Source organism: Centropristis striata, chromosome 8 (assembly GCF_030273125.1).
Source record: "Centropristis striata isolate RG_2023a ecotype Rhode Island chromosome 8, C.striata_1.0, whole genome shotgun sequence".
In the NCBI taxonomy this organism is placed as follows: domain Eukaryota; kingdom Metazoa; phylum Chordata; class Actinopteri; order Perciformes; family Serranidae; genus Centropristis; species Centropristis striata.
This window is the reverse complement of record NC_081524.1, coordinates 8,345,398-8,489,102: the sequence shown is the minus strand read 5'-3', so window position 1 is coordinate 8,489,102 and position 143,705 is coordinate 8,345,398. Positions and strand designations below refer to the sequence as shown.

General features: G+C 39.4%; 10 protein-coding genes across 12 annotated transcripts; 8 read left to right on the top strand and 2 right to left on the bottom strand.

The window, feature by feature from the left end:
• Window positions 1-5,097: 5,097 nt before the first annotated feature.
• On the bottom strand, window positions 5,098-6,513 carry LOC131976547 (apolipoprotein A-I-like). Its single transcript, XM_059339627.1, has 4 exons — window positions 6,428-6,513; window positions 6,271-6,322; window positions 6,003-6,153; window positions 5,098-5,893 (listed from the first exon to the last, which is right to left on the bottom strand). Exons 2-4 carry the CDS (start codon window positions 6,308-6,310, stop codon window positions 5,317-5,319), a joined length of 768 nt encoding a protein of 255 aa, XP_059195610.1. The 5' UTR covers window positions 6,311-6,322; window positions 6,428-6,513; the 3' UTR covers window positions 5,098-5,316.
• A 4,008-nt stretch (window positions 6,514-10,521) lies between these two features.
• On the top strand, window positions 10,522-11,936 carry LOC131976449 (apolipoprotein A-IV-like). Its single transcript, XM_059339489.1, has 4 exons — window positions 10,522-10,638; window positions 10,741-10,782; window positions 10,896-11,046; window positions 11,139-11,936. The coding sequence occupies exons 2-4, from the start codon at window positions 10,743-10,745 to the stop codon at window positions 11,716-11,718; spliced, it is 771 nt and encodes a 256-aa protein (XP_059195472.1). The 5' UTR covers window positions 10,522-10,638; window positions 10,741-10,742; the 3' UTR covers window positions 11,719-11,936.
• Window positions 11,937-18,899: 6,963 nt separating this feature from the next.
• Window positions 18,900-20,607, top strand: LOC131976450 (apolipoprotein Eb-like). Its single transcript, XM_059339490.1, has 5 exons — window positions 18,900-19,014; window positions 19,109-19,262; window positions 19,801-20,088; window positions 20,181-20,348; window positions 20,439-20,607. The coding sequence occupies exons 1-5, from the start codon at window positions 18,972-18,974 to the stop codon at window positions 20,605-20,607; spliced, it is 822 nt and encodes a 273-aa protein (XP_059195473.1). The 5' UTR covers window positions 18,900-18,971.
• A 2,397-nt stretch (window positions 20,608-23,004) lies between these two features.
• LOC131976968 (apolipoprotein Eb-like) lies at window positions 23,005-25,201 on the top strand. Its single transcript, XM_059340201.1, has 5 exons — window positions 23,005-23,085; window positions 23,326-23,401; window positions 23,502-23,655; window positions 23,768-24,055; window positions 24,148-25,201. Exons 2-5 carry the CDS (start codon window positions 23,359-23,361, stop codon window positions 24,491-24,493), a joined length of 831 nt encoding a protein of 276 aa, XP_059196184.1. The 5' UTR covers window positions 23,005-23,085; window positions 23,326-23,358; the 3' UTR covers window positions 24,494-25,201.
• Window positions 25,202-32,642: 7,441 nt separating this feature from the next.
• apoc1 (apolipoprotein C-I) lies at window positions 32,643-33,760 on the top strand. Its single transcript, XM_059339441.1, has 4 exons — window positions 32,643-32,731; window positions 33,113-33,180; window positions 33,276-33,411; window positions 33,508-33,760. The coding sequence occupies exons 2-4, from the start codon at window positions 33,126-33,128 to the stop codon at window positions 33,566-33,568; spliced, it is 252 nt and encodes an 83-aa protein (XP_059195424.1). The 5' UTR covers window positions 32,643-32,731; window positions 33,113-33,125; the 3' UTR covers window positions 33,569-33,760.
• A 4,121-nt stretch (window positions 33,761-37,881) lies between these two features.
• apoc4 (apolipoprotein C-IV) lies at window positions 37,882-38,810 on the top strand. The gene is made up of 4 exons (XM_059339439.1): window positions 37,882-38,025; window positions 38,181-38,226; window positions 38,312-38,378; window positions 38,553-38,810. Exons 2-4 carry the CDS (start codon window positions 38,181-38,183, stop codon window positions 38,761-38,763), a joined length of 324 nt encoding a protein of 107 aa, XP_059195422.1. The 5' UTR covers window positions 37,882-38,025; the 3' UTR covers window positions 38,764-38,810.
• Window positions 38,811-40,192: 1,382 nt separating this feature from the next.
• On the top strand, window positions 40,193-41,960 carry apoa2 (apolipoprotein A-II). The gene is made up of 4 exons (XM_059339404.1): window positions 40,193-40,305; window positions 40,530-40,574; window positions 41,074-41,305; window positions 41,515-41,960. Exons 2-4 carry the CDS (start codon window positions 40,532-40,534, stop codon window positions 41,669-41,671), a joined length of 432 nt encoding a protein of 143 aa, XP_059195387.1. The 5' UTR covers window positions 40,193-40,305; window positions 40,530-40,531; the 3' UTR covers window positions 41,672-41,960.
• Window positions 41,961-45,199: 3,239 nt separating this feature from the next.
• On the top strand, window positions 45,200-46,051 carry apoc2 (apolipoprotein C-II). The gene is made up of 3 exons (XM_059339665.1): window positions 45,200-45,355; window positions 45,451-45,607; window positions 45,706-46,051. Exons 1-3 carry the CDS (start codon window positions 45,223-45,225, stop codon window positions 45,791-45,793), a joined length of 378 nt encoding a protein of 125 aa, XP_059195648.1. The 5' UTR covers window positions 45,200-45,222; the 3' UTR covers window positions 45,794-46,051.
• A 4,396-nt stretch (window positions 46,052-50,447) lies between these two features.
• On the top strand, window positions 50,448-56,603 carry LOC131976706 (trypsinogen-like protein 3). The gene is made up of 5 exons (XM_059339856.1): window positions 50,448-50,487; window positions 50,578-50,719; window positions 53,702-53,955; window positions 55,594-55,730; window positions 56,412-56,603. The coding sequence occupies exons 1-5, from the start codon at window positions 50,448-50,450 to the stop codon at window positions 56,601-56,603; spliced, it is 765 nt and encodes a 254-aa protein (XP_059195839.1).
• Window positions 56,604-77,092: 20,489 nt separating this feature from the next.
• Window positions 77,093-143,053, bottom strand: bcam (basal cell adhesion molecule (Lutheran blood group)). 3 transcript variants are annotated; one of them, XM_059338920.1, is made up of 17 exons: window positions 142,805-143,053; window positions 101,679-101,809; window positions 101,261-101,480; window positions 99,395-99,468; window positions 98,700-98,796; window positions 98,402-98,584; window positions 96,866-96,987; window positions 95,330-95,471; window positions 94,675-94,790; window positions 92,410-92,551; window positions 89,714-89,838; window positions 88,836-88,977; window positions 86,725-86,748; window positions 86,090-86,122; window positions 84,023-84,164; window positions 82,483-82,582; window positions 77,093-79,191 (listed from the first exon to the last, which is right to left on the bottom strand). In XM_059338920.1, exons 1-17 carry the CDS (start codon window positions 142,866-142,868, stop codon window positions 79,189-79,191), a joined length of 1,860 nt encoding a protein of 619 aa, XP_059194903.1. In that variant the 5' UTR covers window positions 142,869-143,053; the 3' UTR covers window positions 77,093-79,188. The 3 variants fall into 3 exon arrangements, with proteins under 3 accessions (XP_059194903.1, XP_059194904.1, XP_059194906.1); XM_059338921.1 differs by lacking the exon at window positions 86,090-86,122 and having other exon boundaries at window positions 142,805-143,052; XM_059338923.1 differs by lacking the exons at window positions 77,093-79,191; window positions 82,483-82,582; window positions 84,023-84,164 and having other exon boundaries at window positions 85,357-86,226; window positions 142,805-143,052.
• Window positions 143,054-143,705: the final 652 nt, after the last annotated feature.

The following is a 143,705-nucleotide window of genomic DNA, read 5'->3' as shown; positions in this document are numbered from 1 at the left end:
ATAGACAGTGAAAAAACTGATACATAAGATACATAAGAAATGGAAAAAATGATAAGGCCACCCTTGTTTTCTTCAATTTCTTGTTCATTTTAATGTCTGGTACAATTAAAGGTAAATTTGTTTGGACAACGATTTATTTTAAGAGCTGATATCTAGCCATTTTCCATGGTTTTCTTCATAATGATTTTGGTTATTAATAATAACCAAAATGATAAGAACTTATTATCAAGAAAACCATGGAAAATGTCTAGATATCAGCTCTTAAATACACTCTTATGAGCTATTTTTGTTGTTATCATTATATTTGTCCAAACGAATGCACCTTTAGTTGTACCAGATATTAAAATGAATAAGAAATTAAAGAAAACAATGGTCTAATAATTTTTCCATGACTGTATGTCAGAGATGCTAAGAGGAGATTTATGGGGAAGTCTTGGTTTTTATAACACGAACCACTGAAGTTAACTTTTAACAAGAGTTTTTTCAATGTCACGTCACCGAAGTTACTCATTACTAAAACGCCCCGGTAGTATTTCAACAAGCCCACTGCTTCAGTGTCATTGTCATTTATGTGACTTTGGTTTCCAGCCAGCTGAGCCGGAATCTCTACTTGTACCTTTCTCTTTGTACAGGACCTGTTTTTGCATGAAAAAAACCTTCACAAATGTAAAAAATGTAATGTTGCCGGATTATACCATCACTCAAACACACACACACCTAGTTGTTGAGAGCAGTAACAAAGACTTCAGCTGCTGCTTTGTTTAAAACTTCTGCACCTGTAAGCCTGTTAATTCATCTCATATTTCCAGTGAGGTCGCTTTAACAAACCATGGGCTTTAAGTGAAAAACAATAAATTGTTTTCGACTGCAAAAGAATATTATATACATTCAAGAAATGTAATTATTTTACTTAATATACCACAATGAGGTCAAACTCCCTATCTCTTTAATAAAAGTCCAATGACATTAATTAAAACAAACTAATCAGCTACAGAACACATGGGTGAACAAACAATTGAAATAATCAAATTCAGCTGCCACAGTTAACTAAATCACAGTTGTCACATTTTTGTTTTAGTTTTAGTTTGGCCACAAGTTCGATAGACAATGAGGGTTTGAGAAAGGGAGAAATGAACGTCATGTTTTTTCTCCTTCAAAGCCTGTTTGAAAGAATCTGATCAGGATCACACAGAGAGATGTGTCAGAAAAAACAGAGTCATAATAAGTAAAAGAATGTTACATAAAGCAGGTTTTGTAACTTGGTCTTTCCTGTACTTGCATTCATGTGTGCAAACATCACACACTTGACATTTCAATTTCCTTTGACAGGTTCCCGTGATGACAGACATCTCTTATCCATCTCACACTTGCTTTGAATGCTGATTGGACATGTTTAAACGCACGTTTTCCAACACACGATCATACTGAAATCTGATCCTGATCATTATCATCGAAAGCACTTATTATACATTTTGCAAACTGTAGTTCCAATGATTCAGCAACTTCCAATAAAGGGATTATGTATCATGTCACACACTCCCCATTGTACCCATAAAGACTCTGTACACAAGCAGCAATCACAGTAAATAATCTCAGATAAATCCCTAGGTATTCATCAGGACTGTGTGGGAGTGGTATGATCAAAATTGTCTGCCTGTGGAAACAGATCACTCATAATAATAAATGGTAAATTTAGCCTTTGGACAACGCCATGCACAATGTTTGTACCTTATGTTTTGTCGGCCAGAGGTAACTTTGCCATCTCCTCGTGCAACTGCAAAGTGTAAAGAATGTGTGAAAGGCAGAAGTAAAAGCATTTATGATTTCAGTTTAATGTTTCTCTCTCAGTCAAAAGGAAGACAAAAACACGGCTGGGTGAATGATAAACATTAAAATCTAAAATCATCTCTGTAATCTTTATATTTACACCACGAGGATCAGTTAATAATAGTTTTCTTCCCAAAACACAGTATTAAATAACAGTAAAGAAAAATGCACACAAACTGAAGATGAGCCATAGATCATAAAGCCAGGAAAACATTAATTATTGCTTCTTAAATCTATTTCCCAGAGTTAATCCTTAATATATATTAGCACACAATACTGATTCAAAGTAAATGAAAGATGTATATATGTATGTAACACAGTGGTAATTTACTATTTTTCATTTCATTTTATTATTTTATTTTTATTTTTATTTTATTTTATTTTATTTTATTTTTTGTGTATTCCTTGTCTGCGTGCTGTGCTATTTGTTTATTTTTTCCCCTTTTCTGTCGTTTGTCATGTGAGTGCTTTATGTGGGAAATAAAAAAAAAATTAAAAAAAGTGGCTAGAGTGAGCTTGAATGGTAACAAAACAGAATATTTCGTTGCACATAGATTCTACTTATGAGACTTTGCTAATTCTTTCCATATTTCATCTTTCATTCACTCTGAAGCTCTTACAATGCTCTGTCACAGTTTCACCACTGGGTGGCAGTGTATCCTCTTCTATTGGCACTGCCATCCCAGTGTTGCATGGTACATTTCATAGATTAAATTCACTCTGAAATGTAGTGTAGTAGAAAGATAAAATAGCATAAAACGAACAAGTGCTTCAAGTGTCTTCTTGAGTAATTGTTCTTAGTTACATTCCACTACTGGCATGTCAGCCATGTCATGTGACAGAAGCTTCAGTCTGAAGCAACTTACATTTTTCCCACACCTGTCACAATTCATAGTGAAAGACATATTCAGATCATTAACTTCTGTAAAAGGAGCAAGAACACTGTGTAAATACACTGCATTACAAGTAAAAATGCCTGTAATCAAGATATTACTGGCAATGTAATAGACTTATTAAACAAAATAAGGCAAAAGCTCCTCTCAGTATTATTACACTTATATCAGGGATGGGCAACTTAAATGCTGGAGGGGGCCACAATTTTTCATGGACACTACCACAGGGCCACATATAGGACCGTGCACTTAACCAGATATGATGAAACTGCAATTTTAAATATGTTTACAGTGCAGAAACTTAACATATTTCATGCTCTAATGCACGTATAACAGTATAAATAGGAATACAAAAGGTTTGAAGCAAATAAAAAACACTTACTGTGATTTCTTTTTTTTTTTTTGCAAGAAAAGCAGACCAACATTAATTTGCAAGAAGTAATTTTGTGCATTTTTACACTTCACTTTTAAGATTCCATGCTCAAATGCATGTAGTTGTATTGAGGGCCACTTCAAGTGAGGGTGCGGCCCCCGGGCCTCCAGTTGCCCATCCCTGACTTATATTATTGGATCTTTATAAGAACCCAGATTCCCAAAAAAAGTTTGGACATTGTCTAAAATGTCATTAAAACAGAATGTGATCATTTGGTAATTCTTTGTGACACATATTTAATTGAAACAGTACAAAGACAATCTATTTATACACTTTTTAAAAAATATATATGGATATATATGAATTCCTTGATGCATTCTGTTTTTATTTATATTTAAACAACATCCCAACCTCTTTGAGTTCTTAAACAAAGGTGGGACATTTTAAGGCAGTCAGTGGGAAGAAAACGTGCACAGAGACAGTTTCAACAGTAACTTAACATATTTCTTGCAGGATTTATATTAAATACTCCTGCCCAATAAAATCTCCTCCTGCTCACAACCTGAGACCCATCGACACAAATAGTCATCTTTTCATCTGCACAGGCATTGATCTGCTTATCAAACCAGCATTGACTGGGACAACCTCTTATCTTCATCAAAACAACACTGAACGTGTGTTTGTGACTTGCAGTGATCAAGGCAAGACTTGTCTTGTTCAAAGAAAACTGTTTGCGTCAAACAACCCCCCCCCCCCCCCTCCTCCCAGTGGTCCGTGTCGTAGAGTTTTGCGAGCGACAGACATCAGTCTAGCCTCATGTATTAGCAAATGGCCGTTAAGGATCAAGGCCTCAACAAAGCCCTCTGGCTGTTTTGACTGATAATGTGCCCAAACAAGTGCTAATCAGGTGCAGAGCAGGCTGATGCATGAGCATGTGGGATCAGATTAACATTTGTTAAGTCTCAGTGATTTCCTGTAGTTTGAATAGTTTTTGTCTCACTTAATTTAACACTTTAAAATGCTGCAATTTTGGATCCTTTGGACTTCCAGTTTAAGAAAAAAGTACAAATTTATGCTTTATTATGCATATAAGTGCATTTATTATTACTCACTGCAGCCTTGTGATGAATCAGTAGAAAAAACAAATGTTGTTCTCAAACAAAGGTTATCTCTCCTGAAAACCCTCCACAACAGTCAAGTTTATAATACATAGATATCTCAGGAATGACCCACACATTTTATTGTGTAGGGAAGTTTTGGCGGTGTGTTTTGATGTAATGAATATGCATTGTGTGTGCGCGCGTGTGTGCGTGTGTGTGTGCGTGTGCGTGTGTGTGTGTGTGTGTGTATAAATGTTGTCACTGGACTCTGAACCTCCACGTTGGATGCTGGCACTGTCAATAGACGGAGGATAAGGCTTTGTGTCGCATATTTACAACAATAAGAGATTGTGCAATGTTAGATTTTTATGACAATGATTTTTTTTACACACCATAAAAACCAAGGAGTCATTTTTAAACAGAATAAAATAAAAATGTGTCTGATTTTTTTATGCAGCACATATTTGTGTGTTTTTTGATGTTATGGAGTAAATCAATAACTAACTTGTCAAGGCCTCTCTCTCATTATGTTTTTCACTGCCACTTCTAGATTTCAGTGTTGACAACGGGAAGGTGCAGTTTCATGACAAGCGTTGACAAGTACCAGTAAGAACAACAGTCTGCCTCTGGATATAGAAGGAGACGAAACTGTGACAGGATCCAGGACATGTTAAGACACGGGAGAAATAGTCGTTGCTTCCTGGGAAAAAACATGTCCCACTGTGGTTTGTGACCACAGTAGTCCCTCTATATGTTTATATAATAATCAGACTTAAGTTCCGTGTGCTTTCAGAAGGGTGTGTCAAAACACTGTGCGATCTCAAGCCAATGGTTTATTTATAGTTATTAGATTTATCGTAGATTCGCATATTCTGTCAAAGATTGCAAGTACAACTGCATATTCTCCAGATTCATCTATTTATTTTTCACAACTTACAGAGATTACAAAAACAGTCACAATAAAAACTTAGTATGTACATTTCTGGCAAGCACAGAGGGTTGCTTTGCACTTTGCAATAAATATTAGTTTAATTGGATTTACAGTACAATTCATATTTTTCATGTGGAGGTAGACCATAAGGCCAGCATCTTGATAGGTGATGGAGCAGGTGTGGAGGTTGACTTAGTTGCCGCTGATAAAGGAGTCGTAGAGAGACATCAGCCGGGCCTGGAGGTCCTGAGCGTAGGGGTCCAGCTTTTCCTTCAGGTCCTCAGCGTACGGGGCCACCATCTGTTTTACGAGATTGGCTCTCTGGCTCAGCTCCACCTGGACCTTCTCGGTCATGGGGGCGACGCTTTCCTGGAAGTTCTGCAGGTGCAGGTCCACCTTGAGCTTCAGGTCATCGGTGTAGGGCCCCAGCTGAGCCTGCAGATCCTTCACACTCTGCTCCAGGTTGGTCTTCAGCTCCTCGCTCTTCTGCATCAGGGTGGTCCTCAGGGCCTCAGAGTCCATGGATTCTGCGTAGGGGGCCAGCTCCTGTTTGAGCTGCTCCACTCTCTGCTGGATCTGGGCCTTCATGTCCTCGGTGTAGGGCTCCAGCGTCTCCCTGACAGTGCTCATCTCCTGAGACAGCACATTTCTGAGAACATCAGCTTCTGCGGTGATCTTGGTCATCAGGTCCTGGGCTGCAGGTGGGAGCTGCTCCTGGAGGGTGACGGCATACTTGCTGGCTATGTCAGAGCTTTCTGCCAGACGGGCGCTAGAAGAAAGACAAAGTGACGGTTTGACCATTAAGGGGTTTGTGCAATGACACACTGATCTCAACTGCCATGTGTAGTCACCATTGTCCTGTGTTTCATTCAACTTACTTCACTTCCTGTCCAAACTGTGATTTCCTGATCATCTGGAGGGTGTCATCAGCTGTTTGGGTTGCCTTGGCAATGTAATCCCAGAAAGCATCAGTCATCACATCCAGCTGTGGCTTGGGTGCATCAGCATAGAAGAGGTTGGCTTGACAGACTGTTAAATGGACACAAGAACAGGTTGAGAACAGGACAGATTTTCAGTTCCTGTTAATTTGACAGCTAAAGCACTGCAGTAGAATTGATTGTACAGAAAAGAAAGCTTGCAACTTACCAGAGAGCACTGCAACTGCGAGTACAATGAACACCTTCATGACTGCGACTTGCTAAAAAAAAAAAAAATGATCTAGTTAAGTCTCAGTCAGCATTAAACAAGCTGTAACATTTATTTTGTTTGCTTAAGTTTGTTTGAAATGTAATGCAGATCTCACCTGATTTGGCTTGGGTGTCTTACAGAGTTCAGTGTGTTGTGAGTGAGTGTGTCAGACTGGCGCTCCCATGTATATATACTGAAGCCACATGACAGTTGTAGCTAAAAGCCCAAAGTCCAGGAGTCCCTTCCATGTTGTCACAATGGCTCTCTTCCTGTTTCTCCAGGTTATTATCAAATGAGGCTGTGAGAGACACTGACACAATCTTAACAGTGTGGAGAGGGCCTGTGGCTTTATAACAATGAGACATATTTTACTACAAAACAAATATTGAAGTATTTCTCATCTGACACTTCTCTAGAAAGATTTTAGGAAATAGTAATTAACTTGTCATGAAGTCCAGTGGTAACAGCCTACTGATAACTCCAGATAACCTTTGTTTACACTACTGGACTTTGTATGAGGGTCAAGCAACGTGAATAATGTCACACAAGGCATGGTATAGTAAAAATGTCCCAAAGCAATCGCACATAATGCATGAAAATCAAGTATCCAGGAATATAATTTGTCTGGAGTCACTTTTACCTAAGCTGCTTTCAAAATTATAATATTATATCACAGTATTTCCTTGAAATGTTTTAATTTTCAGGCCTTCATACTGGAACTCATGGCAGATTGTGAGATTGGAGACTATTTAAAAACACACTTTCTGTTTGAGGAGGGGGCATGAATGAGTTACCTGACAGAGGGTATTTTTTTCTTCTACATTATTGAAGTAGCACACATAAATAAGGGCAGTTAAGCACAATTGGTATCACACAAAAGCACTTTTTTTTCTTTTACATTGCAGGTTGTTGTATACTTAAGTCTGTTGAAATTTTTTTGATTGTTTGAAAAGTAAAAACTGCTCAGTTTACTCCCAACATGTCTTCTGATGGAGGTTAGATTTAATTTTTTTGCAGTGAAAAGGTCAGAAATCTCAAGTCTAATAGGGAATGGGGAAAATCAGTAACAAGTCGGCCATTTATGGAGCATAAGGGTAAGAGTGCCATCCACTGGCTGTTTACTGAAAGTGTTACAAGGAATAAGATTCAAAACACGAAATGTAATAAATATAATATACAGTCAGCACCAAAGGAAGGCTAAAGATATTTGCTGGATGCCAGTACATTAATTATTCATAAGCTGACAATTGGTTAGCATTCAGTTAGCATAACATTTGCTAACTAATCTTTGTCTGGAGTGTAGTTTGCATTATTCTCATTATTTGAAGGTCTTACTGTTAGTAAATTGGGAATGGACCTTGAAAGATTATATATTTTTAAGTTGTCAGGTATATATATATATATATATATATATATATATTGCTCATTTGCCACTGTTGAGAGCTTCTCTCCATATATATAAATGTATCTTTTGCATACGTATACACTTCTGATGATGAACTTTTGAGAAATAATTAGACCGGTGACATATACTAACAGCTGCTGTAGCTACATAGGAAAATGCCTCTAAAAATGGCAGTGTGACTCCCATTCCCCATCTTTGATTTGATAAAGCAGTCGCACAATGTGACATATATCAGTGTTAAGAATGCCACGTCTGGTTTCTTCCCGTCCAGTTAAGCCCGATTTTCTTAGCTTTTTAGCTAACGTTAGCTTGCTCAGGCTCAGTTGGTAAGGACTGAAAGCTCACAGAGGAGCTTAGGGTGACCATATTTTGATTTCCAAAAAAGAGGACAATCGGCACGGCCTCGAGACACAAATTCAGACAGGCTTCTCGCAGGTTGATGAACATGCTTTATTATGCTCCAATGGAGCAAAACTAACTTCTGTAATAAAATAAAATGAAATATGTAAAAACTTGTAACAAAATAATAGCTCTCGTAGACTCTTTTCAAATAAATGAATAAATGATATGAAATAATGTTCTAAATATGAACTCTTATGTTAGGAAATCTAGCTTCAACAATATATCTCTTAATAACTGCAATAAGATAAATAATAGAAGAGTCTCACAAAGATACTAACTTAACAAACAAAAAGGATCTATACTTTTCATCTTTAGTTGTCTTTGAGCTTTGAGCTTTGAGATCTCCAGCATCTTTATTAGACACTGAGACATATGTGCCAGCATTGCACACGGTGCACTCCGCCTCCCACCAGTGATGGTACGTTGGAAATTTTTTTTGCAGTTCATCTGTGAAGCTGCACTTACGCTTCGGCATTTCCCGTGCAATGTTGCTCCGCTGTTCGATCTGCCCTCTGTCTGCTCTGCTCTCTGTCTCTCTCTCTGTGTGTGTGCGTGGCGCTGACCCGCCCACAAGGCAGCCTCTTGGTAATTTAGTCTCGCAAAATTGTGTGCAAAGCGCCGGTCAATTTACTTGCACGTGTACTGGTCCTATGAAAAACAGTGAACACCGGACATTTTCATGAATTTATAAAACCCGGCTGGACGCCCCGGACAGGACGTAAAAAGTGGACATGTCCTGGCAAAAGAGGACGCTTGGTCACCCTAAGCTATAATATCTAACTGATGAAAATCAAAGAGGGATTGAGCTAATCTCCATAGACCAAAACACACACTTTTCTTCATTTTAGTAGCCAGCTAGGCTAGTTAACTGGCTAACCTCAGTATGTTACAACACAGAGGACACTATAAAAATCATAAAAACACATTATAATTATCAAAAGTTATTTACAATATGTATAAAGCGACCTGTGTAAAAGTGAATTAGCTAACTTGAAGATAAAAAAGCACTGTAATGTGATCACTGGAGGCTAAGATTTACTGTCCTGTATACTGGACAGAAAGTGAACAAATTCTACATTCTACAACACGTCACACTACATTGTGCAAGTGGACCATAGGGCTGTGAAAAAACACTTTTGGGGAAAACTACATTCTGATGCTAGTAGCATCAAACCACTGGTAGAATTCTATAAGATATAGTCCGTCCATTGAGAGTTACCAGACTTTACAATGTGATGTGGTTGTGACATATTGAAATCACTTTTCTCCGCTCAAGGACAGTTTTACACCATCATGGATCAAAACATTCATGATAGAAAGAGTCATAATTGACCTTTGCAGTTTGAAGTGTCCTGTCAACAGTTTTACAGACATCTCTTTTATAATGATAGTTTCACCCTTCCAGCTGAGCCAGCGGCTGTCCTCAGACTTTACTGGTGTTTAGTTCGCTGCGTAGCTCTGCACCTAAATACTTAGTGAGGGCAGCAGAGCATCTAAAATACTCAAAGTCATGGTAATATCAATTTTCATTGATAATACTTTTAAGGTGTTTTATGTCAGCATTAAATCTAATAGATTGGTCTTTTGAAAACCTTCAGATTGTTAACCTGTACAATTTATCACTGAGAGGTAATTGGAATAGGTAATTTATCAAACTCTTTAAATGCCCTTTTTTTAAATGCCAAAAGAAGCAGGAGATAAATAAAAAGTTCAGCTCTCTTGTATTAGTCTTGAAGGACTCTTGGGGCGAAAGGATAAAAAAATCTATCAATAAAATGTTCTAGTTGCACTCTCTCTTTAGGCTTTATATTCGATCTGAGGAAAAATAAATGAAACTAAAATGCTGCCCAAAAGTGATTTCAGAGAAATGACTAATGGCTACTTTGGCCTTCAATAGCTGACGGTGTCTGAGTCTGCTAACCTTTGGTCAAACATGACACATGGGAACAAGGACGACACATAAACTAGAAGCATAAATTACTGTGACGTTGGCTGGCATGACATCAAGCTAATAGAGACATTAAATCATATACTGTTTATCTAATCAAAGCCAGACATCAAAGGAATGAATGAGAAGGGGTTTTGTCTGTCTGGCAGAAAGTTATCTGTGGCTAAGCTAAAAGCAAAGTGATTAAAGGCTTGTAAGGACATGGTTCATTTAAGGTTAAACTCAAAGAATCTGTCCCACTCTGACACTGACAAATCCTACATACATTTAGGACATTAAGCAAGGCAAATAAAAAAAGATATCTGGAAGATGATAACGGATGCTGAAGCTGCAGAAAATGTATATAGTGTGTATTTGCATTGGTGTAACAGTATGGGCTATTGCATGCTGGCTGAATTGACTCTCTTGCACAAGGTGTCAGTGAGGCTACCTGGGTGAGGCAAGGTGACAGCAAGGCACTGGGACCTGGACTTTGGATTTTAATGGTCTGGCTTGCTATATAAGCTGCTGGACTTCATCAGCTCAACACAAGCGCTTCCAAGTGGACTTGCAGATACAATTGCAAACTCAGGTAAGCTGATGAAGACTTGGCTCAGTGTCACAGCTGAGATTTTCATTTCAGAAATACTTCTTGGTGACTATATTCTGTGCTAACCAGCTTTCTTTCTTATAGCCATGAAGGTCCTCGCTGTGCTCGTCCTTGCCGTTTTCACTGGTGAGTAAATTGAAAAATACCATTATGCCTTTTTTTGGAGCAGGAAAAATATCTATCAAATCAGGCTGTAATACATGGCTAAAAAAATATCTGTTATTGTGTCCATCCAACAGGCTGTCAAGCCAACCTCTTCTATGCTGATGCACCCAAGCCACAGCTGGAGGTGATGACTGATGCCTTCTGGGACTATGTTGCCAAAGCCACCCAGACAGCTGATGACACCATCCAGATGATCAGGAAGTCTCAGTTTGGACAGGATCTCAGGTAGGTGGAACAAGACCAGTAAAACCATTGTTGGCATGCAATTCCTCCTAAATAGAAAATAAACCAAAGGCAAAACTTATTCTGTTCTCTAGCGCCCGTCTGACAGAGAGTGCCGATGTGGCCAACAAGTATGCCGTCACCCTGCAGGAGCAGCTTCCCCCAGCAGCCCAGGATCTGATCACCAAAGTCACCACTGAGGCTGACGTGCTGAGAGAGCGCGTGAACAAGGAGCTGACCACTGTCAGGGAGACGCTGGAGCCCTACACCGAGAACATGAAGGCCCAGGTCCAGCAGAGAGTGGAGCAGCTCAAACAGGAGCTGGCCCCCTACGCAGATTCCGTGGACACTGAGGCCCTGAAGACCACCCTGCTGGAGAAGAGCGAGGAGCTGAAGGCCAGCCTGGAGCAGAGCGTGACGGATCTGCAGGCTCAGCTGGGGCCCTACACCGGTGACCTGAAGGCAAAGGTGGACCTGCATCTGCAGAACTTCCAGGAAAGTGTGGCACCCCTGACCGAGAAGGTTCAAGGTGAGCTGACTCAGAGAGCCGCACAGGTGAAGGAACTGGCCACCCCCTATGTTAATGACCTGAGGGGAAAGCTGGACCCCTACGCCGCTGACTACACGGCCCGTGTCATGGAAATCTACAACTACTTCACAGGAATAAACAACTAAGTCAAACTGCATCCAAAGAAATTCTCTGATCCTAGAAACATGCCCTTATTGTTAACATTGTGACAACACAAGCTTACCAGTATTGAAAGCTTAAGATGTCTTTAGATATATTTTAAGTATTTAAACAAATGGATGAATATTAAGAGCTGGTCTGTGACCATACAATCTGTACTTTTCCTATATTATGGAAATAAAAGTCAAAGCCAAACATAAACTTCTCCTGTCTGCTGTGTTATTTACAAAGTCCTGTTGAAATGTTGTGTAAAATTTGAGGATGAAAAATGTTTTTCTTGCAAACCAAGGCAATTTATTGCAGTATATCTTTCATATATAAATGGAAAAAAGACAGAACTATCAAAAAGCGTTACAGTGTGGTAATGGAAACTATAAACTGTATTTTCAACATGCTCTCTCACAGTTTGATCACCTCAAAGCCTAAAGCTACTATATTTGCTTTATCATGTCAATATAAACACATTTTGACCATAGGTTTCTTTTAAACAATTTCAAATTAACGAATGTCCAGAAAAAAAAAAAAAAAAAAAAAAAAAAGCACCATTTGGTCTTGACTGGATAAGACAGAAGCATTAGTGCCACCTGGTGAACATAAAGAGTCACTTCATTGTATATATCCATGTGCAGATATGGTAAAAATAGTGGCCAGCCATTTTCAATTTATGGATTTCGCCCCTGACAGTAGCAAAAAAGCATTTTTTTATTAGCTTCATATAAAATGATCCTATCCTGTTTGTTCAGTTCAGGTTGTAAAATCACGCCACCCCTCCACGCCCCTGTCAGATTCAGTTGTGGGTCTCGGGGCATGTTCAGGTTTGTCCCTGCAAGTCTGGAAGTTCACATAAACACATCCCGTTTCCACCTTGTTTTTTAGTTTTCCTTTTGTGCCTCCATCCTGCTGCCAGATCGCTCCCACGCTGCCTTTCCCAGTGGCAAACAACATTCCTCTGTTCTGCCCCCAGCTGTCACAGACTACGCTCACCATTAACCCTCCAAGCACACACAACTCTGATTTCTTACTATGTCTGTGAAAATGTGAAGGTTTTTGGTTGTATAATGCCTAAAGTTGTAATACCTTTCCTAATGTATTCATATAATACTGACTGAGTTCCACCAGATTAAGCACCCTCATTCCCCCTTTTTTTCTTATTTTCCTGTCCTTCCCTATGAAAATGATTTTGTCTTGATATGAGTTTGCACTTTTATAATCTACACTTAAAAAAAAAAAGTTGGTGGTTATAAACCCAGTTATCACATCATACTTATGAGTAAGTATTTCAGTACTTAATAAACAAAGAAAAGATTTGCTTATTTCGAATTTAAAGCTTACTTATAAGCGTTGTGCAATCAGACATTAGATAACGCACAGAGAAAATTAAGACAGACCAGTGAAAACACATGATGTACTACAATTAAATCCATGTATTTACTGCAGATCACTTATAGTTACTTGTAATAAATGAAAATGTTTGGTGAATAAAATGTAATGAGGAGTTATGTAATATGCATTTTCAAAGTCAAAAACTGACTTTTATTATCATAAAAATAATCTGTTAAATCTTTGTCACATATAATATATGCACATACCAATAAATATGTGTATCTAAGGAAGATGACTTGTTAAAATATGTCATTATCGGCGCAAACTGACTGTTTTTGATGAGTTACATAACTGAGGCAGTTACAGTCATCTGCACTGTATCCCTGGAGGAATCAGTCAAGTTACAACTAATGTGTTCAGCTGTCAGGACGTACAGCCACGGAAAAAAATATTAGACCATTGTTTTCTTTAACTTCTTGTTCATTTTGATGCCTGATACAACTAAAGGTACATTTGTTTGGACAGATATAATGATAACAACAAAAATAGCTCATAAGAGTTTATTTAAGAGCTGATATCTAGACATTTTCCATGGTTTTCTTGATAATAACCAACATCATTATTAAGAAAACCATGAAAACTGGTAGATATCATCTGTTACATTAAACTCTCATGAGCTTTTATTGTTGTTTGTTGTATTGTACCTTTAGTTTTACAAGGCATTAAAATTAACAAGAAATTGAAGAAAACCAGTGGGGCCTAATCATTTTTTTCATGACTGTACATTAAAGTCCCTCTCCAAACATGTTTAAACTTTATACAGATACTCTTCCATGATTAATACTTAGTTTAAGAGCTTAACTTAGTTTGAAAAAGGGCTGGAAGTTCATCTACTTTATTAAGACCCCCGTTTAGCATGCTGTCTCATCTTAGGTTGACCAGTGAAAGAGCAGTGCAAGCCTACTTTATTAGCAAGCACTCATGACACTTAGAGAAAAAAGGAAAATAAAACAATAGCTCCAGGCTTTTCAGGGGACAAGCTGTTTGCCACTGCTTTTAGTCGTCATTTAAAACACAGGCATCAGAGTGGTATCAATTGTGTCAGTCAATCCTAACTCTCAGTAAGAAAGCTAAAAAACCTTTTTCCTAAAATGCCAATCTAATCCTCAGACAAATAAAAGAATTGTTAGATATTAACCCATAAGAACCCAGACCCAGTAATCCTTAAAGGAAAATGATGGGGGATATACCACAGACCAAGTGGACTACATAAAAAAAATTCCACCCCTAAATGTCAAAGATCTGTGCTGTGACATAAACGATACATTAGGTGTTTATTGTATTTATGTTTATGATATTTCTTATTTTAAAATAAAAAAAACTTGACACATTTTCAGCTTACAGAAACAGAAGTTTGCCTTTTTCTTTGCATCTCCACAACATTTATCAAAATTGTGACATTAATAGTGCTGTTTAACAACAAATTATTTTTCAGATTTTTTTTTCAGTAGTAAAATAAATTAATAATAAATCAATAATAAATAAAAACAAATAACCATTTGCCTTTTTGTTTGCATCTCCATAACATACATCAAAATTGTGACTTTAATTTGTTCTGGAAATATGGTCAGAACAAGTTAAATGCAATACAGGACATTAACGGATTAGAATTGTTAAATGGGTTTAAACTTAGCCTCCTAACAAAAAATATGCTTTTTGAAATTAGCTACTTTTTCACATTTCTGTTTCCAGTCACAGCCATATTTTGGAGAAGTCACTTCTTGTCACAGTCACATGACACCACACCAGGGTGTTGAGTATGTGTCGCTTAGGGATTTAATGAGTTAGCAAAAAGCTGAATATGGAAGATTCTAGAAAATGTAAAGTGTTTGTTACAAGGGTGTCACCGTGGGTTATTATGGGTTAAGGAACATGTTTCCATCCAAGTTTCTGCTCCTCTTGAACTCCTTGGAGTCTTTTGCCCTTTAGCCTAGAATGATACCATCTTTTAACCCTGAGCATTGTACAGGGAACGACAGCAGGCAGCGATGTGACTCAAGGTAACTTTTGTTGATTGACACACAAAACAAAAGTTACCTGCTGCATGCACTATACCTGCACCCCCCTTAATTACAGTGACTTGGTGGCATAAACACAGACATCTGGCTCTGTCGACACACCTCTCCCATCAGCTGATAGCACTCTGACTCAGAACTAGATGATGGGGGATATGCAGCAGGAAAAACACTTGATTGTGAACTTAAGCATCAAGTTCAACAACTTTTAACCCACAGTCATTAACTGCAGTGACCCCGCTGACTCGTCTAAACAGATGGTTCCCTCTTGGGAGGGGTGAGATCATCCAAACTTAACCAAAAACCAAATTCTTCCAGAGAACAACATCACCTTGCCGGGGTTACTCTCGTACACACCATCTAAAGATGCCTCCACACGCTCGCTGCAGATAAACATCTGACTGTTGTTGTGGAGGGAAAAGGAGAAGCAGCTGAAGTTTAGATGGCTGTGTAAGATGTTTAACTGTATTACCTCATAGTTCTTCTTGAATCTCTCTGTTTCACTTCCCTGTCTGGCCTCTGGAGCAAAGAAAGGCACGACATCGCTGGGTTTGTGCGGTCTGGCCTGTGACGGTTGTTGTGCGTAGTTTGGTCACTGTGGGCCATCATGTCTGCATAATATAAACACAGAACATCTAGTTTATAGTTATCTCCATACTGGAAACACATCTAAGTAGCTGGTGCGGGGGAATGTTTCAAACAGGAGATTAAACATGTTCCTAGAACAAAAAACAAAAAGCAATTGCGTGACAATGTTTAGCCCAGAATTGTGGGATTATATTGCTCATCTTGATTTGTTTGTGTGTTTGAACTCGAATGGACTTGTTATCTAGCTGAACATGCAGTATCTCTCTGTATGTGACACACCTCCCAAGTGACACACACTGCACACTATTGTCGTGGACTATCAAGGCCAAAGGTCTTTTGATTTTTAGCAGAATATCGACAACTAAATGTAATATGTTTAAACTGGAAGTTTGATGTCTTGGTTACCATTTGAAAAGAGAAAATACAATTTTCACACATAACTAGAAAGCTATTCCTACAGTCTTTACCAATCTCTTTACACATAGTTAACCCAGGGGTTATCACACACTACAGTTATCATGTTCTCACACTAATTATCTGACCAAGCCAACCCATCTAAACTTTGTTCCTGTGTAAAGTCAGCCTTCGGTGAAAAATGATTGTTTGGTCGACAACAAAGAAGCCAAGTACTAAAGGGAAAAGGTCATTACACATGGGCAGTGATGGAATCAGAGCAAAAATGTTCATTTTATCATCATTAAACTAATGGCAGTAAAACAAACACTGATGTGCCATGACTGATGGGGTGTTTCATTAAAAAATAAGCCAGTTCCCAGCAATTTTACCACTTAAAATTAACAAACATAACTGGTGAAGTATGACAAATGAGTTATACAGCTTTTGTCTTCTTTTACAGGTTTTTCTTCACTGATGCTTTTTATTGTACCTTTATAAAGTATTTTAATTGTATCATGTTTTAGCTTGATATTTCTTTTCTTGTAAACTACTTTGCAGAATTGTTTTGAGAGGTGCTATATAACTTAAGTTATTATTATTTCTATAAAGGCCACTGACAAGATGCTCTTATCCGATGGTGGTAAAATATTGATTTTAAATCTTTGCTTCTCCGATCTTCAACTATTTTCTGCACAATGTAAAACTTTCAAACTTATTCAACAGACACCAAAAGTAAATCACTAACATCTCAAGGTGCAGCAAAAGAGAGATAGCAGAACTTCTAATTCACTGTCAGATATTCTGACATCCTCCAAATAAGTTATAGATATGTTTCAGTTTTGTGAATTGCTTAATAGCTTTTACTCAGTATTTTGGTTTTGACTTCATAGGTTTTGTTAGAGAAATGCTTTGAGGAAACCTTTAAAACTGAATTGACACCAATCGAAAATCCTCAACTATTTCTCTGCGCAGATCGTTTGATGTGGAATGATGAGCAGGTTCTCAGTTTAACATAATTTTATTATAATGCGTCAAGAAATGTACAGTTACAGAGATCTCTGGGATCTCTCAGACTGTTTGAAGGGCGGGGGCGAAAAAATAAAAATGGCACATTCTGCACAACATGGGGCTATGATGCATCATGTATGATGAAATAGACCTCATCCTTTATTACAATTAGCATTAAGTTGAAGGAGATCCAGATCAAAGTAATTAATGATATGGTACTGACAATTAAAACCATTGAACCAAACCATGTATGCATGCCCCCCCGGGAGAAAATAAATTTTTAAGTAAAATGCATCAATCTAATCCACTTTGAGAGCTAAATGAGAGCAAACACCTCACATAACATTTTTCACAGTTGGGTGACATTGTATAGAATCTTTATTGATATCCTACTGTGAAATTTTTCAAAATCACTGCAGATCATTTTCTTCACTGGGATTCTTTTTCTCTCTCTATTGCAAGGGCACGTTATCGTGTTTTCTAACTTGGCATCTAATTGCGCTTTTCTATTACGGGTACAGGCAGACTATTAATCTGCTTTTTGCTTCGTTATCCATTGCGGATTTTAGTACCACTCGATGTAGCTGTTTGTCATAGCGACTCCACATGAAAGCAACGCCTCTTTTGCATTCCCCGTTCGTCGGCTACCAAAGAGAAGCACCATGGCACCAGAAGGGCAGAAGGGCACTAAAAGGGCACTTATTAAGGCACATTATCAAGTTTTTTTGCTCTAGAGGGCACATAATCATAATGTTTTGTATGAAGAGGCACCCTAGAGGGCACCCAATCATTTCTTGCATGTGTAAAGGGCAGCCAATAAGTCAGCCAAAGTCATTTTTATTTATAAAGCCCAAAATCACAAATCACAGATTTGCCTCAAAGGGCTTCACAGACTGTACATGGTACGACACCCTCTGTCCTTAGACCCTCACATCAGCCAGGGAAAAACTCCTCAAAAAACCCTTTTAGCAGGGGAAAAAGAAGAAGAAACCTCAGGGAGAGACAGAGGAGGGATCCATCTCCCAGGACGGACAGACGTGCAATAGATGTTGTACAGGGCAAAGTAGAATAAGTACAATAAGGCACTTCCTCTCGTTTTCACCACTCTAGTAGGCACTTTAGCGCGCTTATTCAACCATGGAGGCGCCCCTCCTGCCCCCCCTCTGAGTCCGCCACTGTCCCTGATACACAGACAGGTTTCAGGTTGTGAAGTCTGAACCCCTCTCCTTTCCCTTGAACCCATTATTTCATCCTCACAATGGTTTACTTGTCATGACGGTGGATTTCTTCCAGGAAGTTTCACATTCTTGATCCGCTGATTCATCAGTTTTAATCAATACAGGGACACGCCATGTCAGAAGATTGCTGCCCGGCACAGTGTGTCCTGACCTGCTATCAAAACTTGTTAAGACAAACATTCTGCCTTGTTATGAGATATAATTTGGAGACACAGATTATAGAATCTTAATCAGTTTAAGCAAATGTAATATATGTATTGCGCAGCGTTGGTAGCCTCGTGTCTCCCTATAAAAGCCCGCAGTCAGTGTCCAGGAAGCACGAAGGAAACTCAATCCCTCAGGTGAGTGAAAGGCTGCAGAGACCTCGTGTCAGAATTTAATATAGAAACTTATTTCTGCTTAGTCTAACTGTTTTTTGATCCTCAATTATATGCTGTGTATATATTTTCCTGTTAAAATATTATTTTCATAAATTGCAAGTCTATAAAAGAGGGAGCTAAAAATCTACATGGCATAAATTTAGCTTCATGTGTTTGTATCATTGTTGCTAACTCACCTTTTCACCCCTTTACCTCACAGGTGTATCTGTCTGTATCTGTCTATCCAACAACCATGAAGACTGTAGCTCTGTTCCTTGCTCTGGCAGTCATCACTGGTAAGAAGTCATCACCAGGATTTGCCAACTTTATTTTTAAAAAGACTTGATGTTTGTACATTTATCTTACCTTCTCTGTATGTACTTGTAATAGGCTGCAATGCCCGTGCTGTGAGCAAGGCTAATGCCACCCCAAATGACTGGGAGAAAACCGTGGATCAATTCTGCCTGTATGTCTCTGATGTGAACCAGAAAGCTGGTGGAGTGGTGCAGGATCTCAAGGTCTCTCAGCTCAGCAAGGAGCTGGAGTAAGTTAACGGTCTCTTTACATTTTACATTTACATTTAGTCATTTAGCAGACACTTTTATCCAAATCGACTTACAGGAAGAATAAAAGCAAACAATCAAGGTATAGTGCAAAAAGAGCTATTAGTGCATCAATAAGTGCTAGTGACAATTCTTTAAGGAGTAGAATTATCGTGGGGTGCTAGGAGAGAAGATGCTCTCTGAAGAGATGGGTCTTCAGGAGTTTTTTAAAGGTAGAGAGGGACGCCCCTGTTCTGGTAGGAACTGGTAGTGTGTTCCACCAGCGGGGAACAAGAAATGCAAAGAGTCTGGATTGTCTTGGACCAACGGGGGGCAGAGCCAGGCGCCGTTCATTGGAAGAGCGCAACGGTCGTGAGGTAGCATATGTCTGAATCAGAGCGTTCAGGTAGGTAGGAGCAGTACCGGAGACAACTTTGTAGGCAGCATTAGAGATTTGAATTTGATGCTTACATCTCACTGACGTCTTTCTTTTTCCTGCTGACCAGTCTAATTTGTCCTCATGTCTGATCTTTCTTGCAGCACTCTAATCACTGACAGCATGGCAGAGCTGGCCACATACAGAGATGACAGCCAGACCAAGATTGTCCCCTTCACCAAAACCTCCCACAGTCAGATGTCTCAGTACCCCCAAGCCCTGTCCACCAAACTCCAGAAGGACATGCTGGATACCAAGGGACACGCTGTCAAGTACCTGCATGAGCTCAAGACCCTGATGGATCAGAACAGAAATGATGTTCGCCGCCAAATCAACACCTACGCCAACAAGCTGAAGTATCACCTGAACAGGGAAACTGATGAGATTCGCCAGTAAGTTGGGCGGAGGCTTTCACACTCTAACTCTTCCTTGTCTTTGTTATTATAAAATCTAAACCTCTCCATCTTTTCTTTTCCCCCTCAAGCACCGTGGCCACCTACCTGGGTGAGCTCCAGTACCGCACCTCCCACAACTTGCACTACCCTAAGCCCTACGTCAAGCAGGTCAGTGACACGGCCAACAAGCAGATGAGTGACATCACCACCCTGCTGCACACCCAGGCTCAGGGCTTGGGCCAGCATCTGCAGAACCACGCTCAGGGCTTGGGCCAGCATCTGCAGACCCAGGCTCAGGGCTTGGGCCAGCATCTGCAGACCCAGGCTCAGGGCTTGGGCCAGCGTCTGGCTCAGGGCATCAGGACCCACGTGGGGGCTGTCGCAGAGAGTCTGCACACCAACCTGGAAGGCAAGATGCACGACCTCACAGGGGTGAGAGATGACTCCCCTTACGCCACCAATGTCCGTGAGCAGATCAAGAACGTCATGCAGGTCAAGCAGCCCTCCAAGTCCTAAAGACTGTTTTCTTGATACCCTGGCAAAAAGGGGGGAAGGGGGGAGTTGAGAGTTACTGAGGATATCTTCATTACGGTGCAGAACACCTATCTTCATTACGGTGCTCTATTTTTCAGTGTGAGGGGGGTTGAAGAGATGAAGGAGGGAGAATGAGGTGCAGAACAGTCAGATAAATGTCTGTTTGACTCTGCATAGTCACCCTTTCTTCTCTTATTGACTCCCTCGAACACATATTTTCAGGTTAAAGGTTGCTGTATAAATAAATACTTGAAAAGGAATGCTTGTTGTATGTGTGCTCCTTGTATAGTATATAGTATCATAACATTACTAGTATTAATTGTTTGAAATCTCTGAAGAATCTCATCATAGTGTACACACCGGCAGTAGCCCCCGTGGCCCTTTCATAATTTTCCCAGAGGAAATGTTCTAGTTATTTTAACAGTTTTGAGATCATTTCTAGAGCAGTGTTTTTACTGAGAATAGGGAAGTGTGTGTTTGATTCCAATCTAATACAATGAAAATCTTAATCATAACAGGAAAATAATGGGTCTATCTGATGGAAATGCATCTTTGTGACATCAATATGCACCAGAACTTATGTTAAACCACTAAACAAATATATGTTGCTCAATAATCTGGGGTAAACACTTTCTTTCTGCATCAAACATCCCCTTTCCTCTGCCAATTACATCATCCTGGAAATTTATTTTCCTGTGTGGAAACCTACAAAATAAACAGATGCGATTCCAGTATTTTATCCTCTATGTTTCCTGTATAATTTACTTCTTTTGTTCAGTGTCCAGTTTAGAGGTGAAAGTTTAGGTTTATTGTAATACTACCTGTAATCCTTCTTTTGTAAAAATGGGCTTGCTGTACTAGAGTGTCCCCCAAGCCTGAACATGCCCACCTTGTAGTCCTGACATCTTATTTGTACTTGAGGCATTAACTGGTAATCATGAAGCAGTACAGTACAGCAAGTACAGGACATAGAAAATGCAATCTGGCGCATGAGATCCTCAAACAGGAAAGTCACACAGCTACATTCACCACTTAAAGAATGTGATTGACATGCAAAGATGATTGATGTGTCTGCAGGAGGTGGATATGTGGTGTCAATGATCAACACAGCAGACCTTTTAGATTTCAAGGGATGTGTGAATGACTTTTTTACATCCTGTTGCCAGGGGGATTTATATTCAGATGAGAGCACTCTGGTCATAATAATCAAAGGAAAACCTGCAAAGTTGTGGTCACTTAACACCTCAGCTGCAAGAACCAGAGGTGGAGGAATTACTGAAAACTGCAGATGAAAAACTAAAGGTTAAGTAGCTTGGAGTAATAGAAATAAATTAGCAGCAAAACAAACTTAAATGTAAAAACCCTCAATTTCAATATCTTACTTGTAATATGGCTACATTGTAAAAAAGAAAAAAAGAAAAAAGCTTATAAAATGCAAAAGGTCTGGCAGCAAAAGTTTTCAAACACTTACTGCTAAATAACAATAAACAGATATTTTCTGTTAATTTAAAGAATATGGATATTATAATATAACTGTATTTAAAAAAAGATGTCTGTTTTTTAACTTAGTATTTACATTTTTAACATAAAATTTAAAGTTTTACTGTAATAAAAAGCAGAACATTTTCTTAATTTTACATTCAGCAATTAATTGTGTATTTTTCACATCATTTACTGTAAATTAAACATTCAAGACCATTAAATAATTTAATACTGTAAAAAAATATATTATATTAATTTTCAGATTGTAATAAAGTAATTTCCCTTTTCTTTTTTCTCTCTCTCTTTTTTTATTTTATTTTTTACATTTTTTAACATTAAGTTTAAAGTTTTAAAGATTTTCTTAATTTTACAATCAGCAATATTTTGTGTATTTTTTCATATAATTTACTGTAAATTAAACATTCAAGACCATTAAGCAATTGAATACTGTAAAAAAAATGCTATAATGTCCCATTATATTAATTTTCAGATTTCAACATTGTAATAAAAGTAAATTCCTTTTTTGATTTGCACTTAAAAACAAAAAAAAAGTAAAATAATACAGTACATTTCTGGAAGTAACTTTTACTACTTTTACTTAAGTAAAGATCTGAAATATTTCCAATTCTGAGTAGAGGAATAAAGAACATATGAAGTAGCTAACTTTCTGTGGATAAAGATGCAAACAGATGCATATTTTCACACTGAAGGTGAAACTTTCACCCCGTTATTCTCGTGACAGTCCGATTGCTCAATCTTCCCCTTAAACAATGCAAACCTGTGAGAACTTCGGACGCGGTGTTGGTGGCACGTTGCGTGGAGGGGGACAGGAATCTGTGCAGACAAATCATCACCACCACGTGAACGCGTATAATCCCCACCCCCACGCGCAGCAGCAGCGGCGTTGGCAGCCTCGTGCCTCCCTATAAAAGCCCGCAGTCAGCGTCCAGGGAGCACGGAGGAAGCTCAACCTCTCAGGTGAGTGAAAGGCTGCAGAGACCTCATGTCAGGATTTAATATAGAAATTTATTTCTACTTAATCTGACTTTGCTTAGTCTCTTTTTTAAATCCTCAATTACATGCTGTGTATATATTTTATATATTTTTCATAAATTGCAAGTCTATAAAAGAGGCAGTTAAAAATCTACATGGCATAAATTTAGCTTCATGTGTTTGTATCATTGTTGCTTACTCACCTTTTCACTCTTTACCTCACAGGTGTATCTGTCTGTATCTGTCTATCCAACAACCATGAAGACTGTAGCTCTGTTCCTTGCTCTGGCAGTCATCACTGGTAAGAAGTCATCACCGGGATTTGCCAACTTTATTTTTAAAAAGATTTGGATTTGATGTTTGTACATTTATCTAACCTTCTCTTTATGTACTTGTAATAGGCTGCAATGCCCGTGCTGTACGCCAGGCTGATGCCACCCCAACCAGCTGGGAGGCAACCGTGGATCAATTCTGGCAGTACGTCTCTGAGCTGAACCAGAAAGCTGATGGAGTGGTGCAGGATCTCAAGGCCTCTCAGCTCAGCAGGGAGCTAGAGTAAGTTAACAGTCTCTTCCCGTCCCATTTCCAGACCTTACATCTAACTAACGTCTTTCTTTTTCCTTCTGACCACTCTAATTTGTCCTCATGTCTGATCTTTTTCTTGCAGCACTCTGATCACTGACAGCATGGCAGAGCTGGCCACATACAGAGATGACATCCAGACCAAGATCGCCCCCTACACCGAAACCTCCACCGGCCAGCTGTCTCAGGACCTGCAGCTCCTGACCACCAAACTCCAGAAGGACATGCTGGATGCCAAGGAACGCAGCGTGGAGTACCTGGGTGAGCTCAAGACCATGATGGAGCAGAACAGCGATGATGTTCGCGGCCGCATCAACACCTACACCCACAAGCTGAAGAAACGCCTGAACAAGGACACTGAGGAGATTCGCAAGTAAGTTGGGCGGAGGCTTTCACACTCTAACTCTTCCTTGTCTTTGTTATTATAAAATCTAAACCTCTCCATCTCTTCTTTTCCCCCTCAAGCACCGTGGCCACCTACATGGGTGAGCTCCAGTCCCGCGCCTCCCAGAACTTGGACTCCGTGAAGGTGAGCGTTGAGCCCTACGTCCAGCAGGTCAGTGACACCGCCAACAAGAAGATGAGTGACATCACCACCCTGCTGCAGAACCAGGCTCAGGGCTTGGGCCAGCAGCTGGAGACCCAGGCTCAGGGCATCAAGACCCAGATGGAGGCTGTCGCAGAGGACCTGCGCACCAACCTGGAAGGCAAGATCGACGAGCTCACCGAGCTGATCTCCCCTTACGCCACCAAGGTCCGTGAGCAGATCGAGAACGTCATGGAAAAGGTCAAGCAGACCACCAGCTCCTAAAGACTGTTTTCTTGATACCCTGGCAAAAAGGGGGGAAGGGGGGAGTTGAGAGTTACTGAGGATATCTTCATTATGGTGCTCTGTTGTTCAGTGTGAGGGGGGTTGAAGAGATGAAGGAGGGAGAATGAGGTGCAGAACAGTCAGATAAATGTCTGTTTGACTCTGCATAGTCACCCTTTCTTCTCTTATCGACTCCATCGATCACTGAACACAGGCACCCCAGTCAATAACGGCCTTTTAACAAACAGGAGACAATTATTTGTAATATGCTTTGCTTTTCTACTGTTAATTCACTGTGTTAGCTGTCTATCCACCCTCCCAAGGTTTTGTATTGAGTTTCCTACATTTTTGTTTGGTTGTAAATGTAACTACTGAGCCTCACAGGCGAGTATGGGTAATCCTTAAATGCACCAAACGTAAATGTCTGTCATTTCAATAAATGCACTGAGTTATGACGATCAAAAGATGGGGACACATGTAATAATGTGTCAGCTTGTTTTTTCTCGCGGTGAACCACAGAGTGCCCTTCTCTACTGTCTGAATGTAAAGCGACTTAATGCATTTCTGGCATAAGTGAGTGTAATGCTGCCTGTCTGTTCTTCAGCCCCACTATGTGTGTCACATGTCACATGCCCACCATGCTGCTCACTGTAAGTGCACTGTCAGTGTGCTGAACAGTGCTGAGTGAATAAAGAAACAAGAAAAGATGCTCTGCTTCCACTGTTTGTTTCTCTGATCAATCATTAAAGTGTAATCTATAATTTAAGACGAGGTTCAGTTACACTTAGAAGTCAAGATTCACAAAGCTATTCCTGATCCCGTTTTAAATTTTCTCTCTACAGCAGTATAAATATTATGTTGAAGATGTATATTATAATCTCTGCTAAAATTATCATCTGATAGCTTTATATTTATCCACAATGCAGGGTTCTTACAATCTCGAAAGTCTGGGAAACACTTAATTTTTGACAGAAATAACTATAGACCTTAAAAGTCCTTAAAAATGGTGCTTTGTCCACACAATCATTTAAACCAAACATCTTTAAATATTTTTAATGAAACAATCCTGTCATATTTCTTTGTTTGCACCTGGAGTCTTACACCAGCTGAGATACAGTCATGGAAAAAATATTAGACCACCCTTTTTCTTCAATTTCTTGTTCATTTTAATGCCTGGTACAACTAAAGGTACATTTCTTTAGACAAATATACTTATTACAACGAAAATAGCTCATAAGAGTTTAATTTAAGAGCTGATATCTTGACATTTTCCATGGTTTTCTTAATCATTTTGGAATTTTCTCCCATGACGGTAAATAATAGCTCAATAAGACTGAAGAGCAAGTGTTAAATAACCATGATCAAAAGATGATGGAAGTTAATATAAACAGCTGGTAAAATAAACAGTGTAAACTAAACTTAAATACTAAAACAGACTGATTAGATTACCTTATTTGTTTCATAGCACCAACATTTTTATACTTTATATTCATATTTATTCTGCACTGGAATTCTATTCTACTCCTTCTTTAGACACTTTATATTTTATTGTATTTTTATATTCTATTGCTTGAAGTATGCCTAGGTTGTTCTTTTTACTTAATTGTGTTGTTATTGTCTCTGTGTGTAATGCTGCTGCTACACTGTAATTTCCCAGCTTGGGATAAATAAAGTATATCTATCTATCTATCTATCTATCTAATACTTGGAGAGTCTGTAAATATTTTAGTATAGGTACGTTAAAGGCTTGAAAATTGTCCTCTATAAATGCTGCCTGAACCCTGATCATTACACAACACATTTAGCCATTGTTGCATAAAGCTACAGGACTTCTTGTATAAGGACATTTATCTGAAGCTTTTAGCTTACTTGAGCACCCCAACCTCCTCCTAATGCACATATTTCAACACATGCATCTACTTCTTTGCTTATTGGTCTTAAATGTATTGTACTACAGAATTAAATAATCATAAGAAAGTATTATTTGCTTTCCCTGCACCTGTACTCCACCCGTCCTCTCCCTTTCTCCGTTTACTCTCCTCGTGCAGCCGCCCCCCACACAGCTCTCAGCCCACAGCTTTTCCAGTCCAGACTTGTAAAGATCTGTTCCCAGATTCCTTTGTCTTGATCCATGCAGGCATTTGGGAACACGTTGTGCCCTGGATTGAATTCTCCTTATTGTGACATTATCATATCGGCTTTATCTCGGCTCAGATCGTAAACATACACTAGCGCACAAACGTTTGGGGTCATCCAGTAAATGTCTGTTGTTTTCCATGAAAACAAACTGTTTTATTTATCAAGGGTCGAAATAATAATTTTAACCTGTAAAAATCTCTAACTTTACCTCCATTTTCCATGGTTTTCTTGATAATAACCATAAACATTTTCAAGGAAACCATGGAAAATGTCTAGATATCAGCTCTTAAATCCAACTCTTATGAGCCATTTTTGTTGTTATCATTATATTTGTCCAAACAAATGTACCTTTAGTTGTACTAGGCATTAAAATGAAAAATAAATTGAAGAAAACAAGGGTCTAATATATTTTTCCATGACTGTATAACAGATATTCCATAAGAAAATCAGCCGTTTCCAGCTTAAAATTGTGCTTTTCTTTCAAAAATAAGAACATTTCTAAGTGACGCCAAACTTTTAAGTGGTAATGTAGTTTCTCAGATATGCCAATAAGAGATATTCATACATACACTGATACTGTTGGTGTAAAGTATGCCTGGAAGTACTTTTATGTTTGCAGCCATGTGCATCCTGGTGGCCTAAAGGTTAAGATGCATGTCAAGAAACTGCAGTGTTTGTTTCTGACAGGAGACCATTTGTTGCACGTCACTCTGCCCCCAGGTTTCCTGTCTGTCTCTGCACTATTAGTGAGTAAATAAAGTTCATTTTTAATTTTTCTGACTGGTATTATTGAGAATCTTATCTGTCCCCAATCAGGAGTACCACTACACTAGTGGCTGAAAAGAATATAAGCACAAAATGAGCAGACTTCAGCATCTGGACCAGCCCGAGGGGGAAAATATGGCCATGAGTGTCATAAACTCAGATCACCCAGTTAATAAAAGTTATGCTTATGCGACACAGCAGGGGTTTTCCTTTGAAGTGCAGAGCAGAGGCCAGTAGAGGACACCATTTGTTCCTTGTTCTTCTGCTCTCCTCTCCTCTGACCCCTCCGCTTGAATCCATGCTGCACAAAGATGCAGCTGTGTTTTCTTTTTTTGGAAGATAAAGTAAACTACATTTGCTTCATAAAGAAACACAAACTCTGTGAGTTGCAAGAGCAGAATGCACGTTTCTCTGAGATTTAAGTCAAGGAGCTGGTAACAGATTAAGAATCTGTTAGAAATGTGTAAAGTTGCGATAAAACAATGAGATATGCATTCATAAAGGTAGCATAAACTGACTCAAGAATCAATGTGATATAATTCATGAGTTGTGATGAATTGTTACAGCGGCCTAAAGGACAATGATGGTCAGAATCAGACCAAGATAAGTAAGTTTTAATTATATTATTATATAATTTTATTTATAAAGTGCTTTTCACAGGCAAAAAGCCACAAAGTGCTTTACAAGGGCATAAACAACATACAGGCAAACATAGGAAAACACAATACAACAGGAAAACATAATTAAAGCCTGGACATCTAGTTCAGTAGTTCTCAACCTTTTTGAACTGCGACCCCCAATTTAACATGCATGTTGCTCACTGAACAGAATCTCACACGCACAGTTCAGATCATACAAACTCAGTTGATACAACGAATTTTGGACAAATAATGAAGCAGACAACAACTAAAACATCTCTGTCTGTGCATATATATATTTTGTTTATATTTTATTGTTACTTTTAATCTAAGTCCTTTGCTATAAGTTTAAAGGTCCATTCTGACCTCCTGAGTATGTAACAGTCAGCTTCAAGCCAGAGACTCCTTGTATAGTAATAACTTGCTACTTTGGGATTTGTCAGAAAAGACACAAAATTACCCAAAAAAGAATCAAATTGACCACAAAATTACACAAAATGATCAAAAAAAGACACAAAATCACCAAAAAACTACATAAAATTAAGCAGAAAAGGACTCAAATTGACCACAAAATGACAAAAAATGATCACAAAAAGACACAAATTGACCAAAAAGAGACACAAAATGACAAAAAAAGACACAAAATTAACCAAAAAAGAAACAAAATGACCAAAAAAACCCACAAAATGACTAAAAAAAGACACAAAATGGCCCAAAAAAGAAACAAAATGACAAAAAAGACACAAAATGACTAAAAAAGACACAAAATTACCAAAAAAGAAGGAAACAAAATGACCAAAAAAGTCAGAAATTGACCACAAAATGACCAAAAAGAAAAAAATTAGCAAAAAAAGACACAAAATGACCAAAAAAGTCACAAATTGACCACAAAAGATCAAAAAAGACACAAAATGCCCAGAAAAGACACAAAATGACCAAAAAAACCCACAAAATGACCCCCAAAAAAAGACATGAAATGACCAAAAAGACTAAAACACATTAACACATGAACACTTTAACACAGTGGAGACAGAGCTGACTTCCAAAATGATTTGGCAAGACCCACAAATCATCTCACAACCCCAATTGGGGTCGGGACCCCAAGGTTGAGAATAGCTGGTCTCGTTGACCAGGTACATATAGTCAATTAAATGCCTGTCTAAAGAGATATGTCTTAATCTGACATTTAAAAGAATCCACAGACACAGCAGACTGTAAGTGTGCAGGCAGAGCGTTCCAGGAAAGCGTATGGATTTAAAGGCTCGATCACCCCGAGTCGTAAGACGGGAGCGTCGACTGACAATAAATTTAAGGTGTTTGATTGGAGGGAGCGGGCAGAGGGATATGTGAAGTAGCTCAGTTACATATACCGGGGCTAGATCATGCAGTGCTCTGTCGGTGAGAGTGAGAATGTTAAACTTGATCCTGTATGCAGTGAAGAGATTTGAGTACAGGGGTGATGTGAGATTGTCTATTTGTCTTAGTGAGTAGCCTTGCTGCAGCATTTTGAATTGACTGTCGACAAGATAGACATTGGAAGTCACCCTCTTTCTCTCTGTCCTTACTTCCCCTGTTTAAAGGGACAGTTCAACCCCCAAAATCAAAAATACATATTGGTTCTCTCACCTGTAGCTCTATTTATCAATCTAGATTGTTTTGGCGTAAGTTTGTTGGAGATATCGGCTCTAGAGCTGCCTGCTTTCTCCGAAATAATGGAACTAAATGCCACTTTGCTTATGGTGCTCAAAGTGCCAAAAATATCTCTTCCCAGAAAGAATGACCCGGTTACTCAAGATAATTCGCAGTTCTTTTTATGAAAAGTTTTTTTGCAGTAATTATACTAGAAAGACAATAAATAAGGCAAAAGCCCCCCAATTTTTTTTTTTTTAAATGTTGGTTTGGAATTGTATGCATATATTGATTGATACATAGACATTGGTATGCCTTTCAAAGTTTTTTTTTTGTTATTTTAAGTTCCCTTTTCTACAAAACAACCTTGCTGTGTTACAGGAAAACATGTTTACCCTTTCTATCCGTGTGAAAGGGCATTGCATGTAAAGTGAAAGAATGACTAACACCATGACTAGGTGTTTGTTCCCTATGATATCACTCCTTTCAGGAACTAGTGCTTATTTAGAAAACAGACAAGCGAAACTCCTCCATCTAACTGTCCATTGTCGCAAGGATCAGTCATGGATCGTAAAAACAGGAAAACCACAAGCATCCTGCCAGTTCAGCACTTCTGCTCCGTCTGCTCCTATAGGGTGTCTGCACTCTGAGTGCTGCCCAGCAACTAAAGAAAAAAAAAAGTCCCAGCAAACTCACAGGTGCTGGCTAGCCCATGACTGCAAGTAACCCTCCAAAAACACCCCATGCAGAGATTTTACCTCCTATTACAGCCCCCTCTCCTCTTTCCATCCTCCCCCTCCCCTTCGGAGCTGGCACACAGAATCTCTCACCACAGGAGCCCTTGGCCAAACACAAAAACAGCTTTTTTGTAAGCTTGTTATTGCAAATTGGGAGCATGCAAGGCGTGCACTTTCACGCCCTATGCCTCCTACAATTATTCAAGAGGAGTTTATATGCACGCAAGCACAAGCTCATACATAAACTCACTGGCCACTTCATGACAAAAGAGATGGAGATTTACCCTTCAGAGGTAACATGTGGGTGTTGTGGCATGTGAAGGCTGATTTCCCTCTATTGTAGTCTATTCATCATAGCAATAGGCCAAGTCATCAGCAACAAATGGGCATTTGGCCCTTTGCAGCAGACCTCTTGGCGTGAAAACAGAGATGTCCAGCAGTGATGAAGCCTTCAAACCATCACACACAGACTTCCTGGCTCTAAGTCAGGTCACAGTTGTAATGAGGGGTTACTGCAGTTCAAACGACTGTACTGTTCTTCCCGTTGCATGCTAACTCACAAGATGGACCACATAAGGCTTTGTCTGAATCACTTCCCTTTTAAGAAAAGGAAGGTCTGGATAAAATAGGCATCAAATGAGGCAACGAAATTCTTCAGAGTGCAGTTAATGGAAAAAAACACCAAAACAGGACATTGCACAAAAAGCAGTCTGCTGTCACTGACCTTTGCTGCATAAACTCAATACATTTAGAAATGTAGGCCAGGGATGATGTGCAATCAGCACAGCAGGCAAAAAGAAAAAGGAATAAAGATTATAAAATAGTTATATGTACATTTTGGGGTACTTGTAGTTATAATTGTAGTATTTTTTTGCTATTAGACTTCAACTCCACAACATGTCTGAGACAAATTCTTAACTTTTTACTTACTTTAATATTTTACACAAACATAGATGATTTGACATCTTAATGCATTGTTATACATTAAACAGCCTCACCTTCAACAAATAAAATACTTAAATTTTGAAAAATATGAAAATAAAATACTGAAAGTTGTTCTGCGTAATGACTACAGATAGTACATTTAGTTGCTAATGCTTTTAATTTATTTTTTATTGCAATACTTTTATTTCTATTTGATTACTTTTAGTTGCTTTGCTATTTTGGTATTCATCACTTGACTGCAAATGTTTGAAGTATGCAATATGACATGTCACCTTTATATACTTTGATCTCATCTTTATAACTGTTCACCCCTGAATTATTTTATGCATTATTATCATGATTATTATTATTATTATTATTAGTAGTAGTAGTAGTAGTAGTAGTAGGACTGCATTCATGTTCACATTCAGTCTAATTATTGCAACTACTGGCTAATCTTTATTACTTTAAGTCATATTTTATTTATGTTACATTTTATCAGTTATTTTAACTTACACTATTCTATGTTCAGCTTCTCATTTTCTTTCTACTTGTGTGATCTCCCTCCTTTTCAGCATTGGTGGAATGACCTGAAAAAGTGACTTTATTTTAAGTTTATGATTGCCAGTGTTTGCTTCTCTGCAACAGTTATGCATATGATAATGTGAATTTGAAGCTGTAACACTTTAAAAATATATATATCAGTATTTGTCAAATAGGGACTAAAGCTACGTGATGTGAAGCTTGTGCATCACTTACATCACTCAATCATATCTGATCCTGGAGCAGTCTGGTTGCTTGATGTCAAAAAATCTTTATTAGCTGTAATCACTAAATGTAAAAGCTGTACTGAGTTCATGCTCGGCCAACACTTCAGGTCCAAAGGAGCTTCCAAATAGTTCAGGTCTGCTGGTAATCTGTGCTGACCTCTGTTCCTCCTGCATAACATCTCACCTTATCTATTGACAGCACTGCTGCTGAGGGATACACTCTGAGCACATCTTTGCCTTATTTAACACTAAAAGCCCAACAGGGAGCACAGATCTGATAACAAGATGACCCATCTCCTCCCTTTACTCACATCCACTTCTATGTAAATGATGTTTGATCCTGCATACAGATGATTTTAATCTCATCAGTGTGCTGCATGTGACACAATCTGACAGCATTATGCAATCCTGCACTGCTTCTCTGTGGCAAATTTATCACAATCAACAGCTATCTTTTATTAATGCAATTACATAGATGCTGGTCAATAAAGGGGGCAGTGGCACCTCAAGGTCTCCACGTGTACATGTTGACTGAAGTCTGGTGGTGCGCGTCACTCTCTGAGCGCTTATAAAGCGACACACTTGGAGGCTCAAACACACTCGATTTTTTTCCTCCTCCTCTGAAACGACCAACAGGTATGTTTACTATTTAATTTGCATCACTAAATTATATTTTTTTAAAAAGCTACATGGGAAATGACGCTGAGATGTATAGCTTAAAACGAGTTATTGTATTTAACTTTATTTAAAAGTTTTGCTCTAACCAAAAGTTATTTCTTAATATTGATATCATGGCGACAGCTGCGTGGTAGAAGGAATAACTATGGTTAAAAAAAACAACACACATAACTGAGACATAAATCAAGCTATAAGTTCATAAATAGTAACGTAAAGGGAGCTGTCCAGTAGCTTTGGTGCTGACTTAAGGGGGCGCTACTTTTAATGTCTCAATTTTGATCTGTGCCATGAAAACGCGACAATTAACACGCAACATGTGTCTGTCCTCCCTCCTCACAGACTCACAGCCAAGATGAAACTGTACCTTGCAGTTGCCGTGCTGATGCTGGCTTTTGTCGCATACACAGGTAGGTCTGGTGTAAAATGCGCACGTCGCAGCTACGTTTTTGTCCTTCATCTTCCATAACTTTGTCTAATCTCTGTCTATCGCTCGCACCTGCAGAGGCTCAGGAGGAAACCATCGAGCAGAAGCTGGCTACCTTCACCAGCCAGGTGAACGACGTGGGCAGGACCCTGGCTGAAAAGGCCAAGACCGCCTTAACAGAGTTTCAGGAGAGCGAATTCGCAAAGAAAACAACGTAAGCGCGCTCACAAACGAGAAATAATAACATGCACAGATATTCACATGCATTATTTTCCTCTAACACACGTTTTTTTGTCCTTTTTGCTCACAGGAGCTGGTTCCAAGAACAGGTTCAGAAGTTCCAGAACCAGTATCAGGCAATTACCCAGTAAACGGCCTGCAACCTCCTCTCCTCCCCCCCAACTCTGACCTCTGACCTCTTCACCCTCTCATGTCATGACACACATTGTTCTGCTGACCAGACACAGTGGTTATGTTTCTGCTCTGTAAAGAGATGTCTTTTTTATAATTTGAATGTCATTTCTGAAGAAATAATGTGAAAAAGTGCAATAAAGACATCAAAACATGAAACTGTTTTTTTAAATTTATATATATTTATAAAAATGTAAAGTGAGTGATCTAAATCAAATCAATATTTGGTGTCAGAGTGCATTCTTCTAAGCCTTTTTTGGTCCAACTGTCTACGCCTTCTGCACAATACTGTGCAGCCAGTGTTAGTATCAGTATTTCTCATTGTAAAGAACATCAGAACTTCAAATGAGAGGACAGCATGGCCAACATATGTTATATAAAGACTATTACAGAGTTCTATAATATCGTTTAAATGTATAATAAGTGTTGAAACCCCCCGAATAAGTTCCTTTTCTATATACAATATCTAGGTAATATGGAAAAAAGGAGGATAATTAAGAAGGGAGCTATTTGATTAATTAAGTTTTTATACATTACAGGCAGAAATGCTTTATTCTGAAGGTAAAATAGAGAGAGATATTTTCTTGAAGTATTAATTCCACATTTCTTCACCTTCCTAAATTAATGGCCAAAGTCATATTTAGACTTTTTTTTTTTTTTTGCCTAAGTCATCTCCTATTCAATGTGTTTGTTTATTTCAGTTTTGGTGTTTCCTCAATAACCTGAAAAAATGACTTTATTTTGATTTTTTATACTGCCATTATTTTAAGAGTCTGTCGATTTACAAGATATGCATCAAGCAAAAACCTCATCTAATTTATTTGGAAATTGGAGGGAAGAAAATCTAATCTAAGGCCAATATGAAAACTGTTGGAGTTGGATTATTAACAAATCAAAAGAGGCCTTTGCTCAATTCAGACACAAACACGGTTCATTATTTAAATAAGTCCCCTCATGCAATCAGTGGACAATCAGTGTAATATTAAACCGAGATGCATCTGTTTTGCATTTGCTAAATCCTAATAATGAGATTTTTTTCCCCATTTTTTTCTGAGAAAAGTACTAAAGAGCAGACCTGTACGGTATTACTGTCTTGTTGAATGAATGAACAAATGCTGTGAATGGAAGTAGAAAGTGTGCAGGTCTTCATTCACATTTATAAGATAAAGTTCTGTTGATGCTGTATTTGTTTATAACATCTGAAGACACATTTATGAAATAAAATGTTAAATGTTATTGTCCTGAATGTTAAAAAAAAAGCAAGTTCAATATATAGCCAATCAACCACTGACTGATCACAACAGGATTTAACGTATTTAAAGAGCTTTGAGCAAATTATTAAGTTATACTAAATATCATATGAATGCCCTAAAGCTGATCAGTTAACCAATAAATAGCCAGCAGCACTCGGAAGTTTATTTGTGTCAATATCTGGTACCAAAGGGCAAGTGCCAACATGGCTCCTTTCCTGGCATTTCACAACCTCCAGGCTAAAGTCACTGTTTATGCTGGATTAATGATCCACCAGTTGTCCCAGTTCAATGAAATCTGATTCTGTGAAGAGAACAGAGTGACAGAGGTCAGCAGCTGGTGTGCAGAGATCACAGATTATGATCAGATTGCATCACTTTGAGCGCTTCAATTAACTTTAAATCACTTTCACTTCCATTAGTTTATGCCAAGAAACTTGCTACTTCTTAGTTAGTCATTGGGCACATCCTTTTCAGCTATCACACACATTTTTTTTTAAAAACACGTTTACATACAAGACATACAAGTAAAAAAGGGTACTATGGATAATCAGAAAAAATAAAAATAAAAAAAGATGTGGGAAGAGCAAGTTGAGGAACTAGGCCACCCCAAATCGTCCCCATAAAGAAAAAGACAAACAGAAAAAGACATACATATCATGAATGTATAATTCAGCCATTTCCATATTTAAACTATTAACTCCATGGTAGCAATAGAAACATGTCTATAAAAAAATTAAAATTAAAGTAAAGAAAAAAATTATTGATCTTTATCCCAATCTTTTATAATTGCTAATTTTTGCCAACCATCTGACTGTGGCTTTCTTTTATTTTTTAATCATAAACTTGGTCAATAAATAATGATGTTTTAGGAACATAAGCAATGGTTCCAATTTATTGGATTTTTTTTTTAACTAAAACATTTCCCCAGAAGCACAATGGGGTTTAACAACATATTTTGTTCTTCTTGCAAACCCCAAATTATATTAATTGGTGATAATGTTAAGAGTCCTTGCACAGCCAACCAAACTGTCACCTTGCACCAAAATACATACTGTGCTTGTTAAAAACAAAGGTTTGTGCTTCAACTATCGGATTTGGTGGTAAATCTACTTCCTGTTGTTTTGAAATTAAAAGCCTCTTGACCCTGAAGTCAAAGATGTTGTGTTTTATCTTGTCTGTGACCACTCGTGGCTGAAAACCGTCACAAAGCTGTTAAATGAAAACTGAGAAGCAGCTTGATACTTTTTAAGGTCTATGCAGTAAACAGAACATGGAAACTTACTTATATTGTGACCTTTAACACAATTGTATCAAAGCAAAACATAACAACCAATAAATTCCAGATTTAAAGAGCAGATTTTTATTTTTATAATAAATAATCTATTTGGGAATTATCTCAACGTTTTAATGGAAACAAATATTTGCCATGTTTTTTCTTAACTAATGAGATAATTATCTCACTTGTTAAGAACAAAATAATTATAATAATGTTAATAACAATATTAAGAATCATCTCAGGTTCAGACTAACACTTTAAAAAAAAAATGAATTAATGAGTTAATTTGGAAAAACAAAATGAGGAAATTATGTCATTAATTCAGAAAACAAGAGCAGTTTAAAAAACAACAACACACTAATAAATTAATTATATAATAATCTCAGAATTCCCAGAAAAGTTTTAAAGGAAAAATATTTACCCTGTTTTTTCCAAATTAATGAGATCACTATCTCACTTGTTCAGGAAATCAAGAAATTAGATTATTAATAATTAATTCAGAATTCTAAGAAAGGTTTAAAAAATATTTACGCTTTAAAATAAAAATGAGTAAATAAAAAAAAGTAAAAAAAAATAAATATAAAAAAAGGGGACACACACACACACACACACACACACACACACACACACATCTTTAACATGCAACTCTATAGCACAGAATAGATGTTAACATGCAATCTTGAAAAGGAGAAAAAAATCTCATTGTCATCTTTTTAGACACTTGGGAGATCAAGTGTGTACAGTCATGGATAAAAATATTAGACAATTGTTTTCTTCAATTTCTTGTTCATTTTAATGCCTGGTACAACTAAAGGTACATTTGTTTGGACAAATATAATGATAACAACAAAAATAGCTCATAAGAGTTTAATTTAAGAGCTGATATCTAGCCATTTTCCATGGTTTTCTTGATAATAACCAAAATCATTATCAAGAAAACCATGAAATGTCTAGATATCAGCTCTTAAATAAAACTCTTATAAGCTATTTTTGTTGTTATCATTATATTTGTCCAAACAAATGTACCTTAAGTTGTACCAGGTATTAAAAAGAACAAGAAAGCAAGGAGAAAACAAGGGTGGTCTAATATTTTTTTCCATGACTGTAAGTGTGATGTAGTTATGAAAATGTTGATTTGTTCCCATTCAGATCATGCAACAAGCACAGAGGAAAAGTAAGACAAGATGCATTGATTTTGTGGTGGACTCTGCCCACAGAAATGGTTTGCGTTGTTGAAAATGTTTATCTAATTGACCCCCACCCTCACACTCTTCACTAAAACCCATATCTCTGCTGCCAGAACGGTGACTGTATACATATCAGCACCCGCCAAGTGGGTTGAGATATCTGATCCAAAGGGCGCTCGGACAGTTAGTGAACTCAGCTAATGTTGATCTTGGAAAGATATCACGAGTTCAGGATCTAACATGAACATTGCAATACAGGTAAAATGTAACAGTGAAAAGAAAAACTCATCACAGTGAAAGAATCAACGATCAATATGTGACGAAATCAAGATAAGATTTCACATCAAGTTATACCTTCAAGCTCTGTTTTAGATATAAAAGATTAAAGAAAACCTTTAATCTTTCATGTATTGTCTATGCACGTCTATCTATTAGTGTTTCCTTGTCTGTGAAAATGTCAAAACAGTCCATGGTGACATAAAGAGAGAGATAAATCCACACTTTGTGGTTGTTTTTAACATTTTAGTCAAACACCTGTTGCTTTGCTCAGATTTTTGTCAATAAAATGACAGCAAAACAACTTGATAAATGGTCATCCGACATCGACCAATGCAAACGCAGTGGAGGTCACCTAATACAAATAAATTGTCTGGATAACACTTGTTAGATTCGACTTCTTTTGACCAGAGCTGGAGGAAAAGGTAAAAACACCCTCTGTCTCTTGTTAGCATTAATTTGTGGTGATGTTAATGATTCGGTTGCTCTGAAATCAGAGATTGTAGCTCATATTGTGATGTATTTATTGTTGGAAAGAGATTATAACATTATAAAAATAACATTCTGTTTCTCATGACAGATGCATATAAAGGGGCTTATTTTCGGTCTCATCTTACTGATGCAAGGTATGACTTTAAAAAGAATAAAAAATACATTTTCAGTTCCTTTCTGTCTTTGCTCATCCTGACTGACTAACATCCTCTCTTGCAGCATGCGTCCCACTTTTGGCCCAGACTGACTCTCCAGGAATACTGCAGAGGCTGGCGGAGAAAACCAGGTGTCCTTATCATTATCCTCATCATCATCGCTAATGCAAATAGCTAGACGTCTCTGTAAATGATTGCCACTTATCAGATTTTTAAAAATATTTGATTTGTGTGCACATCAGTGTGTTTGTGTGTCCATGCTGTATGTACCTTGTTCCTCATTTGTGTGCTCATCCATCTCATAGTGAGGCCAAAGCTAAAGTCCAGGATCTGGGGGGAACAGTGCTGGGCTTTTTCGGTGCTTACTATGAAGATCACATCCAGCCAGTGACCAGCAGCTATGCTGAATGGGCCTCGGACATCAAAAGCTCTGTGTGGGAGAAGATCCAGACAACCATTGACAGCTACATACTGCCGAAAGTAATTCATCCAACTTCTCAGCCCGGTCAAAACTAAAGAAAAGCAGACAATAAAAGCATATTCTTACCACCTAATGCTCAAGTGATCTTTATTTGTGTAAAGACTGAATCTTTAATAAACCTTGTTAGTATGTGTTGCTGCAGGGGTCCAGCTTGTCCTGCAAAAGAGGCAAGAGGGAATATTTAAAGGCAGCAATTAATACAACTATGTGTTTGGAATTAAATTTCACCAACAAACAGTACTATGCACAATATATAAAAAGCACAATTTGCTGTTTATTAGTATGAGCATGCACTTCTGCTGATAGTAAAATATCCCCTGGAGAGATATGAAAAAAGCTGCATTTAGTTCTATTATTGAATTTAAAGACTTTATTTGTGGCTGCTGCTGTCATTAATGTTTGCTATTTGCAGAAATGTAGAAATTTTGGTAACACTTTAAGTGAGGTTTATAGATGGTTTATAAACCAGTTATTAACCATTTACAAAGTGCTATACAAATGTAATTGTTAAATGTTTTCAACCAATTTCTTAAAGGTATATGAATAATGTTAAAATCATTAACATACTTAATATGGTGCCAAAAATGTTATAATGAGGGGAACTAAAACTATTAATAAACTATTAATGACAATTTAATTGTTTGTTAATGGTAAAGTAACTATACACTTACATAAATACACCATCTATTTGCCATTTATAAATGATTTGGTTAAACATTAATAAATTATGTATTTACCATTCTAAATGGCCTATATACAGTTTATAAATGATGATTAAACATTAATAAATCTCTTAACCATTTATAAATGATAGTTATTGTAAAGTTTGACTGATGGAGAAAGTAGAAGGAAAAGAAACAAGATGCAGAAAAACTTTTTTTTAACAAATGATTATCAATTTCCCTGCATGTAGTCTGTCTGAGGGAATAAGGGTGAAAGTTGAAGGCAGAAATCCCAGCATGCATTGCTCTGGTTACAGTACAGTGTGTCTAGACATGTCCTGGTTGATTGACCTGCTGACCATCTGACTCTGATCTCCATCTGAACACTCATCATAGATTGATTCTCACTTATTGTCAAAGAAATGTTAATTAGCCTGATTAGTAAATCTACTCAAAATGTCTTTTATTGCAGCAGCTAACATCAAATGAGCTGCTTTAAAAGTTTGTTTGTTTTTACCATGTGAGACGTGACAATCTCACATAATATCCAGGCAGTTTGACATTTTGCAAACGCTCCAGTCATGCAGCATTATCAGGAGGTCTCCAAGTGCATCGCCATATGAATCCAGATAAACCTACATTTGAAGAACATTGCATAACCATGGAGTCATATTTCAACATGCATTATTTAAAGTGAATATCATGTACACTGGACTTTGTGTAGGAGAACATGTGTATGTGCGTGTGCATGTACACGCACGTGTGTGTGTGTAGGTGTGTGTATGCTCATCAGATGACGTTTGTTTGCAGTCCCCCCCTATATCATCCTGTCCAGATGTGAGCTCCGAGTTACAGACAACTCGCTTTCAGAGAAGACTGTCACTTCTTGGATCTGTACATCCAACACAACCGCAGGTAATCACGCTTCTTACTGAATCTCTTACTGAATCTCTTACTTCTGAATAGAATCTCTATTTTGTAAAACATTGAGGGATGTGATTTCTGCATTAAGTGTTTGCAGTTTTGTCAACTTGTTTATCATCTCCAGAGCTTGAAATGTCAAATGTGGAAAAAGAATATCGATTCAACCAAACAGAGAGTTCAATTTAAAGTGTTTTTGCTCTTTTCTTTTGTTTCAGACATGAATGCAAAATATGCCTTGGCACTGATCCTCACTCTGCAGGGTAAGACAACATACAAATCTGAACAAATGCAGTATATGGATTTGATTTTAACTAAAGCTAAACTATGGGACTTTGTGAAAAAATAGAGATTAACATTACAAAACCGGAGGGCAATTTGAAGCAACATACTTTAAATTTAAATCCCTTTTTTCTGCATTGTTGTAAAAATGATCAAATGTAACATGTAATTATTGCATTTACTGACACTGTTGCATGGCTGGCCTCTACTCTGATTTATCTGTTGTTGGCATGCAAGATAAAGACTGATTGTTAAAAATACCACATTGAATGCTGGTCAAAGAAATCTGAGACTGGATACAGTAATCATCATTAGAAACCAAAATATGCAAAACAACTTTTCTTTGGTTCTTTGATGATTCTTCCAAAGCAAGAATTTACATGATAGCTTTTTCAGATGAACATATAATAATGCTCCTTTGACTCATCTGTTTTTCACTGGTTCTGTTATAACAACCCTACTATTCTGATTTCCTTCCAGTCTCCATGTGCCTGTGTGATCTTCCTACACCAGCAGCGGATCTTGTTGAAAAGTATGATGGCATGAAGGCTGTGTTCTACCAGAGGATCCTGAATGCTTACGCCAAGCTGCAGGCTGCCGCTGCTCCCATGATTGAGCAGGCTGGTACCAGCGAACGTGCAACTGCCGCCAAAGATTACATGGAGACCCTGCAGACCAAGCCTGAGTTCCAAGCCCTGGTCAAGGTTGCCGCGTGAGTGTTCACCGATTACTATCCTTCCTGTGAAAACCCTTTTTTAATGACCCTGAATCTGCCAGAAAACTTTTCTCAAACTGCAAATTTACTGTTAAAACATAATTTAAAAGATAACATACACATAAAAGAGAAAGTTTGCATGTTAGCTGATGGATTTTTAATTATGGAGATTTCTTTAAATGTTCTGTCCTCCCTGATTGTTGCAGTAACGTGGGCCAGGAGGCCGGTCCCATTATTGACAAGGCCCGCACAACACTGCTGGGTCTGTACGGACACTACGTGCGCCCCCGCTTCGGCAACCAGCTGAGCGACGCCATCGACGGCATCAAGGTCTACCTGGACCAGTACCTGCCTGCTCAGTAAAGAACACAAACTGGAGCAAGCCACCTGGCAGCAGCCTGTAATAGATGATAGAGCATAGAAAGTACACCAGTTTAGGCTGAGAAGAGTAATGCACAATGCAAATTCAATCCTTTGCCTCTTTTTCAAATTAAGATCTTTGCCAAATAATGCAAGAAGTTAAAAGAAGTGCGAACAACACCTGTGCAAATTGTGCATGTACAGTATTTTGTGTTTGATACACTAACCAACGTCTCTGTGTGATTGTGTATGTATATGTGTGAGTGTGTTCATTAAAATGAACTGGAAAGTATTTGAATTTGTGCTTCTTCATCAAGAGATTTACAGTTTACTTCCACTGTCGATATCATGAAGCTGTTTTTTTGTGGCATAAGTTATCCTACCATAGTATTTTACAGTGGTGGAGTGTCACTAAGTACATTTACTCAAGTAGTGTACTTAAGTGCAATTTTGAGGTACTTGTGACTTATTTGAGTATTTCCATTTTTTGTCACTTTATACTTTTTACTCCACTACATTTAGCTGACAGCTTTAGTCACTTTTGAGGTCGAGATTTAACATAAAAACATGATCAATTAAAAGTGATTAGACATTTTTTAAATTAAACGTCATAACAGTATATTAAGTCGTTAAAATGAGCCCTGTCTTTACAAAATTAGGGCACTTACATAAAACCATCAATGCAAATAAACTAATAATATATTTAGAATATATAAAACAATCTGAGTGGGGGCCATTCTGCATAACAAGTAGTTTTACTTTTGATACTTTAAGTACATTTTGATGCTGATATTTTTGTACTTTTACTTCAGTAAGTTTTGAATGCAGTACTTTTACTTGTAGTGGAGTAATTTCACAGTGTGGTAGTAGCACTTTTACTGAAGTAAGACATCTGAATATTTCTTTCACCACTGGTATTTTATGAACAGATCAGCAGTTGTTCCAGAATCCATTAATCACTGTGTGCATCCAAGCTAAGTCGTAGCTAAAATAACCACAAACACATTCACATTCACATCTTACCACATACATGACGATCATTCAGCCAAACAAAACCAGTTTGGTTTATAAGATCAGCTGCCACTCATTTAAAATGAATGTTTTATAATAGTTAAAACATACACTATTAATAAGACATTTTAACAAGTACTTTTTCTTTCATTTTTACTCTAATCAGAGCTCTTGAAGCTCAGTTTGGGCCTGTTAAGTCCAACTTTGTCCCCAGAATGGTGATTTGCCAATCACACGCTACATGCCTACTCATGTAATGATTAATGTAGCTCACTGATCAGAGTACAAACCCACATGGATTATTCCTCCAAGAGAATTATTTGTTTAAAAATAAGGCAATGAAGATAAATGCTCAGTGTTGTTGCAGTGATCTCAATAAATCACAACTCCCTGAAGCATTTCTTTTATCTAGCGTTAATAGATATTCCCAGCTGGCCAAGCCTGAGGTCATTTTAAATGATGGCATGTTGTGTGAGAGCAGCAGGATGCGATAATTCTTCATGTTTGCCTTATTTCAGACAATAAATATACAAATATCCCTACTGTGTGATTGCAGAGTTCAAGACATGATACAACAGAGATGATAGAAAATCAGTGTCATTGTCTCTGTCAGCATTAGCCGAGTCATCACAGCACTGAATGAGCTGATTTTAATGAAAAACCAGCAAGATCTCTGACAGTTTGAGTCCCACAGCTGTCCTCAGACTGAGTCCTCCAGGTCACAAGCAACATGACACGTGAGGCTGGATCACGTTTACCTCAGACTTGATCAACATGTAGCGATTCGATAGAAAATAACTTTTAAAACCCCAAAATATGAGATTTAAAGTGAGACTTCATTATCGCTCTTTGTAATCATACTCAAAGAAGGACACAGGAAGTGAAAAAAAACACTTCTTGTGCTGAAATTTGATGATAAATGGGTCAAAGTTATGTTCTTGATTAAAATAAAAAGACATTTAAAGCTCAAAAAAACTACTTTCGGTGCCTGTGTTCGGCAGGTTATGATTTTCCTGAAAAATGCTTCACAAAAATGCAAAAAATATTGCAGAACAAATGTTCAGCCATTGCAAACAAAAAGGATTTGGCACTTATTAACCAGAACCAAAATATTTACCATCAATATCTAACCAAAAACCTCAAGGCTGAAAAGATAAAACAAGCCAAAATAAAAAACAAATACAAATATTTGTGCAAAAAAAGAGCAAAAAAACAAAATAAAACAAAATAAAATGTATTAAAAAATATTATTACTATTTAAAAGTATTTAAACTTGTATCAACACACCACAAATAACAGAAAAACAAAAAAGAAATCTACATTCCTGAAATCAAATCACTTAAAAATGCAAAAAATAAAAATAAAAAATGCCAAAAAGTCCTGCATTTGAACTGCTGTTTCTCGACTTTTGGTCACAACCCCATTTCCAAAAAGTTGGTTATTCAAAAATGTTTTTATAAAAACAGTATGCATCATATTCAGAGTGTTTATTACTAAAAATAAATGTTTGTCAGTTTTAACATTAAATATATTGTCTTTGTACAGTTTTCAATTGAATATATGCCAAAAAGGAATGATCACATTCTGTTTAATTTACATTTTAGACAACGTTTCAGGTTATCTTTGGAGCTGTAAGGGATCTTTGTGGAAAACATACAAAACTACAGCAAATAAACTTCCATAAAAAGAGCTGCAAGGTGTTTTTTAACTGCATTGAAAAAAATTACAACCATTCATTCATGCATTATCTGTAACAGCTTATCCTTTAGTCTATAGTTGGCCTAAATGTCTCCTAACCTGAAGTACCCTGATGACGTGTTCGACACTCTAGACTTAGGGCCATCTTAATGGGACTTAGGACTATTGAAGTGTGACATGAACTCTTCACCACCATTATGCAAGTACCAAGTGCGTCCTCATGGAGGGCTGTGAACAGGGCAAGGTGTAAGTGTATGCTGCATTAATGAACTACCAACCCAATCAATGGGAAATATCTGATCAGTGTTTTCAAAGTGAGTGTCACACGTGCAGAGTTGGTGGGAAATGATGCCCCCCTTGCACAATCAGTGGCTTTTGATGATGTCTGAAGGCCCTTTTGATGCTTTCTTCACTCCTTTGTGCTTACACAGATAGCCATAATGTGCGTTTAATCAAGAAGCAATGTCACACACGCTCCCACAAACACACACCGGCCCACGGCGCAGGTTTATCTACCACAGAGTGCACTTTGGCTCTGGGGGCGACAAGTCAACACATCCACGCTCCTATATAAACAGGGAGGGCCAGTGGTGCCTCTTACTTTGTTTTCTGGAGAGGAATACAGTGAGTACTGACACTTTTACTTCAATTTATGAACTTTTTAGAGTGCATCGATCTTAGAAGTGTATGATGCTGTAATAGATATGAGAAAATGTTGATTTTCAGCTGCACGTTAAGCAGAAATGCAAATAAAATAACTTTTTTTTATGCTAGAAAAGTTAAAATAAAAAGACTAGATGCAAAATCAAGAAAACTCTACCTGCTACACACATGTGGAGAAGTGTATGACAATGTCTCACCCTAGTGGATGGAGTGAGGTCAGCTTTAAATGTCTCTTATTCTCTCTGCACACAGACACAAGTGACACCATGAACAAGCTGCTGGTTATTACTGTGCTGGTTGCACTCCTCGCTCTCAGTAAGTGCATTCTCGGCTCATGAAATTAAGTTCAGAATAAGATCAATTGGTGTTGGATAATGCTTGTAGTTGACACCTCTGACCTGTTTGTGCAGGCGCTGAAAGCTTCCGTGTGCCGAGGCAGGTTGACGAGGAGCAGGGGACCATGACCAAGATCACAGACACCGTCAAGAACGCCTATGCCAGTGCAGTGGACACCGTCAGCGGATATGTGGAAAGCATCAAGGGCTTGAAGCTGGAGGAGAAAATCAAGTAAGAGATTTTAGATGCAGATTCTGTTTGAATTGATGCAATATATATAAAAAAGTGTGGATTCATATTTATCTCTTCTCTTTCTGTGTTGCCTACAGGAATGTTTACTCTGAAACCACCTCAATCATGGGCACCTACGCTGGCATCATGCAAGACCAGATGTACCACATCTTTTACCAGAAGTAAACTAATTTCCAGTCACCTCAGCTACATTTTTTTTTATCAGTGTGAGAACTTTCAAAATCCACACAAAAAGGCCCAAAAGTCATTTGACATTTTGAACTTGAATTTCACCTCACCCGAGCCTCAAAACCTACAAACAGCATCTTCAAAAAAAAAAATGATGGACCCCCTGCTCTTTGTGGTGCTATCTTGGGCCATTGCACTGGTGGTAAATGTTGTTAACCGCACAACGGACACTGTAATCTGTTGGGAGAAAAACAACAGTTTGCACAAAGGAGCTGGACAGAGCAAGTTGCTGGGCACATGTGAAAGAGCACACAGCACCTTATCATGCACCAACAAATTTCTCCCTGGGTCTCAAACAACCGGCCATGAAAATAATGCAAATAATTTAATAATCTGTCGCCACCTACTGGTGTTTTCATTCATCCCACCTCTGAGTAAATTTAAATATTTGTGTCATATCTTGAAATAAAAATATTTATACAAAAAAACAACTGGTGTCTTTGGTTGAGAAGAGAATTAAGTGAACTATTTGATATGGTAAATTGCTCATATTTACCCCGTCTCTGTGTGTAAGACACGAGTTTCCTTTTATCTCCTTGATGCAAAGGATCACATGTTTATGTCTGTATGAATCTGCAATGAGGCGCAGTGCTTTTATCAGCAGAGGCAGAACAGAACAGAGGCTTCTGTTGCAATTAATAATGGATGAAAAGAAACAACATGTAAAAATGTGAGCACAGAGAGACGGGCAGAGATGAATAAACAACAAAGACTGTGAGGGTTGTTTTTTTTGAGAGCTCTGACAAGCAGCGATGCAAGAATGTTGTGATTTTTAATTAGGGGATAAATCTACAACATGTGGCCTCTTCTGAAGCTACAGACCTAAGAGAAACATTTACTTTCAAGCATCTTTGTGTTTAGCTGTATGTGGAAGCAGACGGATGCAAATTAAACATTAGTGTGTTTTTTAAGGACTTCAGTTTCCCAGAACTTACTAATATACAACTTTAATTATACAATTAAAATGGTGCCACTTGCAGATGTTTGTGTTGGTGTTTGTATCTGCATCTAAATCAGTTTGGTAGAACTGCATTTTGTGTTTGGTAACAGAAATTGTGTCAAATTTTTTCTCTCACCTGCCAACTGTGATCAGATCTGGCTTTGACGCTAATATGATTTAATCTGTGGGCATCTGCAGCTGCTGCCAAACAGAAAAAATAGACTCTTTCAACATCACACAGCAAAAGAGAACAAATGGGGAAGACAGGAGGGAAAGTTATTAATCCCCTGGATACTTATAAATGTGGTTTGATTAATTAAATCTAAATATCAGCTTTGATTTTGCTGCCCATTTGATCACTCTTAGTGTCCACATAAACAGGTGCATCTCAATAAATTAGAATATGATGGAAAAGTCCATTTCCAGTAGTTGAAGTCAAATAGCCCCAACCAAGCATTGAGTCATATAGATGACATACTTTTCAGAGGCCAACATTTCCATATTAAACATACTTTTTAAAATTAGTCTTATGTAGTATTAACCTTTTTTTGAGACACTGAATTTTAGGTCTTCATTAAATATAAGCCACAATCATTATAATTGGAAGAAATTAAATCAATTAAGACATGAAATGTTTAATTATGTGTGTAAATAATCTATATAATGTGTTATTTCCACTTTTTGAATTGAATTTCTGACGTAAATAAAGTTTTCTATGATATTCTTATTTATTGAGATGCGCCTTTCAGTTAAAGTGAGTGGGCGCACATTCAGGAAATTCTCTTAGGTGAGAGAGAACAACATTTTCCTCCAAATTGTTTTCGCTCCTTGTTCATGACTTCAGAACTGGCGGAGAAGAGAATATTCTTTCAGCATAATTTTTCTGACAGTTAATTATTTTTCATCCATGAAAAAGGTGAAAAAATATCAGGTGTTTGTTGTTCTAATACTCATTTCGGCCACAAGAGGCTGAAGTGCACTAAACTACACTACCCCAATGTTCCAATGTTCTAAACAGGACTAATATAATATAACAAGAGGTGGAAGAAGTATTCAGAGCTCTTAAGTAAAAGAACACTACACTGTGAAATTACTCCACTACAAGTAAAAGTCCTGCTTTCGAAATTTACTTAAGTAAAAGTACAAAAGTATCAGCATCAAAATGTTTTTTATCAAAAGTAAAAGTACTTGATAATCAAAATGGAGCCACTCAGATTGTTTTATGTATTCTAAATATATTATTGGATTTTTATTATTATTATTGATGCATTTATGTAAGCAGTGTTTTACTGCTGTCAATGTAGAGCTAATTTTAACTATTTAATATACTTTTATGTGGTTTCATTTATAAACATGCGTAATCACTTTAAATTTGTTGTTTAAATTCATTGTTTTTATGTTAAATCTCGACCTGAAAAGTAACTAAAGCTGTCAGCTAAATGTAGTGGAGTAAGAAGTACAATATTTGCCTTTAAAATATAACGAAGTAGAAATATAAAGTTACAAATGTGGAAATACTCAAGTAAAGTAAAAGTACCTCAAAATTGTACTCAAGTAAATTACTTGAGTAAATGTACTTAGTGACATTCCACCACTGAATATAACTGACATAAAAGCATTTTAGCCAAAAGAAAGACACAAAAGAGTACATGGAGACATTAAAACTCATCTGGAAGAGATATGAATAAATCCTTTTAGTTCTATTTAGAGCGTGGAGCATTTCATGTTCTTGTGAATGAGTATTGCAACAAACAGCTCTCACAAAAACAAAAAAATATACAAAAAAATAAAAATAAACAGCAATTTCATAGATGAAGTTCTTTTAATACAGAACTTAGAAATATTATCCAGGCAAAACCTTTTTTTCCCGGTGACTAATTTCTATTTTTGACCTAGATGCAGCTGCAGCTAAGCAAAGTTAAACTCTATCTGACCGAAGCAGCTGAGTAATTAAACTCTGTCTGAACTTAGTGTGACTGTGCTGCTTCTACACTGTTGCTTTGATGATTTGTGCTGAACCAGATGAGTCCAGAAGATGTTGCATTGCTATGAATATTGCATATAAGATCACAGGTACACTGCAAAACACGGGGTCTAAAGACAAGATAAAAACACAAAATCTGAGGGAAATTATCATGCTGCATGGACAGATAATTTCACATTTTAAGTTGTTGGACTCTTTGTCAATCCAATGCTGACTCTGCATTCCTTTGACCCTTCTGCACATGCTTTAATAAACTAGACATTTTTATACGCTGCAGTTTTTTACTTGGACATCTTTTAATGCGAGAACCCCAGAAAGATTAGTAATATAGTATAACTGCTACCACAGAAGCTAATGAATAAGCAATAAAATAAACACAATACATAAACAGACCGTGCTCTTTATATAATAAACAATAACACCAGAAGGATATAATTGGCTTTGCAAAAATATCCATAATTCCTGAAGTTTTTGGAGGTGTTTTGGGTCAAATTGAAAATTGAACTCATGAAATGTTAACGAGCTAACCAAATACTTCTACCAGAATAATAATTTGAAAGGTCATAATATATATCAACTGACAAACAATTATTTCAGAAACTCCGGGGGGAATATGAGACTTTTAGTAAATAAATGTCTTGGTTTCCCAGAAGGGGCAGTGCAATGGACTTGGACTTGTGCAATCTGTGATATTAAAAGATAAACCTTTTAACATTGCATCATGGTAAAATATTAACTTTATAAACAGCAATTGGACTCTTATCTCCTTTGTTATTACTTCTTGTGGTACAACAAAAGCTTTGTTCATTTCTCTATGACACATTATTCATTTTAGAGTACTTAGTACAGACAAGCCATAAAAAATGGCTTTAATATATCCCACTGAGGAAAAAGAATCTGTGCACAGCAGACTTTTGCTATGAAAAAGACATAACATTCACCAAAACAGAAAAACTTGAACTGAAATCTGTCTGAAGAACATCTTGTTCTATGTTAAACCTCTGAAGTCCAGGAGATTTTGGTTCAAATTTGTCAACTTCCTATGCATTAATTTCTGTCTCTGTTTAGCATCTTTCAGTCTGTCCTTACATCACATGCATGGCTCATTTTTCTCCACACAAACTTGGCCATCAGTCAGATTTTTCAATTCAAGTGTAAAGCTGCCAGGAACCCAAAATATAAACAAAAGACACAGGTGTCTATGGAAATGTACCATTTTTTATCTTTTTTTACCATTTATACACACAAAACCAGCAGAAAAAATAATAAATAATAAAACTACAAAACTGTCTATTTGCATGTAAATTAAAAATAGTAATAGTCATAGTCATAGTTTTAATTGTAGAAAGAAAATTCACATTTTAAAAATGGTCTAGAAACATAAAAGGCACACTGTGAAAGCTCCTATGATTGAGTTTTCAACTGGCTTTCTCAGCTTGGGTTAACAAGGTGTGTGACTCTAACGGGAAAATATTGTTATCCGGAGGTGTTTGAAATATCTCTGATAAGGTTATTGCAAAGGTTGGACTGGAAATGATGCTGGATAGCAATAAAAATAATTCTGTTCCTCCCACTGACCTAAAAAACCGATGCAGGTATAAAGACTCCAGACTAGTCAAACATCACAGAAACAAATCAGATCAGGACAAAAACAACAGAGATACAACATGAAACTTCTTCTTCTACTGGTTGCTTTGGGGCTCGCAGGTAGATATTTACCATGTTGTGTGCAAAATTTAAAAAAATCAGATGAGAACAGCTGTTTAGTTTCTCTTTGGTGTTGTTGGTGTGTTACAGGAGCGGCTCCCCTGGAGGACAGCAAGGAGTGCCAGCCTCACTCCAGACCGTGGCACGTCAGGCTGCATGGTGGAGGGGCGTCCTGCAGTGGAGCGCTCATCAACGACCTGTGGATAGTAACCTCCTTTGAATGTTCACCCACGTACGTTAAACCTCTCACCATTCAAATACTTTAACCCATTGAAGCCTGGAAAGCGGATACGTTGTTTTGTAGTATTTGTATAAGCTCTCAAATACTTTTTGAATTTCATTTATATCTGCTACAGAGGCTGAAAAATCTATTATTTAGTAGAAGCGTTTCCAGAAAAACTTCAGGTTTTATGGGCTTATTTTAAAATCGCCCAGAGGTTTTACAGGCGTTTTAGGCCTCAGTGGGTTAATTTTTTTTTTTTTTTTTAGAATTGGTCGTTGTGGGCAGTGGATGTTTAGGGGGAGATAGGAGGTCAACAATAAATGCGACATAGAAGTGGTAACATTATGTGAAAGCTGTGAACCTGAAGATTAATTTGAGATGCAGCTCAGCACTTTGTGTCAAGTTGTTCTGGGCAAAAATATCTTATAAAAAATGTCTTAATTAATTAATTATTTATTTATTGAAACCTGTTCTGCCCTACAAAGCCTAACTGCAGTAACTACACAAAGGGTCAAACTGAGAAAAACTGCTTTCATGTTTTTTTAAAAGGCCAGCCAAATGTGTGTAGGTTAGTGATATGACACTCATTTATTTTTATGTATTGATGATGTAATTTTTATGCTAAAAAAATCATGACCATTTATTTGACCTTTGACACCAAAAATGTAGTTACTGCACTCTAGTTTTGCTGTAAAAGGCTCTAATAGTAATGCAGTAACTACAATGCTGTTGTCTTCTTTCAGCTTTTATATGTTTGTTTCCAGTGAATAAACATTTTCAAATTGATTTTGTTATAAATGTATTAAAAGTGTTGAACAACTCTTTTCAAAAAAAGATGTGTGTATAGACTTAATGTTAGTAATGATATATTTTAGTCTTAATATAATTTTATCTTACTTTTTTACTTCATCACTATCTAGATAATAATTTCCCTATCAAATAAACTAATAATTTATAAAAAAAATTTGTCTTCACTATTTAACACAATGAAGAAATTCAAGGCTACACTGGATCACAGTCAAAGTGAAGTTACGGTCTGCGGTCTGCTTTGGTTTTGAGTTAGATTTTGTAGTTACTGCAATTTTTATAAAATTATTTCTCTGAAATAAAGCAAAACTGAAACCTTAAACTTTGTCACAAGATAAAACAGACATCAAGGAGTTCATTTTTAGTTATGACTCAATTTCAACCAAAAATATAGTTACTGCAGTTAGGCTTTGTGGGCAGTATAAAGGGTCATAACATTAGGGTTGCCATGTTCAACTATGTCCCATAAGTGCATTTTTGGGTTAATACCATTAGTTACACACAAACTTTTATCATGTGATTATCCGAGAGGTCACAGCAGCTCATTTTATACACTGAAGTTGAGACTCAAGAAATGCCCTCACTGCAATGAACTGGCTACTATTGATGACTCACATCATCCCACATTAAGAAAACTGGCCTCACTGAGTCCACAAGTCTCAGCTTTCAACTGATATCCAGTTTATGTCATTTAAAGCCTGTTTAGGGACCTCAGTATGCACACATATTCAAATTGCAAATTTGCAAGTTGGCAGAAATGGCAAATTTGTACTACATGAGAAAAACAATGTGTTTTTTGCCTTGAACTGCATGTTATCAGCATGAGTATGTATGTAAAGAGGAGACTTGTGGAAACACAGAGAGCCTGTTTTCATTGATAGCATGACATCAGAGGTCACATGACCGCTTTGAAAACAGCCAAAACAGCCTAACTTTGCAGCATTTTTTCAACAACTTCCCGACACCCTGCGGAAGAAAAAAAAAAGGCGGAAATTTCCGTTGGCCTGCTGGCAGAACTTGTGAATAGTAACTGGTTAAAGTTACTGTTAGTGCCAAATGAAAAGGGCTGCTGATGGTGACTTAAAAACTTTGTTTTTTGTGTCTTGTCTCCAAGTGGTGGGGCATTTTTTTCACGTTTGAAAGAGTAAAAACAAAAGATTCAATGTTAAACTTAGCATTATTTTAAAAATTCAAATGAATCTGAATTACATTTATTTAACCAATCACCAAGAAAACTTGAGGCCTAACTAATAAGAGCAACAATGTGTGTGATTCAGAAAAAGATTTTTGACTCAAAAAAGATTCAAACAGTCACTAAGATGTGTTTCTGAATACATTTGAGGTGGAAAATAGGCAACGCAGTAACAAAATCTTGACTAATTGGACAGTTTGATCTGAGTTTCATGAGTCGCACTGCAAACCCTTTCCATTTTAAATAAAAGTTAGGATTGGCCCGTTGTGACCCAGGCCGGGAGGATAACTGTCTGAATGGTGTGAATGATCTGCCAGAGCAAATAAAACATGAGCTCAGCAGATTCAACTGGTTTCCAGGCTACCTAATTGCAGAACTGCAATTTAATGTACGTCCAAATTTCCCCAAAGAACCAGCAGTGAAATCACTTTCAACCTTGCTTAAAAACTTCCTGATGTGCTTGACAAATTCTGCTTTGTAAGAATTCAACCATGTATTATTATTATTACCTTTCATTTTATTTTTTACCTGTAATTATATTCCTTCAGCCTTTTCAGCTTGACCTTCAGTCGTCAGCTTCTCCAACGCCTGGCACAATGTTCCTTCGGAAATAAAAGAAAGAAATTAAAAAAGGAATGCTCTTTGTTTGACTCACTGAAGTGATTCATGAACAGATCAGACCTTTTTGTCAGCTGTTTTTATAATTTGAAGCACTGAACATGCTGTGCTAATACATCTTAATATATCGTGTCTACAGACGTCATTATAATCTGCTTTGACAAGTCAGTCATCAAGGCATGTGTCGGGCGGTCGCTGTGTGAAAGACGGCACGTTTCACTTGTGTTCCTCCCTAATTAAACTTCAGTCATTAACCTGCTGCTCATGTCTGATTGAGGCTCGCCGTTCCTCAGTCATGGCTCTGTTTCTGCCGGAGGCCCGAAAGGTCTGCTTGAGCTTAATAAATTAGAGTCTGTCTCCTCCTGTCCCTGCAGATCCTACAGCACCGTAGCATCTCTGGGGGAACATGACGGGACTGTGGATGAGGGCACCGAGCAGCACATTCTTGTTGCTGATGTGATCCAACACGGTCCCTACCGCTCACCCTTACACAGCCTCACCCTGGTGCGTCTGGCTGAGCCCGCCCGCTTCACCGCGTCCGTCCAGCCCATCCCTCTGGCCAGCCGCTGCCCCGAGCCTGGAGACACCTGCCACGTCAGCGGCTGGGGATCCACCACCCCATATCAACGTAAGTGGATTTAAAAAGAGCGACTGTGGCTTTTGCACCTCATTAACTTGTCACCACATTAGAATTTGCTGCAAATCCAGTGCCCCCTAATCCAGTCTACGAGTATTCCCTATGAATGATGACTTTTCCCAATGAATATCTGATCAAACTCAAGGCCTCGGATACAGCTTTATTTGTTGTTTTACATTTACTGCTCGTTTTACATCTCATCAAAATTCCCTGTGTGCATCACTGAGGCCTTGAAAAGCAAGTTGAATACATTTGTAAAACCACTTTGTAACATTTTCAACCTCTCTTGAATCTCAGACATGTCTCCCAATACAACAGAGATGGAAACTTAAAGAGGGGCAGTCAGACTGTTCATTCAGTAGAAAATATTCCCATCAGAACTGCAGACAGTTGATAATGTTGATTATCTATTCAGGTCCCTTGTTCTGTGGAGCAGAATTGTAAAAGTTTAAATGCTGTGAGCATCGCACACAAACCCTGGACAGAAACTATCTTAATAAACACAGAAACCTCCAGAGGTTAATTAGAAAATAATAATTTTAATAATACTTTGTATGAACTGGCCCTTTAAATAGCCCAGGAGGTGAGAAATTACTGAGGAAAAAGTCGTCACAACACAAAAATACCCTAAATAATTTATGTACTGCAATTCTTTTCTTCTTATTAGTTGAATTTATGGTTTTCTAAACATGGAAAAGATATCTAACTGCAGTATTTTCTGGAACAATAAGGTGTGTTTTCATTGCTACATGTTGCCATATTTTATTATTTACATATATGATTAGAGAGGTCACATCCTGTTTATGAGAATGCAGCCGTGTGTGTGATAAATACTGTAAATCTTAAATTCAAACAACAAAACCTGATAATAAACTTGACATTAAAAAATAATAATTTTGATTTTCCAGTTAAAGTCCTACAGTGTAATGGATCTTCATGATAGAAATTCTCCTATTTCTGTTTGACTGAAGTAAATGAATGCAGTGTCATAGCTGTGTGCTATCCTTTCCTGCATGTTTATTTGCTGCAGTTATTCTTTTATAGTACTCTTTCAAAAATAAATGCACAACAGGGAGGAAGCAGCACCACTCACTTTACAGCAGGAAACAATTATTGGAAATTCTGACTCAATATGGAGGGAAAACAACAGAAAACTATTAGTTCTACATTTCCATCATGTCTCTGGGAAACGTTGGATTCTGATCAGCAGGTGTGCATGTAGTTGCTAAAAAGCTCATCAATATTCTGCTCATTGCAACGCTAACAAGGCATGAACATTCTGTTTTAATAACTGCTAAAAATGGCTTTTCTTTAATCAGAGGAGTTTCTAATTGCCTGTCAAAATGCCCAGTCAGTGATCAGGACTAATTAAAACAGGTAGACCTTGAAAATAGTATTTACTCGAGGTTTAGACCTTAATGCTCCAGCGAAAGAAGTTGTAATGCATGAAAATGGGAAGTAATCAGTCGACCTGAAGCGGGAAAGGAAAGGAAGGTTTTGTCAAAGAGTGAGCAGCAGATTAATGGTTCAGAATATATCACAATAACTCAGTTTTACTGCAAATCAAGATGATGACTCATTTTTGAATGAATAAAAGTTATAACCCACGTTTTTTGCTCTTGGAAACAGATGGACGGTCTCGTGGCCTGAAGTGTATAACTGTTCCTGTGGTGTATGACCAGACCTGCATGAACACATTCCCAGAGTACCTGTACTGGAGTCCTTATATGGTCTGCGCTGGTCGATTAAACACAGATAACTGCTTGGTGAGCATGGTCACAACTAAAATAAACTATGGATAACACTGGTGTATTTCCCTGCTTCTCAGCATTTTGATTCAAGTTTCTAACTTGCATATACAGTCATGGACAACAAACAGCATTTTTTTCTTCAATTTCTTGTTCATTTTAATGCCTGGTACAACTAAAGGTCCATTTGTTTGGACAAATATAATAAAAACAACAAAAATAGCTCATAAGAGTTGAATTTAAGAGCTGATATTTAGCCATTTTCATGTTTTTTTGGATAATAACCAAAATCATTATGAAGAAAAACATGTAAAATGTCTAGATATCAGCTCTAAAATTCAACTCTTATGAGCTGTTTTTGCTAAAAGTACATTTGTTTGGACAAATATAATGATAACAACGAAAACAGAGCATAAGAGTTGAATTGAAGAGCTGATATCTAGCCATTTTCATGGTTTTGATAATAACCAAAATCATTATCATGTTATCAAAACATGTAAAATGTCTAGATATCAGCTCTTAAATTCAACTCTTATGCTCTGTTTTTGTTGTTATCATTATATTTGTCCAAACAAATGTACTTTTAGTTCCACCATGCATAAAAAATGAACAAGGAATTAGAGAAAACAAGGGTCTAATATTTTTATCCAAGACTGTATTTCCCATAAACAAGTCACTTACCCTCTCTTCTCTCTCCAGACTGGTTCTGCCAACGTGATGGTGTGCGATGGCGAGCTGCAGGGCGTGCTGTGGATGAATCACGGCTGCTGGAACCCAGCTCACCCCACCGTCTACAGCAAACTGTGCCTGTACAACAACTGGATCAAAAACGTGATGAACAACTACGTGCCCACTCTGCCGACAGAGACCACTCCGGTGACGATGACATGAAGCAGCAGAGAGGCATTTATTCACAGATTAAATGTAAACACTATAAAACACTGTCATAAATGTTTCCCCCGTATTTTACTGGGACAGCTTGGTGTTGTGAAAACTTGGCGTAAGCCCAAAATTTATGGGTTGCCCTTTCAGCCAATTAAACAAGACACAGCACTTAGCATTTAGTGGAAGTGATAAGGAAGATTAACTGACATTAATATCCAAAAGTATTCATGAAATGCTGCAGTATCAAAATGAGTATTTTATGTTCGGCTACAGAAAAAAATGTGTATGTAAATTCAAACTGTATTGGTAAACAACAGAAAATTAAAATGTGATATTTTTTAACATATTCAGGAATTTTAGTGTGTCATTTAATCCCTTTCCCTAACTTTCTTAAGCAAAAAGTTTCCACAGATTTGTTTTTCATGGTGGTGGTGATTTAGACATGGCACAAAGGTTTGTTTTGTTCCACATGTTGAAAACCAATTCATCTTTGGGCTGCTGCGTGCTTGGTAAAAGATTGCACTGCTTTTTAAATGTGTGAGACAAATTGACATTTTTCCAGAAAACAACAAATAAGGATAGTGTCCAAATGAGTTTTTTTTTTATATTAACAATCGATCAAATATGTAATAAGAAAGAGCTCACTCATAGTGAGGAGCCCACAGAGACTCATCACTTATCACTCAATTCTGAGGCAACTATCAACTCAATGTGAGGTGTTTTACTGCCTTTAGCTCACTGCTTCCACTAGGGGGCGCAAAAGCTTCACGCTGGGGGTCGTAAAGCCTCAATTTCATTCATTTCTGTCATGCAAACTAAATTATTTTGAAAGTTTGGATTATTATTTAAGATATAAACTGACAGGAACATCACAGGATAAGGACACCTGAACACAAGCTATGTTCACAGATAAATTACAGACAGAACCTACATAGAATTTGTAAAATATAAATAAATAAATTATAAAGACAATCAAGTATGTATGAAAAAAGTACAGGGAATTGCATTACAATTGTCCCATAATAATAGGAAAAATAATCTCTGGTGAAACACTCAAAAAAATGCTAAAAAATTATCTAAATTACAACTGAATTGCAGTAAATGCACACAATATTTGGACTAATTGCACCATTTCAGTTTTTCTGTACTGTTATTTTCATGCATTGATCATAATATGAAATATAATATGATATTAATTAATTGAAAACAGTATAAACAAAAGTTTTACAAGAGTGTAGTTGTTTTTTTTAATAAGCCAAATGTTAATTTGATCGAAACTCTTTTCATGCAATTTATATTCATGAAATCAAATCAAGTCAAATACAATGAGCATGGTAATGAGGTGTACCTGCATTATTCTGCATCATGCAAATGCTCCCGTGTGACAAAGGCTGGGCAGCATTAATGCAAAGCACCACTAGATGGGGGTAAAGCCCAGTGATAAAGGAAGCCATTGTGTTAAAGCCCTAATGAGAGAAGGAGGACAGGGAGCGAGAGAAAGAAAGATTTTGCTCATAACAATGTGGACAGGTGGCATGAATCTTACATTCTGTGAGAGGTTTTGTCTGAGATCTGAGCTCTGCCTCCACTCGAAAATGTTCACAAAAATGTGTCGCGGCAATAAACACTTCTAATGTAACTGTACTGGGAGAGAATGAGAACAAAGAAAGTGAAGAACACATGGGGGAGTTAGAGGCACAGCATACATACACAACAACAAATACAACAAACACACACACACTCACACACAAAGTGACTGACAGCTGTGTCCATAATCACCCAGGCAGCTGAACATGGGGGCCACTGCGCCATCTGTTCCCCGCATTTCTCTCCCGCTCCCGCTCACCCCCGTCCCCCTGTTCTCCCACCTCTGTGGGAGACAGAGGACACACTGAGGGGCTGACTTTAGTAACTGGGATGCCACTTTAGAGAGCAGTGTGATATTAATTGATGTGGGTTTTAAGAGCTGCTCTTTGTTTGTTTGCTTTCTATCCATTTGGACAGCCATTGTTTATAACTCTGAGGGATTTGACTGAAACCAATTCAATGTAATTGCTGCTGTGTGAATAATTTCTAGCTTTTGTAATAGATATAATAAGTCACTTTACTCATTCCCTCAGGCAGGACACCCAATACAACAAGCCTGATATCCTGTGGGACTTCCCCCAAATACCTCCTCGGCCTCTTTGTGCGCTGAATCCCAAATGATCTGCAGTTTTTGTGTCTCATAGTATGTGGTCTGCCTCCCTCCAAAAGTGGGCGTGGTCCCGAATGTTTACTTGGCTGCTTTGGAGATCTAAAGCGTCTCCCTAATAATTTCCACCTGAACTCTCTGGTAAATGGGATGGGTTATCTAATGCACTTCTGCAAACACCACAGCCCATTTCCTTCCTGTAATTTCGAGCTGGAATTCAACCTTTCATTTCCTTTGCAAATAAAGTGAGCCAAAGCCGTTCAATATGGTTAAACAGCGGTGTACAGTAAAGACGGAGGCAGATGTCTGAGATAACAGATAATAGAGTTTACAGCTCTGTGAGGTTGTACTTAGGCACTGGTGGTGCTTTGTTCTGACTGATGTTTAACAGGTATATCATGATTTTCGACTGTTCCTATAGTCATTAAGTCTTTATTGGGTGAAGAACCATATTTGCTAATAACTTCAGCGAACATCCAAAATGGGGTCCCAAGCCTCTCTGTGAGGTCATAGTACCATATGGATTTCTCCCAGCCAATCAGCAAAGATTAGGCTACGTCACGGACAGAGAGACTAGACATCTGACCAATCAGTATGATAATAACATAATATTGATATTAACTTTATTGACCTCGACTCCCAGCGATAAAAAATATACAGGTGAATCTCAATAAATTAGAATATCATAGAAAAGTTTATTAATGTCAGTAATTTATTAATGTCAGTCAATTCAAAAAGTGGAAATAACACATTATATAGATCCATTACACACAGTAATTATACACACTAATTATAATGATTATGACTTACATTTAATGAATACCTACAATTCAGTGTCTCAAAAAAATGTAATATAACAAAAGACCAATTTTAAAAAGCATGTTTAATATGGAAAAGTTGGCCTCTGAAAAGTATGTCCATCTATATGACTCAATACTTGGTTGGGGCTATTTGACTTGAACTACTGGAAATGGACTTTTCCATCATATTCTAATTTATTGAGATGCATCTGTAAGTCACTAAAGTAAAAAAGATCCTCCAATAAACTCTAGGGTTGAAATTTGGAATTTGAAAGTATTTCAAGGAGACATTATAAAAAAAATTGAAAAAATTAAAGTGATTATCATCTTGTCCATGCATCAGGTACGTCAGTTCTTCTCTCTGGCACACAAGAGTATTATAACATTTTCTACAAAGGTGTAAGTAGGGCAAATGCTGCTTAGATGTTGATAGTCAAACTTACTCATCAAAGCTGCTCACATCCTTATGGATTTATTTTACAGAGTTTCCAAAAATTCATGCAGGATGTCAAAGCTTCTGAACAGAATCCATCCAGTAGCCTCGCTGCTGAGACACATATCCACTTAAAGGTCAACCAAATCCATCGATCCATCCATTTTCCTCCGCCGGGTCGCGTGGGCAGCAGGATAAGCAGGGCGTCCCAGACGTCCCTCTCCCCAGCCACAACGTCCAGCTCCTCCTGGGGGACCCCGAGGCGTTCCCAGGCCAGGAGAGAGATATAATCCCTCCACCGTGTTCTGGGGTTTCCTGTGGCTTGGGCATCCTTACCAGATGCCCAAACCACCTCAGCTGGCTCCTTTCGACGCGAAGGAGCAGCGGCTCTACTCCGAGCTCCCTCCGGATGTCTGAGCTCCTCACCCTATCTCTAAGGCTGAGCCCAGCCACCCTATGGAGGAAACTCATTTCAGCCGCTTGTATCTGCAATCTTGTTCTTTCATTCACTACCCAAAGCTCATGACCATAGGTGAGGGTTGGAACGTTGATGGACCGGTAAATCAAAAGCTTTGCCTTCTGGCTCAGCTCCTTCTTCACCAGGACGGTCCGGTTCAACACCCGCATCACTGCACCAAACCGTCCATCTCACACTCCGTTCTACCTTCACTCGTGAACAAGACCCCGAGATACTTGAACTCCTTCGCTTGAGGCAGTACCTCTCTCCACCCAGAGGGGGCAGTCCACCGTTTTCTGGCAGAGAACCATGGCCTTAAGCAAATCTTTAGGATTTATCCTCCAGGGTCCATAAATATCTTAACCAAATTACACGGCAATCCTTTCAATAGTTGTTGAGATATTTCAGTCTGGTCCAAACCAACTGACTGACGGACAATCAAAGGGACAACACCATCCCTAAAAGCACGCTGTTTAGCATGGCTAAAACTACAATTTATGTTGGCAATGCTTTTAAAAGGACGGTAACACAGTCCAACAAATTACTAAGGATTGATTAACTGACTTAAGGAAGAATTGCCTGCTGCACCCTCGCTCAACATTTCTCTGCCTAATGGCCTTAAGAAGTGTTTCAATCTCTCCTGGGCTTGTGAAAAACAGAAAATCTTACTTTATAACAACAACTGTCTTGACAGGCAGCAGAGTTGTGTTTTCTCCAGAAAGAAAGATGCATTCATTGTCCCTTGGCCTGTGGAGGTCAGATGCATCTTCCTAACACCCACTCAGAATTTAATGGACCAACATAATCAGGAGTTGTAAAGATAAGATGACCTTTGTGGTCAGAGGGATTTTTACGCCTTGGAATAAATTCTAGACTCAAGTCTGACTCCCGGTAATCTACTCTTCTTGTCAGTTCTTCTGTTTCTACCCTTCAGACAAACATGCACACGTACGGTTTGTGTATGAACTGTGAAACTCTCTCTCTCAGCCCAGTTAGCTATAATAGGCTTACATTTATTAATGGTTAACCATCGCGCCTTTCCTTTCTACCTCACCCTCCAACTTACTGTAAATTATTCCCCAATTTATAAACGTCCTCCCTCCCACCTCCTCTCTGTACTGGCTTTCATAACTCAGGCATGCATGCACAGCCCCCATTGAAAACAAATATCATCCACAATTGCCCAAACACCGTGGCATGAGCTGATTAATGAGGGAATTAAAATGAACGATGATCCATAGGGGGAAATCTTTTTCCTGAGGTGTGACAGTGCTTATCAGCGGTTGGTACAGTATCTGTAGAGTAAACGTGAGCCATCTCCTCCTCCCTTCCTCCACCTCCCTCCCTCCATCGCTCTGTTTCTCTGGCACACTGTCGCCATCACTCATCACCGGCTTACATTCCCAGCATTCCCCTGTGGCACCTGGCTCATGAGAGAGAGAGAAAAGTGACGAACACGCACTCAAACGCAGCTTCACAAACAGAGAGAAAGTGCACACTGCACACACGCGCTCATCCCTCCATCGCACACTTCTTCTCCCAAACAACTGACAGGTCCTTTCACAAAGATGTAAATGAATATGGGGAGCTGACTTACATTAGCACAGGTCTGTGCATCTGTGTGGGAATAAACTGTATGTGTTTCTGTTCACCAGGCTAATGGCTCATTGAGAAGAGCACAGGCCAAGTCAATCATAACGGATCTCTCCCCGTCGTCCCATTGAGACCTGTGGCTCATCAGGGGGGATAATTAGACTGAAGAGCTTTAATGATACTAGCCTAATAGCTACAAGAGCACACAGCGAGGCAGCAGTGTGCACATGTGTGTGTGTGTGCATGTGGGATGTGGGGAGTGTGAAGGTGTGGGATGGTTTCTCTGAGAGGCAGTAAGTGACTGGATAAGTGATTAAAAATGATGTTTTGTTAACACATGTTTATGAGAGTGTGTGTGTGTGGCTGGTGATAATTTGGAGGATGATGGGAAAATTAATATTAGGGATAGTCCCCCAAAACACACACACACACACACACACACACACACACACACACACACTCGCTCAGTTTTATACTGATTTTCTCCTACTCTCTACAGTGTATGGTGTAGAGTCTACAACCTAGTTAGCACAAAGACTCTCTGTGTGGTGTGTGTGTGTTTTTTCTTGTACTTCCTACATAGTGAGGACCGGAACATGTTTTTGACCAACAGAGTGAGGACATTTTTGCGAAGTGAGGACATTTTGGCCGTTCCTCACTTCTTTAAAGGCTTGTTTGAGAGTTCAGACTTAGTTTTAGGATTAAGGTTACAATTAGGGTTAGGGTTGGGCATTTAGTTGTCATGGTTAAGGTTAGGTTAAGGGTTAGGGTAAGGGGCTAGGGAATTCATTATTCCAATGAGGGCCCTCATAAGGATAGAAGTACAAGGATGTGTGTGTGTGTGTGTGTGTGTGTGTGCGACAGAAAGAGATGGAGGTGGGGGAGGCTTTATGCATTCATATTGGAAATTGCTGTGAATTTAAATGAGCATGTGCACTTTGGTGGACACAAGCTGTTTAGTAAATGCAGAGACAAAGTGCTTTGCAGAGCTTTGAGTGCTTACATATAAGAGGGTGGAAACAATAATGGTTCCCACTATATCCTCTCTCTCAATACATTAATCTACAGATCCAAAAATTACCACAGAGCTACAAAGACCCGTCATGCCACAGTTTCAACATTAAAATTTAACATGATGAATTAATGTATTTGGGTTGATTAGTTTTTATGTGATAGAATTCATGCATGTTTTTATTTAATATATCTCCAAGTTTACATACACTTTATTATTTCACTCCCCCTTCAAAATACAACTAAATGGGTCATTTGTACAGCAACTTACTACAACTCATATTTACTTAGAAGTGCAACTGTTGCAGTTAAGACCGTCTCCAAGGTTGAAGTGACGCTATGGAGTATTTAAACGCATTGTGGGAATCAAGGATATGGAGTACAAAGAACAACAAAGTCCACTTATGGTGTGCAGAAGTGGTGGTGGATAGCTCAAACAAAAGACAATAATAAACATCTTACTTCCGGCAGTTACATGCATTTATTTCACTTTTTTAATGATCTTTTGAAACACCTAGCCATGTGTTTAAGGCGGCTGTATGGCTTTGAGGACTTTTTGGAAAATAAAAGCAAATGGGGTGGAGACCCAAAATTCACACAAATCAAATTCATCCTGCAAGGAAAATCTCAATTGTGTACAACAGAAGTGTAAGCAATAGACTGTCCTCCCCCCAAAACAGATTGAATGGCCCCTTTTCAGTTAAATTCATTTATTTAGCTTTTTATACCTTTGTAACACCTAACCAGTTTTCTTGCCTAAACCACAAGAAACTACTTTCACTTCACAAGGCAGGGACATGTTGTAAAGGCAACCATTGGAACGGAAACCTGATTCTTCCAAGATGGAGGGACAAATGCTTCAACCAATAGCACACTGAAAGTTTTTCAGAACTGCCAATGCTGTTACGAAGTGGTACACATCCACTAACCGTCTTTAAGGCACACTCAATTTTTTCATTGATCCAACATGCCAAAAACACTCAGCATGGGATCAGGCTGCACTATTCTACCACTACACTGGAAAATAAATTCAAAATCTGTCTTTTATACTTTTTAACTTTCTCCACCTCTTTTACAATCCAAATGGGACTCAAACCTTGGAAGTGAAGCTTCTTTTTGTGCCACATAACTCTCATACAGAGAGGGGATTGAGAGAGCACACATTCACATGCATTTTCAATAATGGTTTTCTCAACAAAAAAAAAAGAAAAAAAAAAGAGGGGGCTATAGCTACAAAGAAGTGAACCCCACAGGGAATCCATTTACCTTCCCCTGCAATCATCATACACCTCTGTAAAAACACCATGGACTGGCGCCGTTGCCATGGATACATGCCGCCTTATCCCTCCCTCTAACTCTGTCATTTTACCAATGTGTCTGTTCTTACACTGGAAAACCTATAATCCCTATAGGCCATTGCTACATACCAGAACAAGTTGTTTCCTGTATGTAAGCATGTCTTCAAGTATTTGTGTGTGAGGAATGTAGTAAAAAAGCATCACCTGAGGGTGCACATTACTCCAGTGAGACAGAAAAATAACACCCACCGATCCTACACAAATAGATACACAGCTCGAGATTCTGTTAACAGCTGCTCACTGCTGTGAACGGGTGATACCGAATGTGTACCGTATGTTTCCTCGATACAAACACACACATACACAGCCCCAAGCGGAGAGAGATGTCCCATCGCTAACACCAGGTAAGCCTGACAAAGTCCCCTTAGCTAAGCCGGGACTCATTGATAGGTCTGTCACACAGGGGAGAGAAGTTGACTCATATATCACTGCAGACTTGGAAACTCCCCGTCTGCTGAAAATGTCATCCACAGAATACTGAAAATGCCACAGACAGTGTTACTTTTTTCCGAGAGTTAACAAAAGGTGTGCTGGGTGAATGGCTGGCTGATCATAGTTTATTTAATCTCAGTTGTCCTGTTGTAGCTGAGTTTTTCTGCTTCACGCCTGAGAAACATAAATAATTAATCATTTGGCAAGATTCTGTCCGTACACTGAGAAATTGATTTCCTCCAAAAAAAAGAGAAAGAAAATCCATGACACTTCCACCTTTAAAAAGTAGGAGATTGTTTTGATTGTAATGTCAGAATAGAGCTTTTATTGCAGGGAATTGTAATTAAATTTGAAGAACTGACACGCCTTGTCAGTGCAAGTAATAGAGAGGGGAGTCTTGGGGTTTGGAGAGTAAATAATTGACAATAACATACAGTTGAGCAGGAGTAGTGGAGCAAGTTTTACCTATCAAAATTGGGGTTTCTGGTGGGTATTAATTCAAGTCCTGTTCCTCCTGTATGTCTGGGATTTTTTTTCTGTTATTTTTACCTAACCTTAGCCGAGTAGTTTGTTACTGTTCACATTTGCAGCATTTTTAAAGCAGCGATTGTCACACGGCCGAAGGAGAACGGGTTGCAGCTGTTCAGAAACATTCATCATATTTGAGGTTTAAAAATATAGAGATTGAGTATTATTTGTGCAGAAATGTACAATTGCAATGTTTATTCTTGTGACTGGGTTAGAGAGCAACACATCGTTTTCAAGATGTAAAACAATCACAGTTAAGGTGAGCGGAGAACAATACATGGTTAGGCTTAAAAAAAAGATGGTTAAGAAAGTAAAATAAATGGATATAACTACCAGCAGAGAGGTAGTTATATTGGTCATGAAAAATGTAACATAGACCTTGACGTAACTGTGCAACGTAGCTAACTCTGACTTTTGGTCTCACACAGGACACAAAATTCCTGTGTTTGTCTGAAACATCCACCAGCCCTCACTTCCACCTTGAGTGGACCTTGTCCTTCTTTATACCATTGAAGGATAGGGATATATAGCTTAGCTTAGCTTAGCTGTAACTGAAGTGCTAAAACTAGTATTTGTTATAAAAACTTCAGTGACATTGTGCTCTCTTATTGAAACTTTCCTGAAAACCGGTAAGAACTAGATCAGGGTGCGGCTATTTCAGTAAAACACATACACATAGGCCTCAAAAAGGGAACAAAGAAACATACATGCATAACACCGTAGTTTTGAAAAGACATAAACCACAAGGTGACTGGTTTGGGTTGGCTACTGCCATCACCATCATAAATTGACCAATCACGAAAAAGTCCAACCTGCGGTCGGGGTGGGTCCCACACCCAGAAGATAACTGTGAATGGAGGAACTTGTTCGCACTCTGACTGGTGATCCCGGCGTGGACACAGCAGAGTCCATTGCATTGCATTTGGCTATTATTCTTTCAATAAACTGTAAACTGTATTCAGTTGTTTTGAGTCTTTTGTAAAAAAACAAGTCTAGAACAAAAGAACTGGAGTGTGGGAGACTTTAGGAGCCCCGGCTCTAACACCAAACATCCTAATTTTTGCATTTGCTTTCACACTGTGTCACCATGCTTACATCTTGTCCTGCATGACTACTTGGGTACTACCTACAAACGTAAATATGGGTTGTATTACATCGCTGTACAAACCACCCATGGGGTTGTATTTTGGAGGAGGATAATCTTCTGCTTCGTGTTGTCAACAGTTTGTTGAAAAACTGCTCATTACAATGTCACCTTGGGTAAAAAGGGAGGCTTATGAACAACTACAATGTCTATTGTGGTGGATAATTGGGACTTATCAGTGAGAGTTGACTCTTAAGCTTATCTCCAAAATTCCTGTCTGCCACCTGATGCTTGATCATTTGATTCTTGAAAATAACCAGGGACACATTAAGCCATGAGATTGCTTTTTCTGTGATTTCTTTCTATACTAACAACTTTATTCGCAGCCACCTTCTTCTATTTATTTGAAACTGACTGCTGCTGCTGCTGCTGCCACACGGCTAATGCATCAATTTCTTTGCAGCAAAGGATTTCTACTTGGAAAGACCCGTTCCCCTGAGGGCTAAATGTATATCTTTTATGAGCCGGGCATAGATTGAATCAATGTTGCGCTACATCTTTTGCCAATAGAGCAAATGTTGCAAAACTAACAGTGACTCATATAAGAGCGGAGTCACAGATTGTTATTTGGAGATATATCTTCTTTCATCAAGACATATATCAAGACATAGAAAGCATCGTCAACAGGAATCACAGGTGGGCTAATATCCCCTATTATGACCCCCAACCTCATTCTTACTGTAGCATGAAAGCTAACCTTTGAAACATAAAACCTAACCCCGACCCTGACCCCGTGTGGCAAAGGTCGGCTTCACAAACGCATGTCTTGGCGGCAATTTTGCAAACTATTCTGCACCACGAAGCACAAACACACACACACACACACACACACACACACACACACACTGAAGGAAGGGAGGGATCAAGAACACATACAATTAGTAAGGAATGTTAGCCCCTCTTGCCCCACCCGGGCTGCCCCTTCCCCTCCAGCATGTGGCTCAGAAAAGAAGCACACCCTCAGACAACCTTTCATACAGTACAGGTCAGGACCAGAAATCCTTCTTGCAATTCTCTAAAAGTATTTATGTTAAGTCAGCTTAGTACAGTGGAGCAAAGGTCACAGTTGTGGAGAATGAGTATAGGAAGGTGTACGTATGAACATAACAGGGCGGTAAGAGACAGACACGGCCAGGCGGTGCAAGGAAGAGGGAGGAAAGTCTGGCGTTTTTTTTTTGGAAGTAAATAATTTATACTGGAACACAAACACTTAAAGTAGTCGAGTAGCTGTAAAACATTTCACACAAAACACTTACTCTCCCTCACTATTACACACATTCTCCAGTGTGTGTGAGAGAGGTTATGCAGAGCTATGTCCTCTGATCCAGCATCAAATAAAGTGGACGGGCCTGATAAGCCGATAAGGACGCAGCTGAGAGACATACCAGGACTCCTCACTCACTCACACAGACACACAAAGAGGCGATGCAGAAGAAGGAAAAACGTTCACACAGGTAGACACACTGGCACAGCAGCGACTAAACGCCGTGTAGTGTTTTCTATTACTGCACACAGCGGCTTGATAAGAAGCCTCTGGCTCTGTAACAAGCAGGGCTCTCTCATCAATAGATAGCTGGTGGTTCTTTTCCATTAAAGTAAAGGAAGCGGTGAAGGTCATAAGTGTGAATGAGGAGTATAAAACAGAAGCCGAGGTCAAAAGGGGAGATTGAAAATGGAAAAGAGGGTATAAATGAGGCGGGGAAAAAGAAGACCTATCCAGGTTGTTGCAAACACTCTTGCCCTTGTTTAACACAACAAGCGATACACACATGAGATCCTGTTTATTCCGACAGCAGGAGAGACGAGGGCGAATACGTGAGTGAGAGAAAAAAAAAAAGAAGGACATGGTGGGATATAATAGCAAAGCTCCATTAGTAAGTCAGTGGAGCATATGATAGTAATTATCAGGTGTACTCCTGGGATGCCTTAAGTCGCTCTCACTGTCATTGCTATTACTGTTACAACACACGGGGGAAACAAACACTTTTCACAGTGTGTGTGCGTGCGTGATGGAAATCAGGGGAAGAGACGGAGGAGAGTGGAGGAGCAATATAAGCTGGATGGGTGATGTAAACGCAGCCACTGTTTTTCTTGGCTCCGTGTGTGTTTTTTTGGGCCCGAGGCAGGTGTGTATGTGTGTGTGTTTTAAAATATGTTGAGAGTTGGACAACAAGGTCAAGTGCAAAGAATGTGCAACTCTTTCATTACGATACGCAACTCAACATGCTCCTAGGTATGTGTGCCATTTCAGGAGACCCAGTCTAACACACACACACACACACACACACATACACACACTCAAGATAGAGATATGCGTGTGCACGACTTTAGTTTCTGTGTGTTTCGATGTGGGGATACCGCGTTTCTGAGTATGAATCATCACCAAAGACCTAAATGTGTGTGTGTGTGTGTGTGTTTTATTCTCAAGACAGCTGCAGTCCTGTAATGTTAGCCAGTGGGAGGGGCCTGTAGCATGTACAGAAGTTCTCCAAGGAGCAGCTCTCAACAGCTGCTCTTCGGTTCCTCCAGGCCCTTCTCCCCCCTTTCTCTTCTTTTAACACTAACTTTCCTCTCTGATCCTCTCTCTCTCTCTCTCTCTCTTTCTCTCTCTCTCTCGCGCTCTCTGTTCTTAGCCTCAGGGGATTTTTTTTGCTTATGGCAGTAAAGCTAGCGTTTCATAGTGTATGACTATGTGCGAGCACGAATGCATTCACCCCATACAGTATTCTATCACAGTTCAGTATGCAATGAACAAGTCCTTGTGAGAAGATTTTTTGGCCTGCTTCGGTACATGTATGTCAAATTAAATCAAATCAAACTTTATTTATATAGCGCTTTTCATACATATAAATGCAACACAAAGTGCTTTACAAAAAATAAGAATAAAAACAGACAATAAAAATGACAAAACCCACCCCTCCCATCCCCATATACACATCTGTATGTACACATACACAAACATACACAAACATGCACACACACGCACGTAGACACACACACACACAAACACACACTCAGACTCACACACAGCACATATTGATTGACAGTGTAGAGACATGGCAAGGCACCGAGGATCCAGATGAGGAAAAAGCAACCTGTGGGAGCCTCCACACTGAGAGGCGGAAGAGCCCACAGCCATAGAGGACGCCATCACAGAGACCACCAGGACCCGGGTAGACCGGGGCGGACTCCACACATGGTGCAGAGCCGCCCAGTCCCCCGGGCCCTGGGAATCTCCAAGACCACATCCCCACGGGCAGACTGAACGTATGCCTGGTTTCACGAGTCTTTAAGCTTACGCAGTGATGGAAGAAGTATTCAGCCCCCTAAATTAAGTAAAAGTACAAATACCACACTGTGAAATTACTCTATTACAAGTAAAAGTCCTGCGTCAGAAACTTACTTAAGTAAAAGTACAAAAGTATCAGCATCAAAGTGTACTTAAAGTATCAAAAGTAAAATGACTCGTTATGCAGAATGACCCCACACAGATTGCTTTATATGTTCTAAATTAATTTTTAGATTATTATTGTTGGTGCATTTATGTAAGCAGCGTTTTACTGCTGTCAGTCTAGGGTTCATTTTAACTCTTTCATATACTTTATGTGGTTTAATTATTGAACATGCGCAATCACTTTGAATTGATTGGGTTTTTATGTTAAATCTCAACCGGTTAATTAACTAAAGCTGTCAGCTAAATGTAAGCACAATATTTGCCCTTAAAATGTAGTGAAGTAGAAGTATAAGGTTACAAATGTGGAAATACTCAAGTAAAGTAAAAGTACCTCAAAATTGTACTTAAGTACTTGAGGAAATGTTCTTAGTTACATTCCACCACTGACCTTATGACACCCACCAAAGAAACTAAAATAATTGCTTTAAACCAGTAGATGGGTTTTTTTGCCAACATCTGATATGTTGTGTTTTTTACACCTAATTGCAGAGACAATCAAGTCTCCTCTGTGGTGGAATTAACATACAGTATTACTGTGCATACTCTTATCATGATTGCCCGCCAGCAAATACAGGCATTAAAATAGAAAGCTTAAAATAATTCATATTCATTCCTTGTGCTGGGGGAATGGTGTCAAAGTCAGGAGTTTAATCAAGGAAGCAGCAGCCTGTTATTTTATGGGTTAATTATATCAGCGATAGTTCATTTTAAAGCAAATGTCCACAGATACTGAAAATGTGCTGATAATATTGTGCATCCCAAGTTGTGATGAGTTATGACATAACCTCTTTATTACACTGGATTTATTACACTGTTCATACTACTGTTAGATCAAAGTTTTAAAGTAGGGAAACAGCATTTTGGTGTGTATTTTAACTGGATTAACAAGTTATTCAACCCATATATCATTTGTTGCTACCCTCTAATAACAACACATGATCGTTTCCGAGATTGGCAACCCTACAGGTGGGTGGTGGGTGAGATCAACGTGGTTGCCGATTTAAACACATGGTTAATGTTATGAAATGGTCGCAGTTTAGGCAACAAAGTACTTGGTTTGGTTGAGAAAAAGATCATTTTTTGGGGTTGAATTAAATTTGTTTGTTATGCTACACTACTCCCGAACTTCAGCATGCGAGAAAGAACGTGACTAATTTTACATTAAACTAACTCAATGTTGACTTTTGAAATGTTTGTGGGTTATTAATGATGATGCTGTAACTGTTAGTTTTACTTAATTTACCTCAACTTCCACTACTTTACTTGCAGTCTGTGCTGTAGGCTGAGAAACTCATTATAAAGGAGATTGAAAGTTTTTTTTTTTTTCCCAACTTCAGCCAAAGTGTAAGTTGAGCCACCCTTGGTTGCTAGGAAACTGTAAAAACACTGATCAAGGGACCAAATATTTAGGAGGAATACATAATATACAGTCTATGGGAGGAAGGCATCATTTCATGGAGTCTGTGAAGTTAGAGCGACATGGGTCAAGTGGTTAGACATTTATTTAAAAAAAAAAAAAAAAAAAAAAAAAAAAAAATTCAGTCTTGAAAGTGAATTTAGTTTATCATAAGTTTCATGAGAATTGTGTTCAGACCACAATAGATAATTTTAAATTTGTTTTCTACATCAATTGTGGTATCTATGAGCTACAACATGAGGTCATAAACCTAGCATAAAAATGCACCATTTTAGCTAATGAAGTCAAAATGGTAGCTCTGGGGTAAGTTGCGCCATACGATTAATACGTTTATTTTGGCTGTAGCCTATATGTCTTAATGATTAAATCAAGATTCTGCATTTGTGTGATTACAGAGTGGACATCATGGCTCCAGTATATAACGCAAAACAAGCAGAGGAGCTGATGTGGGTTATTAATGATGATGCTGTAACTGTAACCTACCTGTTAACTTCCACTACTTTACCTGCAGTCTGTGCTGTAGTCTGAGAAACTCATCATAAAGAAGAATGAAAGTTATTTGTTTTTCCCCCAGCTGCAGAAAGCTGTATTCTGGTACAGTATGTTTCTGTTTTTGTGTCTCTAGAAACTGAAATTGTTTTCTCTGATGTATTTCTTACTGTGCAAATGTTGGTGGCAGCAGTTTATGGACTTGTGGTTGTGACAGTCTATTCCAAAACCTGGTTATCTCTGATGTTTTAGAATGAGAAAAGCAACAAAAAGAAAAGAAGCAAAGAAACAACATATCATTAATTATTGAAAAATGAATTACATGAATCCACCAAGGACACTGATATTCCCATACAGCTTCTTCTTATTTTTTTCTTTTTCTACATTTTGGACTTAAGTGCTTTTACAGTTCTAGTTAAAAATAGAATCTTGAAGAGATCTCACCCCTTCATGGAAAATTTAGGCAACCTTTGACACTTAGTTCTTTGACTCACACACACACCATCATCATGCAATCCTGTTTAACTAAAGAGAGTGAAGCACACAAACACAGCTAACAATCTGCCATCACATTCTTGCTGCTACACATCAATGCAACATATTTATAGGTGTTTTTACGCTCTTTAGCTAATAAACCCTGCTGGAAATTACATCTCCCTCTGTTACATTTGCCTCTCATTCCCTCAGACACAATACAAAGTAGCCTAACCAATTAAGATTATGCACACCCAGCTGTGCTGTAATAACCAAACATCCCACAGGTGGCCTGGCACTCCTGAGTGACACACACTCACACACTCGCTGGAGCCGTGGCGACAGGGGATCGGCCGCCACTCGGTTTAATAGCACACTCACAGATACAATCGATGAAACAAATCTTCCGTGCTGTGAGATAGATATCAGAAATATAGCAAATAAATGCATGCTCACACAGGCAGGTGTAACACACACAGACACACACACACACACACACACACACACACACACACACACCCTCTGAGTGCACAGGTACCATCTCTCTGTTCTGTCTCTCGTAATCGCACCCAAACAGTAAACACATTCCAGCCACACAGGATATTAAACCTTAGGATAGAGGGAGATAAACACATTTATCAAACAAGCGCTCTTTCATTCTTTATCTCCGTCCACCTCTCTGCTGCACACCTTCACTCTTTACCTCTCCTCCTCCCTCCCGTTTTATTTCCTCAGAGCCCTTATTTGTCTAAAGCCCAATGCAGATTTATGAGCTCTTAACAAGACATCTTCTGTTTCGTCCTTCGTCACCAATCACTGCTTTCATTTCCTCTCATCCTGACAGCAACCCTCTTATAACACACCGTCTCCTCCTCCACTTTGCTCCCTCCCTCTCGCCTCCTTTAAATCCATTTTTACTCCATCTAGGTTTTTCCCCTTCTTCTCCTCAGCCTTTTAAAGTCTCTCTATCAATTATCTCCCTCCTTCCCTCGACACAACCTGTCCTCTATTAATCTCTACATCCACGCTGCACTTCTTGCCTCATTGCTTATGGGGTTGTGTGCAAACTGCATGTGTGTGCTGATTATGTCCAATGATGGAGCACATGTCGTCAACGAGGCTGCCACCAGAGCCTTGTTCAACCTGGATCCATCTCAACAGTGCTGCATAGAGTTTAGTGGGTTTAGTTCTGTGTGTGTGTGTGTGTGTGTGTATACTGGGTTGAATCCGAGCCAAGTGCGAGTAGCCATCAGATCTGGGTCGAGCGGGCCAAGGGGACAGACAGTGGTTGTCATCCCTCAATAGGCTGACACTAAATGGCTAAATCAGTCTAAAGCTACTGTAACTAAACCCAGCAGGAAAACTCACATTGGGTAAGGGGAGGGAGGAAGGAAGGGAAGGACACTGGGAGGAATGACAGTAATCCGCCTCATTGTTAGCTAGACTGAAAAGCACTGATCCTCTCAGGATCACACACACACAGACACACAGACACACAAAGACAGACACACATACTTTACTCAACACATTCTTGATCCTGATCCATATCACACACTTAAAGCCTGGTTTATTGTACTTATTATTACATTTTATTAGTTTACTCTCCACTATTGCAAACATCACAGATAATACTATAAAGCAAGTGTTTAAAAGAGACATAACACCCTTTTTCACTTACAGATAAAAAGCTGAATTCATGAGCACCTTTTAACACCTTTTCTCCTTTCTGTACTCGACCTGGTATGACCAGTAGCTCGTGGTGGCTAATGTTAGCAAACTTAAGATAGCTGTATCTCGCATTAAACAGTGCTGCATCTGCAACTTAACATATTTAGGCTATGTGTTCTTAGCTTGTTAATGTTATCTACTGATTCAGGAATTAGCCTACTTGGGTTTGTTCAGTGTTATATAGGACTACTCTAGCTTGCTGTGCTAAGTGCTAAGCTAGCAGGTGATGGTCAGTCAGTACCTCCAAAATGGTTACTTTTAAAACTACAATGTAACTTAGAGTACCCTAATTGTTAACATTTTTCAAGTAGGTTGCACAACACTGGTTACAGAGAAACGTTTTATGGTTTTATCACAAAAATAAACACTTTTTTTGTTTTTTTTACATTTTTAAGTGTGGCAGGTTCATCAGGTGGGCTAATTATGGCTCTATGCTACAAATTGTTAATCAATCAAAAATACTTTACTCATATTAATTAAGTGATTTCAAATCAAGTTAACAAGTTAGTTGATCCAATATCTTTGAAGGTGGGTGACAATTTATTTGAGTGTTGAAGTATTATTTTTAAAAGTTGGTTAAGGTTGGTTTCTTTTTTCAGTGTATGGTAACTAAAAATCTTGGGAAATTAAAGCTAGGATAAATACTCAGCACATTGTTATTTAGGTGATTTGAGAAAAATAGACTTCTGCACCTCCTCTTGGTTCTATTTTAAAGCTTTAGGAAATCTCACTCCAGATGGGAAACTTCAGCCAAACACAGGTCATTTTTAGAAATAATGGCATTCTTATTGGTTGTTCTACGAAGGCTGATGCATTATGTACTTGCGTTAAGATGGTGAAAGCAACAAGATCTCAAACCTTAATTACAGAATATGAGTGTTTGTCAAATGAGCGTTTCACGGCTTGTGCTACAGTGGAGCGCTCTGAAAAATAGCATGCATGTACAGTTAGTAAAAAAGCTGCAGTTTCGGTGGATTTCAGCTACAGCTAACTCAGCTCATTGACCTAGATTTAGGGCAAAAAACTTCTTGGTTTTGCTTTATAAAAGACAGTTTAAAAAGTAAATGTGCGTAAATACTGGCAGTGAAGTTACGAGGATGAAGTGAGCCATGAAGTTACGTAAAAAACGTAAGAGTTTGTCACCATTTAAACTTAAATTTAAGCATTGATGTCAATCACTACTTCTACGTGAGCAAGTTGGCGGCGGAGGAAAGTCTAAAATTTAAAAATGAGTCGTATTTTGCTGCCCGTACAAACGCCGTATACTGTTTTTTTTTGAGGCGAGACCAGTCTGGTGAAAGCCAAATGGCTGAAAAGTTTAAATGGATCTAGCAGTGGCTGCAACTGCCTACACTGCAAAGCAAACCAACAAAAGGAAGGTTAAATCATCAGAAAGAGAGTCCTTGCAGACAATTCAAACTCATGTTTGTATAGTTAACTAAAGCATTGAGTATGTCCTTTCAAAAAGCTTTACAGGCCACAAGTTTGTGTAGAAAACGGAACAGTAATTCTAATAGTGCCGCTATATAACAAATTGTGACAGGGTTTTTTTCCGTCTTTCTTTCCAAAAAACTGCCAGCCCAGCTCTAAGGTAAATAAAATGAGTGTCCTTGCAGCCAGTGATTCCTATTCAGCCAAAATTATATAGTCTCTCTTTCAATAAGCTTCTAGCTTTCAAAAAAAGGGTTATTTGTACTTTGACACCAAAATTATTGTGCTTTCAGAAGCGAATTGACGGCACTGATAGAAAATTATGTGTTGAGATTCAGCTTTTTACCATATTGATGCTTGAGACGTTTTACATTCTTGTGAATTCAGTTCATCTAATAGATTTTACTCATTGAAAAGCATCTGCATGAGCAAATGTTTCATAGGTTTCACAGCAGCTTTTTAATAGTCTGAAACCCTGTGGAGATGCTGACACGTATCCTCACGTCCATCACATCAGCAGGGGACGACACTGACACCGTTATTTACAATTTCCATAAATTCGTTCTATCAATACGCTCTTACAGCTTGCTTCCGTCTTTGCTGCTTTGTATTCGAAGCACATATCGATTCCTCTGGGTCACATTGATGTGAGCCTTTTTAATTTACTAATGGAAGAGCCAGCAGACCAGTGGGAGTGTGTCAGGACAACAGCGCTGATAGGCCCACACCCACACAGCCTGTTTACACACGGTGTCTGGCAAAATTGTCACAAAGTGGTACAAGGTTGCGTTATGTAAGCTCACTGTTAGAGAGAGGAGAGATTTTTTAATGCAGAGAATAAAACAGACCAGTTTTAGACAAATCCTTTCATCCCGTCCCTTGATTAACGTTTTAGATTTGATGTATGAATTTTGAAATAGTCAATTACGATTATAGCTGCAATTGGTAAGAGTCATCCTATTAACTGTTGCCGATCAATATACAAAACCGCACAGCAATTTTGCGATGATTGATGGCTTCATTTCAAGTCATTTCTAAACATGAGAGCGAGCAGAGAGAACAGTGCATCATGGAGTTGGCAGTGAAACCGTCCCCGACGCAGTTATCGATGCAAAACATGAGCTTCCTCAATTTTTCTGTTCTGTCACAACAAATCAAAGGATCAATCAGCGTGGGGGCAAATTTACATAATGCCCGTCCTATCAGAGAGATTAAAGTTTGGTGCAAGCTGGGAATCAGTTTAGATGTCATCTTCGAGGAAGTGTAAAGGAAAACATACACGGATGAATTACATCAAAAGCTATTTCGTTTTTGATTCGCTTTTTGTCTGGGGTGTCAAGATTTTAGAGATGATGTTCAACGGTGTGTGAGGGTTTCAGCTGCTTCATCATATGGTCAGACACACTTTCTTGCTCCCATACAACGCTGTGTATCTAAAAAAAGCATACAGGGTGAATTTCAAAACAACTTTAGTCCCGTAGTTATAGTAAATAGTCACATCACAGCTTTTTGCATATTTCCTGTTGCAGAGATGGGAATAAAAACACAGAGATTACAGTGTTGTGATTGGTTTTCTTGAGTTTTGTTTCATTATAAATTCTACACAGCTGGAACAAAATAAAAAGATACATCAACACACCACAGAGGTCACAACAGCGTACCACAAAATATACAGTATACAGTACAGAGAGAGAGAAGTAAAGCACTGAGAATATCTCATAAAAAAGAATCCTAAAAAAACAAAAACATTTCTCTCTTCTCTCAGAGCGAGTGGAAAAGCATGGGAAAATGAAAACTCAGTAGTTCCAAAATAAAGAATCCCCCTTTCTAGAAAAAAAAACAACTTTTATACCACAATATTTTTTATATAAAACATTAAAAAATCAAAAGAACGATGCTCCAAGTTCACTTTTCTATCTTCACCTGCCACCACAGGTTTGCTAACAGTCAATATGGCAAGATCAGTAGACAGACATTACAAAATAAAACCAGCCTTGTGAGCAGAGATAGTGGTTTGAGGTGACATTCTTTCAAGGAAAAAAAAACAAGGCCATTGGTTCCAGTGTACAACAAAGTTAAAGGGCACGTCAACCCGCTATCAAACCTCTCTGGCCTGCCGACAGTGTAGGGGAGAAACAAAAAATGCCAGTATTTCGTACCTAAACACAGAAACACTCCTGCTGTGACACTCAAAAACGCTTCCATTTGGTAAAAATAAAAGGTACATCACATACTTCAACCAACCCCCGCTCCCTCCCACACCTTCCCTTCCCTTCCCTGCTTGTATCAAACTAGAGTGAACCAGTGATTTCTCCTAACAGGTGAATCTGTGACTACTGCGCCGTGGCCCCTTAAAGTCCCATTTTGTTGTCACGGGGGGGAAAAAAAACACGGCAGGCTACATTTTGAGCTTGTCGGCCATTTCGGCAAAATTCACCAATTTTACAGTGAAAGCTGATGATAATTGGGCTTTCTGAGCAGAACCGTTTCTCGCTGCACTTGGGAGAATGGTTTCATCCCGGATCAGACGACTGAAAAGCTGCAAAGGACTCTGGAAGAAATGGTAGCAATTACGGTCCCAGGCCAGCAGACACTTTGAACTCCACCACATGCACAGTAAACCTCCTGCTTGATAGACAGGCTGATAGTAGTATTTGAATTTACAGCGACAACAGGAGAACAAAGTGAACAATTGATGTACTAAGATAATATACTAGTATGGTGGAAATGGCAAGAACAAATTTGTACAACCTAATAACTTGCTTGTTTTGCTGGCTTTTAAGCTGGATTTACAAAAAAAAAAAAAAAAAGGCAAGCAATTTAAAAGGAAAGGATTGGCGTTATTAAATGTCTGGGCTGCTTCTACGGAAAACTAATTAGGGATATTGGAAAAAACATTCACAGGTGGCAAAAATGCAATTAAACAAACAGCACTAAAGCAAACACAGAGCTTCTTTGAGCGGAAATGTTACAGCTGCGTGTGTGCCAAACAGTGGGCTGAGGGATTAAATGTTGTGAGCGTAAATCATCACTTGTTATTGAGGTGAATAAAAACAGAATGGCACTGTGTGATAATTTTCCCCAATATACCCAGCAGAGAGCAGAGAATTTAAGTGCAGACTCCAAGGCAGAATAGACATTCAGCGTGCGGACACTAACACACACACAGCGTGGCTTAATGGCATTTTATGTTTCATTTGGGGTAGATAAGAAAGATTGAGCCACCGTGTTTGGACCGTGTTAGCCGCGCCTCGCTGTGCAGCACTATTCTACAGAGGAGTCAACCAAAGATGTGATTGGTAAAGAAGAATCAAAAAGAAGCCATGGTGATATTGTCATCCAGTGATTTCACGTTGTGATTTTGCACCTGTATGGTTTTAAACCCGTGGTAGCATATATGGATGGAGTTTATAACAAAAAAAAGGGAGAAACTCCATCCAAAACGATCTACTACAGGTTATAAAACAAGTATAGCCAATGCCAAACATGGTGTGCCTCCCGAGGTCCCCAAAAACAAACCAAAGTCCATGTTCCACCTCTTGTTGTCCCCCCACAGTCATGTATAGTGAATAAAAATTAGCCCTCTTCATAACTTGTTCTCCTCCTTCCCTTCATCCCTCTGTCGGCTACTTCCATTGTCTTCATTCATCACTGTCAGAGAGAAAGAGAGAAATACACAAAGAACAATGTAAATTACCAATTATAATGTTATAAGAAAATAAGAAGAAAAAAATACAAAAAAATAAAAGAAAGTACCATATTGATGATGCATGCAATATCTACTAAACAACATGGATATAAATAAATGTATTAGATATTTATTGATCAAACATGCCCCAAAGCAAACTGAATGATAATGATGTTCTTTGGAGTTCACCCCAAAATAAAACAATCTCATACACGTACTGCTATTTATCAATCTAGATTGCTTCAAACAAGTTTCATGAAAATTGGGCCAGCAGGTTTTCTGTAACTCTGCTGAAAAACAGACAAAAAACCAACAAACCGAACTGAAAACCGATGGTGGAGATAATTAGCATGTCTGCTTCCTCTCGACTATAATGGAACCATGTGGCTGTCGAGTTGTGGTGCTCAAAGCGCCAAAAAATTAAATTTGAAAAAGCCAACAGCAATGTCTCTCTCCAAAAATCAGCTCATTCTAGGAGGATGCCATTAATGTTAACCTCTTGCGCTATAATGAGCTTGTTGTCCTTGAATAGATGCACGCATACTTCTGTGCAGTGGTGGGTGTAGTTCGGTTGCAAGAAAATAGTTTAAACTGCTCATAACAAGGTTATGATTTTTTTTTACCACTTCTTGACTAAAGCAGTTCGGGTTTGGAGCTGGTTCACAGTTGGTTCAGCGGTTGCGATAACCCGCTCTAGCTAGCCCGTAACAATCACATTGCAGTTAAACAAATCAAATAAATGAATGATACAAGGTTCAGTTGGTCTCTCTCAATGGTAGTGAGTTGGTCTTGTTGGTCAGATAACCCCGCCCCCAGCCCCTGACGAAAGCAGTTCAAGCCAGTTTTCCTGGCTGAGAGACGGTTCTTTGGTAGTCGAGAACCAAAGAACTGGTTTGTGATTGGGCACCGGCCGGGAACTGGCTTGGTCTAAAAGTGGTATTAGAGGGCACTTTGAGCACCACAAGTCGAGAGCCATATGGTTCCATTATAGTCAAGAGAAAGCAGACACCTCTTCGACCGATATCTCATCAACTCTGCAACTTACACCAAAACAATCTAGATTCTGGGTTGAACAATCCCCATAACCTCCCAATGAAATATTCCCTTTGCATATTCATGGCTTATTCAACATTTATTTATCCGGTGCTAATTATCAACTACATAATGTTTTTAGTTCGTTTTTTTGTTGTTTTTGGTTTGGTCTGTTGTTTGTTAAATCTGGGGTGGATCCAGAACACGGGGAGGATACACAAATTATCTTTCACTTTTGTTAACTTGAGTTAGGTGCATTTGGTCATGGTGGAGGTCTGCAATCTCTAAGAGCCCTTCTAGTTAACTGTAGATAACCTTTTTGACTTTAGAATTCAGTAGAATTACAACAATTATATACACATAAACAATATTCATATATAAAACTTGCATGTAAAACTTCTAAAAGTAGTATTTTGGACAATTTTATACTTTTATTAGAGTGCTGACATGGAACAAAGGGAGATGTAGAAAATATAGAACATTTGATGACAGAATACTATATTTCAGTACACCATAGAAGTGTTGTGTATTCTGCAGCTGGTTTTATAAGCTGTACGCATCAGAAGCTTATATTCATTTGTTTACTTGGTATAGCAAGACATTTTCCTCAATACATCTGTTATGAAAATGTAGAAGTCAAGATTTAATTTCAGAATTAAATTAAATCTGTCTGGGGCTGGGGCCGCAGCCTTTCTGGAGACAGCATTCTGGGTGATAATTTTTTAATGACATCTCAGGAAAGAAACATCACTCGACAGCATATGGAGAGACCGGCTTTTACATCTTCTCGTTATATCCATTTCAAAAGCAAAGAAAATGTGTCTGCAGTCTCCCAGCAGTTCTGAAATGTCACACAGTTTCGCTGTCACGAGGTTCAAATATCACATAAAACAAGACTCCCTCTAAACTGGCTTTTACATTCCCGTCAAATGTGCCACTACCATAAATTTCATGATGAAATGTTTTACATTTGTGATGACATTTTCAGACGATGCCGCGCAGCTGTCACGCTCCATCATTTGAGCTGCAGGGACAGCTTTCTCAAACCTGCTCTCTTTGAACTAAAACTGACTTCAGACCCTCAATCAGCATGACAGATGTGTCTGCAGATATTTCTGCTGACTGTAACACCTGTGTTTATGTCTTTCAGATCACATTAACTATGAGGAATCTTTGTAGGTATATGTCAACATGACCAGTGCAATATATCCCAAAAAGGACTTCTGACTATAATAATGCTTTTAAGTTGCCATTGCTTGCTTCTACACCTCAAAATCTATCTATAAAAGCAAGAAGCGTCTGTGTGTGTGTGTGTGTGTCTAGGGCATATCTCGCTGACCATTAGTCAGACTGACCAAAGCTTTAGTGTGCATCCTCCATTTTTAAGATTTTTTAATAAATTTTTCAAAATATCATTATTTATGTAGGACGTGTTGCAGCATTGTTTCCGATCGGACGCCTTTTATAGGAGCTCCGCCCCATTGTGTGATAGGCCTACACCTGGTCAGTAACACAATTCACTCTGGATTTCCACCCTGACTCATCTCATCTGTAAGTCTATTTAGCCTACCTATCTTTTGAAGTTTTAAAGTGCGCTACAAGGTTCAATTTTCCAATAATATTCTAATAGTTTCCAGCGAATATCAATGTTCAATGTGCATGTGCTGGATGGTGTGCGTACCTTATGAAAAGTGTTTTATGGAGTTGCAGACTTTGTTGTAGCGCGATTAGCATGCTAAGCGGAGATTTAGCTTTATTCACTTCTGTTGTTATGTTGCATTACTATGTAATTCAGGGATGACATTCATGTGGCTTAGTGTAATGCCCATAATCATTTGATATGAGATACTTACATGCAATTAAGTATATCAGCTAATTGGGTTCATGTTAATGTACTTTTACTGAGCATAATGCGTAATGTGCTATCTCACGATTAGCATGCTAAGCGTTGATTTAAGCCCTTTCTTCTGCATCAGTTTGATCCATTGAAAACAGTAAAAACAAAACTTTATTAACTGACAGCTAAGCATAATAGGGACGGAAAGATTCTTCCTACAGGCACTGCACTAGTAATCTAAATTGACTTTGTTTGATAACATTAAACTGCCAAGTTGAACTAATTCTTCTTTTTTTGTCTTCTGCCAAAAGGAATGTTGTGTCCATTCTAGCTGAAGAGTGTTTGATTTAACCAAAATCTTGATCTCCGTGTCTACTGGGCTGACCTGTTCTGTGGTCGGTCTCTTGTTGAGGAGACCGGCCTCTTCATTGGCCTTGTCTGTCTTCATCTCCACCACGATGTCGTTGTTGACCTCGCCGCTGGCCCTGCGGAGAGAACAGGGGAGAAAAACAAAGAAAGGTCTTAGAAGAGTCAATTACATTTGCACACCTAAGATACGATAAAAAACAGCTCTTTCAGCTATTTAAGATAACAAACTTCAACACACTATCTTCTGGAGGATTATTTCCCAGTTGAGACTCAAATTTTTTAGATCTGCATACTGATATGAAAACACTCAAATCAGACGAACGCACAAAACATATCAAATGGAAAGGAGCAAAATCAGATTTGGAGTTTATTATCATAAATGGATCAGGTTCACACAAAGTTTGAGGCTGAGCAAGTTTCTTTGTTGCATTTAAATGTGGCTTCTTCGACAGATGGGGAAACTCAGCGTGTTACTTTGCATAATGCGACAGAATGGAGCTTTTAAGACTATTGGCAGCTCTGTTGTAGATAATTTTACTCTGATGCTGGTAGAAAACATTGACATTTTCTCCTCCAAGACGCATTTAATAACTTGGGAAGTGCACGTCTATACATTTTATTTTCATTGTAGATGTTTATCCATATATTTATTGAATCTCTGGTGCTTTTTGTGTGAAACTTTTTTCTTAATTTATGTTGGAAAAACAACGTATGAAGCAGCACTTCTTTTATCATTAAATCAATGGTGGCCCTGAGAGCTCACAGCGCTGAAATTTAAGAAAACACATGCAAATGCACAAAACAGAAGCAAATTGAGAAAACATCTTCATCAATTTGACCACACAAGCGCAGCATTTAGAAAACGTGCTGCAAAGACCACAACACAACAGAAGTATTTCCAGAGGACACTTTTGGTGATGCACACGTTTGGACACGCTTGTGATATTATCACGTTATTTCAAGATAATGATAATTTCACGTTATAAAGATCATAGTGTGCTAACGTTAGCCGGCGATCAATATCGTGCTAATGTTAGCGGCCTAGCAAGACCAAGAGCAACTCTGTGCCGTTGAGAGAGATCAACTAAACCGTGTATCATTCATTGATTTGATTTGTTTAACTGCAATGTAATTAATACGGGTAGCGGGCTAACGCTATATATCACTTTATAACATGAAATTATCATTATCATGTAATAACGTGATGATATCACATGCGTGTCCAGACGTGTGCATCACTTTTAAGTGTCCTCTGGAAACACTTCTGGTGTGTTGTGGTCTATTTGCAGTGTGTTTTCTTTATGTGCTGTGTTGTGGTCTTTGATGAAGATGTTTTCTCAATTTGCATGTGTTTTGTTAAGTTGCAGCGATGTGAGCTCTCAGGGCCACCGTATGAATCTACTTCAGGAATGTTTACCACAAAAAAACCTTGACAAAAGCACCAGAGTGTGGTCTATTAATCTTTACTGGTAATTGACTCACATGAGCTAATCACCACCAACATTAATCCCCTCTGTCCTCCTGTTCTCCCCCTCCTTCCCCTCTTGTCTACTCACACTTCCTTCTTGTCCTTTTTGCTGCAGGGCAGCTTGTTCTTCTTGTTCAGGCAGTAGATGAGAGCCACCAGCAGCAGGAGCAGCAGAACACACACCACCACGGCTATCACCACCCCGCTGGAGCCTCCCTGCTGCTTGTCAGCTACAGTGCCGTAATGGAGGGACACATGGGGAGGGAGGGATGGAGGGACGGATGGTGGGAGGACAGATGTGGGAGGGAGACGCGGGAGGTGGGGGTGAAGGGTTGATCATGGTGGAGGAGGTGGGAGGAAAATGGGGGAGTTTTTGATTTTGAAGGGGCAGTGGTAGGGAGAGGGGAATCATGGGGGTGTGGGGGGTGGTGGTGTTTGATTCGTGGGTTAGAAAAGAAGGAGGCAAGGGGAGGAAAGTAATTTCATTCGGGGTACCAGGGGAGTGGGAGAGGAGGTGGCGGGATGGGGAGGGGAGGATGGAGACAGGGAGAGGATGGGTGTCCAGATGAAGACAATAGATGGACGGGTGGGGAGGAGAAGGAGCGGGGAGTGGGATGTGGGGTAAACTTTAGAATGCAATGACTGAAAAGTGATGGGACCCAAAAACGGGGCCTGTACACACACTGTACACAGATAAAACCAAACAGCTGACCAAAGCCAGAAAACACAGAAACACTGAGCATACTCACCCATCCACCTACACTTGTATTACTATACTTGTGAGGACATGACTCTACTGTTATTTTATCAGATTTTATGTTGTTTAAAGGCCAGTTCTGCGTCTTTGAAGTGGGGTTGTCAGAAGTACTTATCTATGATCAGGCACGGAAGCTAAAGATATATTATCTACCTAAAAAACATCATCACTTTATGCTTTATTTAGAATATTTTCACAGCTTTACTTTTCTGTCAGATGGTTCTGTTTAAGTTTATGTAGGGGGAACTGAAGTTGAAGTTCTGTAAGGTACAATTACTGTTTTTTAACGTTGCTAAAATACCTTTTCCTGCTGCCCCGTCAGTACTCCTGCCTGCCTCTCCAAACTGGTATGGGGGCGTCCCAAACTGATAAGAATCTCAAACAACCCCACTTCAATAAATCCTAACTATCCCTTCAAGAGTACTTTTTTAATGATTGGCTGGTTGGGGGTTTCCTTTAAAAGGAACAGGGAAATACGCTCATTTGCTCTCTTGCATAGAGTTACTGATGAAAATTGTTTCATCTGTTAATTGTTAACGTCGGAGCCAGTAGACATTAACGTAGCTTAGCATAAAGACAGAAAACTGTGGGAAACAGCGAACTTGGCTCTGTTGAAACTTAAAAAAATAAAAAATCAGCCAACCTGCACCTTGAAAGCTCAATAATTAACATATAATATCTAAATTGTTGAATGGCTTTAAAGGGTGAAATGTGATGGACTATTTCTTGGTGGAGAAGAAGAAATGTCAAACTAGTCCTTTAAAATTAGACTTCAGTCGTACTTCTGGTAAACAGTTAATCATTCAAGATAAATGCAAAAAGTCTACTTAACTATCGGTAACTAAAATAATTGTAATACTGCTTTTCTCTGTGGTTAAATTGACGTTAACATGTCTTAAATTGACTGCAAAGATAAAAAATTAAACATAACTTCTTACTCTTTTTGAGCGTACCAAGTGGCTGTATATATATAAAAGTAATGTTATATTCTGAGGTGTCCTGATATATAAAAAAAGGAACAAAGTGGAGGAAACGTTCTTTGCCTCCATGTTGTCCATTATTATTGTATCAGGACCCTGAAACTTCTCTAATAAAAGCAATGAAAAGGTAAACAGATCATTTAGGGGTTTGGGACCAAACAAGACACGGATAATGTCTCGTTAATAGGAAAATAATCACCTGATAAATCGAAAAAGGGAAATAATTGTTAACTGTCAAGCTGTGATTAATAGTCTGTCCTCTCCCCTACAGTAATACAAGTACGGATACACAAACGCATTAGCTCTTCTAAACACAAATACATTAACTTGTGTGTGCACACAGACATAAATACACACACAGCGACTTACAGTTCTAGACGTACGCCATACACATGTCAATAGGGTTAGCGATACAGACCTGACTTAAGCACAGGGTTTCCAGAGAGCAGCACTTTGAGAAAAAGAGAGTTTCTCAGTCCCAGAGCATAGCAAAGCAACAACCACAACACCGACACCACTAAGAGCATACGCACACGAAAGCTACAGTACTAAATCCTAAAAACAAACACACACAGCAACCCGGCGAGTAGAAACGGCGAAAAGGAAAAAAAGCGAGAAAAAGAAGTAGGCAGTCGGAAGGAAGAGGTGACCAAAAAGGAGACACAGTGAAGAAACAAAGAGAGGAAAGGAAGGAATAGAATAGAATAGATTCCTTTATTGTCCCCAAGGGGCCACAAAAGTTGTAGTAGCATCCACAAAATATAGGACAGACATCATACAAAGGTGACAAGAAGAAGAAGATAACAATATACAATATCCACAGTGTTCGGTAGCAAGAGGGCAAATATACAAGATTACAGTACAGCAGAGGGAGTGTGTGTGTGTGTGTGTGTGTGTGTGTGTGTGTGTGAGTGTGTGTGTGTGTGTGATGGAGGGGCTGGGGCAAGAGGAGATGGGTGGAGGGTGGGGGGTTTCTAAATTACAAGCTCTGTACAATAAAGAGTCCTGAGAGAAGGAGGGAGGAGAGGAGGAGGAGAAGGGAGAAGGCTCTACCTCTGTCGGCTGAGTTGTCAATTGCTGCAAGAGAAGAAAGAGAAAAAAGGGTTTAGTTTGCAGGTTATGGTGCTTAAAGAAAGCAAAAGAAACCTGGATTTGGTTGCACCAGCTTTTTATACATCCATTACCAAGATTGTGCATTAAGTGTAACTCTAAAATGTATAGTTTTTGTCTATTTTTTATCTCTTAGGAGCCAAGGAGTTCACGTTTTTGGCTCGGTTTGTTTGTTTGTCTGTCTGTCAGCAGGAAAACAGGAAAAATACCAGCGCGATTTAATTAAACTCAGGGGAAGGGTGTAGAACAGCCAAAGCAAGAATCCATTACATTTTGGAGTAGACACATTCATTATTTTTCACAATTGTTAACATTATGAGCCAATGCTGCATTCATGTGGTTTCAAATAATCTGGAAAATGAGTTCCCGACGGGGGAAAATTCACTGTCGTGCACAGTGAAGTCCAAACATCAACACTGGTGGAGGTGGAGCACTCTTGGAGTGCACTTCTAATTAGGTTTTGTAGTAATTAAAAATTATAATTGTATAATTTCTTTCTATTTCATATCATTATCAAACATTTTATAATGTGTTGGATTCAATTTGTGTAAAAACACCCACATTCTTTGCCCTTTATTCCTATTTTAGTAAGTTATCTTCGTCAGTTTGCTAAAGCTGGCAGTTAATATATACATTACTAACAACTAATCTCTACTAACAACTAGTTTGTGTGGTGTTTAGTAAACACCTATGTATAACCAGTGTTGGTAACATTACTTTCAAAAAGTAATTAGTTATAGTTACTCACTACTTGTTCCAAAAAGTAACTGAGTTAGTAACTGAATTACTTTATAATAAAAGTTTAGTTTAGTTTAGTTTATTATTAAGATCCCCATTAGCTGCAGCAAAGCTACAGCTATTATTCCTGGGATCCAACAGTATCAAAGGAATGTCAAATCGCTTAACTGATGTCAACTACATGCCAGTGCCAAGTGATAAATCTTTTCATGTTTATGTTTTGAAAACACAAAACATAAACATTATAAAAATGAATAACTAAAAACCATTAACAAGTGAGCGATATGCTTCACTTAACAAAACAAAACAGAGTGTTTACGCTTCTTAACTGTGCCTCATTCATACTTCGTTATATTAACTATTCACATACTAATCCATATTACACACAGTTGCTATATGTCAAAGAATTTGGATTTTTCTGAGCAATTTTCACAAGTCAGTTGAAATAAGTAGAACAGACAGGTGCTTGTATATGACCTTCCATATTATATATTCCATATATTATTGCACATCAACAGACGGCAAGAGGCTTATCCTGCATTGTAACTGTAACTGCAATAAAATTAATGTGTGTGTGTGGTGTGTGTGTGTGGCGCTGGAGCACGTGTGCTCGCTTGTGTGTAAAAACACTGGCTCTGATTGGCTGCCATGAAACATGACTCTGCCTTAGCCGATCATAATCGCTTATCTCATTGTTAACCCACCCACCATATATATATATATATATATATATATATATATATACATATATATATATGTTATATGTTATATCATCTGCCTCTCATCCACATACACACAGCTGTGATGCCTCTGTGCACATCATTGTACATTTGTGTTTTTCTTTGTTGTTGTCTGTGCTGTATGTCTGCTGTCTTTACTTGTGGTCCACATGGTGTAGTGTATTTGTCCCTGATGTCACCTTGTTTGTTACGTCATTTCACCAATAAAATATGACTAAAAAAAATAAAAAATTCATAGTAACGCATTGCATTAACGTCGTTGTAACGACAGAAACAGTAATTAGTTAGATTAACCCGTTACTGAAAAAATAACTGCGTTTTTCCAAACACTGGTTATAATAACCGGGCTGAGTTTGACCTCCAGCAGCTGAGCTCTAAAATCTGATTTCCTTTCCTTTGAAAAACAGTTTCACCTGTTTCCAAAACAACTTAATTCACCAAGTAATTTTTGTCTCATTAAGTAACAACATTTTTCGACATCACAACTAAAGATCAAAAGCCTGCAGTGAGGAAAACATGCAGGAGGAGGAGGGAAACGCTGCAGCATCACGGTTGCCGTCATCTCCTCACACTGACCTCTTTTGAGAGATACCGGCAAGGTCTTGCTATCAGTCCCGTGCTCGTTGGAGACCTCGCAGATCACGCCGTTCTTCATGACCTCGGCCGTGGCTGGGAGGGTTATGGTGCTCACCACCTTGTTACCTTCCACTGTTACCGACTGGCAGGGGCAATGGATGGAGGCGAGAGAGAGGAAGGAAGAACGAGAAAGATAGGACACATTTTTTACACATTTTCTTGCTTCTTTTTTTTGTTGCATTCATCCAAACCTGGTTCCCATAACTTTGCACACTCTAGTGATGCTTGATTCCACATTTATTCCCATAAATCTTATTTATACATCATGATATGCTTTTAAAAATGCTGAGTTGTGCAAGCTTAAACATCTCTCCCCGTTTTGATCTTACATACGTCGCTATTTGCTTCTGAAACGATCAGATCTTTCAGAAGGATCATGAAAGTTTTATCTCATGTTATCACTTCATTTTATGTAATATTTCAATTATGAAGCCGTATTCCCCGTGTAAGTTTCTTTAAAGCTGCATTTTCTTTTCAACTATATCACATCAATATGAAATATTAGAATAAAATATTACTTTCCAGAGCCCTGCGAGCTGTATCGCTCCATCTTTTTTTTCTATTGCTTTTGAAGTTTAACAAGCAGCCTCCCAAGCAGAAGCCCTTCAGATGTAATGAAAAAACATGCTTCAAACTTCACATATTGACCCAAATGAAAGCCCTGATGGTGAAACTCTGTTTTTATACTCTTCTTTGTGCGGCCCCTTCCAAGATAGTAGCAATTACATTTGTTTACTGAGTGATTCCTGTAAATTGCACACTACAGCAGGTAATTCTATGTTATGTATTTATCTCTGACTGTGTGTTTGCATTCGCACCTCTTTTCCTGACTGCTTCCAGGTAAACTGAGGGGGTGGAGAGCCAAAGGCAGAGCACTTCAGAGTCACCATGTCTCCTTCCTTTGACACCTCTGCGATGGCGGGAGCCTCGATCATCGGCTTTCCTGGAAGGGGTGTGAGAAAGCCGGTGAACAGGGGAAATGTTTGGTATAAACAACACGACTAAAGGTCAAACACGCAGACACACACACACTGTAAATCATTTCAGGCTCGTTGGAAATAATAGCACAAGTTCCCCCGCTGTCTTTAAAATGTGAGTTAACTGAACTGAAGTTGGATAATTAGTCATCAAAGTGTTACAAGTTCAATATATTACTATGTTGAAGATGGTAATATGGTGATCACATTTCTTTATAAACTTAATTTAATTTAATGAGTTAACTGAACTTTTAGCAGTACGTCCATTCGACAGAACTCACAACGATCTGTTCTAAGAGGTCTGAAAAAAAATATGTGAAATTTTAATTAAATAGAAATAATTAAATAGATACAGTCAGGAAAAAAAATATATATTGACCACCCTTATTTTCTCTTTGATTTCTTGTTCATTTAATGCCTGGTACAAATAAAGTTACATTTCTTTGGACAAATATAATGATAACACACTGCCCTTACTTTTTAACTATGCAATGTTTGACTTGTGCTTTTTATTATTTTATCTCTTTTCTTATCCTGCTGTATCTTATTTTATCTTATTTGTAATTTTATTTCTATTTCCCTGTTTTAATTGACTGTTTTTTTACTGTTTTCAATTGTGTCTTGCTGTTTTTAATGTTTATGTAAAGCACTTTGAATCACCTTGTGTTGAACTGTGCTAAACAAATAAACTTGCCTTGCCTAACAACAAAAATAGCTCATAAGAGTTTAATTTAAGAGCTGATATCTATACATTTTCCATGGTTTTGTTGATGATGATTTTGGTTATTATCAAGAAAACCATGGACAATGTCTAGATATCAGCTCTTACATTAAACTCTTATGAGCTATTTTTGTTGTTATCATTATATTTGTCCAAACAAATGTACCTTTAGTTGTACCAGGCATTAAAATGAACAAGAAATTGATGAAAACAATGGTCTAATAATTTTTTCCTGACTGTATATCACACTGAAAATGATCATTTGTGCGTGACTTTCTCACCCTGTGTTACTTTGAATTCTTAAAGAAAAGCTTTTTTTTTTTTTTTTGCATGCCTCCACGGTGAATGAAAACTGAGAAAACTCTTGATGAATTGAAGTAAATTGGTGCCGCGAACAACAGCAAAACTATATTAAAACATTTGTTTACAACTCGTGTGTTTCATTATCCATTCATTTGCACGTCTTCTCAAACATTTGCATTTTTACTAAAACCTGCATAAACAGAGTCACACTTGGCAGACTACTCATTTAAGCGCATCTTTCATTATGTTTAAACAGATGTTTGACATATTTTTACAGTTGTTAAACACAGCACCTATTCCTTTTAATTCAGCAAGAATTTTCATTTATTCTACTATTGTGGAGGCAAGAAAATCAAGTTTTCTGCATGAATTTAAAGTGCCACAGGGTCAGTAATTGATATACAAATGATCAAATTGGGGGCAAAGTATTCCTTTAACTTAAAATAAATGATGCCTACACAGTCTGTTTTAATTAACCCATTTAAGCCGGTAAAGCCTTACCGCATTTCTACCATTAAAGCCGTTGAAGCGGATACGACGTTTTGTAGTATTTGTAGTTTTTTTCACCTATTTTCGGCCTCTTGGCCAATGAAATGCATCAGAATACAGGTGGGAGTGTCGCAATGCAACATGGGACTTTTCCAGAACTGAAATCATGGCGGAAGACGTCTATAGCGGAGGGAGCTCAGATATAAGAGCAAGAAGCTCTCAATTACTTCTTGAATTTCATTTCTATCTGCTACAGAGGCTGAAAAATCGATTATTTAGTATAAGCGTTGACACTTTTGTTGAATTCCCAGAAAAACTTCAGGTTTTAGGGGCTTATTTTAAAATTGCCTAGAGGTTTTACAGGCATTTTTTCCAGGTGTTTTAGGACTAAATGGGTTAAGGACAAAAGATTAAGATTCCACTAAACTCCTTTATGATGTTTTACAATGCACCAGTGTTTTCATTTATTCAACTGTTGTGAAGGCCAGAAAATCAAAGATTTCTGCATGAATGTAAGGTACCACAGTGTCAGTAATTGATATACAAATGATCATTTTGGGTGCAAATATTCCTGTAACTTAAAATAAATGACCCCTACACAGCGTGTTTACATTACAGGCAAAACATTAAGATTCCACTGAACTCAAGTGGTTTTATTACATACAGAGGAAGCCACACCTTCTCTCAGTTGCATTAACAAACTGTATAACCTCCTTCCTGTGACTGAAACAATACCCAGCACACCCTAACACGGAGGATTGTTATTCTTCTGGAGTGGGTGGATAATTTGGAAATTAAATGATTACTCCCCTCACAATAGGGTATAAAACGGAGCAGCTCCTAAGTAGTTGGCCTCATTCTTCTAAAAGTTACTGCCAGGGGACGAAGCTTTGAGAATTTAGCGGTGGAAGCAAGTAGCTGAAGATGTGTGAGTGTGTGACTGAGTCTCGTCTAAACACACTTTTATTAGTTTTTTCCTGGGGCAGACTATGCATTTAGATCCGTCAATGAGTATATGAGTTACCTTTGACAGTGAGGTTGACACTAGCTTTGGCTGTCAGTCCTGGCACATCTGGCACGGCTCCAACGCACATGTACTCTCCAGCATTATCATAGGAAACATCTTGTATTGACAGCGTGCCGTCCTGTGAGAGCACCTCAGAGCCCTGCAGGAGCACACACACAGAAATTACACCAATTTGAGTCACCCCATCAGCTCTTCTTTTTATTCTCTGCACATGAGTATGAGAGCAGAAACAGTGCTGTGAATATCTATTTTCAAGGCGTGCAGCAATGCTGGGAAAGCAGAAGAAAAAACCTTCACACACACACACACACACTGTTCCAAAGCACAGATCAAAGTCCGTGCTCCGTGATGAACCTGTCTCTTGCAATTCCTCTTAACTTCTTCTCATAGGAATCCTTCTTACTAAGAACAAACACGTTCTCTACTCAGAAAACCAGCAGTTGGTGAGTTTCCATCACACCCAGGAGACACAACAATAGATACACAGGCTACAACAACAGGCTTGACACAGGAGGAACATTGTGCACATAGCAAGTGGAAGAGAGGAGACGAATACCAAAATACAAAGACGCACCACTGCTACAACGCTGGTTTGTGGTTTTGGAGTTTAACAAATGGTCTTTTGTTCGGTTTGTTTACTGTAGAACATAAATTCAGAGGCGACGTTTTGTTTGCAATAGAAAGTAGAGCAGCTTTTGGTTGCCATTAAAGTCCCCCCTCCAGACATGGATTGCTCTGCTTTGATTAATATTTTGTTTAACATGTTTTTTTTCTCACATAAAAAGTCAAAACAAAACTTTGAAAAGTGGCTGGAAGTACATCTTCTCATAAAGAAATTATGGGTCCGGCCTCTGCCCCGCTCACCGGTGAAGGAGCAGTGAGCATCAAAATGGCTAGTGAGTTTCAGTCATACATAATTAAGCCTCCAGACTCAGATAAGGAGTCTGTTGTGCCCCAAAATCATTGACTAGAAAGTGAAGTTAGCATATATTGTAATGTTTGTTAGCTCTCACAGCCCCAGTGGTGTGAAGCTTATGATAAAATCTGCAAGTCATCTCTGCGCTGGACCTTTCAGGTTACCTTACGGCTTCTGATTAGCTTTCAAAGTAGTATCGTACCTAATTTAGCTTGTCTAGCACATATTTTAAATTGCTTTAAGGGAAGTGCACAGACATCTCCCTCCTCAGTGGAGGAATGTGACATAAACACTCTAGTGACAGACTTTGCACAAACTTTTGCACTGATAAAAGTCAGTATCAACAACATTTTAGAGGAAATTAACATAAAAAGGAGGGGGACTGAGCACAGAGCATGCAAACTCAAAAGATAGTTGTAATTATCTATAACGCTTACAAGCTGCATGTTTACATTTGAACTCTAAAAGTGGCATTAGATGCTCCTGTAAAACTGAAATTATGCAAAACATATAGTGAACCTTTTGTTTCCTCCACAGGTGGAGTTGACTTGAGGCTAACTGAACACAATTTAGGATAAAAAATAAATGATATAAGATCAGTAAATCATTCATTCATTATCCTTAACCGATTATTTGCACTCAGGTCTGAGGCGGGGTACACCCTGGACAGGTCACCAGACTATCACAGTGCAGACACATAGAGACAATCAGGCTCTCATTCACATCTACGGGAAATTTAGAGTCACAATTTAAACCTAAGCTGCATGTTTTTGGACTGTGGGAGGAAGTACCCGGTAAGAACCCACGCTGACATGGGGAGAACATGCTAACCACTACACCACCATGTCAGTATATCATACAATACAATATTTAAAAGTGCACAATATGTGTTGGTGTCCACACCAAATGGAATAAACACCAGTATCTGCAGTTGCTGCAGTTGGACGCAGCACAATGCAGCTTGTGTAGCAGAAGCACAACTGTCTTTAAATCGAGCGCTGCGTCCGATCCAAAGGCCTCAGTGTTGTATTGCAGCTGCTCACTAAGTTAGTTACTGTACGTGTGACTTTATGAAATTAGGTCCTGTCTGATGAAGAAATGTAGTGCTGTTAAAGATCTGAAGCTGAACCAGAATGCCCAAATATGGAGCTAAAGGAATGACAAAATTCTTGTTCAACATCCAGCCAGTGTTGTTAGTATGTCGGAATGATAGATTTTCAATTTGAAAACTGTTATCTAGGAATGTGTGGAGAGATGTAGGGAAAATACCAAGGCTGTGTATACAGAAATACAACACTTTTTCATGAGATTTAAAGAAGACAGGAAGAAAAAGAAATGGAGCGCACCTTTAGCCATTGAACAGTGTGCGTAGACGAGGCCTTGGTCTTACACTGCCACTCCACTTTATCTCCAAGCATGACTTCTTGAGTCTGAGCAGGGGTCACACTCACTGGGTCGATGTCTGACACAGAAAATTAAAAGCGATTGAGAGAAAGGGAGGAAGATGCATGAGGCCTTCTATACATTCAAAGGAGTTAAAGAGGTGCTACTTGAAATCAAAAAGCTTCTCATTGTTAAACACCCATGTAATAAGGCTGGTAATACGACCGCATGCAGCAGAATATATCATTTTTTTGTAAGTACAAAGCTAATGCACTTACTCTGAAGTTAAGCCCATTTCGAAGCCAAAGTTAAGCCTATTCCATGCTATTTGTAGGCTATCTCCGCTTAATGCATGTGATAAGATCAAATTAGGGGGTGTAGTTGGGATAACATTAAAGTAACAGATGAACTGTGAAAAATTAAATTGGATATCGGCCTCCTGAAAGGATTCCATTAAAGCTCTTTCCATTCTAACCTTTTTAATTCTATGATTTACTGATGAAAAGAGGAGCTTAATGCAAAGCCCAATCTGCACAAACAGGAGGGGAATTGTTCTTTTTGTGCCTTTACTTTTTCTGCAACTGTGTGTGCGCCTGTTTGTGTTTTTGGGTTACTCACAGTTGACAACGAGGTTGATAGTTCCACTCAGGTCAGCGTCCAGGTTATCGTAATCAATGGCTAGGCACTTGTACAGACCACTGTCAGTGCGTTTGACTGACTTGAGCTGCAGAAGGCCAGCCTTACCAAGGATGGTTTCTCCCTGAAGGTGGAAGGACAGGAGGGATTAGAAGGAACTCAGGGTCAGTGCACATGCCCTGCCAGGTATATGTGTGCTGAAAACAGCTATTATAAGGACAAATTCTGAGTATCATTGCATTGGCATTGGAATTGAAAACAGTAAAAATAGTCAATTAAAACAGGGAAATAGAAAAAAAAATACAAATAAGATAAAATAAGATACAGCAGGATAAGAAAATAGATAAAATAATAAAGTAAAGGAGTGAGAATATGGAAGAACTACAGTGATGAAATTAAATAATGCACAACAATTGTTACGTTCAAAAGGCTTATGAAAAATGATATGCTAAATAAGTATAGGTTACAAACTGGATGAGGACGTTCTTGTAACAACTTTGTTTTTTTTGTTTTTTGCGGGAGTAATTGAAATTCTATGATCTAAATTGTTTGATATACTATGGTTGCCTGAAAAAAAAAAAATATATATAGATATATATTTATTTGACATTAAGTGGCTATATATAGAGAAACTCTCTTATTTGAAAGTGTGGAGTACCAGGGGATAGGAAATATTTTTTACTCCCTTTTTTTTCGGACCAAAATGATAAAAGGAAATGCGTATTGAATATTAGGTCGACTGGTTCTTATATTTATTTTATCACTTAGACGCGGCAGATGCATGTATATGTATAGGGTTATATAAACTGTATGTGTGTAAATGTCTATATGTTTTAACGTACAACTGTATAATGGTGTCTATGTGAGTATGTGTATGTACAGTATTTATGCATCTAGCTGACGTTGTTGTTGTTTATGTTGTTGTTTATTTTTCGGTTCGAAAAGAAGAATTAACCCTCTGGAGTCCATCTATTTATTGAAAATACACTGAGCATGTTTTATTTACAGTGATAACTTAATTTATATATCATATGTAACCAAGCCAGTTGAAAGTGCAATGATAGGGGCTTTTTACACAGTGTGCAATTTATGTTTCTAGACCATTTTTAAAATGTGTATTTTATTTATACTAAACTATTACTATTTTTAATTTACATGCAAATAGACATGTTGTTGATGTTCTTATAGTTATTTATTTATTTCATTATTTTCTGCTGTTTTTGTGTGTATAAATAGTGAAAAAATGTTTCGATCTATGTCTTTTGTTTGTATTTTGGGTTCCTGGCAGCTTCAAACTTGTACTTTAAAAAAAAAAGAAAAATATGACTGATAGCCAAGTTTGTGTGGAGAAAAAGGAGCGAAACAGAGACAGAGACGGAAATAAATGTATAGGAAGTTGACAAATTTGAACCAAAATCTCTACTTCAGAGGTTTAATAAATAAAATGAAACTCGAGTAAATACTGAGTGAGAGATTATAATATTTTGAATAAAAACTTCTGATGAAATGCAAACTTACATCTTTAGAGAACTCAAACTCAGGTTGAGGGTTTCCATCAGTCTCACACTTCATGTCAACAACATCACCTTCCTTGACTGGACTAGTGTTAACCAGTGTAAAGGTTGCTTTCTCAGAGGGATCTAGATGGACAAGAACAGACATGGAACAGGTGAAAATGAGACAGTAAGTCATCAATCAGAGATGTGCAAGGCATTCCAGAGGGGATGTTTTTCTTCCCCAGCACCTCCTCTTTACTTGTCTCATAACTCTTTGTGAGCTGCATATTAAATTCCACTACAGTGGAAAGATATGCAACCAATGGAGATAACACTAATAACTGCATGTTGACAATGTTTCATTTAAAAAAAGGTATGTGTTTTTCTTAATATGCAAAAGCAACATGAGCATGGAAGACAAGGAGAGGCTTGTAGAGAATGCATAAATAAACAGATTAATTTTCTTCTGGCTTTTTTAATCTTTCATCCTTCTAGGAATGTAAGTCAATCTGTCCGCCAGATTAAAATATCTCAACAACCATCGGATGGATTACAATGAAATTTTATACGGACATTTATGGTCATAGAGAAAAACTCCTGGAGAACCCTGACTTTCCCTCCAGTTGCAGCAGCAGGGTGATGTTTTTGGCTTTCAGTGAAATGTCTTGACAACTAGGAAGGACTGCTGAGAGATTTTATACAGATATTAATGTTCTCCCCCGGATCAACTGTAATCACTTTTGTGAATCCCTGAATTTATATATATATATAATACCTGCAAAACTTTTAAATTTTTTTCATCTACAGTGCTTAACAAATTTATTAGACCGTCTGTCATGAAAACGAAAAAATTCACCTATTTATACCCAGATTGTAGCCGGCTCACTGGGCTTCTCTGAGAAGTCAGAAATTAACATTCAACCACTAAAACTCATTTTTTTCTGCTCAGGAATGCAAGAAAATAACAAGAAATAACAATGTGATTTATTATTTTTTACTGTTTTTTTGTAAAGCAGTACATTTGAAAATGAATGGATAACAATAATAAATATATTTTAGCATTGAAAATATAATTTTGTTTAAATAACTTCTACATACATGTTGGTGTATTAACCATGACAGAAACATAAGAAATTATTTTGGTAATTACTAATGCTGTAAATTTAGGGCAGATGTGGCATAAACCAGTGGTCTAGTAAATGTGTTAAGCACTGTACATTTGGTGTTTTACTTACCAAATGTAAGGGCCTCTGCCTGGTGTGGCAGAGGTGCAACAAACTGTTATGATTAATAACTCTCTTGATAACCAAGCAGCTAGCTCAGAGGGCTAAAATAAAAAGTTGATAGGACCTGAAGTAGTGCTTTCTAACCACTGCTATCTTAAATAATAGCTTGACATTTTTAGAATTTTTTCTTGCCAAGAATCACACCAATGCTACTCTTATGTCTGTCCAGCTGAGTTTCTTAGCTTAGCATAAAGCTAAACAGCTAGCCTTGCTGTGTCCATAACACCTGCAAAGCTCACTAAGTCAAACTCTCGTCCGTCCAATCCACTCACAGTTGAGGTTGATTTTGATGGCGTTTGACTTCTTCTCTTTGATCTGGTCTCCTGGCATCATGTACTCCACGGTGCACGTGAACACAGAGTCCTTGTCTGCCTTGGTGGGCTGCATGTGCAGGGTGCTCTTGAGGGTTAAGAGACCAGATGCCTCCTTCACCACGGAGGAAATCATGTTGGTCTCTGGCAGAGAGGAGCGAAGCAAGCACACAGATTACCCTCTGAATTGCACAGCAGGTGAAATAAGACAATATAGGTGTTTATGTATTTTTCCAACAAAAAGCCTCATGACACGTACTCTCTTTCCTGTCCTTGACCTCAGGCAGGGGCTGGTCATCTTTGAACCAGATAATTCTGGGCAGGGGATGCCCGTTCATCGACACACAGGTACCGATCTGATACACATGGACAGATGCAGGAGGGACAAAAGAAAAAGGTTTACCAATACAGAGAGAATTTGGGCAGGAATGAAAATATACTTTTTCTATGAGGATTGTCCACCAATATTGCGCTGATACGACCATACAAAGACATCCAGAAGGCTACTTTCTTAAACCAATAACTTAAAGGAAATAAAGGAAATTATTTAAAGCATATTTAACATTATCATACATTAAATGTACGATGTCGTACATTGTTGACCAATACTAAAATGAAAAAAATAAGAAATAAAAAAATAGCTACATAAACAGCTGTACTACACGTTCAGTATCGGTCAATTGCTGACCATTTAAATAAAGAATTAATAAAAATAAATAGCTAAAATAAACATCAGTGTATAGTCAGTTACCAGTCAACTTTGGACCATTTATATATATATATATAAAAAAGACTAAATTAATTTAAAAATTAAAAAAAAAATTAAGATAAATAAAATAAATTCAAAAAATAAAAAATAAATAAATAATAAAATTTCACTAAATTACCCCGAACATACATTTCTATACTATACATTCATACTGTCTTCAGTGTTTATATGAAGTTCACACACACCGGTGAGCTGGTACTCTCTCCAGCAGTAATGGCCTGAGTTGATGGCTGGGTGAGTTCTGGCTTCTCAGGAGCATCTGAGACAGAAAAAGACAGTTATTATGATTTTATTTTGTAAAGCATTTAACGTAGACACAAACACGCACACTCCACTACCATATATGTGGCCTGACCCACATGCCTGCTGACCTCGTTAATTAAGTTGCGCAGTAAATATCCGGCTTCTTATTATTCCAGTGTGACCTGGTCCACATGACCTGATAAGGGTCAAACAGCAATAAAAACACTCCCCCACTCTCTCACTCTGCTTTCTCATACAAAACCACAGGTGTGAGTATTCCCTCTTGTTTCTCTGCTCTACTCCTGAGCTCACTTGTTCACATGCAAGGTCATCTTATCACTGCCTGCAGCTGCTGGCTGCTTATATAAATAAACAGTAGATGGGTATTCCTCTCTCTGTCTCGCTCACTCAATTCTTTGTGTTTAGTCGTCTTTGTTACAGTTCCCAAAACTGCTGAAGTATTTCTATAGACATTTGTTTTCCATACACTGTGCAAGGCAGGCAGCCGTTTATATGTGTAGTAATTTAGATACAATAAGGGACTAAAACTCTCTTTTGCAGGCTCTTACATTCAGCCGAATAAAGATTTTTAGAGTGCAATAAGTCTTTTAAATGTTTAGGGAGTTAAGAGAGGACGAGGTGTACGGGCAGGGTTATTTTTATTCTCTTTTGCTTAGAAGACATACTGTTTACTCTCTACTGTAGGCCTCCAGAGAGAGAGAAACCAGGCCATCACTGCTACAGCTCAACCCTCAGGAGACCTCATAAGTCAGCCCTATTAAGTTAAGGCAGGGCAGACACACTATAATTCATCCCACAATAAGTCAAGTGGTCAAATGCAGACAAAGAATAATTGTTGGTTTGTGAGACAGGCTGTTTCTTACAACTGTGGGCTTTAAGTACATCTAAAAAGGCCTTTCTCAAACAGCTCTGTGGTGAGGTATTGTCTACCATTGACTGGCCCATTCACAATTAATAGCTCTTTTTATGAGATTGCTTTAAACCTCGGAGTGCGTTAATGTTAATGGTTAACTTGTAAGCTCTTTTTGAAGTGGGAGCTTGACTAAAGGAAGGGTTGTTTTGCTGTTCTCCTGCACAAATTCTCCCTCTGTGAAGTGACTGATCAGTCCAATCCAAAATGCAAATGAATCGCATTCATTTCGGTGTGGCCGCTAAATGTTAAAAGTATGATTGATGTCTGCTCGGAGCTTTCTGCGGGAGGGGAGAGGACACATCGGCCTGCAGGAAGGGTCAGCCCTGAGCGCCTTGGTGATAAATCTGGACCGTTATTAAGGTGAGATATATGAGACATGACAGGTGTGATTGAACTATTCATCAATTGTGTCAAGAGTGATTAGATTGTGGTTAATTGACCTCTGGGGAACTTCTCAAAGAAAAATGGTAACCCCAGCCAATCAAAAAGATACCAAAGTCTTACACATGATGAAAAAATATTAGCTGATGTCTGCTTTATTTCTAACATGACGACAATTGTGACAAATCAGTTTATGATACTATATCGAGGTTCTTTAAAGAGGTTTCGCCTGGAGTTATTTTGAGTATGTGCGAAATGCAATCAGCAAAATGCATTACATGCATTAGGTACAATTAAGCCTCTTCGAAATGAAAGTATGCATGAACACACACGCACATCTGATTAAAGCCATAAAGCTTTAGAGGCAGCGACAGTAACAAATCAAGTCATAAATTCCTCACATCAACAACTGATGAGAAAGTAAGAGGGGGGTCCTCTCTGAAAAGGACATGTTGAGGTCATAAAAAAGGTCAAAGGGCATTGGCTGACTCACGGAAGACTTTGACCAGAGTTTCAGCATCTCCAACCCCAGCGGGACCGGCGGTGACCTGGCAGAAGAATTTGAGCTCGTCGGAGGGTTGAACCGAGGTGATGGTCAAAGTGAAGTCTGCTCCAATAGTGACACGTCCAGACAGAAGGGTGCCTTCGTCACTTTTTCCAACGCCACCCTGAGAAAAAGCCACGCGCTTCCTGGTTCCCTGATCCTCCTGGATCTGTGGATAGATAGGAGGTTTACAAAGAGGGTGGAGGGATAGAAGAAGGTGGAATAAGACAAAGAACTGGCAATAAGTAAGAAAAAACACAACTTTTTTTGGATGCATGTCTTTATTAGATCCCGCCCCCGAAAAAAAGTTTTTTCCCCCGTCTAAAAATACCTGATTAAAGAACATTAATATCTTCAAATTACTTACTACATAGAACCACTCTACAACAGTGTTGCCTGATGGTGGTGAGACAGTATGCGTGCATGGCAGTTTGGCAGTATCTCCTTTCAACACTTCCACTTTAGGAGCCGTCTTCACCATCACAGCTCCATTACACACTGCAGAGAAAAACACACAAAGGGAGAGAAAGAATATGATTGAAGAGTCAAGGAATGGTAGTAGTGTGTCAACATGTTGCATCAATACCAGGCATGACAGGCGGGTGAGCAAAAAATTACTGAGATGCCAAAGTAAACATATGGATCCACTGCAAAAGTTGTGTTACAGGAGTGGCTTCAGAAGTTTTTATAAATGTTACAGCGTGTTTTTTCACCATGAAGGACAGCAAGCTACCAGTATAAGTACTCCCTTAAAGGTGCAGGAAAAAGTGAGGGACCCCGGGGGAAGCTAAAGGCTCTCGTCACTGTCAGTGTTCTCCATTCAATAGAGACATTAGGATGCACAGAGTGTCCCAGATATCAATGGGAGAGAGTAGCAGCTAGGGCACAAGATGGACCCAAACTGGTTCCAGTGGGGATAGAGGACACTATAGCTCTATAACTCTCTGTACAATCTAGCCGTGGAGAAACAATGTGACAAGGAGATTGCGTTACAGGGAGGAGAGGGAGGGGAAGGACGGAGAGCTGGAGGAAGGGAGGGAGCTCCATTTCTGCTAATGAAGTCACTGCAGCATGTACAGCGCCATAAATCCTCGTACAGTGACACATGAAGGCAGTGGAGTCCACTGTGTTGTGAGTGCGAGGGACAATGTTGTTTAAGTGACTGCCAAATCAATTCTGCAATATTAAAATCAGTAAAGCAAGTTATCAACATGTGGTCTATGCAATTTCATAAGCATGTGCAATTTGGCAGACTTATATAAGAAACTTTCAAAGAAATAAACTAACTAAAAAATGTTTTCATAAAGTAAATATTGGATGCATCAGGGAAGCAACAGTAAACAACCAGCATCTCCAAAAATCTTCCCATGTCGCAAACATTTAAAAAGCCAGAGATCTTCGCTTTAATTAATATTCATATTGTGGACATATGTGTTGCTAATGAACAACCCAGCCCCACACTCTGTGTGATAACATAAATTAATCATGTCATCAATTTCTGGACTACAAAATCTGCACCTAAATAATTTATTTGTTGTGAGAAACTGCCAGGATCGGGGAGGATGGACTTCTGGGAATCCCGGTTGCTTGACAGGCCAGTTTTAATAACAGTGCAGAGAGATGCAGACGGGGAAGATGAAAGGCTGTTTGGTGAAAAATGTCTTAAAGAGAGATGAGAGGAGCTGAAGGGATGGCCACCTTTTTATCACATTACTGTGAGGAAGAAAAGGAGCAAAGGACAAGTGGGAAAAAAAAGAAGGCAGAGAGAACATATAAAGGAAATAATAGGGAGAGCTGTCAAAAATACACACTTGTGCTTGCTCAGTTGTGTATGAGTGTCAGAGAAACACATTCCAGCAGGGTCAGATGCTGTGATTTACCATGAGCCTCAAACCGCTCAGAGGTCAAGGGTCATTCCAGCGTTGACATTTGATGAAAAGATGTCATGTCTGGCCTCTGTTGTATTCTTTCACTTCCTCTTAATTTACTTTTTCACTTCCCTTGCCTCTATTTTTATCCTGCATGCCCTTTTTTCCTCCCATCTTCCTCCCCATCCACTCTCTCTCTAAATATTTTGTTCTATTAGCTCAGTAGCTCTCAAGTGAAACATTAGTTTTACAAACCGAGTCTCATGTTCCGACTCTGTAAGCGGGATGTAGCCCAGAAGAAAATCCTCCTCTGTTTCTGCGCCAACACAAACACACAAGCCAGACAAGCAAACGCACAAGAATGTGTGAGTAAACCAAGAGCTGCGCTTTTAGGCAGGGACTCAGGATTTAAGAGTCCCGTTAAGTGGTGCATGGGAAAAATACACACTCGCACACATACCACATTAAATCAAGTGACTAACTGGCACAAGCACTGAAAGCCCAAATCTTATCTCAGTTACTTAAGCAATTTGTTTTTTGGGAAAAACATATGAAAACACGAATCTCTAGCTTAAAGGTCTCATGTTGTAAAAAATATGTTTTTTATGTATTTTTGACAACCCTACCGATGGTGCTCAAGGGCTTAATAAGCAACATTTCTGATTAATTTAATGGTCTACAGACTGAAAGTGCACACTACGGCTGTCACGCCAAGAAATCTAGTTTCCTATTCCATGAAAAACTGAACTCTCATTAACTCAGTATGAAGCCATTGTGTTTCTTATGAGCAATCATGTATGCATCTGCTGAGTACGGCGTTTTAGCCGTCTAAGTCACACAATAGTGATCACATTGGCTTCCTGTGAACACGCGGTGCGTTATTCTCGGCTCGCAGTTTATGCACATTTTTCCGTCTCAAATTTGCCAGACATAATGGAATACAATTAAAACAGCTGAATGCTCACTTTTAGAGTAGCTGCATCTGTTATGGGATAATAAAGTCACCTACTAATCTGTGAAAAAAAGAGCATGAAGCACGGGACACATTTCCTACTGTACTGAGGAGGTGATAAAGGTTTAATTTCCATGCTCCTGTTATTTTGTAACCGACTTTCTTTTGTCTGGGGTTGGCACAGTTGCTGGGTTACTGCATGCATGCAAACAGAGCTACTGGCAGTTAAAGCAATGATATGAGTCCATCTGGACCGCATCTTTATTTCTTTTTTTATTTAATTGTCTCACTCTTGTCCTATTCTCTCCTTTGGACACATCATTCAGCGCCATTCACAACATGTTTTGGTGCAGAGTGATCAGTCAAGCCGCTGCTCTGTGTTTTTACACATGAAGCAGCTGGACAGACAGAGCCTGAATATTAAGGCATAATTAGGGGAGTCCTCTGTCCAATCTAAGCCTAGAGCAGTGTGTGTGTATGTGTGTGTTCTTGTGTGTATTTAGAGACATGTGCTGTTGGCTCTGTTTGTGAGAGAGAGACAGAAAGAAAGAGAGTGGTTGGGGCTGTTGGAGGGGGGACCAGCTACATGGGGGTCTCGTTAGCTGACGCAGGCCAGATAATCGGATTTAGCCAAAGAGAGGGAAAGTGTGTGTGAGGTGGTGTGTGATGGGGTGCGTGACCGGGTAGAAAGACAGATGGGAACGAGACGGTCAGGCTGTGACCTGCGTACACACATACACACCCACATACACTCTTACAGTATATCTATAATGCATGCTATATTTATGAGCAACCAAACCAACCTAGAAAGCTATGGCTAAGTACAGTGTGTTTATAAAAAAAAGTCAAAGGAGCATTGCAGAGTGGAGGAGACCCAGACAGTCGTGTCAGTCCCACATCTACTAAAAAGTTAATGTAAAACCATCTTTAATACTCTCTCTGTGTTTGTCTCTCTTTGCCTGCATCTCTTTCTCTTTCACCCTCTTTTTAAACACGCGCACACACACACACACACACACACACAAGGCGGGCGCCCCTCATTATGGAAAGAACCAGCTGGATCCTCTCTCCTGTCCTCCTTTCCTCTCTTGTTCTCCCCTCACCTACTGTCGTATTCTGGACATCAAACCAGGAGCCTCTTTCTCTCTCCGATTCTCCTCTTTTCATCCCTCACTCTCAAAGAGCATTCTTTAATACCCAGTGCACAAACTCTCGTGTGTCTCCTATGCGCATGCGTGTGTTTGAAAGGCAAAAAGTGAAAGGAGACCAAAAAAGAGAATGCAAGATAGGGGAGAGTGATAGAAAATAGTGTGTGTCTAACCTACATGGCTGTCACCCAACTAGAGCCTGTTTATGAAGCCAGCATGAAGCGACTTTCACTGATGGTACCTGCTTGTCTCCCCGCTAACCCAAACACCTCTCTGCTGAAGAGTAATGGATGTTCTGGGGGACGCAGCTTAATATAAGTCTACTGTATACACCTAGATGATGGTGCTACGGGTGTAAGAGAAGTACAGTCAACATGCGTCACAGTCGAACCTAAAGATCTGCACCAGTGGCGACGCTGTGCCGAGGAGCGTATGGAAGGTTTATCTATGAGGTCAATGCAAAGCTGAAAAGTACAGGAAAAGTGCATCGTGGTACCCGACAGGCAAGGAATGTCAGGAGACGTGTGTGTATCTGTGTGCATGCGTTTGTGTGTGTGTGGTCTGTCCCTGGCCTCTAACAGGATTAGTGTGTTGGCAAAGCAAACAGCGTCCTGCCGCAGAAGACACAGCCTCAATGTCACGAGAGCTGAGTCACCTTCAGCACGCGGCCAATAAAAAACAACACGTAACAATAACTTCCTCGTTTTTATTCTCTGCTTTCTGCTGATCAGCGTCTCTTTCAATATTTTTAGAATGATTTCTCAATCTTTTTACAGTCGCCGTTCTCCGTTTCAATCATCACTGCTGACATCATCTCAAGCTGCATTTATACTTCATCGTTAAGGGCTTGCTGTGTAGCTGCACACAGGTTACTGCATGTCCTCTGCAGCTTAAGCAGAGTTAATGTGCTTCTCGTCAAAAAATGTTACTGCACATCAGGGCTACAGCCGGGTATGGTGCCTTAAACCTGCATTCTTTCTAATGACCAGCAGGGGGCGACTCCACTGGTTGCAAAAAGAAGTTAGATTCTACAGAATTACACTACTTCTCATGTGATTTATTACCTCAGTAAACATCTAAAATTATCATCCCATTGTGAGTAAAATATATGATTGACAAGTAACTACCATGGTGCATTTTGGTCTTTGCAAGTTTAAATTAAAAAAAAGTTCTCTAACATTCTAGAATATCTTTTTTAGCTTTCAGCTTTAGAAAACACACTAATGAGTCAGCTGTTCATTTTTAGTTACAGATACATCTTGCTAACCAAGCTAAGTAGCTAAGTAGCGCTAACGTTAGCTTACAACTTGACATCTTCCTCCGCAGCTCCAACCTCTCATCCAAATGTGGTCAATCATGGCTTGAAAATGCCTAAATGCCAAACTTGAGGCTACAAAACTGTCCACAAATGAATGGGTGACATCACAGTGGCTACAAATGCTTGTTAAGTGAGAGCAACAGTATCAACTAAGAAACTAGACTCATTTAAGTTTTCATCAAAACTACAGCAGTCTCAGATTGTTTTTTGTTTATATGAACTTATCATTGCAGCTCTACTTATGTTTTCCCCTAAAAGTCTCAGATGCAAGTGAAGACTGGTCTAGTGAGAAGAACATCAAGGAAGCAATCTCAAAAATTTCAGACATATTTTGTGATCTCATGAAGCAAACTCGACTTCAAAGTTCACCAGGATTACCAGTCTCCATCACAAAGTGCATGAAAGAATGTAAACACAGTTACTTCAGGGTGCATAAAAGCACCAGGCACCATGATAATTCCACCTAACGCTGCTGTGGTGGAACCAATGAGTGAAATTAATTGCTGAGCTATAAAATCGTACCCTCAAGTACAAATGTGGCTTCATTCCCACCACATGTTGTGATGGTTACTATCACCACAGACACTCTGTGGCTGACTCACATCCCCATCAAGAGCCAGAGTCTCTGTGGATGTGAGTATGATTGTGGCAGCGGGGCGTGGCAGGTTGCCCCCAGCTCTCTCATGCTGATAATGGCCTGTTAATGTTGCGGACTGGATCTGACTCAAATCTGGTGTTTACAAGCCTTTCACATTCGCTCAGCGCTCACATTAGTCTGCCTGCACTGCTGGATGGGAACACTACTCAGGAAATGCAGTTTGTCCAGTGAGTTTCATTTTAGAGGATGAGGTCCAGCTGTAAGGCGGATAAATAACCAAAAAGAGGCTTGTTGTTGCCATTTGCAAATATAACATTTGTGGTTGGACATAGGGCTGGGCGGTATGGACCAGAAGTCATATCCCGATATATTTAGACTGATTATCGATATACGATATATATATCCCCATATTTTTATCGCAAGTGAGAGCAAATATTCAGTCAAAGTCAAAACCAAATAAGACATGTCACAAGTAGTTTTATTGAAACCGTTTATATAAGTGAACATAAATACTGTATAACAACAGGAGTACCTTTTTTTTAAAAAATCAAAGCTCCAAGTGCACATTTAAATGAACAGATATCTTAAATGAAAGCCGCAGCTTGCCTGGAGCAAGGATCACAGTGCAAATTTGAATTATATCCATATATGCGATATGGTCTAATTCCATATCACATTAAAAAATATGTCGCCCAGCCCTAGTTGGACACTGAAGAGACATTAAAAAAGTTATATTTTTCAGCTCTGTTTAAGCAAGAGGAGAACTATGTTTCCTCTTCTAGTTTGAAGAGCCGACAGCCTGGCATGAGTAGTGGCCTGGGTGTATATATATATATATATATATAATGTATGATATATGTGTGTGTGAGTGTGTGTGTGTGGTAGGGGGCAGGCTGGGTCAGACCGACAGTGTCAGGGTGGGTCCATGTAAGGCCTGCAGTCCGTCAACGCCTGACTGATGAGACAAGAACAGGTGCAGTGCAGGAACAGCAGCTGCAGCAAAACACACACACACACACCCCACACACACACACACACACACACACACACACACACACACACACACACACACTCACCGACAATGAATGCCACATGCAGAGGGCAAGGGAGAGAGTGAGAGAGACAGACACAGTGAGACACACAGAAGCTCAGAGATGATAGACAGGCAGAGAGAGATAGAGGGGAAGTTTCTGAACTCACAACTATACACAGACTCTGTTTGTAGAAGTAAAACTTTTAGCAACCAAGGAGACAAAAGAAAAACATACACATAGAGTGAAAACCAGACAGAAATCGATACACTGTCTGTCTCCTTGGATACTTCCTATGGCAAGTGAACACATACAAGGGCCATGCATAGCAGACTAAGTGCTGCGATGACCTGTGGATGCCCTGCTAAGACTTGACCTTTGAGAGGGAAGCACTGATATGTATATAATACTAATTAGAAACCCACTGTCATTCACTGTGTTCAGGATAACAGAGAAGCATGGATAGATAGAGAAGGAAGACAAAATAGGGAGAAGAAAGAAAAGGGCAGAGACAGAAAGTCAATGCAAAAAAATAATGTGTATTATATAGCACGAAGAGTTATTAAATGCTGCAAATGCCATGACAAACTGCGCCAACTAAGCCCCATTGCCTCCATATTAATTACAGCTGCGAACACTGCTTGCAGTCTGATAATGTATGTGATATTGTATTCCAGTCAAAGTCTCATCCTGTACAGTGCATGCAGTGCTTGTGTGCACAGATATTAAAACATCTGCTATTAAAACAAACATGAATGGTATTGTATGATTTCTTACAAAAACATAGATGTGGTTTGTATAATATCCTATGAAACAGTGGTCGTAGTTTAAAACATAATGGTATCATTACACATTGAGCAACTTGGTTAGGTTTATCCATAGGGCTGGGAGATATATCGATATAAAAGATATATCGATATATTTTTAAATGTGATATGGAATTAGACCATATTACGTATATCGATGTAGTTCGATTTTTTCTTTCTTTACATATAAATGCTGCCCTTACTATGGTTTGTTATATTTAGTTTTTTGTAATGTTCATTATTCTTTCCTCATATAAATATTTCAGAAAAAGATTGGCCTTAAATGTGCACTTTATGGAGCTTTGATTTGAAAAAAAAGGTACTCTTGTTGTTATACAGTATTTATGTTCACTTTAATAAACGGTTTCAATAAAACTACTTGTGACATGTCATATTTGGCTTTGACTTTGACTGAACATTCGCTCTTACTGTGCGATTAAAAATATCGTGAAATATATCGTATATTGATATTCTGCTTAAATATATCGGGATATGGCTTTTGGTCCATATTGCCAAGCCCTATTAAACCATCAAAACTATATGGCGAAGTTTAGGCAAGAAAAGTACTTGTTTAAGGCAAGGAAAAATGAACAGGGCTATGCTTAAAATAACTTCCATATACAACGATTGGATATTGTTACGTCGGTAAGGAACTTGGGTTAAGAAGCTTCCAACTAGACACCAACACTGGTCTCCTGGGTCAAAGTCCTGGGTTTGTTTGTGCCCTCCTCGCCCTTTAGTGTCCACAGAATGGTACATTAATGCAGTGGTTCTCAACCTTTTTGAGTCGCGACCCCCAATTTAACATGCATGTTGTAAATAATGAAGCAGGCAACAACTAAAACATCTCCCTGTCTAAAATTATGTGATTTAATATTCATTTTGTGCATTTATTTTTTTCAAAAATGATTTGGCGACCCCCAGAAATCATCTCGCAACCCCAATTGGGGTCGGGACCCCAAGGTTGAGAATGGCTGCATTAATGGACAAGATTTCTTGGGAAAGCTAATTTCAGTATATTTTTTTTTCAAAGGAATAACTTCATAAGGACAGCCTGATTAAAATGTGAAAATATCCCGAACAACGCAAATGAAGATGATTCAGTGAGGAGTTTGTTCTTCACAAAGCAGCATAAATACTCAGTGGATTTGTGCTTGACCTTTTTTACAGACATGAGTGCTTGTACATGCACATAGACTGCCTTTTGCTCTCTTTTTTTTAATGAATCTTTTGTGTTTGCTCCTGATTTACTTCTGATGTTCAATTTCCCCAAGCGGGACTGATAAAATACTTCAAGAGACTTCATAGTACAATCATCAGAGTCCCTAATGAACTGTTCCCAAGACAAATCCCTGTATGTTTGTTTTATTTGCCTAATAAAGTGACTGTAACTCTTAAATACCGCGGAATCATCCTGTTATGTAATCTCTGACAAAGGGAATTAGTGAAAGAAAAAAAAGGAGAAAAAGTTTGAACTTTTCGTTTCCAACAACTCTTCACACGAATCTCCTGAAAAACTTTTTAAAGAGTTTTTTTTTCTCCCAATAACACATGGACGGCTCTGAAGTCCCAATTACAGCAATCAGAGCATCATCCTCAGACTTGTAAATCTCATCTGACCGTTCACAAGCCAGTCAAAAAGCCTCTGCATCATACGTGGTGACTCCCCAGGCCGGCAGCAGAGGTCCATTGTGCTTCAAAAGATGATATCTGGGCTTCTAATTGGAGTCAAGCACAATAAATATCGTTGGCGCTTGAATTTATTGCTCGATGCAACAGGGCGCCCTGTTTCTTTTATGGGTTGCCTGTGTTCTTTTATGAGGGTTCTGTGTCATATCTGTATGTGTTGTCAAAGGGCGGCGGAGGGGTGTCTTGATTAAAGGTGAGATAGAACGATGCCGGATGTTCAGATGCCACATGCTAAGCTCCGGCACCGCAATCACAGGATATGGAAGGGGGCTGTCTGTCTTCCTGTCAGGGCTTGTACCAATATACCACCTGAGCAGAAGGAAAACTCACACCTGGTACCCTGCAGCAACACATACACACATTCAAGTTGCAGCTGGTTGTGGAGGTCGTATTAGTCTAGCAGAGGAGACACTTTGTTTATTTATTGGCACTAAAACCACCAGTTATGTGTGTCTGCTCTAGACAGGGTAGAGGAGAGACTGTGAGGGGAAAATAGATTTTATCATTGGCTGGATAAGAATCCTTTAACCTTTTATTGTATTGTTCAGACCTCTAAAGTTTTTGTACTACCTCCATTTCTGTCCAGATCTTATATCAACCTCCTTGCTGGAAATCGAATGCCTCTTTAACCCATTGACGCATAAAACTTCCCGTAAAACCTTTGGGCGATTTTAAAATAAGACCCTAAAACCTGAAGTTTTTCTGGAAATTCAACAGAAGTGTCTACGCTTCTACTAAATCATAGATTTTTTCAGCCTCTGTAGCAGATAGAAATGAAATTCAAAAAGTATTTGAGAGCTTATACAAATACTACAAAACGACGTAAACACTTTCCAGGCTTCAATGGGTTAATGTGTTAAGAAGCTGATGTGATCAGCACTTAAAACACGCCTAACTTTAACTAGACTAGTGCAGTGCCCATAGGAAGTATGTATTCGTTAATCGTGAGATAGCACAAAAAGCACTAAAAGTACATTAACATGAACCCAATTAGCTGATATACTATATTGCATGTAAGAATCTCATATCAAATGATTATAGGCATTATGCTAAGCAACATGAATGTCATCCCTGAATCACATAGTAATGCAACATAAGAAGTCAATAAAGCTAAATCTCCGCTTAGCATGCTAATTGCGCTAACAACGTCTGCAACTCCCTAAAACACTTACTTTTCATAAAGTACCACACCATCCAGCACATACACATTGAACATTGATATTCGCTGGAAACTATTAGAATATTATTGGAAAATCGAACCTTGTAGCGCACTTTAAAACTCTGAAAGATAGGTAGGCTAAATAGACTTACAGATGAGATGAGTCAGGGTGGAAATCCAGAGTGAATTGTGTTACTGACCAGGTGTAGGCCTATCACACAATGGGGCGGAGCTCCCCTAAAAGGCGTCCCATCGGAAACAGTGCAATGCGAATTTACGTCCTACGTAAATAATGATATTTTGAAAAATGGATTAAAAAATCTTAAAAATTGAAGATGCACACCTTCGTGCCATGCGCAAGCCACATATGAAATCACACACACACACACACACACACACACACACACACACAGATTCGTCTTGCTTTTATAGATAGATTGTTCAGACCTCTAAAGTTTTTGTACTACCTCCATTTCTGTCCAGTTCTTATATCTCCTTGCTGGAAATCGAATGCCTCTTTGATGTGTTAAGAAGTTGATGTGATTAGCACTTAAAACACATTTAACTTTAACTAGATTCTCAAATTGAGATTTCATTTACAATGAGTAAAGAGGGCCGACATCAGAAGAACAAGGACACGGGTTTAGAAGAGGTCTGCTGTTCCCGGGGACTTGACGTTGACGTAATGCAGCTGAGTCAAACATAAGGCTATTAGCAATTAGCCTGGGTACACATCAGTCTTCCGTACAATATTAGCATCTGCATCCTACTCAATGCAATCAAATGCAGAGCCGCAAGTCATCGCAAAGTTCAATGACTCGGCAAATGATGTCTGCCAGCCAAGCAGCGGGTGTGTGGATTTCTTTGTGCATGAAAGTGTCTGTTGTGTTAGCGCGGAGGGCGGAGAGGTGACATCACAGCGTGTGCGGTTGCAACAGATAAATCACAGCTTTACTGGTGTGTGTGTTGTGTCATCTCACGGCCGTTTAGGGGCTCAAGACAAACAGTGTGAAGTGGACAACAAGGTTGGCCCCTCGCGCAGTCTTTTGTCTACCGGGAGATTCCCCCCAGCTTGTCCCGTAGTCCAGGCAACAGGGTGAGAAGTCAACCCCATTCAGGCTGGAGAGTTTGGAGCTGTGTGGTCATTAAGTGTGTGTGTGTGTGTGTGGGTGCTGGGGTGGTACGGGAGTGGGTGTGTTTGTCCTTTTTGGAACATGAGCCAGTGAGTCAGGAGAACAAAATGAGGACAAGGATAGATGTTCCGAGCAAGGACGAGAAATACAAAAAAGGAAAAAGCGCAGACAGGGTGCATGAGGAGAATATGAATCTGCGGAGCTGACATTGCAGTCTTGCGCCCCATTCTGCAGAAATCGACGGTTGAAAAAAACAACAAAAAAAAACAAAGCCAAGATGTCTTATAAAGAGATTATAAATAGAGCGATGAATACATGAGTCTTGTGAGTTTTAGTGCTGTGTAAGTGCTTCTGCAAAAGTAGCTTTGATATATCGTCCTACTGATAAACCAAAGTATTCTCTCTGAGTGTCCCTCCCCATTAGAGTAAAATTGAAATCATCCCTCATACAGAATATCTTGGCCATTTATAAAGAGAATATCTTTAAACTGACACAATCTGGTGCCATTATATGTGACTCCATTAACGGTATGTTTAGCATGACAATAGCTAGTGTCTTGCTCCTATTAGAGTTCACTTTTAGGTCTCAATACAGCAGAGGTAACAAAGAAAAAAAAAGAGAAAAAGGTAAAGCCAGAACGACATGCAAGATCGGATAAAAATATCAAGAGGAATTTCATTACTTTTCAAATCAAAGGGCACAAAACAGAGAGGGTCCGCCAATTACCGCACTATGTCTCCTCCTGGCTGCCTTTCATTTTCAGAGGGAACTCAATTTTGTGAAAGAAAGAGAGGAGAGTGTGTGTGTGTGTGTGTCCTGATCGACTCAGAGAGAGAGAGAACCCAATCAGTAGATGTCACTTAAGGGGCAGAGATGAGAAAAGGTGTTAATATTTAATGTTTCTGGGCCCCTGAATCTGCGCCTCCTCTCCCTCTTCTCCCTCTTTTTTCCACCCCTCTCGCCTCAGGCACTCCAATTAACACACCCTGTCCTTCTCTCCCCCCTCTTTTCCCAGTCTTTTTTTGCTACTCCCTCCTTCCTTGAAACACAGCCTCTGGCAAAAAATAAAATTTATAAACGAAAGTAAAGGCAGAAATGGCGGGATATGCAGAAAAAAAGAAAGAAAGAAGAAGCAGAGTTGGACTGGGAGAGTGTGAAGCGGTGCGATGCAAAGTTTGGAGGAGTTGAGAGGGCTAGAGGGTCTCACAGAAGAGGAGAGGCACACACAAGAGGATACTGATGCAAATGCAGGCATGAGTATCAAACCAGAGAAAGGAAACTTCTGCACAGATGCAGGAGTTTAAATTGGAGCAAGGAGAAAGATGAAGTGAGGGAAGGAGAGGGTCCCCTGCGTTTCTTTTCAATTCCCCTCTGCCTCTACCTATTTATCAAGGTAAATGACTCGCTTTAATGGGCCAGAATAATATGCAGTGTTTGGCGGAGGCAATCTGCTTGCATATGTTGCCACTAATGTCGCCGGCATCCATAATGGGGTATCCTAATGAGGTACCTTCAGTGATGAGAAAGGCAGTAAACATTATAAATTCCTCTCAGGACCCTCAAAAGGGTGGGGGCCGCCCTGGGAAGATGATGGATGCATGAATAGATGGATGACAAGGGTCTGACAGCTGAGGTAGCGTTGGACACTGTCTCACTGATGCACTCCAATACCTTTTTAAAGGGACACTTCCAATGATTTGACTAAATTAGATAACTCTCAAGAGTGCCAGAAACACTTGGGCTGACATTGTCTATAATGCAAAGCAGAGCATCTTTTCCTCGACCCTTTCTGCCAAAATCTTTTAAACTCAATGCACCCAGGCTTTCTGTAGTTATAGTCCCCAACACCAAGCAGTGATAACACTAATGACATCATTGGGCACATTTTCTCAGAAATGAAAAATATACAACTATTTTCACTGGAATTTTCTAACTTGCTTAAACTTTGGTGTAGGGCTGGGCGATATATCAATATAAAAGATATATTGATATATTTGTTATATGGAATTAGACCATATTGCATATATCAATATAGTTTAAAAAAATTTCTTTCTTTATATGTAGATGCTGTCCTTACTAGGGTTTGTCATATCTAGTTATTTTGTAATGTTTGTTATTCTTTTCCTCATATAAATATATGTATTAAAGAAAAAGATTGGCCTATTTTATTTCTTAGGCTATTTTTATTGAAGCTATTTTTATTTATTTAAATGTGCACTCGTGGAGCTTTGATTTTTTTTAAAGTTATTCCTGTTGTTATACAGTATTTATGTTCACTTAAATAATAACTACTTGTGACATGTCATATTTGTCTTTGTCTTTGACTGAACATTTGCTCTCACTTTACGACAAAAATATCAGGATATACATCATATATCGATATTCAACCTAAATGTATCAGGATATGACTTTTGGTCCATATCGCCCAGCCCTACTTTGGTGTAATTGATTACTTAAGGGTATAATTTGTGACTTTCTGACATTAAAATGTCTAAAAAAGACTTTACCCATCGAATATATTCTGTTTAGCTGTGAGCTAACATTTTGTTAAATGTTTCTAACACTTTTTTTCCTTTGCACATTTGTCAGAGTTGTAGTTATCTGTGAAAAGTAGTCTAAAATGGACCTATAATCCAGTTTTAAGCCACATTTTTATGATAGATCACAGTTATTTTTAAATATAATGTAATCAGATCATAATCAGATGAAGAATTTCAGTCATCAGATCTCTAGATCTAACATAGGAAGATAAGGAAGTCAATGACAAATGTAAGCAGCAGCTGTCCATCGAACAGCCACACTGATTTTTTTTAAGTGAAATTGCTTTCTTCAGTGTTTTTACTCGAGCTAATCAATTGGTCTGATTGTTTTTGAGAGGAGGAGACCTCTGGGGATAATTTATCTTGTTGTTAAAAGTAAGAAATCAATCAACACTGAAGGAATCCTTACAGAGAAGCTGACTAGAGGAGCTAAAGCTGGACCATATTGAAACTCAGACTTTTGTTATCGTTTTGACTCAGCAGAAAATGACATAAGGTGCATAAAATTTACTGCAATCTCATGAAATAACCAAATAATGAAATGTAACTATCTTCAAAAAGGATATTTCAACTTTTGCCAATGTCAAGCATGCTAGGTTATATACTTGAGTATTTATTAGTCCATTTATAGAGCAGTGGCACTTCAAAAAAATCCTCATTGTCCTCTATCTCTCAGTGCGTAACGGGTTGTGATTGGTATACAGATGGATAGAAGGGGGAAAAAAACACATTTTAAAAGGGAGATGTCCTCTGGATTCACTGCCCTTCCCCTCTGTTGTTATCAAACTCACGTGGCTCCATGCTGTTTTGAATTAGGGCCATTAAAGCAGCACACTACAGGGTCACTGCTGCCGCTGGACACTCTGTAATACTCTCATTGTACCGTTTTGTTACTGTAATGGCTTTAGAATTTCAAAATAAAAATTCATCGACACCTCTGTCTTATACAGCCAGGACGGATTGTCAGAAAGCGGGCAAGGAGAAAGGCTGACTCAGAGGATAAATAAGGGGAGAGACATTAAGGCTACAGCTAATCTCACTAAAAGGGTTAGGACAAAGTGCTGCCGCCTCGGCCGTCTCTCTCGCTTCCCCTCTCCCTCTATCCTTAAATCAATTCATTCTGCAAGTCATTTCCTAGCATACTGTGCAGATAAATACCCAGCGTAAGGTAGCTTTTATGCCCAATTTACTGTAATAAACAACCCACTGGAGTGTATCCATTACAGTGTTTGTCTATGTGTGTGTCTTTAAGATTACAATAGCTCCCGGTGTGTTTGGATGTGATAAAAAAAAAACAGAGCCAGACACTTTTGTTCCGGAGGGGAAATAAGATTTGAGATAAGTTGTAAGGTGAGGAAAAGGTGAAAGCTGGCCAACAAGTCTCTGTGCAGGTCTCCGATTTCTGCTCAGGGAACCCTACTACCACACACACACACACACACACACACACACACAAATGCATGTGTACAGTACAGGCTGAAACAAGCTGACCTGCCAACTTGTGTGTATTTTAATACTGATGAGTCGAGGGATGTATGTCTCAGGTTCTATTTACAGTAGCCTATTACTGTTACATTCACAAACGGAGTGAAACACACGCACAAACACACCTGCCTGCCCTTCATATCTCAACGGCTCAATTCCTCAAACACACAGCCTCCGTTTGCTGCCCTTTTCTCTGCAGCAGTCATCTCATACCGGATTGTAGCACCCAGGTGCTTTGTTGGCCTGACAAACGGCCCGTTCCAGGGCGGACGGGTTATACACACACCACACAAGCTGAGGTAAACAAAGAGAGGGGACAGAGCGACTATGGGTAAACAACGCCACCATGTTACTGTATCACGCTTCCTAATCTTGCTTCCTTTAAAGATTATATGAGATTAAATTACCATATGAATTGATTGAGAACAGAGACAAATCTTTTTCTCTGTTTTAGATGTTTGTCCACAGGAAGAAGCTGTTTAACAGACTCAAATCACTTTTAAAAAAGAGCAGATGAGAGTGGATGATCACTCATTTGATGTCAGTATGACCTGAAATTGGCCCCCTGTCATTTTTCCCTCATTGTGGCCTTGTTTTTTACTGCAGTATACAAGAACAGTAGTATATATACAGCACAATCATGGTTAGAAGTAAGGAGAACTCAAACATGTCTTTTGTGCTGTATAACACATTAATAATGCCATATAATTCAATGTTAGAGTGATTAAATGTGACTATTTTAAGCTTAAATTTGGTTATTTTTCCTTCCTGGAGCATTTATAACATGTGATTCATTCAAAGACTATCACAAATATTGAAATTTGATGAAAATTTTTGTTTTTACAATTTCAGGCTATGATAAATGGCATCATTTTGTCAATTTATTTAGGGAAAACAGGCAGGTCGGGGGGTTCAGAGGGAGAATAGGATATGATATGATTTGATCGGTATCTCAGTGCAGCAGCACAGCAATCACTGTTTACATGGTTATCAGGTAACAATAAGAATATCAATAGGCAAACAATAAGCTATCAAGTCACTAATTCGGCTGTATTTAGACATAAATAAGTGGTTATTTAAGAGGACAAACTCAGGTCGTTTCACTTTTAGAGGGAAACTGACATTTCCAGACATGCCTGTTTAGTCTGCCTGCATATTGTGACTTCCCCACTTCTGCTTTTATCTGATGCATTGATCAAAATGGAAAAACTGTTCTTGCTTGTATGTAGTTTTATCCCTCTTTTTTGCTCCATTTGAGCAAAATCGCTCTCTCTGATGCGTCCTCTTTCACTGTCTTTCTCTTGCTCTCTCCCATTCTCCCTCTGTAGGAGTGCTGAGTAGCACTCTGCCCATCTCATTTAGAAACAGCTCTCCCTTCACTTCTAATGAGCCTTCATTTTGGCAGAAGAGGCAGAAAAGCCAGAGAGAGGAACACCATTTCCACTACTTCAGCTGACAGCAGTTCCCTCTTCAAGCCCTCTTCTAATACCCACATGGGACTATACAAGAGGGCTGGAATAGGCAGAAAATGGTGGAACAAATGGATATCCACTCTCCCTATTAGCCTCCATTATCCGCGAGCATCATTTCATAACTAGCGACTAACAGGGCTTCTGTGTATGTGGCCGCAGCCCTGTTGTATGTTCCACTGTGCGCCTTGGCTGAGCTAGGATACACAAATCTGGTGTGGACAGCTCGGAAACCAGAGAGAATTGCCCTTCTTTGTGCCCAAGCTGAAATACGAGAGTGCTTGCTGAATAAAGGGGGTCTTATAAGGGGGCGAGGGTTCTCCTTAGGGGGCCAGTCAGCCGGGCGTGACAAGCCGGTACCGCTGTAATGAGATAACAGGCCATTGGAGTACGCGTTGATTTGTTCCTCCATTCTTTCCTTTCTCTACATCCCTTATCCCTTTTGCCGTTTTCTTATCCATCCATTGCTCCATTTTTTAAAAAGCAGGCCATGGTGCTGAGCAGGCTGGTTAAAGCCTGTGTGTGAGGGACAGATAGAGGGATAGACGAAGGGGTAAACATACTGGCAGGGAGATAGGGCGAAGGAGAAAGAAAAGGGCACAAGAGTGTGGAAATGAAAGCTTGAAAGGGAGCGTGTCTCTTTGTGCATGCGTTCCCTGAAAACATATTCAAGTGCATGTTAACAAGAGCTGGAATTTAAGCAAGGCCACGGAGGAGAAAAAAAGGCACACTTGGGAGATGGAGGAGTAATCAAGAGATAGAGAGACACTGTGTATATACAGAACGGGTCACTGCCTCCAGACAGACTGGATAAAACCTACCTCCACTCCTCCGCCATCACAAAATTACTCCTGCACCTGCCCTCCGGCCCTCCTCCTCCCCCTTCTTTCCCTCCCCCTAACCCCTCCTGCCTTGGACAAGCAGTCCTATACAGTGTTGACAGTGGCAACACTCAGTGGGAGGTTGAGAGATACGGGAGAGCCCGGGTAAAAGGTGAACTCATTCATTGTTCGCTGCGAATATATGACTTTTAGCCAACAAGGAAAGCCTCAGCACGTGTTTTTTTACCCGTTCCATTGCTTGCTGCTAATTCATTGCCACTGACCCCTTGTGTCAGCTCGCCCACTCCTCATCATACTCCACCAGTGATTCATTCGTTAAGAAAAACATTTGCAGCCTGTCTCGGCCCTAAATCAGTGTTGTCTTATCGTATTTGTGAGGATTTATAGGTGCGATAGTGAGGTGACCAAAGCCATGATTTCATCTCAACGACATGAGCCGTCTGCCTGAGTCGACTATCAACACTCGCTGTCCCAAAACAGCGTATAAGCTGGAGATTTAGAACGGTCTGTCTAGCCCTAAATCTGTAGTCTCCTGCCTGGCATACCTCACACACAGCAGACTGTTCCACACACACACACATAGAAACACACTCGCTACCTTTTGATGCCCCACCTCCTTCCCCTGTTCCTTCTCCCCCTACCTACCACTCTCCCCCACTTTCTGTCTTTTTGCCTATTATGGCGGATTAACTTATAATGCTTGGATGAACTTCAGTAAGTGGGGGGTACAAAGTCACACATCAATACACACAAAATCGCTGGCTGGCTGGCAGATACGGTCACAAGCCCACTGGCACAGACACACGGAGCCTTCTGGAGTACAGTGAGACACATGCGGTATACACACACACACACACACACACACACACACACACACACATACACACAAAACACACGTTTACATAGAGGGACCAGACTCTGAAAGGTGCAGAATCCAAACGAAAGCCCCTATTAATCCCCCTGATCCCTCAGAGATAGAATTATTCAGAGTTAATTACTATTCTCCTGCATTCCTCTTTCTTCTCCTTGATTTCCAAATCCACTAAACTCCCTGTTTTCCCTCCATCAGGCAAACATTTGAATATACTGTCTGCTGTAGATCCGTCTTTGTCCTCCTCTTCCACATTTTTATTTGTTTTTTCCCCCACTGCTCCTCTTGTGCCTTGGCAGACTCTACTGCACTATGTCCTGACAGAGTAAAGTGAGGTAAATATGCTTATGAGCCCTCTCCAGTTCTCCAGTCCTCTCTAACACACACACACACACACACCAATGTACAGGTCTTGGCAGCAGCTGACACAAGAGTCTGGCACTGAGGTTGTGTCTTTCTGGTTGGAGTTTGGAACCACAGTGAGTTTAATTAGAGTGGAGGGGGACCACATGGCTGGCTGACTGGCTGGTGTAAGACTGGCTGAGAGGCTGGTTTCTGGAGAGACCGTCTAACAACCACACTGATGCTCGCTGTAAGGAGAAAACAGACACCCGTGTGCACACACTGCTAATATATTTATAGATATAGATACAGTAGCTGCATGCTCATTTGTATGCAGACAGCTTCTCCAAATATCTTTCTATCTCAAACTGACGCCAACAGTTTTCTCATGCAGATAGCTCATTACAGAAAGATAAAACACCCTTTGCGGTATATGGTTAAAAGCATCCTACATCACGTCACACTGCATTATCTTTTGTGTCTCATGGTATTTTGTTGCATGTGAGGTGCATATTTTACACAGGGGAAAGAAAAGGAGAACATTCTTACAAAGTAGTTTCTATTTTCTGCATCAACACTTCAAGACAGGCCGGCAGATAAGCTGGAGACGAGGAGATAGCGAGGGGCTGACTCTTCCATACTTGGGCAGGGCAAGGAGACGGAAGAGAGCAATGTATGTATGCACACACACAGGCACGCACACACGCATATTTACACACCCAGTGAGCATATTTCAAATATCATTCAGCATATGGACAGAGCAAGCACACATATCATAAGTGGCATGCAGATCACGTATTATGCACACATATTTTAACGTAAACCCGAGGGAATATGAGCTCGCAGGCACACACAAATATGCACTGGAGTTAGCCAACTCCTATCTGTGGTAACCTTCCAGCATTCCTCGCTAATCTATGCCATAATGGCACACCTGTCTTCTCCCATTCTCTATTACCTCCACAGAAAAACAGCAGCGGTTTGAGGGGCAGCGCACTAACATATTCATGAACAAACAGCTGATCCATCCTCTCTTTAAATTCTCTCTTCATGCATCCCTCCGTCTATCCATCTCCAACCCGACCTCTGTTGATCTGTTTCCATAGGGAGAAGTCTATTTTTTTTCAAACAAAAGTGTGGTGTCTATGCTTTAAGGGGGGCTGTATGTTACCACGGTAACAGACATAGAGGTTTTTGTCATAGCTCGACAGGCATTATTGGTAAAAGTGGGAAGGAAGGGCAATGGAGGGTTTTTTCAGGAGCAGGGGCAGGTCAGAGATGAGAACAGTGCAGGCCAGGGGGTGAATAACTAAAGCAGTGGGCAGGCGGGGTATATAGGTAGGTCACATTATTATTGATTGCCTGACATTATGTGGACAGCAGGGGAGTCCGCAGAGACAGACAAATAAATTGTGGCTTGACATCAAAGTCAGGCTGCTGACATTGAGCCTGCAGGGGACAGAAGCAGCCCGAGGCTGGATTAGAGGTGGGTAGATAAACATAGGCACGCACAGAGACGCAGAAATAAACAGACAATGACAACGCTGTCCTCGAGTTACCTGATAAAACAAAGGTTGTAAAGAGAGAGCTTGAAAACGACAGGATGAAACTAGACGAAATGTCAGTCATGAATAATTTCATTTCCAAGCACTTTTTTCTATATTGAGGCTTCACTTTTCTGAATAAGACACCAAAATGTCTAACTCATTTACACATCAAGGCTCACCAGAGACTTTCAGAAGGTGCATTATTCCAGTCCTCATAAAGCTCCAATCTGCTACCCAGTACGTTTTTCACATTCATTAATGCCTCATTAAATTATTATTCATAGCTCGAATAGTGATGTGATTAGAAAGGAAATGGGAGATAACAGATGAAACAATTAGGGAAATGAATCCAAGATTTAAATATTCAACATTCGTTCTCATTGTGACTGATTCAAGGGACGGTTCGTCTGGTGACTGTAAACCAAAGCAGAAAATATAACTGACAGGAGAACTAAGTCATGTGAGAAGATAACCACATGATGTACCTATTATCATGTTAAGGCCACGCCTGGCGCGGGCCTTTCATCTGTGGGCACCAGGCCTGACATATAGGGCACCGTCCGTCATTGTCTGCTAAGTGATTGACTTCCCCTCCGTCAAGATGGTTATCAGCTAAGCTAAGCGGAGCCAGGTGATAATATCTGGAATGCGTGAAATCTGAGAGAGACAAAACAACACACGTCTGGACCTGTGCAGACCTGCAGGTCCAGGAGATGGAAGATAGATAGAGACGTTGTGGGCTGATGAAGATGTGTGGAAGGAGAGGTGGGGGGTTAGGCAGGTAAGGGCTAGAGACAGCAAAGTCAAAAACAAACAGACAAAAACAGTGGGACGTCGTCATGGGTGGAAAAAGACGAGTGATGAAGGGGGTTGAGCTGAGAGCTGGGGGGGAAAGGTTAGACATAGTAATAGATTGAAAAATGCCTCAGCTTCATTCTACTTCCACCCAAACATCAAAACCACCAAACACTCTCTGTGTATCTCTGACCAACACCACTGACCCATTCACTGCCACAACTTCCTCTGCTCACTCTGTGCCCACGTCCTGCTTTTCAGGAAGAAAAAAAAACAGAACAAAAATACCTTCAACTCCTCCTCCTCTCCTTTTGAAGTGTACATACCCAAGGTCATACGCTGACGTGCGACGCTGTTGGCCTCCCATGAGATATCGCACCAGATGGGCTCATGACCCTTTAGGTTATGTGTCCTTTTTACACCCACGCCCACACACACAATCATTCACCCTGATTTAAATAAAGCCAATTTACACTCCTATAATGGTCTACATTCCCCACTGACATTTCATCAATATTGTGGCTCCTTCATGTTAGGCGACTAGCTCTGGAAACCAAAGGCACGACTGGTTAACAAGGCAACAGACGGTTTTAAGACTGTGACAGTAACTGTATGAGGAAGGACAGTTCAGAGAGGGTTAAAGTAGGGTTGTCAAAAGTATCGATACTTTTTTGAGTATCACTAAAACGTTGTATCGGGATACGATACTCATTTTCAAAAGTATCGAGTATCTGAAGCTTGTTATCATAGTTGCAGTTTCTTTTTGCACAACTGTTTTTTATTATAAATATTTAACCTGTGGTTCTGTTCATTTTTACATGCTGCATTTTTCTTCTTAATAAAAATATTTCTGTTAAATTTTGGGGTCTTTGTTTTTATCCTTGTGGTATCGAAAATGGTATCGAGTATCGAATGTTTTCCTGAGTATCAGTATCGAGTTAAAAATTTTAGTATCGTGACAACCCTAGTCTGAAGTGGTTTTGTTTAGTCGATAGAAAGGAAATTAATTGACAAAAATGTTCATAATTGTTAATAATAATAATGATAATAATTTTATCATTGAAGAAAATGCTCAACATAATCTTGCTGTTTTTATTGTAGGGATGAAATGATACGGATGCAGACATCAGGCAGATACTGTCTCATTTATCCGAAGTTTGTTGTATGTATGTTTCTGTATATGTACGGACGGGTTGATGGCTAATTCTTCTATCCCTGTCTTCCTGGGCTGATCTACTCAATTCAATTCTATGTTTATAAACGACACATTATATACTGGAATTTGAAATAGTTTTGGCCAATTTGTTACTGCGCATTAAAGGTTTAAACTTCAATTCAAATTCTGCTTATTTTGACAATTATTTACTTAACTTTAATTTACTTAATTAATAGTAGATTAACATTTTGTTTTACAAAGTTAAGAAAGCAACATTTAAGTCTAGCCTGATGACTTCTTACACATATGAGTCATTTCCTCACAGTGATTAATTATTAATTTTACACTGGTATTGGATCGGTACTTGGTATCAGCTGATACCCGAAGCCAAAGTGTCGATATTGGGACTGAAAAAGTTGGATCTGTGCATCCCTAATTTATTGGTATTAAATCGTTGAATTGGACATAGTTGGATTTTGGACCATTGGTCGGACAAAACAGGCAATCCAACAACAGCAATTGATCCTCTGATAACTTTTATACATTTTACAGTCTAAACAATAACACAGAATGACGATAATTAAAAAGTTGCAGCTAAATTAAATTCCCTTTTTCTATCATTGCTACTAGCCAAAAACATATCAAGACAAAATATCTTCTTCAGTTGCCGAAAAAAAAGACAGTCAGCAACTCACTGGTGAAAATTCAAACGCACGAACCGCACGTCCAGCCAAGACGTCACATCAAGAAAAACATTCAGAATTTGTCAGTAAAGAAAACAAGTGATGACAACAAGATGGAGTGTGACAGGCAGAGATTACGAGGATGACAGACGCTGATAGGAAGAAAAAAATCAAACGTGGCAAAACTGGCATGAAGACGGCACGCTGATTGCCAGCATACCAAGATCAAAGGAATAAAATAAGGCATACAAAAGGAGTGTGTCAGGGTGTCCTTGGATCATTTTAATCATGACTGCATACCACAGAGGCAAACATCATGAAGAATGCTCTGTTCCCCTCTTAATTAATAGCGTGTTTCCTAGGGAACCAGTGACGTTGTGTACATGTTTTAAGGCTAAAAACCAAAAATAATAATAAGTAAAAACACAGACAAGCATTGTTCACCAATGTTTACCCAGAAAGAAAACTCTGGTTTCTGTCCAAGTAGATGTTGTAGGTGTTTACAGGAGCAGATGGTCCAGGTAGGCGTCGCAAGTGCTGGCAGTTTAGTATAATGGAGGAAATAAAACATCATATGGTGGAAGGCCAAGCAGGATGATTGTAAGTGTGCATACACTGTAAAATCAAATTTGTTGTTTCAACTTAAATATTTAAGTGTTCAATTCTGGGAAAGAATTTTATGTGATGACAACAAAGACAATGGAGTTAACTAGAGGTGCACCGATTGCAATTTACTGGCCGATCACCGATTTTTAAAAAGCCTGACCTGCCGATTCGGATTTTGGCCGATACCGATTTTTTTATAACTCACAGCACACCTTCAATGTTTGAATCTTATTTTATTGTATTTTTCTTTAACAAATAAAGGAAATCACAATGTCTGAGGTATTTAATATAATATTGAACTTAAAATAAATACTTTCAGGCCAGAGGTAGATAAGATCAGTTGGACGTAAAAGAATCGGCCAATCGCCGATCCCCCAAAATTAAGGAAATCGGTGCACCCCTAGAGTTAACTCAAATAAATCTTGCTATTTGACTCAATATTTTAAGTTAATCACCCCCCTACTACCCCCCATCCCACGCCTTCGCTGCTTCTAACCCCCAGTCACTCCCCCCCTCCCCTCCCCTGTCATGAGTTTTCATGTTGTAAAGTGTATGGACTATGTGCTTATGTTGCTTCTTCCCTCTCCTCATGTTATGCTGTATCTCTTTCCCGGATGTGAGAGGACGCTGGCGCTGCTTGTTCCCCGCTTCTCCATCTGAAGTTTATTGTATGTATGTTTATGTATATGTATGGACGGGTTGATGGCTAATTCTTCCATCCCTGTCTTCCTGTCCACCCCTATTGCCTGTTAAGCGTCTTTGAGTGTTTAGAAATTATTATTATTAAAATGACTATTTGCACAAATCTTTGTTGAATTGAAAAGGAAAAATGAGTTATGATAACAAACAAGCAACATTGGGTTTTACAGTGTATCTTTGTGCATGTGTGTAAGGAGGAGGCTTCTGGAAGTTTGTAGGGGCGTTGAAGCTCAGCTATCAGCACCTCCACCACCCTGGCACCATCTCATCCACCTCCTCCATATACAAGCATCTGGTTATAATGTAGAGACGTTTGAGAATACGGAGAAAGAGGGAGGGAGGGAGGGAGAGTAGCTGGAGAATGTATGGTTGGGTGGCAAGGGGAGAAAGAAGGAGGAGGAGGAGGAGGAGGAGGGTAGTATGGAGGTGAGGAGAGAAGGGTGAGTTTAGATAGAGGGTAGTGGGCAGGAGACTATTCTGAGTAAGATAAAGATAGCATTCACAGTGAACACAAGAAAGGGAAAATGATAGAAAACATTTTATTTTAATTCAATGAAAGTGGCTTGAGAGAGAAAGAAAATGAAAGGAGAGGGGTGAAATGAAAGGCATCCCGTGTATTAGTGGACGTCTGTGATCATAAGACTACATTCACTGTGCTTTTCATTATAAGAGTGGGGGATGGAGGGAGAGAAAGGATACAAGATGGAGATAAAAGCAGACATGATACTATTGAACTTGTTTCAATTAGATTAACTCAAAGGCGGCGGAGCCGGACCTCCCATCAGCATCTTTCATTCATTATTCATAACACTGTGTCCAAAATCACAGGCATGGTTATGACAAAAATCTATCTATAAAGCAAGAAGTGTCTGTGTGTGTGTTTGTGTGTGTGTGTGTGTTTGTCTAGGGCACATCTCATGTATCCTCGATTTTGAAGATTTTTGAGTTTTTAGTTTCCAGCAAATATCAATGTTCAATGTGTATGTGCTGGATGGCGTGCATACCTTTTGATAAGTAAGTGTTTTATGGAGTTGCAGACGTTGTAGTGGTCTGCATGTAATGTGCAAATTCTGTTATTTGCGATTAGCATGCTAAGCAGAGATTTCGTTTTATTCACTTCCTATGTTGCATCTCCCACTATACCAGGGCTCTGCAACCTTTACTTACCAAAGATCCATTGTTGGCCAAAAAAAAGAGAAAAATGTCGGAATGGAGCCGCTGACCTTATTTTGAGCCTCACAATGAAGATAAAACAACCTACTCAGTCTAAATTGGCCTACCAACATTACTAATAGGCCATAATGAGCATTTATTTATATGATTTTGTAAGAATATCTCAGTAGATTTGGAATCATAAGCTCACCTAGCTAGAAAAATTTAAAACTAGACTTGAAGTTGACAAAATTAAGAGGTTGAGGCGCCGGGCTGAGGACTTTCGTAAGTTTCAAAAGCTCTGGTGCACATATTAATTGACTTTTTAATGCCATATATTAGCTGCACATTTTTACAATTGAATAGAATTTCCAATGGGCTGACGCCAATGATGAATAAAAATAAAAATGTAAAGAAAACAGTAATTCATCTTGAATAATTATTTTGTCACAGCCACAGGGCCTACCCCTGCACTATACGAATACATACTTCCTAAGGGCACTGCACTAGTAAATAAATAAATAACCAAAGGCACAGACGACTTGGAGCATGAGTAACTTCTGCCATTTACATTTCCTGAATGTTTTTCGTTGTTATGATCTGAGTCACTAATGTGAGTTTTTACTCAGAGAAGACTGTATATGACTAAATGGCATTTGAACACAGTGTGCTTTTGTAATGCTCGGGTTAGAATTACACACATTCTGCAGTTGGGTTGGGGGCCCTTGGGCGAATTTTGACATTTATGATGGGGATAGTTTCTGAGAGGGGTTTGCAGAGGCAGGCGAGAGCGTGTCCGCGCAGGTATATGGCAGGAAGGGATAGTGAGTGAGGGGAGAATGGAAAGGACAGGAAGGAGGGGGAAGGGGGGGGGTCTGTCAAATACAGGAGGAGGTGAGAAGAACTAAAGAAGTGTGAGCTGAGGAATGTGGAAGAGAAGTTGACGGGCAGGAGATGTGGAAGCTGTCTATCATCAGCAGAGCTCCAGAATTTTCCATGACTCCATTTCCAAGCAGAAAGGTAGCTGGGGGGCAGAGAAGCCAACCCTGTATTTCCAAGTAAACCTATGCCTATAATGAGCTGTGATTCACAAGCTGAGGCGGCAGGCGAAACACACTGAGGTAACACTTGGAGGTAACGCTCCAGCTTCAGGTTCAGCTGTGCACAAGTTATGGCAGATGGGATCGGAAGACCCAACGGATTGGGTAAATGTGTTCCCCAGATTGAGAAGGCATTATATACATTTAGTATACTAGAACCCAGATGCTTACCGCCCTCTGTTGTCATAAATCACACCAACTGGTTGCTTCATTCATGACATTTTGCAAATAAGTGGCCACTTACGGGAGTGACGCCACAAAATATGCAATAAGCAAGATATTATTTATAATTAGGAATGCACTCAGGGAGCAAAATTGCGTTATTTGGCAATGTACCTAAAGTGAAAAATATTGTATGTATCCGCCCTGTGATTCAGATCTGTTACGACATTTAATGGCTTCTTCTTTGGCTCACACCCTTCCACACAGTTTCATGAAAATCTAGCCAGTTTTTTTGACAACAAACAACCCGAACCAAAAACCCTTTTAGCAGAGGTAAGAATGTAAAAATGGAATAATTTTCAGTACAGACGCAGAAAGTGAGGACTCAAAACTTGAGAAAAACTAAACTTGCTGAACTCACTGATGGATGAACATGGCCTCACCAGAAAAAAAAAAAAAATCGGATTTCTGCAGTTCAAACTCTTCCCACCCACATGCATAATAACCTTATGTGAACACAGCAGCAGCTTCTGTATTTATCTGATAAATTGTTCCATTTTGGATTGTACTACACCCAAAGCAGCTGCTGCAAACAAACAGAAGCACTGCAGTGTGTCAGTGCTACTGGCTAATATGGTTTATGGGCAGACCTGTGGACCGAGCCTGGCTCAAGCTGATATGGAGGCTGGTTTCCACGGTCCGGAGCCAACCAGCCAATCATTTGGATATTGTCTCATGTTTGTACTGGAGGCTTTGGCTGCCCTCTGTGAGTCAACTGACTGATAATCCACTGCAGGGGCTCTGACCACATAGTCGAGTGGGAACAGATTGACACAAACAAGAAAAAAAAAATCAGCAGCAGAGAGAGAAAGAGGCAGTGGGATGTGGTAAGAGAAATCGAATAAGAGAGAGACAGATTTCGGGGAAGGTGGCGGTAGTAATAGCAGTAGTGAGAACAGAAACCACGAACACAGGAGAAAGTGAAAGAAGGCTAAAGTGTCAAAAGATAGGGAAGGGTGAGGAGACAGTGAAAGGAAGAAATGAGGCCACCGAGAAAAAGAGGTGCAGACGGTGTTATAAGTGAACACTTGCAATATGATCTCAAGTTCATGACAGTCCAGCTGTCTCGTCTCTTTCTCAGTCCCTGCCACCATTTCCTTTGTCCTGCTAAAAATGCTTACCATCCCCATTGGGATAAAGCAAAGGAAGAGAAAGAGAGAGCAGCACGGTGTGGGTGGGGGAAGGCAAAAGTGTTTTCGATGAAGGACAGGAGGTAATGTTCGGATACTTTGATACAGTCGAAGCGAGCGAGGGAGGAGAGAACAGGTGGGTAGCCACAGGAAGACAAGTATGCCATTGTTTGGCTGGTCCTGATGTAGCCATAAGGTCCATGTTTCCTCATACTGCACCTAGCATGTAGCATCTCTCACTGATCTACCTGTGAAGTTAGCATTAGCAAAGGGTCACTGCTGCAAACTGAGCTTTGACTTTGTTTGCCCCGTCATGCCGATGGTGGGCCCGGCTTTGATGCTCTCCTGAACCGTTACACCAACTGCCCCTAAACCAGCGCCAAATGGATACACACACACACTCAAGCAAACAGATGGGGCGAGGCGGGGAGTGTGTGTGGGTGAGGGGCAACAGAAAAGGGTGTAGGCAATGGATGGTAGATTTTTTGGCTGGCTTTACCTTGCTAACTTCCTTGCCAAAGAGAGCAGGCTCCAATTCTGACAGCCTGGATCATATAGCACCAGCTGGTGAACCAGGGGCCACAACCATGGCGGCACAATATGACACTATGCAAACAGGGAAAGGAAGTTCCACCAATTTAAAGGGACAGTTCACCCCGAAATGAAAGATTCATATTTTTCCTCTTACGGTAAACGAAGTGCACTTATATATCGAACTTATATTATCGAAAGCTCTTTACACTACAGACTGCGATCATTCACCTGTTCACACACACATTCATACTGGTGGCCGTGGCTACCAGGGCACACTGGTGCCACCTGCCACCATTGGGAATTCATTCACACACCGATGAACGCAGCATCGGGAGCAATTTGGGGTTCAGTATCTTGCTCAAGGATACTTCGACATGTAGGCTGCCATGGTCAGGGATCAAACCACCGACATTCCAGTAGATCAGTAAGCGACCGCTCTACCAACTGAGCCACAGCCGCCTCTTACCTGGGGCTTTTTCCATGAAGCCAGTTTCCTTTAATAAGCCAGGCTTATTTCAAGATGATTTGGTTCCATAAAGCAAATTCAACATAATTCCAGCTCAGTTCATATGTCAACGTGTGCTGGAAGCTATGTTACATTTGCATCAGGGAACAGAATCAACTGAGAATGAGTCAGACTAATCCAAATAAATCTGGCTTATTTGGTGAACTCGCTTTATGGAATAGGCCCCTGTAGGGCTATTTATCAGTCTAAATTGTCTTGGTGTGATGTGCCGAGTGTTGACAAAATTGGTGATACAGAGTTTTCTGCCTACTTCTGAATATTATTAAGTAGAAGCGTACATTGAGTCACAAACAAGAGGCTCGTGCTCATGTGAGATGTAAATAATTTTACATGCAAAACATTACTCATTTCTACTCACGCCAAAAAAGTTCTAAAAGTAACCACATTTATTTGGCTCAAAGTTACTTGTTAAATTGAGACACCAGCCATCCTATGTTTGGAGTGATTTTTTTTCTTTACGTAGAAAACTAACTATCATTTGGCAGTCAATGTCTACATTTTATGCCAACATTTGTCATCAATCCAACTATCCATGCTGCTGTCACTGTCAGCAGCAGACACAAGTTGGTAATAATATCATTTTTGTCTATATTTTAGAGAAGGCAGATATTTCTGACACTCTACCTCCCACTAGGCCTGTCACAAAAATGACTATATTGACTTATCGTTCGATATATAAAAATGGACACACTAGATTTTTTCTGGACTCAATATATTGCTGTTTACATGCGTGACTTTTTGTGCTTTTTTTGTCTTGTGTTTGAGTCTGAATGTCTATTTTATTTGTTTTGGTTGTAGTTTATTTATTTATGTTTTTATTTATCTAGGATATTTTAATATTTCTTTTCAATTCCAATGTTTAGTATTCTCGAGATTTAAAAATGCATTGTTGTGGAAAAGGATGTACTTATTATGCTCTAATATCGTTATAAAACTAAATCAACGTCGATACAACGATACTATCCTTTATCGTGATAGTTTCTGGGAATATATATCGTCCTAAAAAATGTGTTATCGTGACAGACCTACCTCCCACCAAAACAATCTGGCTGATAGATAGTGAAGCTATTGTTTAAAATACAGGAAATAAAACATCCACTTTCCTGTTTTTGGTCAAAAATAGTAACTTAGAGATTAATCTGAACATAGAGACCCTTTAATAACGACTCCCAACAAGAGGTGGTTGTAAGCATGTGAATCTGAGGCCCCTTAAGTGAGGTGGTGGCTCTCCTACAACTCCACCGCTGTCCCATCACCAGCTGGTACTGCCATCGATGTGGGATCGGACACACACATACACACACACACACAAACACACACACACACACACACACACCTATTTATAACCTCCGTTAAGTCCGGATTCCAGTTCACATTGGGGCTGCAGTAATGTTCACATGCTCCTTAGAGCCCCGACTGCTCCAAGTGACGGGTGCCCACACACACAGCCGGTCCTGTCCCACACCCGCAGCTAACCCACTGATTTGTCACACGGACCCACACACATGCTGCAGTGTTAGTTCAGTTAATAGGGAATGCATTCCAGACACACATTCAAATACCCAGACACCCCTTCTTGTGGACACACAAGTTGACATACTTAAGCACCTGCATACATACATGTAGTCGTGCACAATGACACATTTGCACAACATTGAGTGCCGTTCGTCAGGCTTTCCCTTTCACTTTGCTGCCCTCCTCTTTCACTCTACACCTCCTCTCCTTCCTTCCCTTCTCCTCTCTCTGCTGTGCGGGTAATCAGCCCAGTATTAATACCTGCATTCCGACAGCCTACAGGAATGTCTTAACAATGTAGCCTTGTTCAGGTGCAGAGAGAGAAAAACCTCACTGAAAAATACATTTAAAAAAGTGCCGCAGTGAGGAGTCCAGGGGATACAGCATGGTTGAAGTGAGGCGCTTAATGATTTGAGATGAACACAGTTGAGTGGTATACACTTGGCTCTCATGCTGCCTCTGATACTTGAGGCCAGTCCATAAAGAAAAGCCATACTCATAGTCTATCAGTCAAGTATAGCACTTGTGAACTGATGCAGTCTCTCAGCTCAGGATGAGCAGGATAACACGCCCTGCAGCCGAGCTAGGGCTGGGCGGTATGGCTGAATATCGATTTACGATGTATATATTTTTACCACAACATGAGAGCAAATGTTCAGTCAAAGTCAAAGCCAGATATGACATGTCACAAGTAGTTTTGTTGGATCTGTTTATTTAAGTGAACATGAATACTGAAAAACAACAGGAGTACCTTTTTAAAAAAAGTCAAAGCTCCATAAAGTGCACATTTAAATAAAAAAATGTCTTAAATAAAAGCTGCGGCTTTTTTTTGTTGTTGCCTGGAGCAAGGATCACAGTGCAAATTTGAACTTTGTCGATACATGCGATATGGTCTAATCCATCACTTTTAAAAATATATCGGTATATCTTTTATATCAATATATCGCCCAGCCCTAAGCTGAGCAACATTACTTTACTTCAGTTTTGCGGTTCATTGGCATCGTATTGGGATGGTTTTATTATTTTCTTTTACTAAGTGGTCAAAAGTATAGGTATAATGATTAGTCAGTCAAAGAAAATCTGAAATTGTATGTATTTTTAGAAAACTATTATTTTTCAACTAAAAAAATACAAACATTTCCTACTTAATGGGACTCAAATGTGGTCCATGTTTTGCATCACTGTTAAATTAATATTTTAGGGATTTAGATTGTTGGTCACACAACAAAAAAGGGAGTATTTTTCCGTATTTTTTAATTTATTTTATAGACCAAAGAATCGACTTGAAAGAGAAAATAATTAGCAGATTAACCGAAAATAATGAAAATAATTATTAGTAGCAGCCCTAGTCCAAAATAATTATTCCATGCAAATTTAAATGAACTATTTTATACATGGCTGGCGATATGCGATGCGGGAAAATATTTCTATTAATGTAATGATATTGATTTCTAAGCCGTAAGTAGAAGCAAGACATAATGAAAAGCAGGGACGTACTGAGTGCTCCATCATCCTCCCCCCATCCCTCCCCCTGCCTGTCCCCCTTTGTCAGGCCTTATTATTGAACATGTGTCCTCTCTGCCCCTGCCATTAACCAACCCCACCCTCACACACCGCCTTCAATGGACAGGCACGCACGCACACACAGCGCAGTGCACGCTCGCCGCCTGCTAATTGACATGTGGAGTCGGTGCATCTTTCATCATTCTCCACGGAGACAAATCTTGAAGTGTGTGTGTGATGTGAGTGGGGAAGGGGATCAAAGGGAGTCCTCCAAGCTGCCTGTCCAAGACCTCTCAGCCTCTCTCAACGCTCCGTGAGGCAGCCAGGAAAGGCCCAACAGTCACCCTTCACATGTACAGTATGTTCACTGGACTCCTGCTTGATAATCATTCAGTTCGAATAATCGTTAACTGAATTTGGTCTTCCCGCTGCAACGTGCCTGCCAGGCCTGAATGCAAAATGCACTTGAGGCAAAACATTGGGGTTATAATTACTTTATCTCCTAATAACAAGAGGCTAAATCAGTTAGGCACTCTGTAAGTATAACATTATCTGCACAATAACTATCCATCAGGTTTGTTGTTCTGCAAGTTGCAGAGACATGTAATAGAGAATCATTTAGCTTGATGGAGTCATAACCTAATTGAAACGCATCGATTTTGGATTAAATATTCATATGGAACGGGAGCAAGCTTTCACTTTTTTCCTGCTAGACTGGATCAAAATAAAGCTATGAAACTCGAGTCTCCTTTTATTACCGGAAAATTGACATAACTGATGGACAACACAGGAGATCCAGCTTTGAGTTTCAAAACAAAAGTTGGAAGACACACTCTGCATAATGAATCTGCAATAAATAAATAACTCCTGCCTTCCACTGCACTGATGCAACTTCATATACAGTCATGGAAAGACTTATTAGACCATTGTTTTCTTCAATTTCTTGTTCATTTTAATGCCTGGTTCAACTAAAGGTACATTTGTTTGGACAAATATAACGATAACAACAAAAATAGCTCATAAGAGTTTAATTTAAGAGCTGATATCTAGACATTTTCCATCTTTTTCTTGATAATAACTAAAATCCTTATCAAGAAATCAGCTCTTAAATTAAACTCTTATGAGCTTTTTTTGTTGTTATCATAAAATTTCTCCAAACAAATGTACCTTTAGTTGTACCATGCATTAAAATTAACAAGAAACTTTGTCACACCAGTGGAAAAGTTACTGGAAGTCCTCTAGCTTGATTGTCATCAGCAAAAATGTCAGTCAAAATAAAATTTCCTTCCCATAATGCTCAGAATCACCAGGGACTAGAGACACCCTGCTTCTCGTGGCACCTTCTGTTCAGGCTATTGTGATGTTTAGACAACACATGGTCAGGAGGATGAGTGTATTTTGTGTCGCTGCCTGGCAGGGATGAGACAGATGATGGATGGAGGGCGAGACAAGTCTGAAGCGGAGAGAGACGGATGAGTTTGGAGAGATGTAGAGAAGAAAAACAGGGCGATAAAAGTGATGACTTCCAGAGCTGGGCATAAAGTAGGGTGTGGTAAAGAAAGAGAGACGAGCCAATTCCGGGGAGAGATGTAAGTAAGAGAGAAAAAGAGACTCAAACTAAAGTTAAGAACAGGATGAGACTGGAGGAGAACATTAACAGTCAGAGCATGGTAACTTTACTCCTCTACTTGTCTTTTTCAAAGTCAAGTTCACACAGACAGGGAGAAGCAAAGGGAACTTTAGTGCTGTGGTCGTTGTTTCAGAGGGGCTCGGGTAAGTGAAACCTCAAAAAAAAAACAAAGACGAGTTATGTCCTGAGGCGAAACAGAAGCCCTGACAACTGACACTGGATCTGTTGGGTGATGACGGTCCGGCCCCGCTCTCAGGTAACGTGGGGAACCCCCTTTTTCTCACACAAACAGAGATGAAGTCATAGCGAGCACACAACACACAGAACACTGACAGGAGTACATTAGGGTGCTGTAATACAAATACCACCTCCTCACCTCGCACACAAACACCCTCCCCTCCTCCACCTCCTGCTCCTCCTCTTCCTCCTCTCCCTGCACGGAGGATTAATGTTCCCGCTCCTGTCTCTCAGGTCCCCCCGGCCCAGTTAAAGTAATAAGATCTCATTGTCAAACAGTGACCAGCCTCTCTGGAGAGGTTAACCACCGCTGCTTAACCATTAACTAGATTAAAGTCAGGGGGGCGCAGGAATGTTCTCTGACAGATGGAAAAGGCAGATTGGACATGAAAAGTGTTTTTTTAAAAAGAGAGCAGAGTAATGGCAGAGGCCTACCTCTGTGGCTGTGGGTTGAGTAAATATGCTCACACACATGTAAACACCACACATACTGTAGCCTGGTGAACTCTCAGTCACCCTCATCTTCTGGTTATCATTATGCGATACAGATAAGGGAGGAAAAAGAATCCTGTGAGGCTCCGCCGTCATATTTCTGACACCACTCCTTAGGAAGCAGGAATTACTGGGTCAGAGGTGCATTCAAATATGTGTCCACGAGCTTGAAATTGAGCCTCAGTAGCATGAAAAGTGTCTAACAGATACTTCACCCTTAGAATGATCATTTGTATATCAGATACTCTCCCTGTGTTACCTTGAATACTTTTATCACATGCCTCTATGATGAATGGAGCGTCTACAAACTAAATAAATCTTTGATAAATTGAAGTGGAGGTTGCTTTTAGCCACAGCAAAACTATATCAAAACAAACTCTGACACAACTTGTGAAGTACAATCCAAGTCTCATTTATCCAGTCGTATGCTCGGTACTTCCCAATGCATTTTTGCTAGAATCGTGCACTCTGCTTTGGATTTTTTTTGCAAAAATGCATCTGTTTATAACTATATATTGAGCATACAGCTGGATAAATGAGACTTGGATTATACAGCATGAGTTGTGAGAGAGTTTGCTTTGATATCTAGTCATAGAAAACATTTTCTGTGGCTTTCTTGATAATGATTTTGGTTATTATCAAGGAAACCGTGGAAAAAGTCTAGATATCAGCTCTTATATTAAACTCTTATCAGCTATTTTTGTTGTTATCATTATATTTGTCCAAACAAGTGCACCTTTAGTTGTACCAGGCATCAAAACGAACAAGAAAAGCAAGGAGAAACTAAGGGTGGTCTAATAATTTAGACCCATTGATTTCAGTTCATCAAAGATTTACTCCATTTTCAGATTCTTCTTTGGCTGTGGAGGCTTCCTGAATTCAAAGCAACACCGGGTGAGTAATTCATACACAAACGGTCATTTTAAAGGTGAAGTGTTCCTTTATAAATCATGTGCAGTCATTCTGAAGAAGCCTGCCAAACACATACTCCAAAACAGAAGGGCAAAGAAATTGAAAAAGGGGGCACTTTTGCAGCAAACATACAAATATGCTGTCTCCTTTCCCCACACCCGGGCAAGCCAGTGGTGTGGAAAGACATGAGGTGGTAATGGAACCCAAGTCTGTGTGTGAGACTGTGTGTGTGTGTGTGTGTGAGGAAAGGGGGGGTGACAGGGCTTCTTTGGAGGGGTGCATTCAACAACTGCTGCTGAGGCAACTGTTGATGTCTGAAAAGCAACAGCTTGCAGGGCTCCCAGAGGACACTCTGCCAGCCAACAGTCAGATGGAGGGTTTAGGGTTGGAGGGGTGCAGGGGTTAGGATTTCTTCTCTCCTGCCAGAAAACTGATCTCCTTGGCCACAGATCCAGGCTTTTCCGTGACATTCCCCATTCCTAATTGGTATCCCTCAATCCTGACGTACTCCGCCTGTCTGATCCTCACTGCTGCTATCTAGCTTTTGTTCCTTTTTATCCCCCTTGCATGCTACTTGATTGATCAAAACAGCTGGAGGCAAGAGAAGCACTATAAATGCTGTTGGGGTTTTTTGTGTGACCGGCACTGAACATGTACGCCATCGTGTTTCCTTGCTGTTTTATGACACAGATTTGTACAGCGCGTGGCTAAAAAAGCTCAAGCCAATCCTGCTGCTTTGTGTATGCCCACAACAAACACATTGAGAAATAGAGGCTCTTATCCGCATCTTGCTACAGCACTCTCCTGCTAAATGGATTGGCAGCACTTAACCTCGTCTCCCGAAAGAGCTTTGTGAATTTTCAATTTCGCTCCAACCCTGAATTGCCTCCCCCACCACCGCCACCATCACATACACACACATAGGGACACAAGGACACACATACAGAGACATGTAGCCGGTTTTCAAGGCTGCATGTGGAATTACCCATCACCATCATCTTCCTCCCTTGAGACAAGAACAACAAGACTGCACGGTGGCTCCACAACAGTCAGCTGTAATCATCTCTCATCCCATCTTTGATCTCTCTTTGTCCGTCCCTTCCTCTCTGCTTCCTTCCTTCCCTCTCTACAACTCCCACTAATGACAAGACAGCATCCTCAAAGCAACAGACCAAACCAAAACAACTTCTAGCCAATTTCTTCTCCACCTATTTAACTTTTCTTCACAACTGTGAACTTTGAATCAACATTTACACAGAATCGCTGGCAGAGGCAGGCACTGTACTGGAATGCGTTTCCTGCAATGAACATGCCAAGCGGGGGAGGGCGGCCATTCTTATTTTAAAATCATCAATAGTTGCCATAAATCTGCTGAGGGACGTCTCTAGGGAGGGGCGTAAAAGCAAACAGAGCCCTCTCCCATTAAAACACAGCGGGCAATCTTCCTGATGCTATGAAGGGTTATTAGCTGTGAACCACGCACAAAAGCGCAGCGGTCTGCACGGGAAAAGACAACATGGTAAATCACAGCGAGCAAACACACACACAAACATGGAAAAAGTAGTCTAAAGTGTCATTGAGAAGGACAAAAAAAGAGGGTGTTGAAGTGAGGCAGAGCTGAACTGTGAAGAGCAACAGGCAGACAGAGATAAGAGGGAAAGAGATGGGAACATAGACAAAGCTAATCTGGAGAAATACGCCTGTTGTTTATGTATGAGTACCTGTGGAAGTGTGTGTAATCACTGCTTTGGCTGCAGCTCTTTTGAAGCTCTTGTGGGGATACAGGGATGAAAAAGCTGGGGGGATAAACTTTTCCGTCTCCGCTGTGAACCACATCATTCTTGCTACCTGACTTCAAACCAGGATTAACCACGTGCATGCAACCTACCATCTGCTGATGCCCGCTCGCCTGTCGGTGCCGCTTGCCAGCTCACCAGCCAACACCAGTGTGCTATCACACTGCTGTAATTGACTTTAATGTGTCATTCATTGCAAATATAAACAATAGCGGGTATGTGAAAGGCTGGAGAGCTCAAATTCCCTGCTCAATGACTGCTAAGTGGACTACGTAGCATTAGCCAACCAGAACATGGCCTTTATTTTAACTGACTAATGTTTAACTGGTGCCCCCTGGATGTTCTGCTCAGTGAAACCCAGTCAAACCACAAGAATGCACCCTGGCTGTGAACAAACTCTAGCTTTGCACCTATGAGACTGCCTCTTCATGGCGAGATGGATGCAGCATTGTTGCTGCTTGTTTGTACGTGGATTACAGCCCGCGACTTGTGGTGAGAGAGGGTTTTAAAGCAAGAAAGGAAGCCCTTTTCCATAGAATTTGAGGTGATGACAAACAAACACACACATGACAGAGCGAGCTCCAACGCGTCCAGAGGAATACCTCTCATTCCGTGTCGGTGCGCTGCTCCGTCACTGTCACACACACATTCACAAAGCACACAGAGTTGGAATGAATCACCCCAATAATTACAGCCCCACCATTCCAAGACCCACTCCCCCAGAGGCCTAAATGACAAGGGGGCAAACATGGACTTGCTCTCCTAAAGCAGCCACTATCAATCTGTCACTCACTGCTACATGAGCTAAGGTTTCCAGTCTTGCGTAACACCAGAATCCTGCAGCTACAGGAGCTACATGTGTGCACTTCCAAGTATAGAACCAAATTATATGCATGTGTGTTAATTTATGGTTGTGAGAGTGCATTCTTTCTGCATACCTGTTAATATTTTTGCATTTAAGTGTATGTGTGCGTGCATAAGGCCAAAACCAAGTGCTCCAGAACAGTTGTAAGAAGGAGTCCCCTGGCTTTTATCTCCTCATGGCTAAATGGCTCTTTTTCTGGGCTAATACCATAATAATTACACGTCTCCAGGGGGTGCACTTTTGATGCGGCGCTGGCAGGGGGGACAGAAATTAAAAGTGAGGAAATGACTGTGGGAATTAAGGCGGCAATAGACAAAGAGGCTGACGCTGCGTGTTAGACTTTAACACCTTGAACTCAGCTGATGCTTGTCACTACAATTCTTTCCACCGGTTCTTGACCACTTTGGAGTCTCTACAGTTTAGCTCAAACTCATCTGACATCTGACTCGCCTTTTGTCTCTTCCCCTTCATGCCACTTTGTTCTTTTTATCCTCCAAAATGTGCAAAAATCCGAGTTAAGGGAGAAACTAAGGCAGAGTTAATGTGAATTGCTTCCATGAAAATACACACAGGTTGTGTTTCAGCTGCCTTATGTAACTTTTTGTGTCTACAAAGTATTTTCTTTAACATCTGACTGTCTAAATGGAGAGACGCTGCTGTCAGAGACTTAAAAAATGAAGTTATATTTCAGCAGGTTCCCGCTGTTGATGCCTGTGCTGCGATACAAAAGTCAATGGCATCTCAGGAGCGCAGCAGAGGAGTAATTTACCAACATATCTGGGTGTGTGTGTGTGTGTGTGTGTGTGGGGGGGTGAGGGGAGGGGGGGTCAAAGGGGTCAGCTGCGATCCTGGGCACAAGCATGCAGAGCACCTTGGGGTGCCCCAGAGCTGTCATACAGCACATATTAATGTGTCACAACAACATACATAAATACAGACACACATGCTTAGAAATATGTCATCACACTTGGAGGAGATGACACACATCTTGGGTGTTGTGTGTCCCGCGGTTCTATTTAGCGCACTTCTATGCTCAGAATTGACATAGCTGGAAGTTGCCAGTGTGCGACCAGTAATTGTGAGAATGTGGGTCTGTGTGACAGAATCCCAGTGAGACCCAACAAGAGCTGCTATTATTAGACAAAACTATGCTCGAGAGAGAAGAAGGAGGAGAGAGAGAGAGAGACTTCAGTCGAAGAGGGATTTGGCAAACTGATTCTAAGAAGAAATCAACATTCATAGCACTAAAGCAAAAATAACGACTTTCCTTCCCTCAAACTTCAGAGCAGCACGGAGGGAACAAGGGGAGCTCAGCACCTGGAGCTGAGCCTTTAAATCAATGCAGCACAGCTGTACAGAGCGATATGTGATCTACACTGCGTACATCAATTACAGGGCACTTTTCAATAGGCACCTGTTAAAAGGCTCCATGAGGGACGGACAGACAGTGAAGCAAAACAACTGGCTCTGAGGCTACAGAGAGGAGGGGGTCGTACAAGGGGATCTGAGGACTGAAGTGGTGTAAAGAGGAGAAAGAGAAGGAAAACTAAACTAGGTTAACTTGGAAAGGGTGTGGATATATCGAATGCTAAGATAGAATAAAATTAAAGGAAATGGCAATGCGGAAGTGTAATGATGAGTAATAAAAGATGCATCTAGTAGAGTAGAGAGAAAATGCTAGAGAACATAGAGAGAGGGGAGTCGCCCTGCTCTCCAGCCCCGCCCTTCAGCTCATCCTGCTTCAAACTCCCGGCTGTCAGCACAGGCAAGCAATTAGAAAAAAACTTTTACAAAAAGCCCACAAAGCATTATAGAAAATGTACTCTTGACACAAACACACACACGGTCACATTAGACCCGCAGTGAAGGCTGTAACAGATATTTCCAGGTCAGGGACATGAAAAAAACATAAATATAAACATCAAACAAGAAATCTTTTTTTACACGCACTAAAGACATTAAATTACATACTTGTTAGTTACACTATGGGAGGTTTTAAAACACCATAAAGATATCACTCGGTGCTGTGAATGCAAATGGGACAGTATGAGGAATGACTTTGTGAGATAATCTCCTTATCAAATGTAAAATGAGGTCAATATTAACCTTGTGCAGCACCACTGCATCTCCTTAAATGGATATGTACTTAGTTTTGGTCAGTAATCAAAAACTTTTCTTTGACGAAGATCATATAAGGCCAAAGTCAAGCTGAATTTAAATTGGCTTAGTCTCTTTGGCAGCACCCAGGGGTGCTGAGGGTGAGGCGCGCTGCCAGCAAAGGAGACGCAAATCCCGTAGATCAGACATCAAAGCGTTGGAAACTGCACCCAGCAGCCAGACATAGCAGCATGGATGAGACAGGCAGCGTGGTCTTCAAAATAAAAGCTTATTAACATCTCAGACTGTTAGGGGAGGGGGATATGTGTCACGTCAAAAACATTTTGGAAGCTTTTTTGTCATTAAATATACACTTTCTCTGCATGTGAGTATGGCTTTAGAATCTATGTTTTATTGATATGATTCAATATGTTTTATTGTGGCTTCATTGTTTGGCATTTGGTTATATTGTATGGGCAGCGGGTTCTAAGGGGAAATCCCGGTTTGTCGCAGATCTGTGCGCTAAGAAGTGCACTCAAGTGCGGAGCTGTGACTTTTTTCTCACACGCACAACTACAAAGAGCCACTATTAACCCTTAAAACATCCCATCAATGTAGATAACGTGTGCGGCAACCTGACGCTTACTACTGCCGAGGTTTTTTTTTTTTTTTTTTTTTTTTAACCAGTAAGGCTACTGTTGATACCAATGGACTTGTTCCAGCATGGATCCACTAATCCACCTGCTTTCGGCGTGTTCTGGCTTATCTGCGCCGGTAACAGGTTGCTCAAAATCAGCCAAAAATCAGCCACAGCAAACATGAACTAACAGTGTTTAACTAGTACAACTTAATGAGCCGCTTCTGGCGGCGGCATGTACGGACAGGTCTGTCCTGTGAGCAGCGGACCTCTGAACTCCGCGAAAAGTGTAAATGTGTAGCCTGAAGCCGTGGAAAACCACCCAGCACCGTGTCCGAAGCATTATAAAGTTACAAAGACGGAGTATAATTTAAAAAAATGTAGCGGGAAGTATCAAAGAGAGTTACCTTGAAATGCCCAGAGCAGCAAGGTGCACAGGAGCGACGTGCGTCCGAATGTTATCCCGTCCATGGCCGCTTTTCTAACTTTTTCAAGGAAAAGTAGTCACTTTGTTTTTGGTTTTGGAGTGTGGAAATCTGGCAGCAGCGAGTCTTCTTTCTTCTTTCAATGCTCCAAAGCTTTCTGGACGTCTCTCCCTCTTTCTCTCCCTCTCTCTCTCTCTTTCTCTGCAAAAGGAGTGCCTCTCTCTCTCTCTCCCTCACTCACACACACACAGAAATCTGATGCTAGTGGCAGTCTTCTTGGTTGATATATTTGCACAAAAGGTGACCCCCTCCCCTCCTCCCAATACAACCCCTCCCCTCCCCTCCTCTCTCTCTCTCTCTCTCTCTCTCTCTCTCTCTCTCTCCACCTCACTTGCAGTGAAAAGACCTGCTTGACTAAGCGCGTAGGTCCACAGGGGCCCGCAGGATTTCTTTAAGGCAAGTTAAAAGTGATTTTATCATGAGGCTCTCTGACTCATTGCAACTCCAAAAACCTACCCTCCATACAAAATAGCCTAACTAGAGTTGTATCTGGCTGATAAAACATTAAACAAATTCACTGAAGAAAAAGAATGCAGAAGCTCACATTAAACTCAATATAGCCTGCATTTGGGGGTTGTTAGAGCACTATAACCATGGCGCACTTAAAGGGACAGTAACCCCTAAATCAAAAATACATTTTTTTCTTTAGTGCTACAGGGCCCGTAGGAAGTATGTCTTCGTATAGTGGGAGATTAAGTAGATTTTTCAATTATGGCCAAATGAGGTTGTGTGTGAAAGTGTGATGTACAATGAGGTGTAATACTCTTGCATAGTGTTAATATACAAAGTGTATATTGGGTAATACATGGATGTACATTGAGAT

Bases quoted from the DNA above. Each gene is read 5' to 3' on its own strand.
- bcam (XM_059338920.1), bottom strand. From the start codon at position 142,868: ATGGACGGGATAACATTCGGACGCACGTCGCTCCTGTGCACCTTGCTG. The intron at 99,469-101,260 runs GTGAGTCAGCCA...TTTCTGTCTCAG, and splicing joins AACTCTGGTCAAAGTCTTCC to ATGCTCCTGAGAAGCCAGAA. The intron at 96,988-98,401 runs GTGAGTGGATTG...TTGTCCATCTAG, and splicing joins CATCAAAATCAACCTCAACT to ATCCCTCTGAGAAAGCAACC.
- LOC131976706 (XM_059339856.1), top strand. From the start codon at position 50,448: ATGAAACTTCTTCTTCTACTGGTTGCTTTGGGGCTCGCAG. The intron at 50,720-53,701 runs GTACGTTAAACC...CTGTCCCTGCAG, and splicing joins TCCTTTGAATGTTCACCCAC to ATCCTACAGCACCGTAGCAT. The intron at 55,731-56,411 runs GTGAGCATGGTC...TTCTCTCTCCAG, and splicing joins TAAACACAGATAACTGCTTG to ACTGGTTCTGCCAACGTGAT.
- apoc1 (XM_059339441.1), top strand. From the start codon at position 33,126: ATGAAACTGTACCTTGCAGTTGCCGTGCTGATGCTGGCTTTTGTCGCA. The intron at 33,181-33,275 runs GTAGGTCTGGTG...TCGCACCTGCAG, and splicing joins GGCTTTTGTCGCATACACAG to AGGCTCAGGAGGAAACCATC. The intron at 33,412-33,507 runs GTAAGCGCGCTC...TTTTGCTCACAG, and splicing joins GAATTCGCAAAGAAAACAAC to GAGCTGGTTCCAAGAACAGG.
- apoa2 (XM_059339404.1), top strand. From the start codon at position 40,532: ATGAATGCAAAATATGCCTTGGCACTGATCCTCACTCTGCAGG. The intron at 40,575-41,073 runs GTAAGACAACAT...ATTTCCTTCCAG, and splicing joins ACTGATCCTCACTCTGCAGG to TCTCCATGTGCCTGTGTGAT. The intron at 41,306-41,514 runs GTGAGTGTTCAC...TGATTGTTGCAG, and splicing joins GCCCTGGTCAAGGTTGCCGC to TAACGTGGGCCAGGAGGCCG.
- LOC131976449 (XM_059339489.1), top strand. From the start codon at position 10,743: ATGAAGGTCCTCGCTGTGCTCGTCCTTGCCGTTTTCACTG. The intron at 10,783-10,895 runs GTGAGTAAATTG...TCCATCCAACAG, and splicing joins CGTCCTTGCCGTTTTCACTG to GCTGTCAAGCCAACCTCTTC. The intron at 11,047-11,138 runs GTAGGTGGAACA...TCTGTTCTCTAG, and splicing joins CAGTTTGGACAGGATCTCAG to CGCCCGTCTGACAGAGAGTG.
- apoc2 (XM_059339665.1), top strand. From the start codon at position 45,223: ATGACAATGTCTCACCCTAGTGGATGGAGTGAGGTCAGCTTTAAATGT. The intron at 45,356-45,450 runs GTAAGTGCATTC...CTGTTTGTGCAG, and splicing joins GGTTGCACTCCTCGCTCTCA to GCGCTGAAAGCTTCCGTGTG. The intron at 45,608-45,705 runs GTAAGAGATTTT...TGTTGCCTACAG, and splicing joins AAGCTGGAGGAGAAAATCAA to GAATGTTTACTCTGAAACCA.
- LOC131976547 (XM_059339627.1), bottom strand. From the start codon at position 6,310: ATGAAGGTGTTCATTGTACTCGCAGTTGCAGTGCTCTCTG. The intron at 6,154-6,270 runs GTAAGTTGCAAG...TCCATTTAACAG, and splicing joins CGCAGTTGCAGTGCTCTCTG to TCTGTCAAGCCAACCTCTTC. The intron at 5,894-6,002 runs GTAAGTTGAATG...TCTTTCTTCTAG, and splicing joins CAGTTTGGACAGGAAGTGAA to CGCCCGTCTGGCAGAAAGCT.
- LOC131976968 (XM_059340201.1), top strand. From the start codon at position 23,359: ATGAAGACTGTAGCTCTGTTCCTTGCTCTGGCAGTCATCACTG. The intron at 23,656-23,767 runs GTAAGTTAACAG...TTTTTCTTGCAG, and splicing joins CAGCTCAGCAGGGAGCTAGA to CACTCTGATCACTGACAGCA. The intron at 24,056-24,147 runs GTAAGTTGGGCG...TTCCCCCTCAAG, and splicing joins GACACTGAGGAGATTCGCAA to CACCGTGGCCACCTACATGG.
- LOC131976450 (XM_059339490.1), top strand. From the start codon at position 18,972: ATGAAGACTGTAGCTCTGTTCCTTGCTCTGGCAGTCATCACTG. The intron at 20,089-20,180 runs GTAAGTTGGGCG...TTCCCCCTCAAG, and splicing joins GAAACTGATGAGATTCGCCA to CACCGTGGCCACCTACCTGG. The intron at 20,349-20,438 runs CGCTCAGGGCTT...GGGCCAGCGTCT, and splicing joins GGCCAGCATCTGCAGAACCA to GGCTCAGGGCATCAGGACCC.
- apoc4 (XM_059339439.1), top strand. From the start codon at position 38,181: ATGCATATAAAGGGGCTTATTTTCGGTCTCATCTTACTGATGCAAG. The intron at 38,227-38,311 runs GTATGACTTTAA...CCTCTCTTGCAG, and splicing joins TCTCATCTTACTGATGCAAG to CATGCGTCCCACTTTTGGCC. The intron at 38,379-38,552 runs GTGTCCTTATCA...TCCATCTCATAG, and splicing joins AGGCTGGCGGAGAAAACCAG to TGAGGCCAAAGCTAAAGTCC.